The sequence below is a fragment of the Acanthochromis polyacanthus genome, chromosome 12 (assembly GCF_021347895.1).
Source record: "Acanthochromis polyacanthus isolate Apoly-LR-REF ecotype Palm Island chromosome 12, KAUST_Apoly_ChrSc, whole genome shotgun sequence".
In the NCBI taxonomy this organism is placed as follows: domain Eukaryota; kingdom Metazoa; phylum Chordata; class Actinopteri; family Pomacentridae; genus Acanthochromis; species Acanthochromis polyacanthus.
The window spans coordinates 33975937-34103496 of NC_067124.1; the positions used below are offsets into that span (position 1 = coordinate 33975937).

At 40.3% G+C, this 127560-nt stretch overlaps 11 protein-coding genes across 17 annotated transcripts; 8 read left to right on the forward strand and 3 right to left on the reverse strand.

Annotated features, from left to right (window-relative positions):
• The first annotated feature begins 584 nt into the window (after positions 1 to 584).
• jazf1b (JAZF zinc finger 1b) lies at positions 585 to 21266 on the forward strand. Its single transcript, XM_022194501.2, has 5 exons — positions 585 to 826; positions 14122 to 14194; positions 15245 to 15441; positions 16828 to 16997; positions 19557 to 21266. The coding sequence occupies exons 1-5, from the start codon at positions 712 to 714 to the stop codon at positions 19731 to 19733; spliced, it is 732 nt and encodes a 243-aa protein (XP_022050193.1). The 5' UTR covers positions 585 to 711; the 3' UTR covers positions 19734 to 21266.
• Positions 21267 to 21307: 41 nt separating this feature from the next.
• Positions 21308 to 38181, reverse strand: tax1bp1b (Tax1 (human T-cell leukemia virus type I) binding protein 1b). 4 transcript variants are annotated; one of them, XM_022194498.2, is made up of 18 exons: positions 38045 to 38181; positions 36245 to 36438; positions 32261 to 32363; positions 31637 to 31827; positions 30329 to 30487; positions 29326 to 29474; positions 29109 to 29199; positions 27542 to 27727; positions 27096 to 27347; positions 25884 to 26054; positions 25342 to 25414; positions 24967 to 25085; positions 24701 to 24826; positions 24080 to 24166; positions 23110 to 23314; positions 22856 to 23010; positions 22658 to 22743; positions 21308 to 22408 (listed from the first exon to the last, which is right to left on the reverse strand). In XM_022194498.2, the coding sequence occupies exons 2-18, from the start codon at positions 36419 to 36421 to the stop codon at positions 22210 to 22212; spliced, it is 2529 nt and encodes an 842-aa protein (XP_022050190.2). In that variant the 5' UTR covers positions 36422 to 36438; positions 38045 to 38181; the 3' UTR covers positions 21308 to 22209. The 4 variants fall into 4 exon arrangements, with proteins under 4 accessions (XP_022050190.2, XP_051812863.1, XP_022050191.1 ...); XM_051956903.1 differs by lacking the exon at positions 24701 to 24826; XM_022194499.2 differs by lacking the exon at positions 24080 to 24166.
• A 4768-nt stretch (positions 38182 to 42949) lies between these two features.
• On the forward strand, positions 42950 to 52585 carry hibadhb (3-hydroxyisobutyrate dehydrogenase b). Its single transcript, XM_051957185.1, has 8 exons — positions 42950 to 43072; positions 44916 to 45076; positions 45166 to 45275; positions 45725 to 45846; positions 50929 to 51062; positions 51187 to 51263; positions 51359 to 51515; positions 51952 to 52585. The coding sequence occupies exons 1-8, from the start codon at positions 43003 to 43005 to the stop codon at positions 52108 to 52110; spliced, it is 990 nt and encodes a 329-aa protein (XP_051813145.1). The 5' UTR covers positions 42950 to 43002; the 3' UTR covers positions 52111 to 52585.
• Positions 52586 to 56101: 3516 nt separating this feature from the next.
• On the forward strand, positions 56102 to 58705 carry hoxa13b (homeobox A13b). The gene is made up of 2 exons (XM_051957021.1): positions 56102 to 57021; positions 57208 to 58705. The coding sequence occupies exons 1-2, from the start codon at positions 56378 to 56380 to the stop codon at positions 57446 to 57448; spliced, it is 885 nt and encodes a 294-aa protein (XP_051812981.1). The 5' UTR covers positions 56102 to 56377; the 3' UTR covers positions 57449 to 58705.
• Positions 58706 to 63742: 5037 nt separating this feature from the next.
• Positions 63743 to 65611, forward strand: hoxa11b (homeobox A11b). Its single transcript, XM_051957042.1, has one exon. It carries the CDS (start codon positions 63999 to 64001, stop codon positions 64605 to 64607), a length of 609 nt encoding a protein of 202 aa, XP_051813002.1. The 5' UTR covers positions 63743 to 63998; the 3' UTR covers positions 64608 to 65611.
• Positions 65612 to 69960: 4349 nt separating this feature from the next.
• hoxa10b (homeobox A10b) lies at positions 69961 to 72114 on the forward strand. The gene is made up of 2 exons (XM_022194482.2): positions 69961 to 70735; positions 71611 to 72114. The coding sequence occupies exons 1-2, from the start codon at positions 69961 to 69963 to the stop codon at positions 71883 to 71885; spliced, it is 1050 nt and encodes a 349-aa protein (XP_022050174.1). The 3' UTR covers positions 71886 to 72114.
• Positions 72115 to 74313: 2199 nt separating this feature from the next.
• On the forward strand, positions 74314 to 75454 carry hoxa9b (homeobox A9b). The gene is made up of 2 exons (XM_051957318.1): positions 74314 to 74824; positions 75216 to 75454. Exons 1-2 carry the CDS (start codon positions 74314 to 74316, stop codon positions 75452 to 75454), a joined length of 750 nt encoding a protein of 249 aa, XP_051813278.1.
• Positions 75455 to 82334: 6880 nt separating this feature from the next.
• Positions 82335 to 84247, forward strand: hoxa2b (homeobox A2b). The gene is made up of 2 exons (XM_022194496.2): positions 82335 to 82876; positions 83352 to 84247. Exons 1-2 carry the CDS (start codon positions 82360 to 82362, stop codon positions 84026 to 84028), a joined length of 1194 nt encoding a protein of 397 aa, XP_022050188.2. The 5' UTR covers positions 82335 to 82359; the 3' UTR covers positions 84029 to 84247.
• Positions 84248 to 88432: 4185 nt separating this feature from the next.
• skap2 (src kinase associated phosphoprotein 2) lies at positions 88433 to 103029 on the forward strand. Of its 2 annotated transcripts, none has more exons than XM_022194494.2 (12): positions 88433 to 88572; positions 90591 to 90696; positions 90837 to 90862; positions 91094 to 91195; positions 93570 to 93650; positions 93988 to 94071; positions 94226 to 94350; positions 94690 to 94753; positions 94894 to 95010; positions 97724 to 97798; positions 99673 to 99785; positions 102654 to 103029. In XM_022194494.2, exons 1-12 carry the CDS (start codon positions 88533 to 88535, stop codon positions 102744 to 102746), a joined length of 1026 nt encoding a protein of 341 aa, XP_022050186.2. In that variant the 5' UTR covers positions 88433 to 88532; the 3' UTR covers positions 102747 to 103029. The 2 variants fall into 2 exon arrangements, with proteins under 2 accessions (XP_022050186.2, XP_022050187.2); XM_022194495.2 differs by having other exon boundaries at positions 91097 to 91195.
• A 10378-nt stretch (positions 103030 to 113407) lies between these two features.
• snx10b (sorting nexin 10b) lies at positions 113408 to 115327 on the reverse strand. 3 transcript variants are annotated; one of them, XM_022194491.2, is made up of 6 exons: positions 115180 to 115327; positions 114806 to 114892; positions 114606 to 114706; positions 114414 to 114515; positions 114027 to 114236; positions 113408 to 113918 (listed from the first exon to the last, which is right to left on the reverse strand). In XM_022194491.2, exons 1-6 carry the CDS (start codon positions 115210 to 115212, stop codon positions 113789 to 113791), a joined length of 663 nt encoding a protein of 220 aa, XP_022050183.1. In that variant the 5' UTR covers positions 115213 to 115327; the 3' UTR covers positions 113408 to 113788. The 3 variants fall into 3 exon arrangements, with proteins under 3 accessions (XP_022050183.1, XP_022050184.1, XP_022050182.1); XM_022194492.2 differs by having other exon boundaries at positions 114806 to 114889; positions 115180 to 115326; XM_022194490.2 differs by having other exon boundaries at positions 114806 to 114941; positions 115180 to 115325.
• Positions 115328 to 117045: 1718 nt separating this feature from the next.
• Positions 117046 to 123838, reverse strand: cbx3b (chromobox homolog 3b). Its single transcript, XM_022194493.2, has 5 exons — positions 123605 to 123838; positions 123078 to 123218; positions 122868 to 123003; positions 121049 to 121212; positions 117046 to 118239 (listed from the first exon to the last, which is right to left on the reverse strand). Exons 2-5 carry the CDS (start codon positions 123215 to 123217, stop codon positions 118119 to 118121), a joined length of 561 nt encoding a protein of 186 aa, XP_022050185.1. The 5' UTR covers position 123218; positions 123605 to 123838; the 3' UTR covers positions 117046 to 118118.
• Positions 123839 to 127560: the final 3722 nt, after the last annotated feature.

Here is a 127560-nt window from a genome sequence, read left to right on the forward strand (position 1 = left end):
ACTCAATCTGTAGTAATTCCAAAATGCAGTACTACTGTCGCTGAAAAGTGCATAGACAGTATAAACATGCATCTGCTTTTATGTAAATAAAGAATCTGATTTATTGTATTTCTTAAAGTGTTTTTGATTCAGGTTGAGCTGTGGTGTATTAATATTTAAGCTAACCAAAAAAAAGTTCGCATCAATATTTTTGAGTTTAGAAAAAAAAAGCAACAAACTACAATGAGTTAGACGTTTTTAAGTTGGTTACTCGTAGAATTTAACTAAGGTACCTCAACTTAAAATTAGTTCTAGGTCAACTAATGCAGAAATGTGAGTTTAAATTAAAAACAGTTTGAAATTGATGCAATTACCACCTCCTTTTGTCAGCAGAACTTATCAAAATAATGTTTGCAGAATAAATTGTGCGTCTCTTTCTTTTCTTGTCTTGCTGTCATTTACTGTGGGAATAGTTATCTTTAATTATATATTTTTAGAACGCACCACCATGCATAGTTGTATGTACATAGGTCTCAGACGTACAACTTAATTGAAACCATGCCAGTGCTTTTGTAATGAAAGGTCCACCGCCTTTCTGCCGCTCTCGTTGCTGCTCCCAGCTGGTTTGACGCAGAAGTCGCTGCACCGCTGCTCCGCTCCAGCTGTTCCACCGCTGTCCGCCCCTGCTGCTCGCCGCCGCCGCTTGCCCTCATTTCTGATGCAGCAGCGACCATGACAGGCATTGCCGCTGCTTCCTTCTTCTCCAACGCCTGCAGGTTCGGCGGCTGCGGGCTCCACTTCGACTCGCTGTCCGAGCTCATCGTGCACATCGAGGACAGCCACATCGGTAAGAGCCGACAAGTAGCGGCGACGCAGCCCGCCATGGCCGAGCTTTGCGGCTAGCAGGACGTGGCTAAGTTAGCCGAGCTAGCAAGTTACTTCCTGCGTCCTGACAACCCTGTTGCTAGGTGTGGTGGCTGTCGGTGTTTCTGTACTTTCATTTCTGTACCGGGCCGGTGACAGTGTTCGGGCAGCAGCACTGGAAACCCACCGACACACGGTTCGGTTTCTTTTCCGTTCGAGCAACATTATTATCGCAGCTCGAGGCCCCCCACGCGCAGAGCTGGAGGCGTCGCGAGTGAAGTTGCAACGTGCACGAGCCAAGTGGGGCTCCATTGATTATCAGCTGGTTCCAGTCAATCAGTCAATCAATCAATCAATCAGCATGATGGTAGTAATACCCGCAGGCAGGAGGTCAGGACTCACTCTACACCCGAATCACTGTCTCATCTCAAAGCTGCCCCTATTATTATTATTATTATTATTATTATTATTATTATTATTATTATTATTATTATTGTCCAGGGCTGAAACTAGTGATCATTTCCTTGACTAATCCATAAGTTGTTTGGACTATAAGAAGGCGTTATTTATCACATCTACTTAAATTAGTCAGTAATCTCCAACTTGTACTTAATGTTTTCTTATGTTCTGGCTTTTTGTCACCTATTGCTTAGACAGTAGAGGTGATGTCCAACCCAAACTACTGTAAATTTCAGGAAAATAGTTTGCAGATGCAGGTTTAAAAACAGAGTCACACTTAAAGATGCTAATTTCTTGCCCAGTAACGTTCACAGTCAATTACTTTCTCGATTAACTGGTTAGTTATATGGATTATAAAATGTCAGAAATTTGTTAAAAATGTCCATCAGTGTTTCTCAAAGCCAAACAGGACGAAGGCTTTTTGTCCACAACCAGCAACAAGATATTTGATTAATGTCATTATGTAAATACTGGAAAGAAACCAGGAGAAAAATCACATTACAAGGGATGGAAATGGAGAATAATCTGATCTAATGTCCAATCTAAACATTGTCCAAATGCTACTGGTGCTTTTGTGACCTTATTAATTTAGTATAAACACTTTTGAAAACATATGATCTAGCCTAATTTAATAATCTAATCTAATCTTGCATATATTCCAAATATTATTCAAATGCTAGTAGGATTTTTTCTCTTTAAAAATAGTCCAACTACTTCTTTGATTATAAAAATAGTTGCATATTCATTTACAAAGAGACAACTGATCGATTAATTATTGCAGCTCTATTATTATTAGTAGTCATATGAATACATTTAAACACATTAAGAATATTTTAAATGCCTATTGGCCTCACTGATAGTGGGATAGTTCATCGCTCATAGTATTCATCAAAAAGCAATCATCCTGGCAGAACACAATCAACACTAAGTTAAGTGTAACACAGCAACAAAAATAGAGCAATTTATATTGTGTTTTCCTGGTCCACAACACACTTAAACCATTTCATGTCACACTAAACACTGGCATCAGAGCACACTAACTACTGACTGCTCATAGATGCTCCTGATAGATCATCAGGTTATCACCAAAATCAACAAATCAACAGCACCTCCTGTGGTTCATACGGGGCAGGACAACAAGGACTGGGTGTGGGTGGAGTTTGGGAAATCAAGCTATGAAATCATTCATTTGATTGAAGTGATGACCAAGTACAGTTTCCAATTAAGTAATAATAACATCATTTTCTACTATCTATGTTGGCGTAGTGATTAGAAATATGTTTATACAACTTTGGTTACCTGAAATTAGTTTACCATGGGCCTTTAAAGCTGTTAAAGATTCTATGCATTTTAAATACAGGCAAGACTCTATATTTGCCTTATAATCATCCATTAATGATTATTAATAATTAAGAAGGCAGATAAGCAATGTTTGGAACCAATATGTGTAAAATTTGCAGTGACAATTAAAATCTTGGTATGGAAAGTTTAGAAAAATGCAAACTACAACAAAAAACTTAATTTAACAAACACTTGTTTTTTATATATAATATATGTAATTGAAATAATTAATATTTATCCTTCAGTGTTGATTGGTTTTAACTCCTGAGGTGTAATCAATTTCTTTGTTCTGTAGGCTGTGGTGACTACAAATTGAAGATGAGGCTGCATCACTGCCAGAATAATGCCTTTTAAAATAATAATATATGTATTTTATAAGATATCTGCCAAAACATAATGATACTTATAATCAGAAAAACACTGAATATTGAATCCGATAATCACTTTCCTCAGTTGTACAGATGAGAGATGAAAAATATTCCCTCTTTTAGAATACCACAGAAAACAGTTCATAATATTTTATTTACTTCAATAATACATATGAGAACTTTATATGATGTTCCTCCCATATCTATCTATGTATGTGTTTAATAAAACTTCACTCAGATATTAAAAGTTACTACATTTTTATCTTAAACTTTATAGGATGTATTATGAACATTACATTTTTACTAAGTGCTAAAGCATTTATATCTTTTCCCCGAGTCTCGTTCAGAATGTGAATTCCACCCCTCACAGTTTAACACCGAGCTCCTTCCTACATCTGCTCCCCAATCGAATATTTCAGACTCTTATTATTGAAGCTGACAAGGTTCAGCTGTCTCAGTTGTTCTTGTTTGTTGCTTGACTGGCTTTAATATCCTCTGCTCTCTGATTGTGTGCTGTGCATGTGTCCGAGGTGTTAGCCCTTAGAAAAAAAGCTCTTCCAAATGACTTATTGGGGAATAATGAAGCAATTAGTTGGCTCAAAGTGGAAAAACTTTGCTGCCCCCCCCCTCCTTTGTCTGCCGGCCTGTGCTCACTCTGAGAAGTGCGAAATCTTGCGCGTTGTGCCAAGTGCCTGTGAAGCATAATTACACAGAGAGTGCTTGATTTGGCATGTCTTCCTCCTCATCTGGTGGCCTGCTGCTAAAAAGCACATTCTCCTTTATAATTAGGCGCCTGGAAAACAAGCACACATTCTTGTCCCCGAGTTCCCCAGCCGGCGCTGCTGGTCGGACCCGCGGACAAGAGGTGGCGCTGCTCTGCTGCTGGTGGAGACGGAGCATTTTTGGGATGCATAGCAGATATTAGAGGCCAAAACTTGCCTCCTCAACACGTTGTATTATTGTCATCATGCAGTAATCTGATCAAAGAATAATTTGTAATTTTTTGAGTGATATCATCTAAATGATAAGGATGCTTCTTATATGTTACTATACAGTAATCTTACCAAAATTGTACAGGTAATTTACAGTTCTATAGCTCAGAATACTGCTTATGTTTTACCTAAAAAACATACATTGTATCTTATAACATAGATATCAATTAAATTTGAAAGAATTGTAATTTTTAGCCCACATCAGTGTCAGCAAACCTGCACGAAATGCTGATACACCGAAACTCCAAGTAGCATTTGCCTTCATACGTAAGTTTTACATATATCAAATAGGGATTGACAAATTTTCTGACTGTCAGATCTGACATTCACCATTTTTTTCTGATTATCGGTGTCATGACTACTACTTTGATTCTGATTCATCCATCTTTCTCTATCTTTAGTTTCCACTCTATGGTCTCTCGCAATTATCTTATTGGTAACACTTATTTTAATCTACTTATTATGTTTTAATATACTGTAATCTTTCAAATATAGTAGAAAATGTACAGATTTATAGCTTACAAACTAGTTATGCCTCTCCTGAAAACCTTGGAATGGATTTCGTAACACAAATATCAACTAAAATTTAAATATAGAGTCATTTTTAGTCAACATCAATATTAGTAAACCGGTGCTCATTTGCCTTCATTCACAAGTTTTCTGATGGTCAGATCTGAAATTCACCATTTTGCTGAAATTCAGTGTTATTTTTAAATCGATTTTGAACCGAATCTAAAACAAAATTAGCTACTTTGGCACTGATGAACCATCTTTCTCTGTCTGTAGTTTCCACTCTGTGGTGTCTGATAACACATGTTCGAATTTACTTTTTATATTTTGATATACTGTAATCTTTCCAAAATAATACAGATAATGTATAGATTTCTAGCTCAGAAACTAATTACGCTGTTCCTGAAAACCTTAGCATGGATCTCAGAACACAAATATTAAAAAAATGTAAAAATACAGTGATTTCTCTAGCCCATATCGACGTCAAAAAACCTGCACATACTGCTGATACACTGAAACTACAATCAGCATTTGTCGTCATACACAAGTTTCACAAGTTTTCTGATTATTGAATCTGAAATTCGCCATTTTGCTGATTATGTGTGTCATTTTTTAAGCCGATTTTAAAACAAATTCCTAAATGTACTAGCATGGATCTGATGCAGCCATGTTTCTTTGTCTGTAGTTTCTAGTGTCTGTGATTTCTAGCAGTTATCCGATTGGTAACACCAACTTTTATACAGTTTTTCCATTTTAATATACTGTAATCTTATCAAAATATGACGGATGATATAGATTTATGGCTCAGAACACTAGTTATGCTTTCCCTGAAAACCCTAGAGTGGACCTTGTGGCACAAATATCATCTAAAATTGAAATAAAATGTAATCTTTAGCCCACATCAATGTCAGACTCAAAGTGGGTGTTTTATTGTTCGTGACAGCAGTTTTAACCTGATAATGTGAGTGTTGGGTGGTCCACTTAGACCTTTGTGAGCAAATTCAGCCAACTTTAAGAGAATGAATGCTAATGAGGCCCAGAAAACTGCATCAGGACCGGAGGAACGTTTTAACACTGAGCCCAACACATGCTGTTAAGCCTAAAAGAGCTCCTCAATGGTCTGCTATTCTTGTGTGGTATAAAAAACCTGCACGCACTTGGCGGCTGAAATGTTTACTTTGTCACCGGGCGACCGGGCCGCTGAGGCAAATAGTGATCATGTTATTTAGACCTGTGAGTGCGAGCGTCCTGCTGGGGAACTGGCACACCGATGGCCTCAAGTGTCCAGCTATTGGTAACAATGGCTGTGTTTGTTGCCAATCCTCACTGGAGGCTCATTTAGTAGATTTTTTTTTTTTTTTTTTGCTACGCACCCCCAAAAATCTGCACGGAAGTAATAAATTTGGAAAACAGTAACTAGTTCCCTGATCCGTGCACCTGGTGGGCCTAATTACATTTCACCATCCCCCAACACTGCTGCTCCTGTTCCTGTGCGGCGACGACGACACGAGGGGTCCTATAGCCGATAAACCATTTCTTAAAGGAGATAATGTGCTTACACTACACGACATAGGCGTTCAATGTGAAATTTTTGCTGAAATGGGTTGTTTTTCTTGAAATAATTTCTCTAATTCTTCCCTGATGTTGTTCATGTCCAATACTGCAGATAAGAGCACACATACCACAGTTATAAATTAGAGCGTAAGCTGTAAGTAAAGTTTTTTAATTCATGATTGTTTGTCCCACCAACACTACTATAGATTTAAAGAAAATAGTTTGTGCCGCTAGGCTTAGCTTCCAAAAATACAAATTTTATAACAGAGAATGTGCAGTTTAATCATGAACAAAGTCATATTTAAAATAGGTAATTCCTGGCACTAGGGCTGAAACTTTATTCCTGGTTAATCTTTCAATTTTATTGATTAATCAGTTAGTTGTTTAGTCTACTAAAGGTCAGAAAATTGTGAAAACTCTATGTCTAACAGGCAAAAAATGTCAATGATAATGAATTTACTGTCATAGACAAAACAAAATATTCAAATTTAAGAGATGAGATCAGAAAATGTAGACTTTTTTTCTTTAAAAGAAAACACTCAAAATGATTAATGAATTATCAAGAGTTCCAATCAAGTAAATGACCAATAATTGCACCTCTACTTGACACATAATATTAGATTGATTAGTTGTATATTAGCGTAACATAAAACAAATTTGCAGGTAATCGCTTAGTTTTTTCTGTCATTTTTCAAGCTAAAAAGCCAAACACCGATTAATTCCACCTCTTCCTGTGTGACTATTTGCTACTTTTCTAGTTGTAAACTGAGCATGTCTTGTTTTTGAAATGCTGGTGAGACAAAACAAGCCATTTCATCATCTCAAACTCTGAGAAACTCTCAATTTTTGCACGCTTAATCAGCACATAATCAAAAATAAGTTGCAGTGAGCAGCAGTGAATGTATGCTTTTGTACATGCATGTTTATCCACGTGTTTGCGCAAACATGTCTCAGTCAAATGCATATAAGTCGCTGTCTGTTTGAAACCTATTTATAATGGATCATTTTAAACCTCCCCGTGTTTTTTCAGTAACCCGCAAAAAGGCAGCTTACCCATGAAGCTTGACTCTGTTTCATTTCCTCCTTAGAGGTCACATTGTAATGAATTACCTGTGCCACCACTCCTGGTAATGCTCCCTGCTGCTCAGAGCCACCATAAACATGTCACCATAATGCTCACCACTCTGCTCTACCCCACAGTGCATTTGGCCATGAGGGTGGAGAGCCAGACACTGGTGGAAATGAGAGAGGGAGCTGTGCGTCTGGTGTGTCTGTGTGTGTGTGTGTGTGTCGTGGAGGGTGTTATGAGGGGTAGCAGGCGTCACTTCCCCTCTTGCCTTAGGAAGGTTTGTTGTGTGATCGTCCCTTGGTTTCCTGTTGCAGACCATCATAGGGGCCCGTTTTGGAATGTGTAATTGCATCATTCTGTCGCTGCTGATACACCGAAAGTCCAATCAGCGTTCATTTCCATATGCAAATTTCACAAATAGCAAGCGGGGATTGACAGATAGCTGACATTTCTGATTATTGAATTCAATGTTTAGCTTTTTTTTTTTTGATTATCCATGTGTCAGTTTTTATAATCGATTCCCAATTAAAGTAAATTTACTTTAAAAGTCCCTACCTTGGCTATGATTCAGCCACCTCACGGCTCTGGTCTCAAGCAACTGTCTGATTAGTTATGCATGTATTTCATGGCCATTTAAAAGTGAAGGAAAAGTTTCAAATAAACGTCTAAATCTGAAATAGACAAAAGCATTTCAATAATGTTTTGTGCTAGAATTTGTCATTCTTAAGTTGGACATCAAGATTTTCATTTTTACATCAAATATTGCATGCATTGACTCAAAATATTGGTGTTCAGCCTCCTTGATTACTAATAATCCACTTAGGTATTGATCCTGAAAAGTTCTATCTGTTGATTCCTATTCGAAAGCCTTAATGATGTGCACCGTCATCCTGAGGCTAAACAGTTTAATTAAAACACACATTCAGTTGTCTAGGAAAACATTTTTAAAATCTAACAGATTTCTTAGACTTGATCTAATTTTAACGAGACACAAAAGCAGAAGCAATGGAGCCTCTGCTGTAGCTGCTCCTAATCCGTGGAACAGTTTCCTCTTCATAAAAGAACTGCTAAGACATTAGAAACGATTAAATCACTGCTGAAGAAATTGTGTTTTTATTCATATTTGTCTTTTGGTTATTTTTCACTCTTGTTGTATTAAATGTACTTTCTAAATATAATTGGCTCGACAATTAAAGGATTCTTGGGTATCTTCTGATATGCATAAATTCAGCAGCTTTCTTTTAAAGCTCTTTTTGCTGTTAACTGAATTTTATTTAAAAAAATAAATAAATAAAAGAAAGAAAGGAATATGTTCAAAATGGAAACCTTCTTTGGGAATGTTTTTGATTTTCAGAGTGGAAAACAGTTTGATTTTAGATATATACATATATATTTTAAATGTGCATGTATTTCAGTGCAAATCATAAACAAAGAGCGTCAATATGCATTCCTCGTAAATGAGCTCTATTCTGCTGGTCTGCCTGTCCTGCCTGTTCTTTATCCCACACCTGATTCTTCGTTGTATACATAAACATCACTTGGGCTTACTGAAAGTGATTGTTTGCCTCTGTAACTAGTGAATAAATACCCTTTTTGTGTCCCAGAAGGCTTCTGATAGTCGGCCACCAAGGTGGACCACCTGTGTGGTTTGATTAGAGGGGTTCCCATCTCTACTTGAGGCGCCTTCGTCCTGGTCCGTGACTGCTGGTGGCCCCAAAAGAATAGCAGAGGCTGTGGGGAGCTGAGTCCCTGCAGGCCTTCTCCCAGTCCCCACCTGAGGTGTGTGTGATTTACAGTGTGTGGGAACGGACTGATCCACTGCTGTTTGAGCGGTCCGAGAGCAGGCCGCCATTCCACTGCTTGAGACTCATTAGGGATCATAGCAGGAGATTTCTCGTGCAGCCTCTCACACACACATACCATTACACAGAGCTCAGTATAGCCTCTGCACTGCCTCTGGTTTTTGGCAGGGGAATAGTGTCAAAATGAATGTCTCTCCTGCTCTGTGTTTCCATGACTTTGGCTGGAGAGCAGAGAGAGGTGTGCTGTCCTTCTCGCTGGGGATAAATCCGCTGTTAATGAAACACTTTGTTACGACTGAGGCCTTGAGAAAAACCTCCTGAGCTTTAGGCGCTGAGCTCTGAGCCGTTGCATCTGCCAGTATCATAACACTCTGCCGTTATTTTAGCGTCAACCAACAGATCTGGCATTAGCAGTCGCATGGTTGATGCCTCACGTCTTTCGTCGCCCAGGTCTGCTTAAATCAAGACAGCCACTGCTGTGCTGACTTTTGCTGTTAGACCTTTACAGTGTGTGGCTTCTTGTGGATGTGGTTTGGGTTGAGTTTTACTGGTCAATATCACCGTCTTGACAAAATTAAGCTTGTAGTTGACGCTAATTAAAATACAGAGTGTCGTCTGTGCATTTTTCTTATGGATGATTAAAAGCGGCTTTCCACTACAGGAACCCGATTCAGGTTTTGAGGTGGCGTTATAGGACTGGCCCTGTAATTATCCCTTAGAATCTGACAGCTTCGACCGCGACGTTCCCTCCAAGTGCGTCAAAACAACAACGAATAGCACTTACCAGACATAATTCCAGTTCTGTATAGTTTAGCATAGCCAGATCATTCTCCAGCACTGTATAGAATGGTCTGACTGCACCTCATTACCATTCTGCTAAAGGCGGACAAAGGGAACCAATCGCAATGGAGCTAAGACCAGGGTGCACCAATGCATTGGCTTCCTGAAACATTTGCATTTGGGGAGGTGAGTGCTATTACAGTAGCAGATAATTTACCAAAATAAATTAGTACGGCTGCTTTATTGCATGATTTTTAGTGTGTAGATTACTGCTCAGACATCGTTAGTTGTTTTCAATAGCTAAGAGGATTCTGAAAATGGTAACAGATAGTAGAAAGCGATGTGAAATGTCCAGTTAATAGCAATCATTGTGAATCAAACTAAGTTGTATGAGCAAATGCAAAACAGGGCAGTGGATAGTTCACCTGTATGGTGAATTTTTCCATTGTTGATGGCAATATTAGAGAGGAGAAAGCTTGCTACTTGATGCGAACAAGGAGAGGGCAGGGAATTGGCATTTGTTGTCAACTCCAAATTAAACCAATCAGGATTTTTCTTCTCCCAGTTTAACCAACTGGAGAGAAGACCCCCACGGCAGTTTTGCAGTACCACTCAGAAGTACCCCTACAGTAGGTACTGTTTTCTCCCCTGAAAAAGATCCTGACAGAGTTTTTACAGGGGCGGTTCTTCTAATTGGAACACGCACAAATGTTTGCGCTGCCCAAAAAAGGTCTGCAAGTTCCTGAAGTCAAAAACAGCCTTAAAATTCATCGCTTTCTAACACAGTTTTAGATTTTGTCTTCGGTGTAAAACAAGTAAAGCTTTCAAATGTATCACAGGGAACATCTAATCAAAGCTTATGTACGTAGATAAGGATATAACCAAGCATCTGGGGCCAACTTTCTGTACTTAAAGGCACTGATATTGGATATCCAACTCTGTTCTTTGTCCCTGCAGACATGACTAGACAATTTGGAGTCAGATTTCTATACTCATCACAGTGAAACATAAATAACCATCTGAAAAGGAAATCCGACGTCAGAGAGCTCCCCCTAAATCTAATTAGTGCATCTTTGGCCTTCTACATCTCTCTGTCCAGCAGGATTTTAATGACAATCAGTTTTATTTATTATTTATTTCAGGGAAACAAAGAAACACGCAAACAGGAGTAAAAGCCCAATGATGTGGAAGCAATAAATGAGTGTGACTCAAGGTTTTATTGCAGCCTGACAAAGGTGTTGCTTACTCCTTTAACCAAGAACTTTAATTGCACCTTTTCCATGTGTTTTGTATCTTCGCCACAGTCATTTTTGAATTATATAAACTAGAGCTTGCCTGTTATTATTATTATTAGTAGTAGTAGTAATAGTTGTAGTAGAATTATAATTATTGTTTTTCACTGAATATACAGAGCTTGTTAAAGCTAAAATTCTGCATTACAAATGGCCTTAGGTGTAAGTGCTGTTTATAAATGAGCATGTGGATGGAAACACGCCATAGTTTTAACCACATGGGGGTAGCAGTCTTTCACAGCCGTGCCAGAGGTAGACAGGGAGGCTCAGCTGGTAAGTGGTAGAAACTGTTGTTTTATGGGGCATCTCTCTTCTCCCACATGGACAGCAGTGGGAAGAGTGTTTGAAGTCAGGCCCGCTTCACCTCAGGGTGTGGAGATTGGCTATTGTTGCGCATTTAGCACCGCTGAGTAAGATGAATGTCTGGAGCTCAGCATGGCAAAACACAGTATGTGTCAAATGTGGTCATGTGTGAGCAATGTGCTGTCTTCAGAGCGCCTTTTTGTATTTTTTTTTTTTTTTTTAAAAAAGAAAAGTGCAATGGAAATTCAAAGAAAAGGCCCAGGAGACGTCACCATCTTGTTGTAGATTTTAAGTTAAAATGTAGCAGAATATGGCTAAACTGAGCCCTGTGTTTTACTGAAAAAGGCAACCTGTCAATTTATTTAGCAAAAATGTTTTTGGTGAATTCTGCTTATTGAAACATTATACAGACAACCAGAGGAAATGATTTAGAAACCTGCATTTGCTTGAAACTTGTGGATGTGCTTCATGTTCACTGCATTAACTGTATCTTTCCACCAAACATTTTATGTACTTTTGCTCACATAGTTAGCAGAGCATGCATGCTCTTTGACAGCTCAGTCCATGACATTCTTGCACACACATTCATAGCTGAGACACAAAATCCAGTTCAACCACAATCTGCTACTGTTTGTCACTAAGTGCACTGCGTAGGGGCAAACAGATGTACTGTAAGTTTTTTAAGGCAGCAAAGAATAATACTGTGTCAGAGTACTGTATCAGCAGGTAAAACTGTGCCCCGAATCATTCATACCAATGCAAACTTTTAATTTTAATTTGACAAATAGGTTTTTTTTCCAACTGGAAATGACATAAACAAGTGACAGAAGACAGTAAGACACTGTGTTAGAGATGTTGATGATACATTTTAACTATTTGAATGGTTTCTGTCTATATTCCATAAAGTCCTGGTAATTTGTACCATTTTCTAAAACATTCATACACTATAATCAGAGAACAGCTAATGCAGTGAGTTGCTGCTCAGTTGCACGTCATGGGTAGAACCAAAGAGCTCAGTGAGGACCTCCAGTTTCACATTGTGGCTCCTCACAATCCAGGAAAAAACTACAAAGCCCTATCAAGTGTTTTAAAGTAACCATGGAAACAGCGCATAGCATAATGAAAAAGTACAAGGCGGTTCCACACTGTGAAAAACCTCTATGGGTGTGGTAGGAAGCCAAAAGCGATCCCTGAACTGGCAACAATTCTGATGTGAGACGGCAAGAAGAATCCAAGGATCAGTACCAAGATCATCCTGAATAATGTGAGCAGTTCTGGTAGCAACATGTCAATCAGACACTCTAGAAGACCAAGAACAAAGCTGGTCTCCATGGATCAGACCAAGGAAGACTTCACTTCTCCAAGACAGACACGCTAAAGCTCAGCTAGACTAAGAAGAAAGCTTTTTTTGGAACCATCAAATCGATGGTCAGGTGAGATGAAAATGGAGCTGTTTGGACACATAAAGTGAACAGAATCATGACAAAAGAGCAATCATTCAGTTTGTGAAGGAAAGCATCAGACACTCTACAGAAAAACTGCTCCTTGGGCAGCATTGGAGCTTCCAACAAGACAATGATATGAAACATGGAGCCAAAGTGGTGAAGAAATGATGAAGAGAAAACAATGAGAAGATGTTGGAGCCACTCCTGAATCCATTCAGACTCTGTAGAGGAACTGAAGAACTACATCGCAATGAAGACCTGCAGAAAGACTGTTAGACGTTAACTGTTAAGATTAACTGTTTGACTGATGTGTTGGAAAATAAAAACTTTGACATTGATTAGTGAGAATTCAGGACATGGCATTTTTTAAATAAAAATGTAGAAATGAACAACGCAGAAGTAAACTGGAATAGTAACACCTCTAACATAGTGTCTTGCTGGCTTTTGTCACCTGTTCATGTCATTTCCAGCCAAAAGAAACCTGCTGCTCAAATAAAAAATTCCCTACAATTCAAAACTTGGCTTGGGTAGGAGAAATTTTGGGTTGAACTGTGTGGCACAGAGGAGATTAGTGATGACTGTTTGGCACTGGATCATATTTCAGTAATCTTGCACTGACGGTTTGAAAAGGTTTGACTCAAATTTTAATTACAAGCCTTTTAAAAGTAAGAAGGTGCTATATGGCTGCACCTTTCCTCTGTACCTGCCTGTCTTAGTAGTGCAAGAAAAAAAACACTTTACTATAACTAGGTACATTTGCCAGCAGCAGTGCTTTCAGTCTGGCCAGACACTTCTCTGAAAACAGCTGTGAGAGTTTGCAGGTGGGAAGACAGTTTGGAGAGAGGTTGGATCTGGGGGACCTGGAGGTGTTTCATCCTCCCAGTAAAACACATACTACAGTGCAGGAAGGACCCAAACTGGCCAAAAAAAACCACCAGCCTTTCTTAGACCTTTTTTGCACCCAGAACTAAGGCACACCTGTGCACTAATCATGGTGTCTAATCAGCATCTTGATATGGCACACCTGTGAGGTGGGATGGATTATCTCAGCAAAGGAGAAGTGCTCACTATCACAGATTTAGACAGATTTGTGAACAGTATTTGAGAGAAATGGTGATATTGTGTATGTGGAAAAAGTTTTAGATCCTTGAGTTCATCTCATAAAAAATGGGAGCAAAAACAAAAGTGTTACGTTTATATTTTTGTTGAGTGTACATATACAATGTTTGCACATATCTATATAACATAAATATGGAATTGCAGTAGCATTTTGGTCTTTATAGACTGTATGAAGTCCAGGAGGCTAGCTGTTGACCAGATAACAGCTAATAAAAACTATTTTGTGCTTAATGCTTCCCCTCAGATACGGACCCTGGTCTTCTGGAGAAGCAGGAGCAGCAGCAGCCGACATATGTTGCCCTCAGTTATATCAACAGGTAAAGAAATGAGTTCATATATTAAAAAAATACTTTGTTTATCTATTAATGCAGTAAATCAACCTTATGACTTCAACTTCACTGAAATCTGACATGATGATGACATTAATATTATTAGCGTAGGGCCTGTAAAAATGTGTCTGAGTAAAAATCAGCTAAGGAGTAATAATGTGTAACAAATCATCTAGACATTCAAATTCTTTTATTGATTAATCAAAGGACATTTTATTACACTTTGATGATTGCCTTAACAATAGAAACATATGAAAAGATACTAAACTAGGCACGTTTTTGACAAGTTTCCAAAATTACGCTTATGTACGTTACTTTTCTGTTACTTTTGACGGAAAAAAGTTCACTTTTCCGTCAAAAAGTAACATACATGAGCATAATTTTGGAAACTTGATAGGCCATTTGTCAAAAATGTGCCTCTTTTCATATGTTTCTATTGTTAAGGCAATCATCAAAGTGTAATGAAATGTCCTTTGATTAATCAATAAAAGAATTTGAATGTGTAGATGATTTGTTACACATTATTACCCCTTAGCCGATTTTTACTCGTCTACAAAAATCCTCTACGTCAGTAAGGGGTTTGTCATGAAGAAGTGAAGTGTGTGTGCCTATCTCCAATTTCACATGTCATCTGGTGGATTGCTTAAATGAATCGCTGCAGTATTTGGTAGCTGGGGTTTTTTATTGCGCTGGGTTAATTCCAGTTGTCTTTGATATGGTGGTTTTAAAAGCCTTATGCAACAAACCAGTGCACAGGAAGGTCTGCCACTGTCTCCCTGCCTTCACAAACACATCTTGATGTGGCTGTCACTTAATTTGTTAATTCCACTTTTGCTTTAACAATGTCTATGTTAACATTTCATTTTTATGATACACATTTACCAAAGAACTTTACTGTCTATCATAAACTCCAAAAAGTTTTTTTTGATGGGAATGCAGCCAGTGTTGGGTTTTTCCAAGCATGTGTTCTACAGTAGTTGCTCACTGTACACTGAATGGAAAATGTTTGGTGACCAGTTTTCCTCCTCTGAATGCCAGGTTTATGACAGATGCTGCAAGGCGAGAACACGAGGCCTTGAAGAAGAAGGTGCAGCCCAAGTTGTCTCTGTCTCTGACAGGCAGTCTGTCACGCAGCAATCTTTCCACACCTCCCCGCCACACCAGTGGAAACCTCACACCGCCAGTCACACCACCAATCACCCCGTCCTCTTCCTTCCGCAGCAGCACACCTACAGGTAACCATCACCGCCACAGTCACATCGAGTTAAACCTTGAGACACAGCTGCAGTGAAACACGTGCTGCTTTTTTAAAATTGATTTTAACATTAAGATCAATCGAAACAACTTTAGAATTTATCACTGTGGATTTTGCAGTCAGGTCATAGCAATGCTTTCTAAATTAGAATAGTTGTCTATCTGTTTCTTGATATAATGTCCAATGCTAGTGTAAATTGGTTATTCAAAAAAACATTTTTGAGTTATTTCAACTTCTAGTCACGGTTGTGCTGTTTCAATAAAGGTACTTGACTTTATGTTGTAAAAAAAATGAGTCCACAGTGAGTAAAAATGTGACAGGAAACTGCTTGGGTTTCCATACAGTTAGATAAGTAAATGAAAAGCTATCTAAACATTTCCCTTGCTCATTTTTTGTTTTTCCGTTTGATGGGTCTTTTGATTTCATGGACACCCCACCCATGAGCAAAATGTAACTGTAGTCAACCATAATTCATTGAAAATGGAGTTGAAATATGTCTCAGATATTACAAAACATATGGCATTTCATACCAATTAATACTATTGCAGAAACTGTGACAACAAACATCCACTCAGCTGATAAAAACTGTAAATCCACCTTCCAAAATATAATACATCCAGCTGTCTTAACATCCATGTACTTTGCTAGCAGAAAATAAGGTTATATGATAGGTTGTTGCCTATAAAAGCTTGTGCTTGAATTGTGTAATATTTCACCGTTAAATAGTAGTGTACATGTTAGTCTCTGTTTGCTTTCCATGTAAAATTTGAGGCAGAGTTTTTGATACCATGCATGAAAAATATCCTGTACTTAATTTTTTGGCATCAGCTGGAGATTTTAGGAAACATCCACATCACAAAGCTGACTTTCAGGCTGCAGACACATGAGGACATCCCTCATAGTGCAGCTAATTAATTTAATTCACTAGAGTGCACTTTATCTAACAGGAATCTTTTTTGTTTTTTTGTTTCTGCCTTGTAACATTTTCCCATGTCCTTGTTTTGTCAAGTATGAATCCTTGTGGCACGACATCTTTAGTTAATCGATAAAACAATAGCCTTGACCCAAGACCTCAGTGAAATGCACGAATTCTTTCCCACGATTTGCATAATTCAGTCTTTCCGAAAACTTGGGCACCGTAACACATGAAGTAAAGTTTCTGGGAACGCTGCTGCAGAACTCACGCTGAGAAATACCCATGTTTTTCAGCCTGAAGGCACAAAGTCCCAGGGTTTTCTCCCCACAGATGAGTCACCAAATGTGTGTAAATCAGGGCGTCTTGGAGGCCAGCTTGTACGATTGCATATCTGGCACAGATTCCCTCAGTTATTTACTATTTGACTTTCTGTCTTTCGCCCTGCCACAGGTAGCGAATGTGATGAAGAGGAGGTAGAGTTTGAGGAGTCTGACAGCGATGAATCGTGGACCACAGAGAGCGCCATCAGCTCCGAGTCCATCCTCAGCTCCATGTGCATGAATGGAGGAGACGAGAAGCCTTTTGCCTGCCCTGTTCCGGGCTGTAAAAAGAGATATAAGGTAATTCAATCTCTTACAACTTATTGGAATGTACTGTCACAGCTCACCGTGCCTGGAGAGACCAAATGAAAACCTTCGACATTTGCTCTTTACAAAGTGTGAGATACAGTAGATGATTGCATTTGTTCACGGAAATAAATCAAAACAAAGTCTCTGCTTGTTGACAGTGGAAAAAATGGTTCCTACTTGAGCATTACGACATAAATGCATACATCTAGTCCACTTCTGTGATGTGGAGTTTTACAGGATTTTCCGTTCACATCTGGCGTGTGCGGTCGGGATGAATAATGTGCAGCCTGAGAAAATTGCATTGCTGACGTGAGTGACAGGGTTATAGGCGATGACTTAGTCTGAGGTAGCAGGCACCATTCGGGCATCTGTTTAAGGGGCAGATTGGTTTGCAACTAGGAAACATTTTATTTCTCCTCCTACACTTAATTGTTAACTAGCAACCTTGTTTTGTCCAAAAGTGAATTTAAGAGCTGCACTACATGGCTAGTGTGCAACATTGTAGGTGTAATTTAACCAATAGTATTGGTCATTTAAATTTATTGGTAGCATTTTTTTGTTTCACCATATAAAAGTTGGACATGGCTTCCTCATCAGGCAAGTTTAGCCAACATTAAAGTGGCTTAAACCTGCATTTTTTTCTAACAACCAGCAGGGGGCGATTGTACAAAGTAGTCTGTATTTTATATAGCACTTTTTACTATACCTGCAAGGTACCCAAAGCGCTTTACGTGATACGTCACATTCACCAATTCACACACTGATGGCGGAAGCTGCCATGCAAGGCGCTAACCACGACCCATCAGGAGCAATTAGGGGTTCGGTCTCTTGCTCAGGGACACCTCGACATGAGCACGACGGGCCGAGGATTGAACCGGCCACTCTACCCACTGAGCCATGCCGCCTGATTGTGTGCAAATCTATGAGAAACTCCTTCAGTTTGCTACTTCAGTAAACATTTTCCTGTTGAATTTATGGTCTCAATCACCAGGTTTAAAGCTTTTTATGCATTGCATGTTATTCATTTGGTAAATTGTGGCTGTATTCAGAGTAAAATAGATGATAAAGCAGGGCATGTTTTGCCAGGTTGCTACTATATAGGTGTGCTTAGTTACCTCAAGTTCTCCAGTCTGATTAACCTCTGCTTGTTAAGTCTGGTTTCAAAATACCAAAGCAGTGGGGTGTACTGAAAGTTCACATGGTTAGGCACTTCCACCGAATATACAGTTCAAGATGGGGACAGTCAAATGCCAGACTCGAGGCTTCACAATGATAGTCCAAACACCAATGATCGACATCCACTGTTGTGTATACAAGACTACAAAAACAAGGTCTACAACTAAAGGTTTTCTGAGCTTGGTGTGGACGAGTTTAAGACTCCTACCAACAGCCCTTACATTAACCACATCCAACATGTTTGGATGAATCAAAATGTAGGTCTTATCAAATAACACTTGAACCTGACTTCATTAAAGACAATGATCCCAAACACCCATCAAAAGTGGTAAAGAAATGGCTAAATCAGGCCACAATTGAGCTTATAGGCTGGCCTACCCAAACTCCTGACTTAACCTCTATCAAGAAGAAACAAGTACATGTCAGAAAGCCAACAAATGTACTTGAACTGTACCAATTTTGTGAAAAGAAGTGGTCAAAGACACAACCAGGAGGTCATATACGGCTACCGAAAGCACCTAGTTTAGGTGAAAATGCCCAAAGGATGTTTAACCAAATGTTAGCATTGATGTATAAATCAGTAGATTTCTTCCCACTTCCAGAAGACCTGTAATAAGTCCATGAAAGAGCCAAAATGCATGATTATCTTCTGTGACAAACATCAATATGTTTCAGTGATTCCATTATAGAAAATTTAGAGCTGTAGGAATCATTACAAACTCAAGACCGCCATGGTATATGTGGTCTTTACAAGTGTATGTAAGCTTTTGCTCACCACTGTAACTCTGCACAGTTGCTTTATCTAGAATGTGCAGATGGATGTCTTTCTCCACCCACCTCTCCACACTCACTGTACTTCAGCTCTCCTACTACTTTCCTCAAACACTGTAAAGCTACTCTACGCTACACAATGACAAGTTGTAATATTGGAGTAATTCAGCCGACTTACTCTGAAGAAGAAGAATTCTACTAAAAGCCCAACCATGCAAGTCGACAGGATTGGTTCCTGAGATCTGTCACGTGTGAAACCCCTCATAATGTGTATTGTAGCATAAAAAACACCATTAGACATTGTCCCCGGAGAGGCTTTATGTTGCTTTTAAGGCCAAAACCAAAGTACATTCCTGCACCCATTGTCCATAATCTTGCAAAACTCCTTCCCTGAAGAGCTGATAGAGAAACATATTAATGCTCATTGTTTAGGAATGAAATGTTAATCACACACATATGGATGCAATTTCTGAGTGTCCATATGCTTTTCTCCATGCCGTGCAGACGTGATAAACTCAGCCAATTCTCCTTTTGTTGCTTTTAACACACACTGTTTAGCATTCACGTGTCTAAAGTGACGTCTCGTTTTGTTTGCCTTCGCAGAATGTGAACGGGATCAAGTACCACGCCAAGAACGGCCACCGAACCCAGATAAGGGTGAGAAAACCCTTCAAGTGCCGATGCGGGAAGAGCTACAAAACATCTCAGGGTCTCCGTCACCACACCATCAACTTCCACCCGCCCATCTCTACCGACATCATCCGCAAGATGCAGCAGTAGATGCCAAGTCGACCCCACCATCACCAGCAGTGGCTGTTTCTCATTCCACCCCGTCCTCTCTCATCCGTCAGCCCCATTTCTTTCCCTCCTATATATATATATACACTTAGCTATGACACTAATTTTTTTGATTGCATGGTTTAAATGTATTATTATTCACTCTTATTTTTCCATTGAGAATGTTGAAATCGTTATGTACTTCCCAGTTTTGTATTTTGCACATTTAAGCTATCGTTTATCTTCTTTGTTTTCTTTGACATATGGTGCTTGTTATTGATGAGGGCATGTTGTAGACTACAGAATGACCACATCACAAGTAGCCTTGCATGTACAGTAGGGCATTCTGTTTAAAAGGGAAAGTTTGTTTTTTGATGACAAAGGAGACACCATAACCTGCTTTTGCCTAAAGTGTGACAAAGGCAACTGAAAAATGAATGTGTGCTGCAGCCTGAAAATCAAAAAGCATTTGTTTAGTCTCTATCAGGCTTACTGTAGTTACTTTTCCTTTCATATCACGACAATTCAAAACCCTTTTTTATTAAATCTCTTTTACTGCAACCACTAGTGTGTGTGAGCACCAAAGGATTATCTCAGGTGATTTTTGCGAGCATTTCAGCACCACAATCCTGCCCAAATGTTTTCAAAGTATTTATGCCGTTCAGTGGGATCATGGGAACTCTGTGCGTCCTCGTGCTCCCGATCACTTTTCCTCAAGACCTACGCAGTTTTCCTTCCTTGCTGATTTACAGTAAGGAACTGAAGCACTTTTTGTAAAAGTTGCCAAATGAAAGAGCATTTTCGCCAGTATCTTGTTTCTAGTGTATATACATTAAGTGTACTATTGCACGTTCTACAATCGATTGCTCCAGGTGTTTTCAGTATTGTGAGATTTCTGTATGAACAGTAGTTGCCTTGAATTGTAAAACCATTCCAAACAGTGCAGTAAATCTTTGTATGGCTTCATTCTGACAGTTCATACAAACTCAGACTGACTCCCTGGTCTGTTTGATTAATCCGTGCCATGGATAATAGGAAAAGAGGAGGCTAACTTTGGCCATATATTTAGCACACTGATGTTCTCACCGTTTGGCTGTGAGAGAAACACATGCAGTTCTTACTTTGTGCCATAACAATATAACGTCAGTCATCCGTGAAGACTTTAGAATTATAATGAACCACAGATAAAGCAACGTCACAGGAATAGGAATTACCAACACTGAGCCATTAGGTAAAATCTTCACAGCATGGATGTTAGTGTCTCATAAACTACAGCCCAATTAAGAATTGTGGCAATGTTATTCTGCCAGTACGGAGAAAACTCTTTGATATAGTGTACAGTGAATGTATTGTCATGTGTTAAGTGCATTAAATTATATTTTCATATGTTTCTGAGGTAAGAAAAACTACACTATGTATGAAAATGTGTATGAAAAGCTGAAAACCAGAGGTGGTGACGTACTGTATTTCTTCTTCAAAAAAAAAAAGCTGCTTCATGTAAACTTTTGTTACGTTTAGAATAAAAGTTCCTCTGTTCCTGTGACTCCTGTGTCATTAACCCGCATGTGGACACGATCCAGTTTTCAAACGGACTTTATTCGTTCATTTTAGATACATGAAACTCACCGAACTAATGAAACATTTCTATGAATAAAATAACTTAATACGTTAAAAGGGAAGAACAAAAGGGGGGGAAATTTAACAGAAGCTCAGCATGCACTGATTAGCTAATGATATGAAAGTTGTTTTTTTTAAGGATTCAGACACAATTAAATAATTAGAATCAGAACAAAAGGAAACCTAACGAAGAAAAAAAAAACAAATCTATATCATACACAAAGTATCAAGGCTGTCACAATATCATTGGCTTTGATTATTCTAAAATAGATGATCTGATGATATACTGTATAATCATGTATGGATATAATCACTGAAGATTCTCCCTGACTGCATATAGTGCACCAAGGCTGCTTTCTATGTATAAAGAATGACCAAATGACTTGTACAGGGATATATGTGTATGTGTGTGTGTGTGGGGGGGGGGGGGGGGGGGGGGGGAGTATTTGTTTGCATGTGTTAAATGTAAGTTTGGTAAACACTTATCTCTTTCCCTGATTCGTTACATCCTGTAGTCTAACAGATCTGTGAGAGCCAAGTCAATTAAAAGTTAGTATATGTTTGTACAACAGTCTAATCCCCCTAAAGTATTCTTCAAATCCAAATGAAGGGAAAACTTTCACCGATAAAAAAAACATTTTGGTTTGCAAACATTCAGTAGCCCTGCGATACACACTGAATTACGTCATTTTTAGAATGTCACATCACCTCAAAGTGTTTCTCTAAGTTGAAGTAAGAAAGCGAAAGTCAGTATAGTCCTAAAGAGAGGATCTTCACACAATTACATGCAGAAAAGAGTGCAGAGTGACTGATTTCAGTGGTTGAAGTGGGCAGACTGGATGTGCTGATTTTTTCGGATTCTCTAGTCGAAGTTGAGCGGGTGGCCGTCGAAGTGAGTGAGCACGTGATTCTCAAACACCTTCTGGTCGCAGTCGAGCGGGAACTGCTCGCTGCACATGGGGCAGATTTTCCAGTGGCTCTCCACGTGCTCCTCGAACTTGCTCTGGTCGTAGTTGGGCGGGAAGATGACCTCGCAGAGCGGACACCGTTTCATGTCCATGCTGAAGACGAAGAGGAAGGCAGGGAGAGAACACTCACGTTAACAGGCGGTGATGTGGGCAAACCAGGAGCTCTGGCTAATAAAGAGCATCTGTCTAATGCGACGTGGGTGGCCTGCTGTTTAACTAATACCAACGGGGGGGGGGGCTGTGCAGCTTTACGCAAGTTACAATGCACAGGTTTAGTAACTGTAGGGTGCAGCAAACTTGGGACGGCATTTACGAGAGCTCAGGCATGCGAGGGTGTGTTACCTGGGATCAAAGCAGAAGGCAGTTTGTCCATCATTCACAAATGGGCTATGAGTTTCAGTTGCTGCAGGCTGTTCATTGGCGTTACCCTGAGAGAGGAAGATAAAACAGCATTTTAATCAATAAAATGAATCCCCAGCACACAACAGATAATAAACTTTAATCTGTGAGTATTTAACTGCATAGCACAGAGAGGCTTACATTGTTGTTTTGCTTTTCCTCGGACTCCTCGTGGCCTTCTGGCCCACTGCGGTTGCGGGTGGGTTGGATACACACCACATTGCTGTCCCAGGAGGGCGGCCCAACGGGGGGCAGCCTCAGTGGCTGGTCATCTGAGAACTCCTCGTCTGCCTCATCTGCACGGAAAGAATTCAGACACTACTGTAAATAAAAGCAGTTCGTTTCCGCAACCGTTGGTGGAGAGCAGCAGATGCGACTTTCTGAAAAGAGCAAACCTTTTGAGTCCGAGATGGAGTAAGGGTTCCCAAAATGTAGCTTGCTGGGGCTCTGAGAAACCAGCAGAGGGGTGGGGGCATCCTGGGCGTAAGGGACCGGGTACTGCAGGAATAAAGGCACACTGGACTGGAGGTTCTCCAAACTGCTTTTCTCACTGGGCCCCTGATCTCCCTTCCTGCCGCTGCTGCTGCTCTTCTGGCGCTCCTGGGGAACACAACAGCAGAATTCAAACTACTTTTCGAAACAGCAAAGACTGATGGTAAAATTAAATGCCATCAGATGTTATACATCTTGTTTCAACTTGTATATATTCAGTGTAGTTTCATTTGGAGGTAATCTCTGTTTTCCAGGAGTGCCTTGATCACCTTCAAAGCAAAATACAACCACAGTCTGACCTTCTGGGAAATTCTACCCGGCTAAATTCAGGATGGAACAGCAAACTTCCAGACAGCACGGATGCTTCTCTAACCTTTAGGCAACCACTACCCCATATCTGATTTCCTCTCTCTGAGCCTCCCCATCTGATAAGGCATGAAATCCATCACTGGTTGGTCCCAAAGCAAAGCTGTGAGCGCTTTCCGTTTTGTCTTGCTCACTCAACCAGTTTAATTAGCACCTTCATTAAAAAAGAAACTCTTTTCATTTTCAAAGGGAATGGGACTCAGTGTTTTATTGAAGTTAGTTGCAGACGCCAAGTTAATTTACAGTCTAAACCTCAAATTGGGTCATTCTACTCCTCTTAACTATAACAGCATTACCTCGAAGCAATATTTTAGGTCAGTGAAGACCTTACTGTGGCCCGAAGTAATGGAATGGAAAATAAGAACTCATTTACTTTGCGTCTGCAATTAGAGGCGTATTAAACACAGACCAGATTGGGAGAGGGAAAATGGCAGGGGTATGGCACATTTCAGGGAATTTTTAGGGTGGAAGAAGTCTATAAAAAAGAAAATGAAAGCTGTCACTAACCCCCTCCAGTTTTTCCTTCTCCTTCACAACAAGCGCAAATGAGTCCTTCAGTTCCTTCAGTTCCCGTCCTTTCTCAGCTACCTGGCTCTGAAGCAGACAAACGGCACAAAAACAAAGGAATGAAGAGACATTTTCTATCCTCAAACGTCTGATGTGCTGCTGATTGAAAAATGCGTTGCTGAAATACAATCAGACCCCAGTGCGTGACATTAATTGATCACAGCCATAAAAGGCTTCCCTTTGCTGAGGACTGATTTATGCTCAATACTGCTCAAAGCAAAACAACCTGTTTGAATTCCTCTGAGACACTAAGCAAATATCCGCCTGACCTGAGCCAAGCACAGCATTAGCCAGGCAACTAGAGAGGACTTCTCCGAGCCAAGCTTTGCTTGTCTCCAGAGCCTGACATAAACAGCAGTAAAATGTCGTCTCACAGATAGGCCTGCTCATAAACAACACTGTCAAAGCAACTGTGTTCAAGGGGAGAGATAGCATCAAAGGCTCCATCCGTGAGCTAGACCAGCCATACACAGCGGTAAAAGCCCAGAAGAGCCTAAAGACAGACCTGCTTTGAAGACAGCAGAGCATCGCCGGCAGAGTCTGTAGTCTGGCTATACTAACCTTATAACGATCTTCTTCTGCAGCAAGCTGCAGCTTCAGGTTCTCGTTAGTCTTCAGCTGCTCCTTAAATTTCACCTCCATCTTGGCCAGTTCATCAGCAAACATGCAGCTACGCTCCTTCTCCTCCTAAAGAGCAACAAACGTCCAATTCCCTTTTAATCGCTGCGCATCACCAACTAAGAAAGTCCTTCACATGTTTGAGCATCCAGTTTAAGGATGCATGGCCAGCAAAAGATGTAAAATCTAAAATAAAATAAAATTCCTACCATCAGCATCTGCTTGCATTTTCTGTACTTGTCATTCCTGTCGGACGCCTCTCTGCTGATGCCTTTCAGCTTCTCCTGGATGATGGCTTCCAACATGGGATCAGCAGAACCGGGACTTCCTGAGAAGATAAAAAAAGACCAGTCAGACAGTTTGTTCAGGTTATTTTCTTACCACACAGAACACGACCACAAAAGAAAACACTCTACCAACTTCTCAATTCATCTAAGCTGAGAGGTATTTCCAAGTTAAAATAATTGGAGCTACAAAAGACAGTTCCATATTATTAACTTTTAAAAGCATTTTTGGTGGTTTAATTTTCTAAACACAATCATTTATTCCGTAACCTGCAATCTGCTATAACTAGAAAAAAGTACCTGGCACAGACGTATCTGGACTCACTGATGCAGGGACTGTTGCAGCCTCTTGTGCTGAGCTTCTCCTCAGGTCCTAGAGACAACAAAAACTAATTATCTGAATGCGATAAGACAGAAATGTTTGAAAATAAAAGAAAAACTAGCTGTGAATTAACACAGGCATGAGGTGGACACAAATGTAAGGAACTGTAGTTATCAGAATATGAACGTAAACAAAAACAGAAATACAAGTTTGCAACAATAACACCATGATACGGTTTTGTTTTTTGTATATTTACATTGTAGAGCCATTGAAATGGGAATGACTTAATGCTGTACACAAGCAGACTGAATGTGGATGAAGATGAATCTGTCTGATGGTTTATTGTACTTCATCTCAGTCAAATGATCAACAAAGGTGGCAAAATGACCTCTTATAATCTGAGGGCATTTCATAGGATGTGACCGGCAGACATGGTGCGACAGAAATCTAACTCAAGTTCTGTTCTTTCAGTTGTTGGGAGAAGAACTGAGCGTGCTGGCTGGCATCTGGAAGGACCTACCCCTTGCTGTTCAGAGAGTTTAAGCACTTGTTTTTGCAGACGCTGACATTCCTTGTACTTCTCCTTGTAGTGTTCTGCAGCCATGTGCAGCCGCAGCTTTAGGTCCTCCACCTCTCTCTGGAGCTCTGCTACAGCAGCTGGGTCGGCAGCAGCTTCTTCCTCTGCTTTGGCCTGTCGATGTGAAAACAGAACAGATCAGACACCGGCAACAACAACGGGCCAACTACAGCGACTGAGGAAAGCATTATAAAAAGCATCTTTTAACAGTATGTCATCACCTACTGTGACAGACGTTGTTTTATATTAAAGAGGTGCTATCAAATTATACTTCAGTACAAGATCGGCGGTCAATAAAAAGCAACTATGGAAAGAAAGAATTACAGCCTCCTTCAAAGGCAGAAGCAGTAAAACCACTTGTGAGAGAAACTTTTATGTTTTGCCCTTTTTAAACCATTAACTTTCGCAACTTTCTCACTTGCTTCTACCAAGCACAGTATACCTACAATACAAAATGGCCTATTATATGCATTAATATTATGATTTGATTACTATTTAGTTCTGTGAGGGGAAATAATGATAAAAAACAAGATGACATGGTCATCAATATCCCCCGCCACATGTGATGTCTATGAGTCTATATCCAAAATAGTGATAAAGGGCCATAACTCTGTTAAATATTATCGCACAGGTCTCATTTTCGAACTTGATCAAGGTGTCCATGGTGTGAAGCTACACACTAAATTTCATAATCCTAGCTGTAATAGTTTCCGAGAAAAGCTGTCCCCTTCATCTCGGACGGACGGACAGACGGATGGAGGCCAAACCTATATCCCCCTTTTCCACTTCGTGGAGGCGGGGGATAATAATAATATGACATACATTTCGTATATGATACAAACGGAGGAAACATTAACCTCTTCTATGTTCTTATACAATTATATTACTTACACACATTTGTGTCCTACTTCTTGTTATTTTCATGGTGCTAATTATTCAACACATGATTTTGTATGCCGCCAAATATCAGCATTTAAATGAAGACTATACACTCAGTCGTTTCCATCTACTTGCTTATTGTAATTCTGTCACAGAATACTAGAGGTTTTCTACACTTACACACCTCCTACACCTATTTACCGCATTATTAAGCATGTTTAATAATAAACATAGTATTTCTCTTATGGTAAAGTTCACTCAAAACAGCTTCCTTACAGCTTCCTGCTTGGCGTCTGCCTTCATCTGCTCTACGAGGCGCTCCAGGCGGACGAACTGGGCCTGAGCGTCAGCCTTGGCCTGGCGAAGGGCATCGGCCTCCAGCTTCATGTGGTACAGTTCGGACATGGTTCGGTCGCGTGCGCTTGAGGCGTCCCGCAACTCAGCCGCCAACAAGGAGGACTGCTGCTGGTTGGCCTGGAGCTGCTCCTCCTTCTGCCGTAGCTGCTCCTTCAGGGCTTTCATATCTCCCTGCCGGAACCAAACACATTTTAGGTGTTTTCATTTCCGTAAATGCAACTAAAGATGTATCATTACTGTTATTCTTGATCTTTCTGTAATTAATCTTCAAATTATCATATAATAGATTATTCATCACTTTAAATACTGTATATTATAATCTAGATAGGTGATTCTTTGAAGCCTCAAAACAAAATTATTCATACCAAGGGGGAGACTTTGGCCAGGATCTCTCTGTACTGCTTCTCCTTCTCGTTCAGGCATGCTTGCAGGCGTCCCACCTCCTCCTTAAACTGGGCAATTGTGTTTTCCTTGTTTACATCCACAGACTTCAGCATCTGCAGCTCCGCGCTCAACTTAGTGTTCTCCAGCTCCCGGTTCTTCAGGTGAATCTGGCGCACAAACACACACACACACCCACAACGACACAAAAGAAGTCAGAAAACACACAAGCAAAGTTATAAAACATAAAGTTGTTGGCTCATTTATACAACACCAATGACGATCACGTACCAAAAGAGCACATTAAAATAAATGCTGCGTGACCTCAATTACAAAACAGAGATTGAGATACACCCATAAAGTTGTCTTTGTGCAACAGCCCCAGTGTGACGGTGCAAGTTAAATTAGGCACGGGTTTTCGGCCTCATTTCTGTGGCGACACTACAGCATGTGGCTCTCCCACTTCCTGTGCAGTGTCCACACCAACAGAGACAAAGAAACACCAGACGGGCCAGAAGACAGAATAAGGCATGCCCTGTTTAGACTGAAAGGTTGGCCAAAATAATCCCACAAGTACAAAGTGAAAAACAGGAAAACGTTCATTGACTTAAAAAAGTCAATGAACTACACCTCTTAATTTGGTGAACCTAAAATAACAACAATGCTGTAAATTGTACAGACTGTAAAGCTGTCACTAGCTTAGCAGTCGGCCAAGCTACTGCTAAGGCTTCCCTATCGACATAACGTGACAAAGTGCTTAGCTGCTACCTACCTGAACCTGGACATCCTTATTTTGGATAAATCTTAATGTGATAACACAACATTAAGACAGCACAAGTACTATCAGAATGCAACTCTCTTCAGGAAACACACTACAAGGAACTATGGCTGCAATCTTTTGCTTTCTTCCATATGACAAAATACAGGAATGTTTACCAGTTGACTTAAATAACTCGTTTGGGAAGAATTATGTATTGCAAAATGACTGTGGTAATCTGAATCTGCATCAGAAACAAACAAAAAAGCTGAAAAACCTGTCTGATGTGGTGTAAAACCTGCAGACACAGTTTGGTTTTGCTTCAGATCTGGCTTTGCACTCATCATATTAGCTTTGTACTGCTAATATCCACAGTCAAACAGATTTGTTGTGTTGCCTGCTCGTGCTGACAAAGTACCTGTTTTTACGCGACATCATCGACACTGTTGTCGAAATAGTTTCATGCAAGTGATGCTGACTTCCTTTCTGCAAACAAATCTCATCTTTCGGTGTTTCTCTATTCCTTGCTTGTGGAGCCTGTATGTCAGCAAACTCAAAATTTTAAACAAGGTCAGTGTATCCAATAACCTGGAGTAAATTATGTTATATCAGACAGACTTCTCATGTAGATTGGTCATGGAAAATGAGAAATGTATGTTTTCTTTATGTATCAAGCAGCTAAAAAGTTGTAGTATGATGTTTGCCTCGCTTAACCGTGACTACTGCGCATGCTCTCTTTGCTGAAATGAGATATTGTGCAGCCCTACAAGAAGCTTATAAAAAATTTACACTACCTTGTAGAGCTCCTTCTCATCTTTCTCATTCTTGAGATGAGATTCAAGAGCTTCCTTCTCTGCCGTAAGCTTCTTCACTCTGTCCTTGAGACTAGAGGAGGCCATAAAAACAACAGTCATTACCCATCACAGAGTCTGTGTTCACATAATAATTCTCTGCATGCAAGCAAAATGTGCAATTCAGTAAATGTATGCAAGGACTCCTTTGAGAACTCACCTGTCCAGCTCAGTTTCCTTTTGAAGGCCCTTCTGTGTAACTCCAATCAGATCCTCCTCCAACTGGATAATTCTGGCTGTGGCCTCCTCCAGTCTCCTCTTCACTTCCTCTTTCTCCTCTAGCAGGGCCTGGGAAGAATGCTGCACCTCCTGGGAGACAGAAAACCAAAAGAAATGAGGAAGAATGCTTCAGATTGGTAATGTGCATCAGCGAAAGTATAATGATTCTAGCAGGTAAAAGATTTTTTTGATCCATTTTTCCCCGGATCTATGTGAATCCAGTTGGGTTCAAATCTGTCGTGACAAAATAACACTGGCTTCCTAATATACGACTTTCCACTTCTGTCTTTGACTCCAAGCTCGTGGAAAACGTGTGCAAAGCATAAAAACTTTATTGTCTCTCAAACGCGAGGCTAAATCACAGCGAACGTTACGGCCCGACGCGGCGTTTCAACTTAAAAAGATGACATCAAAAACAAAATGATTTTCTTACAATTTGTTTATGGGCAGAATTTTGGAATCTTTATATTCACAGCACATAAAAAAAATCATATAAAAGTATAGTCATAAAATTAACAGCCACAAAATCTGTAATCATGTTTTCATCTGAAAGCCGCTTTAAAACCTGCGGATTTATGGCGGAGGACGGCAAAATAAATTATTACTGACAATGCTTTTAAGACTTAATGTTATGCTATAAAAGGCGGAATTACATCTTTGATAATACAGACATTCATATCTGTCAGAGTGTGATTTATTATCTCAGTGTATCATGAGCTGGGACTGCTCTGCATGTTGGGAATCCTTCGCTAGGGGGTGCTAAGAGACTGAATGTAAAATGGACCTTTGCATAACCATATGAGTATTAATCATATAAATTAAATATTTTGGCATGTGCTGTTAGTCCTACAAGTTTTAGATAAATATGACCTTTCCCCTTCATACTGCTGGAACTCCTATCTGCCTTCAAAAAACAAAAATGGCTCAGTCGATTCTCAGCTTACTTGGTTCTCTCTTCTCAGCTGAGCACAGATCTCCTTCTCCTGCTCACACTCCTTCTGCAGGTTTTCTTTCTCAGCTTCCAGCTGCTCCTTCTCCTGCTGCAGGACGGAGATGTTTTTAAGCAGCTCGTCTTTCTCTCTCTGGGCTTCTTCTACCTTTTGCTGCAAAGAAGAAGAAAAAGAGAGAAATAAGTTCTTTTAGATGTTTAAATGCATTTCATCCACAAATGACACCTCTCTGCTGATACTGTGTTTTGTTTTGTTCTTTTTCATCAATTGCGTGCTGTGTTAGAATGAGACAAAAACTGAAATTTAACCCTCTGAACCCTAAAACCCACTGGCTGATCTGAAAGGCGTGCTGCGTTGTTTGTTTTTTTTTTATGACAAATGACACAATTGAACATATCCAGAATCCATAAAAACAGAAAGAACAGTCGGATTTGTCAACTTTCCAACAGTCTTTGAACTAATTACGTGTGATATGGAGTTCTGTCAACATACTTAAAAAAAAACATGTTTAAAATTGTGACAGTTCATCAAAAGCACTTTTGATATCATTTGTATTATATACTATTTTACATGTCTCAATTAAAAATTAAAAAATAAACCATTTGCTTTAACCAGATTCCATTAAAAAAAAGCAATAAAAATCTGTGATCCTGTACAACCGCAAAGCCATGAGTGATTCAGCTGTGGGACAAATACGTAAACAAAGTAAAACTGTAGGTAGTAAAATATCCGTAGTACGTAGAGTCATCACTTTTTCATTCTTTGGGGGGGTAACATCTCTGTATATTTCTGCAATAAAATAAATGCTACTTGGCTCCAAAACAGTATAAAGCTGCATTCAGCGTGGTAAAATATCTTTCTCAAGTTGACATGCATAGTGTGGGAATTAGTTTGTAGAAGCTGTAAAAATACAATTAGTCAAATATCTAGTATATATAGTAGCGGTAACACCTGTGGTTATGAGGAAAACTGTTGTACGCGCTGATTGCTGTTTAGTTAAATAGTGCAATAATAATTAAAGGAATCCAACTTTCGCTTTTTCCTGCATTCTAACGGTGTCATATTACATAGATGGTATTCTGTGGTGTCTACTTCTAATCATGGTTGTATTGCTGCCATTGAGGTGCAGGATTCTATACTGACGTGATAAATGGGAACACGACGAGCAAAAATGTGCCGTGAGCAACAAACGCAGACGCTGCTTGGGGGTTCAGCAGGTTAATTAGAACGGCCAGATATGACAGCAAAACGAGATTCATAGACGCTCAAAGTGTTGCACGCTGCTGCTGAGGCGCACTGTACCTCAAGGAAGCCAGCCTTGGTGGTGACCACCAGGATGTCAGAGTTGCATTCGTCCTCCACAGTCAGCAGCTCCTCTTCTGAGGGGCTGTTAGCGCGAAACTGGAATGGAGTGCTGGCCCCCCGGATCTCCCCTTTGTGTGTCACATAGCAAAACTGGTAGAACTCACCGTCGTCATTGGGCACATAATATCCTGGGGGGGAAGAATGGCACCCAGTCAATTAAGTCAATACAGGCAGGGGTGAAGATCAGCCCCGTATTTTTATCTCACTTATCCAAAAGTTACAACAAACTAGAAAGTGCAGAAACTGCAATCCCGTGACAGTTGATTTATCTGGAGCACATGCTACATATGTGTTAAATAGTTGGTTTCAATCAAAAAAGGAAATCAAATCTCTTCTCTCTTTGAGCCAGTTTCCATTACTTTATAAAGAGCAGGATAAAAGATAAAAAACACATTAACTCAAATGTCGTTAACACCAAAACAAAGATGTGTGAGTAAAGTTTCTCATTTCATTTCATTCATATCTGTTCAGTATTAAACTTTTAACAATTCTCCTAACAGCACTGTAATATGCGGTCATTAAAAGGTGTCAAAGTTATAGAAAACTACGGTATGATCTTACCCTGAAAGACCACTGTTCTGTTGACTCCGGTGCCCTCCACATAGTTCTCAGGCAGAGGCGACCACAAGAATGTATAATAGTCCCTCGCTGTGCTCCAACCAACCTGTGAGACATTGTGGGGAATCCATTCAACCAGACGCTCTCACCACATCAGTGTAAGATAATAACAATGGAGGATTAACTGGGAGACTTTCCCGAATGCACAGTGTCACTTCCAAAATGCTTCAAACTGGTTTATTACGGTAATCATGGGGTTTTTAATCTATGTTGGAATGATAGCAGGAGGACGTGTCTGCTGTGATATTTTTTTCTAACAAGAAAAATTATCATCTGGAAACCACTCCGGTCACCATGTGCATGTGGCCCGGCCCTGTCATGAACAAGCCCAACTGTGGAAATGTAGCTACAACTCACTTCTAACAGGAAGAGGGAAATAGGTGAAAATTTTATACATAGGCAACTTGAAAATGAAAACCAAAATGTAATTATACGTATTTTATGTGTTGTTAACTGATGGCTGATGAGGGGGAAGTGCAGAAAATACATCCATAACTTCAGACCGGTGCCATAAAACTGTCAAACAAAATCAGTGTCACATTGAGCTGGCTGGTTTTCGGCGTGCACACACGCATCCACAACAAGCCCAGTAAAACCAGCCTATTACCCCGACTTCAGCCACAAAACACGATTTAGGTCATGTGATGTGACTATGAAAACTTTTTTGAATATTCATGTGAGCAGATCACACACAGCCTCTTGCAACAGATATCGCTTTTGGTGTTAGTGGAGTTTTTTTTACTCTCTGTGCAGTTTATTTTCTCACCTGTGTGCAAACAGCCTAAAGCTACAACGCTATGAGTGTTCATCGGAGCCAGAGATAGGAGGCTCTGGTGCTCCAAAACCCCCAATTGTTACCAGTGCAGTTCCAGCCTCCAGCAGTAAAGAACAGGAAGCAATTAAAACATGCACCTAGTTAGTGAGTGTCATTACTGAAGGCTGGCCTTCACCAGTCCACTCATTAGAGCTGCAGAGGTGGTGGTGGGTGAATGCTCTGAGGGGAACTTACAACAGACTGCTCTGCAATGTTTCTACACAGGAAGAGACAGTGGAGGGCTATCATAAAGGCAAAAACGGAAGAATAAAATCTTCAAAAACTTCCAAAATGTGAAAAAATAACCGAGAAATGCAACACGTACTTCAGGTTTAACATCTAGTTTCACCGGCACTCCGACATAGTCAAGAATGCCGACAGACGTTAGTGGCAGTACTACTCCAGGAGGTAATGTATTGTCTACGTGCCAGTAAAGTCTGCTGAGGAGTGAGTTGTTCATGAATCACAGAGAGGTTGTGCTTATAGACGGGATAATTATAAAGCTGAGCTTGCTTTCTCCTGGGCCACACCGATAACCTGTCCCAGCAGCATTCCAACACAAAGCTGTCTCATCAGTATGGTAAACGCTCCAACCTAAAACAGTCAAAGGATCCTTTTGTCTGCAAGGAAAATTAACTGGTTAATTCAAAAATTTGTAAATTATTTCTTGTTGGAACACATATTAAAAAATGACATATAATGCAGTTGCAGATAATCACAATCCAATTAATTGACATTTCAAACAAATGAACCATAAGACATTTTAAAGCTCCTTTCCATAAAGGCTGTTCAAGGCGGGACTGTTGCGCATTTATTCCGCCTCACTGTTCTGGGTGTAAAGTACTGAGACGTAACTGGGGAGAGGCATTGTTGTTGCCCCTTTAAGTCAAAGAGCTGAACTGGCATCTGTGTAAAAGGGAGAAACGGCATGGTGGAACACGCCGAACCAAACACCAGTGTCCTGTATGAAAGAAGACACTGGTTTGTCTGGTTCAGTTTGAACAAGCAAAAGCAATCACTGGCAGCAGAGTGAGGGGATCAGCATTCTCTGTTTGAAAAGGGCTTTAGCTTTATCTGTACTTCACATAATAAACCATATCTAGAGCATACATTTAGATCAAAACCATGCCAAAGGAAGTTGCTAGAGGTACGGACCCGTACCCGTAGCCTGTGGCCTACGGACACGGCACTTTCCATTTGCCAATCAGATACGCGAGATCTGGTCACGTGACTCCCGGTAGACGTTAGCGGTACAGACCCGTAGCATCGGTACTACAGGTACGGACCCTAAACCTAACCCTAACCTTTGCTTACCTTTCAACAGTTTGCAGTGGTTAGCAGCTTCTTGACTCATGAGACTCGCGTACGGGTCCGTATCTGTCTGGCAAATGGAAAGTGCCGTATCCGTAGGCCACAGGCTACGGGTACGGGTCCGTATCCGTAGACACTACCCATGCCAAATAGATAAAACACCACATAAAGTGGCAGAATTTCAAATAATCTAAAGAAGTGGCTGCTCTGATTGACACAGCAACTAAATCTGAGTGTGGAGCCAACACTGCAAATCCAACATATAGCACATCCAAGCAACCCTACACATGCAAACAGAAGAGGCTGGCAGCAAACGCCCCATCTGTCAACACTGCCAAGCACATCGACACAATTTACAATCCTGCACTCAGCCATTTCCAGCACAGCTTTATAGTTTGGAAGCTACAGAAATTAGTGATTTTAAGATCCATACTGCCAGCTGGTGCCTACCTCGAGGCTAATCACAATCTGATGTGGTATCCAGCTACAGTGGGAGTGTCGAATTATTTAAACAGCCCCCAGATAATACCTCATCCACCTCCAGTAACCTAATATGACCTCATTTCTCGGTGAGTGTAGGGGGAAAAACCCATTCATAAAACGTACAATGACGATTGTTGGCATTAAAATTCCAAGAAACACAATAAATATATAGTTTTCATTAGATACCACGAGCGAGTTGCACCTCTTCTGTTTCGCATAACATTTTCATTTGGCTTGCTTAACTGAATTATAGTATGCTATCAGAATAAATGCATGAAACAAATACACTTCTGAGATCCACCCTCTGCACAGAAAGCAGAGAGAAGTTCACTAAGGCATAAAGTTAGAACCTTAGACCGAAAGCATCTTAGACTCATCTTCACCTTTCCAACAAATCAAATCAATAAAAGCTAGAAACCCGTGCTTGAGTTATGGTTCACTACAATGGATCTATAAATTTATCACGCACACTTGTCCAATATGTGGTTGGTGGAGGCGATGTATTGTATTCTGCTGAAATAAATTCTATTAAGCCTATGTAAGTTCTGGAAAAAAAATCTGATAAAAAGTTAAATCTATATGCAGTAAAAACCACCTTTATGTGGCTCAGGGGGTTTGTCTCTACAGCCTGGCTTGGTCTGGCAGAACCTTTATCTACTGGAGGCTAAATCTTTACATAGAGATCGCTGTTCAACAAACGTTACAGAGTCAGTTTGATCCATTTGTGTTGCAGAAGGCAAAGCGAGCAATAACTTTAAGGGTTTTTTTTTCATTTGTGATGATGCAATCTCAGCTTACGTCTCATCTCTGGTAGATAAAAAGCATGTTGGTCTGTGGAATCATCCACGATTCACTACATAGGAGGCTAAAGTAAATTACAGCCACTGAATTGGATTTAATGCGCTCCTATAACAAGAGCCATGTGGGACGTTCAAGCTTGCTGTGGGGGTCAAAATGCTCCCTCTGCCAAGCTCAGTTTTTAAATAAACATTATCTCGACCGCTCCGTTTTTCTCATGCCTGGATTAACACTTTGTTCCCACCTTTATAGTAAAATCTCAGTCATGTCCTATCTGCAAAATTACAATCTGAGGCAAAGCTGTACAGCATTCTCTAGTAGAGATTCAATGCCATGATCAGACCACCAATATGTCTTGGCTTCTTAGTACAAACAGAATTATTGCATAGTACATTCAAGATTTGCCTTCTAATGCTTCACAAACAACGTGCTCTATTCATAAGAATACATTGTCCTACACCTGCAGCTATAAATTCAGGATATTTAAAGACTTTTACAACGCAGCAAAGAGGGTAATTCACCTTGAATATGCCAACCCAGTCCTTTGGATGTGGTTTGATGAACTGCGTCAGGGTATAGTGACACTCCAGTGCAGCATGGGGCAGGTAACTCTTCCCCACGTTCTGGAAGATGACGTGGGCAAAGTTTGAAGTGTCCATGTTGGTTCCTAACAAAGTCCCGTCCAGGAACAGTGCCATAAATCACTCAGCAGTGGCTACACAGGAAGAGACAAGCAGTAAAACGGATGAAACCACCACAGAAAAAACTGGAGCGCCACTGTCTACCTTGACTGGCAAGAGGTAAAGAGTTAATATTACATTATTGTATATTGCTAAGAAATGAAATGTCATTAATTTTATCAGCTGTCTAGAGTAAAATTTTAATCATATGTCCGTAACAATGGTAATAATGCAAACAAAAGTTAGTTTTCATACAGAAAATATAAGCAGGATGGACATTTCTGTGTTTGTGCATGCAACACGCTACCTTTCACTAAAATGTGCACTAAACTATTGAGAAGCCCTTGGCAAGATATAAAGTCAAAATCCAAGTTTGTCAACAAGAATCTGCACACAACTGACAGCAACAAACCAGGACAAAGTCCATGATCTAGAAATTTAAGGATCCACTGATTATTTGCTTGTATGACTGTCTGATCCAATATTCAGACTTATTATTGAAATGTTCTCCTTTAATTAAACATGAGAAAAAAAACTGTTAGTGTCCTTGATGATAATATAAGACAGGTATGCAAAAGAACATATGCTTCTGTGTCCCCATTTACATGACATCTTCTATCAAACACAAAAGTGAAACAACTGTGCCAAATGTACTTCAAGGTTTATCTTTTTTTATTGCTTTCACATAAAAAGGATTTGAAAGTAAAGCTGACTCTGCTCTTCTCCTAATTTTCCTGCCTATATTTGCAGCTGAATGTATTAAGATAATAGTAAACACTGACTCTTGATTCTGGTTTTCCCCAAGAATTTTTTACTTTTACATATATTATAAAGGGTGGTAATACTTGTTGTATGAGTCACTGTGTGGGAAAATTACTTTACTCTTGACACAGAAGGATTAGAAATCTAGTGTATGTTTTAACTTTAGCTCGTAGACAACATTTTTAAATACAGACATGGTGCCATCTCATACAACAAACCCGATAAACTGACTTTGTTTTACACTCAACACTAAAGAAACGCTCACATGACTAACGATAAGGTGACTTATACATCTTGGGGAATTTTCCAGTTTGGCCTAAGCTGATATTAAATTTGCTCTACGTATTCGGCCTGTGACAGTTAAAACACTTCCTCTGCTGATCAAGACTGACCGAGTTGTCATCCACAGCCATCTCACAAGCTATCAACTTTTTGTATACTTCTGAATAAGACTGATTATGGCCCAAAGTGCCAAGTGGCAACTACCAGCTCCGAAACGAGGCCTAATGTGAAAACAGTGATCATGTGGCTAGCTTAGCCATGCAGCTAGCTAGCCAGCGTTAGCTACATACTTTACAAGACACGATTAAAATCAAGGCAAAGAGGCGCGTGTTGCTGAGAAATGCGTAACTACTGCGCTAAATACTCGTTTTAAGAATTCACATATACAATTTTAGTAATCATACAACGCCCTTAACGAAAACGGAGTAGCTGATTTAGGCAGAGAGCAGTGCGATCAGATGGAGGACAAGGTTAAAGCTAACGTAAACACTCCGCAGCAGCGTGTCTCCAGGCGGCTTGTAAACACATGTCAAGTCGATCGGGGATATCGACAACTGCAATCTTGATCACATTTATAAAATAAACTCTTAAACATACCTCTCTGCCATGTTGAACAGTCGCTGAAATGCCAAAGTGTCATAGAAATAGTTGTTGACGCAGTTCAGTGCTTTCCCCAGTCCTCTTCCTGGAACAATAACAACACTGCGTCACGTCCGCAAAACGGCCTGCGTCAGGAAAATTAGAGCGCTGCAAAAATCCCAAATTATTGTATTACCGAGAATAAAACAAAGACAGAACCTTTAGATGTATTACCATGTTGCAGTAAACATTAACAACTATAATATTCTATATTTAAAAATTAAAATAACTGTGTTACAGACACTAACACAAACACAAACTATTGAACACAAACTAAATTTCTAATATTGTAAAAAAAAAAATCAAGCAATTGTGTTACAAAAACAAAGACAAGAACCACAGGAAACACTCTCCCCATATTTATGGGAAATATAATATGGGAAAAGTCTCAAACAAGTGAAACTATGTTACTTGTAACTAAAACAGTTATTTTAATGTATTGAAAAGCTCAACTTTGGAAGATCAGAATTTATGATAAGCAGTAGTTTGAGAATTAGATGCATTTTCATGTTACATTACATCCTTTTGCACATTCCTGCAAAAACTGTCCATCTTAAAGTTCCCATATAGTGAAAATTAATTTGGGCTGCGTTTTGTGGTTGTCATACAGTTAAAATAATTACATAGCTATTGTGATATGAAGATGTCTAATTCTGCCATTTCTCAAGGCCCTTCTATTACTAGTTAGCCTTCCAGGTTTACAAGTGAGTAAGACTTTCAATCCAGGCGCTACCTCACACCAACAGTAACTAACCCATAGTCATCTAAACTTTCCATTGTCCAAGTGTTAAAATTTAGAATGAGCGACTATCTCACTGTCCACCAGGTATATTTACTTTCCAGAATTGCTTCTGATAACTCTAAAATGTCTCAGCCATGAGCTAATCACATCAAATGTTCTGTTGTTGGCTCCAAGAGTGAACACAAGAGTGCCCATGCACTCCCAGCATCTGAGTAACTGAAGATCCACTGGATTAACTATCATTCCTGATGTTGTAAAAACAACATCAGGAAATTTCTTAGAGTGGCTAGCATTGCCATTAGCTTAAGAGTCATCTCCAAGATGATGCTGTCTTGGTTCAATAACCACAGCGTCACCTGACAAACTCACCATGCACGTGAGTGAAAAACAATGACTGAGATCTTGATTTGGCTGTATTTCCTTATAGAATGATCATTTAGAGAGAAAGTTAGAAGTGATTAAAGGTCTGCACTCTCAATTGCAGTTACAGAGAGAGTCTTTTTCCTGAAGTGGGTGGGAACAGTTGCAGCTAATGAGTTTTCAGAGTGAAACAGTCGCACTAAAACCAGGAGTTATACACTCATGGATAAATGAACCGCCTTTCGAATATTTTTATAAAAATATTAAAGGACGCATTGCGGAAACATGCAAGACTTGCGTTATTTGCTAAAAATGGGCACAATATGGAACCTTTAAAAACACTGTGAGTGTTTTCTTGCATTTGCTTCTTTTCAAAAATTAATTGCATAAGTAGTTGTCGACCAACAGACTAAACCCCTTTTTAAATAATTGGACTTTATGCACGCTATACTTCTGTTTAACTATATCTTGGTAGGGAATATTACACATCTTATAAATGCAGCCTGTATTTTTTTTTTTCATTAAATTCTATCTATTCTTTTTATTATCGGGAAATGAGTATTTGTTGTTTGAACACACCGCATCTCTATAACTGAATGGACATCATGAAACAATCAAGTACAGCTACACTGGTAAGGGTAAAAGGCAGATTGAGAGAGGAGTCATAGACCAGAAATCAGAAGTCAATAACAAGTGTGTTCCCCTTTTGCATCGCGACACAGCTGCAGAAAGTTAATGAGGTGGTCACTGCTGCTTGTGGAATGTTGTCCCATTTTTCCTGAAGGGTTTGTCCAAGTTGGCTGACATTTTTGTGAGCAGCATCACATTGTCAGACATTCAGGGCTTTCTGAAACACTTCTTAGACAACAACTAGTGGAGTTGTTAACATTCAACTACTACAGACATGCCATGATATTTCATTTGTCTCTTTTTCCTGTCATCTGTGGCATTGTGTCTTTTTAAGAAAGCTCCATTTTAAGGTGGGCTTTTATGGTCAAAGGAGTGTCTGTGTGCTGGTCACACTGTGTGGTCATTGTCTTTTAAAGCCACATTTGAACAGGCTGTGGATTAACTCAGTTGGTTGAGAATTCATCCACCACATGAACAGCTTCAAAAGGTTTTGTACACAACCGATTACATCATGCTCTTTTCCAACCAAGGCAAGAAGAAATTAAATTTTAACTTTTTCTCTACGTCAGAAAAGAATATACCCTTTGTTTTATGCTTTTGCTCTGTGTACTTGAGCAATAAAATTCATGCTGCTTGACTCAAAAACAGTAACCAGAGGAGCAACCTGTCAGCAAGTTGTTGGAAAATGCATTTAGCGTGATGAATTATGTTTCTAGAGTTAATGTGCAGAGTAGTTTAAGTAACTAGTTGCAGAGGCTGTAAAACTGTAAGTCATAAATTATCTACAGTATGTAGGGCCACCATTTCTTTTTAAGTACTTGGAGCACCTGTGGTGGCTTGAAAAACGTATATGCATGCTGAATAAGATTAAGATCTTTTTAAGGAAGTAATCAAAGAAATTCAACTTTTGCTTTTTTATGATTTAAAGTATTATGATGGCATGATATTTTACAGAAGACTCTTTTTAGGTCCTTTTACTTCTAGCAATGGTTGTGCTGTTTCCATAGAGGTCTAGGGCTTTATATTGCAGTGAAAAATGAGCCCACAGTGAATAAAAACGTGACAAGAGAAAAAAAAGAAACTCAGAAACTGCTTGGAGTTCAGAGTTCTTTTCCTTAACCTATGCTCCTGCTTCACCACATTTCACTGAGAATATCGTACATTATACGTCACTATTTATTCCAGAACTTCAGCTGTATGATCTGAAATAATGTGTCACCCATAGAACTGTCTGACTATTTATATGTCACAAGTACTAGACCACTAATTAAACTGGACATATGGAAAGCATAATCAAAGGCCTTTCAGTCAAGTGGGAGTCCAAGCATTGGGTATTAAACTACTTAATTACGAATAATCAGAATTGTATCAGGCATTAATTCATTTCATATAGCACCACTCCTCAAGGAACTTCACATATTAAGTTGAACAAATTTTCCTCAGAGAAACGCTAGAAATGCAAACAAATCCTCTGAATTCCCTTTACTCAAGCACTTAGCAACAGTGGGAAGAGAAAAAAAATGTCCTTTTGCAGGAATGCATATGAGAATAATAAACACTTTGGAGGTCAGGGAGGCCAGTGACTGGAGATGAGAAACATGCAGCTCCACATCCAGAGATACCTGCAGAGAAGACTAAACACAAACTACTATAGAAAGAAAATGTAGGTTAGTGGCATGCAATCATGGCATATATAATTATATGGAAAGAGAAAGAGGACAGTAAAGGAGACGTGTTCAGTGCATTATGGGAAGTCTCCCAACAGTCTAGGCCTATAGCAGCATGACAGGGATAGTTTAAGGTTACCTGAGTAAGCTCTTACTATACGCTTCATGAAACAGTGCTATACATACACGTTAAAGTATACATAATAGTGACTAAATAAGATGACAAGAGTTTTTATGGTTTACTTAATATGCTATCATTCCTTGTACATTGTTTTTATATAGAATAGAATAGAATAGAATAGAAAGAGTAAAGTGACCACAACCACCACAATCCCAATAAATAAGAAAATAGAACACTATACTAAATGCACAATACAGTGTAAAACATACTATAATTAATGGTTAAAAATTTGAATAAATGTCCTGTTATTTCCCTCCTGCAAGCTCTGTTTTAGGTAGAGATGCAACCCATTATTTGACACCTATTAATTTTTTTGCCAGCTATTTGATAAATGAATCATAGATTGATTCATTTTATAAGACAAAACAAGTCAAAGTTCTTTAACTCCGGTTTCTTAAAATGGAATGTTTTCTGATTTCCCTCCTTTTCTATGACAGTAAACTGAATACCTTTGGGTTGTGGAAAACATGAAACATTAATGGATGTCATTTTAGGCTTTTTTCACCATTTTCCAACATTTGAAAGAGCAAAAAGTGCAGTTTCTTTAGAATTATAGCCCAAATTTACTTGAAAATAAGAATAAAATCCCCTAAAAATTCCTTCCTGCAAGCTCTGTTGTGGGTAGAGCTGCAAATATTAGTCAATAAATTTATTAGTTGGCAACTTCTAGATGAATTGTCAACTATTTATATAATCCATTAATGAGTTTGAGTTGGTTTAAAAGACAAAAAGGGGCAAAGCTTTCCAATTCCAGCTTCCTAAATTTTATTTATTTTCTGGTTTCTTGACTGTGTTTGTGTGGTGGACAAAATGACACATTTATGGATCTCATCTTAGTCTCTTTTTTTTTTTTTTTTACCATTTTCAAAGATTTTAAAGACTAAATAATGCAGTTTCTTGAGGAAAAATGTAATACATACATACATACATACATACATAATATACTTTTGTAATTTTTGTCCTGCTAATTTGATTCCTCATCTGTATCCATCTGTTACAATTTGTACAAGTCCCTGGTGAAAGAACAATAAAGTTTCGCTTATCTTTTTTTCTTTTTTCTTTTTTTTCACTGACAATGAAATATTTTTACACTCTACGTTTACTGAAGCAAATATCTCTTCCACCAATTTCTATAATAATCCCAGTTAGACTTTTAAGGGAAACCTGCTGGAGAAACACATGAACATACGGAAGTAGAGAGCGTTCAGGCCCTCCCCTGCAGCTGATTGGCTGAAACTGGGAGGCCGTGCTGCACATGTCTGTTCACTGATTGGCGGAGTGGCCGTCATTAATGTACGTCCTGCTACGTCATACGTAAGGTCAAGAGGAAAGAAGCATGGCTGCTGCGTTGAGAGGGTCTCGGTATCTAGTGGGAAGGTGTTGCAGGCATGTTGACTTTGCACTTGGTAAGGAAACACGCTGACACGGTGTCTTTGGAGCTGCTGTGTTCACTCCACAAGCTCAAGTTGTTGCTGGAAATCTGTTTGTGACACGACAAAAACACTGTTTTTATTTTAAGTGCTGGCAGAGAAGTTTGAGTTCATTTTCGCCACACTGGCTTCAGCTGCTTCTGCACGGGGTCCACTTAACTATTTACTGCTTTGAGGGAGGTTTTCTGTTGAAGTTTACACGCCGTATGGGCACAGAGTTGTTTGTTTTAACGTCCAGTGGGTCTCGACTGCAGTAGTTCATTTGGTCCTGTGTCCTACTGTTCCCCGTCTCTTTATTTCAGGCTCATTATGTAATGTCTGTCACCTGAACATTGTAGAAACAGGGGGTGGCTGTTTGTAGCATTTTGGTAGCAACGTTTACATGAGTTTCTGTGAGTGAAATGTAGAAATACGAATAAAATGCTCTCCTGCAGGCTCTGTTACAGGTCGAGCTGCAACTGTCAACTGATTTACTCATTAGTTGACAACTTCAGGATGAATTGTAAACTATTTAGGTAATCCATTAGTCGGTTTGAGTTTTATTAGACAAAAAAGACAGCTGTCTGATTCTAGCTTCTTAGATTTTATATATTTTCTGTTTTCTTTACTCCCTTGTTAAAGTAAACTGACTGTATTTAGGTTGTGGGCAAAATGACATTTATGGATGTAATTTTTCAACATTTTAAAGACCAAACAGCACTATATCTTTAGAAAAAAGTCTAAATTAGCTCTCGCTTTAGGAGAGTAAACTGCTTGTCTTTGGGGTATGGATGAAATGAGACATTAAAAGATGTCACCTTGGGCTTTTTTCATTGACATTTTAACAACCAAACTGCACAATTTCTTCAGAAAAAAAAGTCTAAATTCTCTTATTCCAGCTTCTTAAATTGTATATATTTTCTGGATTCTGGACTGTATTTGTGTTGTGGACAAAATGAGACATTTGTAAATGTCATTTTGGGCTTTTTGTCTTAATTTTTTTGCAGCTTTTTAAAGACCAAATAGCACATATTTCCTCAGAAAAAAAAAATCTAAATTCTCTATTTCCAGCTTCCTAAATGTGAATATTTTTTGGTGTCTTTACTCCTGTAGGAGAGTAAACTGTATATATTTGGGTTGTGGACAAATGAGATGTTGAAGGATGTCATCTTGGGGTTTTTTTTTCACCATATCTTGACATTTTAACAACCTAGCAGTGTCTATATTCACTGATTCCAGTTTGTTGAATGTGAATATTTTCCGGTTTATTTGCTCCTCTGCCACAATAAATTGAATATCTTTGGATTGTTGAAACAAGACATTCATTTTTTTTTTTACAATTTTCTGACATATTATAGGCCAAAAATGAAACCACTGAGTGGAAAAAGTACATGGATATACTTTCAGGTTGCATAGAATGGTTTTAGTCTGGACAAACAAACAATACTAATATACTCCCACAGGCTAATATACAGTTTATGTTTTTTGTCACTACCAAGAAAATATATTCCAAGATTGGAAGTAATTTATTTGACTTGTGCCTTTGAACATTGAAATAAGTTTCTGTAGGTCAAGTAAGGACGACCTTTTATCAAGGTATGCTTAAGTAAGCATTAACACAGGTCTGACATCAATATATCAGATGACTTTGATAGTGAAGGGCGAATACACTGGCTCTAAATCCCAATGAACTTTACATGGCACTGCTGAGTGAGGATTTCTGTGTTTAATTCCAATCTAAACACAATCTAAGGATATTTAAATTTATACAATGTCTCCAGGAATGTATAATATGTATGGATAATGTGTCTTGTTCATTCACTTGCCGTATATGTTGTAGTCTCCACTAGGTCTATGGCCTCGAAGACGCAGGTGGGGTTTGTCGGTCTGGGAAACATGGGCAACCCAATGGCAAAGAACCTGCTGAAGCACGGATACCCAGTCATTGCTACAGATGTGTTCCCAGAGTCCTGCAAGGAAGTGCAAGAGCTGGGAGCTCAGGTAATGCATTACACGTGATTTATATTTTAAAGTGTACTTTTTTTGACAGTTTTTCTAACATTGTGATGATTTTTTTCCTGCTTTCTCAGATTGTGGATAATCCTGCTGAGGTAGCAGACAAGGCCGACCGTATCATCACCATGCTTCCCTCTAGTCCTAATGTCGTGGATGTGTACACTGGACCCAACGGCATTCTCAAGTGCGTTTTGGTTTGTCTTTGAATATCCATCATCTATACATCACTTAATCCTCGTTAGGGTCGCGGGGGGCTTGAGTCTATCCCAGCTGACTTAGAGGGAAGGCAGGGGATACCATGGACAGGTCACTAGTCTGTCACAGGGCTACACATGGAGACAAACAAGCACTCACATTGATACCTACGGACAATTTAGAGTTATCAATTAACCTCAGCATGTTTTTGGACTGTGGGAGGAAGCTGGAGAATCTGGTGAAAACCCACACTGCACAGGGGAGAACATGCAAACTCCATGCAGAAAGATCCCAGGCTGGGATAGAAACCGGAGATCTTCTAGCTGCAAGGTGACAGTGCTCACCACCCAACCCACTGTGCAGCCCTCTCTTTGAATATGTGTGTTATAATGTTACATGCTCATCTCGGATTTAACTAAACTCTTCTTTCCTCAACAGAAAGGTAAAGAAAGGCTCGCTGCTCATCGACTCCAGCACCATTGATCCAGCTGTTTCAAAAGAGATGGCAGCTGCTGCTGAGAAGATGGGGGCCGTCTTTATGGATGCCCCTGTATCAGGAGGTAAGTTGTACACTTTTGATCGCATCTTGGGTGTGCACATTCCAATTTGCATGCACCCAGTCAGCAGTAATCAGGTAAGTTTAACATAAGCCATTAAACTAAGGTAACCGAAAAGCCAAGTTCTGCTAGAAATGAACTTGTTGGCTATCCGCATGGAAAGGCAAAAACATTTAAAGAAGTTTTGACTGTGTGGCAAACACTTCTAATGGAATGCTTAGTTTTTCCTTGTGTGTAGCAGTATGTTGGTTCAACATCATGTAATCTGTGTGCTTCCGTTACACAAAGTGGTGTTTCTAATATTTTGTCCACACTCATTTATATAAACAGGTTTGAGTGTTTATAGCCCTATCAACTGAATTTATAATCCCAGGACTCTGTTTGTGAAAATAACTTATCTGTGCAAGTATTTATTTACTTCATGGTTTTGTTTATCAAACAGCCATTCCTCTGTTTGCCAGAAGCGAATTCAGAAAACATCTTCAGCAGTTCAAGCACACACATGTAACCTTATTCTGAAATGCTGAAAGGTTAGCAGCAGATATCTCCAATAATATGCTTATCATGAGGTCAGACTTTTCTCACAAACGGCTTCAAGCAAATTTGCATTTTAGGTTTCCAACACTGCTGATGGATAATCAATGTCAGTAAGTCTGAGTCACTAAAAACCATATCAGCAGCTTGTGTCCCTGCAGTGTGCATCGCATTTTAGCATTCTGTTGGAACAGTGGCTTTGAAACTCTTTTGATTGTTTCTTTTGAGTTCATTTGCATGTTTTGTATATTTATTTGTGTTTTTCTGCCTTCATGCTGGCAACAGTCATCACAAGAAGCATTATGTCCTTAGGATCTCATGAACACAACATCTCTTGATTTCATTTCAGGAATTTCTTTAAATCTGGTTGAAAACTTGGATAACCTGGTTAGATTTTGTGGTCAAAGGTTACTCCAGTCTCACATAGGCAGACAGATATTACTACTGTACTATGTCAGTGCTGGAGAATGGTCTGACTGCACCTCATTATTACCGCCCGGAAAAACTGCGTTTTCCGGAAGGTATTATTTTCAGCTGCATGGCCTTGCTTGCTTGCTTGTTTGTCTGTAACACTTTGGTTTCCACACGATAACTCCATAAAATATTGATGTAGCCTCACCATATTTGGTACACAGGTGTACCATAATAAGACACAGGTCAAGTTCGCATTTGGTGGCCATGACCTCATTTTCAAGGTCACAGGGGTCATCTTTGTCGCCGGGCGGTCCAAATTTGGTAAAACTTCTTGTTACTATTCTGCTCTTTGGGTGAAAACATAATGTGGCTTGTTTATACTACTTTGAAAAAATCAAAAGTGTATTAGATGGTGTTCAGCCCAGGGTGCAGCTATCGTGCTGTTGCAAAATAGCGATGGGGGAATTGTTTTTATCGTAATTTTTGCATGCAAGGAGGCTAACACTGTCATTAAATGGCTAATGCAAAGAATATAAAAAGTAGGACTGCCAAATCTTGAGCGTTTTCAACATACACGTTGCTGCTCAGATGTTGATGTTTTTGTCTCCCATAGTGAAAATTTATTATAAAATGGTATCACACATTTAAGAAGAGTAGAAACCTGCATGAAAAGACTGGCTTATACCCAAAGTTTGCATCCTGTGAGTCAAATTAAGGTCACTGTGACCTGATGAAACATGTTTCAAGTGTTCTTTCACTAAATTTGACAAAACTGCACACAAATGTCTAATGAAACACTCAGTCAAAGTGATGACATTTAATATCTCCAATGTCAAAGGTCAACTTTACCGTGACACTATAATGTTCTTCAAAAGCACTTTTCTGGTCGTTATTTATCGCCATAACTCAGGAACAGGAGGAGAGATTGTGTCCATGTTTCACATGTGCTTGGATACTGAATTGATGACGGTAATCTTCTCTCATAAATCTTTGGTTAATAAATTCCTTCAAAGTCTTCACTGCATATATTACGCGTTTGGACAGATTCGGATGGAAACTGCCACTTTATATTTTTTAATCTGGCAGGTTCGGTGTACCGTTTATAAAGAGAATCAACAGCATTTAGCTATAAAGAAGATGCTTCTGCCATCCTTTCTAGCTGCTCTCTTGTTTTCTTGGGGGTCCACACACAGACACAGTTCTGTTTGAACTTGGCCTCGTCAACGTCAAGACAGCCACTTTCTTTGAGTTGAAGTTGGTCCATTTTATGGTCTGGTTCTAAAGATTAGTAGTGATTTATATGCTTCCGTCCCGTGGTAGTGCACATGGATTAAAGTCGCTCTGCCGTCCGCCTTGAACTTCTGTGTGTGGCGGCGGCAGTTTAACCGACACAAACTGAACTGGATGTCATACTTTGAAACGGCACGTCACTCACCAGGCTGTAGCTCCTAAATGAAACCGTTTGAACATCTCCAGTTGTCGGTGGGGGGGAATCAAAAGAAGTACAGTGGCAGTGTGGTTAAAGCTGAAACATAAAAGCACACATGGAAAAGAGGATGTAATTGAGTCAGCATGTGTCTTAAAGTTGCTTCTTAGGGTGAGACAAGTGTGAGAACCTGTTGAGATAACGGCAGCCTGTCATTATTCCTCAGACTGGAATTATACGCAGGCATTCTCCAAGAGTGCGATTCAATTTGGAATGTCTCTGATGAGAAACGACAAAGCAGATTCTTGGTCGAGTTTTTTTTTAAAATGCTACACATTTAGTCAGTTGTCTTACATTTTACACAATGGGACTTAAGTTTGATTTGTCGCTTCAGATGCATCACTTTGCAGTTACATAGCTGACAGGAAAGGTTTCACTGAATATCCACACCAGTTCTGGCATCTTAGGTATTTTAACACAAGTGTGCGTTTTAAACATTATAGATTAGCCATGATTTTCCCCTCGGAGATACATGTATGTACCATTGTCTGCTTTTGAAGTATAGAATGAATATTTTTGCACAGGTCTTGATTTTTTTTTTGTGCTTCACTGAGTATATTGTATGACATAGTTTGACTGTTTTCAATCCAAATTATCAAATGTCTGCAATTGTGAGGTGTTAGAAAAATGCAAATACTCAGCCCCATATGTAGTTAATTACTGAACTACATATGGATGTACAATCTTAAATTTAAACTTTATTCCCCGCATTATGCCGTTTTCTGTTATTTTGAAGACAGTTTTGGATCTCAGACTGCATGTCTGTGAACTTAATGAGAACTTTAAGTTATCTGTTCCCACACTGCAACTTGTTATATTTGAACTTACAGCCGCAACAGTCAGCAGATTTATCATTTAGTTATCAACCATTAAAATAATCACCAACTGCTTTGATGGTCGACTCGTCAGTTTAATGGTAAATGGTTGTATTTATATAGCGCTTTTATCCAAAGCGCTTTACATGATGCGTCACATTCACCCATTCACACACTGATGGCGGAAGCTGCCATGCAAGGTGCTAACCACGACCCATCAGGAGCAATTAGGGGTTAGGTGTCTTGCTCAGGGACACCTCGACAGGCCGAGGATCGAACCGGCAACCTTCCAGTTACCAGACGCCCACTCTACCCTCTGATCCATGCCGCCGGAGAAAAAGTCTAAATCCTCTGATTGTAGCTTCTTAATTGTGAATATTTTCTAGTTTATTTCCTCTCCCATGACAGTAAGCTGATTGTCTTTAGGTTGTGGACAGTAAAATACATTTTAGGATATCATTTTTCTTTTGGGAAACACTGATCAACATTTTTCACCGTTTCCTGACATTTTATAGACCAAACAATCGATTATTAGGGAAAATACCAGACAAAAGAAATAATGTTTTGTTGCAGCCCTGTTTTGGAATGTTGAGATTTCGATGGTCTGCTTTGATACGTTCACACAGTTGTTAAATTAGCAGTTTACAACTTGGAACATTTTGCCTCTTTAGGGTGAATTTTGAAGCCTTTGTCCTTGCTTTTCTTGTTTCTCAGCTTGACTCTTGTAACTCCCAGCACAAGTCTTTCTAGATTCCAGTTAATTCAAACTGCTTCAGGCAGACTGCTCAGAAGGATTAGGGAGGGGGAAACGTGTTACATCCATCTCTGCCCTCCTCCATTGGCTTCCTGTAACTTTAGGATTAATTATAAGACTGGTTGGTTTGTTAATTTCATGGCACCCATGTGGCTCGCACCTGGTTATTGTAGGTTGCCAAGATTTTAACCCCGTATGAACATGAATGCGTTGTCATTCGTACAAATAGATCCAGAAACAGCTGTTCCTAAATCACAGCAAAGGCCAGACTTCTTCTAACGCTGGGAGAATGTTGGTTAAACTTGCTTTGAATACTGGAATAGCTGCAACTGTTGCTCATTTATTGGGCATCACTTTTAGTTTGCAAACTTTATTCTATATGCTTTACGTTGTGTTTTTTGCTTTACATGTATTTCACCTCACATGTGACCTTCTGTTCCTCATTTGCATGACTTTGTAGCTTTGTGTTTCTGCATTATCTAAAATATATATATACAGAGAGGTCACAGTAGCTCAAAACTACTGACAGAAACACACATTTTTACATTAATTTATGTCAATACGACATGTCCACAAATGTATTTTATACAATGTAGCTGCAGTTTTATAGTGTGAGAAAGTGTGTGTGTGTGCGCCTTCTTTTTTTTTTTTAGCTTTTTGAGAAATAGAGATCAGCATACAACCAAGATATTTAACAGTTTATTTCATAATATCCCTGTTGTATCTCACTAAAATATTGTGGTTGTCCTGCATCTGGATGTTTAAATGAAAGCTTTTGTCATTCAAGAGAACATGGGGAAGTCAGAATGATTGTAAAAACACTTCTTGAAGAGTTTTCATGGAACCTTTTGTCTTGTTTTGTGTGCCCCAAAGATTCTGAATGGGGGGAAAAAAAAAACCTTTCCTCACTATAATGAGCATGTACCATAAAGAATAGTAGCTGCTAATCCAACTACTTTTTCAGGCTGCTATGATTATGGTGTGTTTATTTTCAATTTTCCATCTGCCAACTTCATTTTTACTCATTATACTAACACCATACACGTCAACAATCATATATAAGCATGATTTCCCTTTTTGAGGTGTGGGAGCTGCCAGTTCGGCTAAACTGACTTTCATGGTCGGAGGGGCAGAGGAGGAATTTACTGCAGCCAAAGAACTGCTCAGCTGCATGGGAGCTAATGTGGTGTACTGCGGTCAAGTTGGAACTGGACAGGTGTGAACAGATGGTTTCTTCTTTCTTTATTTTTGCAAAAATTCTTCTTACTCGACAAAATCAGCTTTAAAATTGTTTAAAAAATCTGTTTTTCAAATGCTAATGTGTTACCATTTCATTACAGGCTGCTAAGATCTGCAACAACATGCTTTTAGCCATTGGAATGATCGGCACTTCAGAGACAATGAACTTGGGAATCAGGTAAAAACAAATTCTTGGTTGGAATAACATGGAATTGATAGTAAATCATGACTGTGCAGCTGCAGTATAATTTTCAAATTCACTTTCATTTACAGACTTGGTCTGGATCCCAAACTTTTGGCCAAAATCCTGAACATGAGTTCAGGCCGGTGTTGGTCTAGTGACACCTACAACCCAGTGCCAGGGGTTATGGAGGGCGTGCCCTCTGGAAATAACTACCAGGGAGGATTTGGCACCCAGCTGATGGCGAAGGTCAGTTTCTAAGCCTTATAATATGACATATGAGGTGGAAAAGGCATATGTTATGACTATGTTTTCCTATAAGTAATGTAGAGGAATCATTTATTGCCAGTAGCCACATTATTTCTGCAACCAAAGCAGTACTATTTTAGCATATAGTGTGTTTTCCTCCCTCTGGTTTATCATAATTTAGTCATTCCTGTGTCTTATGTTGCACATGTAACAGGGACTTCAGGGATAATGTTACAAAAGAGTTTCTATCTGGGTCATAACACCTAAAATAATCCAGCTAAGTATTCAGCAGCACATTACATTCCTCTGTAAACGGGATCAGGCCATATATTACAACGTAGAGAAAATTCTCTGCGGTGCGTGTGGAGCAGTGGTTTCAAAATTCAATTTTCAGCTCCGTCGGTTTTTCTAATGCATGTTTGCTTTTCTTTTTCAGGACTTGGGCCTCGCACAGAACACAGCGACCAACACAAAGACTCCGGTGCCTCTCGGCTCCTTAGCCCATCAGATCTACCGTATGATGTGTGCACGCGGTTACGCCGCTAAAGATTTCTCCTCCGTATTCCAGTTCCTGCGTGAGGAGGAGGGACAGTAAAATGTCAGTCCCCACCCCGTCCACAGCCTCGGCCCTGCACAGGACTAACATAGCGTAGTTAGGGTGCATTTCGCCACAAGGACTTTTATGTTTTCTTTTCAAAGTTCTGAAAGACATGAAGCCCCGAGAGCCTCGACTCTGTTGTGACAGATTATGTGAAAACTTCACTCTTGTTTGCAATCATGCCTCCTGTGTGATAGAGCCTTTTTATAATAAAACACTCCTCAGCTTTAGAAGCAAGTGAATTGTCAGGTATGCGGTGGATCCAAAAGATTAGTAGACTCATGGTCTGTCAAGGCGAAACAAATGCAAGTACGGTTTAGTCTCCATATTTATCTTTTTGTTTGTGATCATTTCTTTATGTTGCCAGGTTTGTTTTGTGTTCACAGGGGTTATTTCTCTTGACATCAGAACTGTTACTTTGAGTGTCATATCATATACTGTTAGAAAATAAAGACAAGTTGTGCTGTCTTAAGCTTTGTGGATAATTAGTCCCATCATTTACTCAGTTTTCATTTGAATGTTACCTTACATGTTAGGGTACAATTCGAAAACAGCTGGATGCTTATGTCTTTTAGTATCTGCTGCTATTGAAATGCTTATTTTTGTTACAATAATGGTTATAAAGGTTGGGATGAGCTTAAGCAACCAACCTTTGGATCTCTGTTGTTATAGTGTTTATAGACGTTGATGTGAGCTACACACCTTCCATAACCAAAAATGCACTTCACAAAATTGCATATTTTCTGAAACTTTTGTACATCTACCTTAAATACTTTTTTTCTTAACATACAAGTTTGGCTGAGTTACACGGCCTCACTTACCAAAAATGCAACACATAAAGTTGCATATTTTCTATAACTTGTAGTTGCACCTTTTAAAGCTTATTTTCTTGATGTATAGGTTGAGATGAGCTACAAAGCTGAAAACATTAAACATGCAACATCCACAAAGTTGCACTTAAATACAGCCAAACTTTAGACACACAGAAATACTCATTTTCTCATGAAAATGCCAATTTAAATTCTAAATTCATTCTGCAGAGCCTCTTTGGACGCTCACTGCGCAATTTTCACTCCATGACTCCGCGCTCTAGCAGGTTAAATAGCTCCCAAATGTTCAGTTTGCGTCGTGTGTCTCACCGATTCAGTAGTCACGATAAAATGTTGAGCAGACATCTGCTTTTTGGAGTTTGGCTGCAGGGCGAGATGCAGTGGCGGGACGCTGCAGAGACACGCATGTGGGGGCCAAAACTGCACCTAATCGTTCCAAACTAAAGAAGAATTTCATTTTTGTTCTTATGTCTTTCTCTTCGTATGGAACAACGTTGCTGCATGCTCCTTCATTTGGGGATCTGCGTCTCTTCTCTCTTTCGCCAGACGAGCCAGGGCGGCATGTTTCTGATCTAGTTTGCCAAGAACCAGTAAAGGGCCAAGGTGCCATAGGTCATGCGATCATAAGACAAACCCATAAAAAGTCCATTAAGCACTGCAGACTAAGAGCTATGTTGTCATCTGCTTGATAGGTGCTGCAAACAGAGCAGCACTTTGGTCTCCGGGCCTGCAGCACACCGTGACAGCCTGACATCATCTGCTGCTGCAGCGTCATTCCTCCGGTTCGACTTAGCTTTAATAAGCTGCACATTCAGCAGCATGCTCGTGTTTTTAGCTTCAAACATCATATAACTTCCAATTTGTGCATATCTGGAAGAATAGAATGTTACAGCAGCACAGTTTCGGCATCTGCCTGAAGATTTACGCACGTTTCCAGGTTGTGCCAAGTTTGACTGCGCTGTTGGGGGGGGGGGGGGGGGGGGGGATGCGCATGCTTTCTCTGCTTTTTTTCTTGTACTAAATTTAATTCAAAGCTGTTGCACAAACTTTAACATCTTACCACTAGAGTATAGATTTGTAGCATTAATATCTGTGTTTTAATTGAGGCTTAGTTTTTCGAGATTTGTCCAGTATCGTAAAAACAACTAAAGTAGAATCCAAGCTCTGCTTTTTCTTTTCTTTTTACTGTTGAAGATAAACAATATCAACTGTTCTTTTATTTTATTTTAAAAAAAAGCTTTAGCCTGTTTAGTCGTCCTGCTTCAAGAGGTCAACGTTTAATAATTACAAAATGGCTAATTTTAGATGACATTTTATCACTTTTACGCAAATTGTATCATTTTAGTTGTAAATTGATGTCAACTGCGATTTGACTTCCATTTAAATTCCTCAATCTTTAATTGATAATTAAAGATTTAATTCATCCGTGTCACTGTCAGTAATAATCATTTCATCATCGTTTTTATTTTCAGACAAAATAGCACAAATATAACAATATTCAGTTTGTTTCTACGCAGATATGACCTTAATGTGTGTGTCTGTGTGCATGTTTTTTTAAACAAAAATGAAATTCTTCTGTATCGTTAATTTTAAAACTATAATCAATTATTAATCTTGTTTCGTTTAAACTGGATCAACTGTTCCTGCAACACTTTCTACCAGCTGCTATATTCGGTTTAAAAAGTGACTCGCCCTCTAACGTGTGAACAACGAGGCTCAGATGATTCCTGTCGAGGCAGCACTCACTTATTGTACCTCGGCCGCTTTTGAAATCTAAGAAAGCATGCGTTTTTTTTTTTTCTCTGTTTAAAATGTAGCGTTAAATAAAAAGCAGATATAAGGTCGTTTATCATGACAATGCCATAAAAACCGAAAAATCTGACATGAACCGATTAAAAAAACATTATGCTGTTTTTTTCCCCTTCTTTTCCTGAAATGTAGACTGCTCACTTCTGCCTACAAGCTATGAACTTGGGCCATAAAGATTTACAGCCTCAAAAGGTGGGAAAACTCTATTAAAAATAAAAAGGTGCTCAAATTTAGCTGGTATACATTCCTCCGTGTCTGTGGTCTCGGTTTAAAAAAACGAAGTAAAATGAATTCTGAAAGTTAAAACCGTTTTTTTTATCCCTCACGATCGTATTCGCCTCTTTAGTCTATCACAACACTCTTTCTGCTTCTGAATGCTTAGTGCCAAATAAACGCTTTATTTTGCTGCATGTACATGTAGAATGTTTAGATATTTGCCCCACTGTAAGACTCTTTCTAGCCGAGTTTTGCCTCGAGAAACAGACGCCCAAATATATAGAAACATGCAGACTTGACAGTTTCCTATAATTCACCGTTTTTAAACTATATTGAAATTACAAAATATTTCTACTCCAGCTTTCATTTGAACCATTTCCTGCCACTTGATTCTTTTTTTCGTCTCTCATTCCAACTTCTAGTTTGAAAAACGGAAGAGAACAAATTGAAGTTACTTGTCCGAAAAAAAAAAGAACAATAGAATGTGTGGATGCAATCCCCTCTTCGGCTTTCACCACTGTTTTCTCTTCCTATTTGGCTAGACTGCAACTTTCAACTTGACCTTGGCCTCCAGCCGCGTCTAACTCGAGTACAACCAAATGTGCCATATTTCTAGTATTTTGTGGACACAGAGCTTGTGCTTACATTCACACATCGCTGTGCCAAAGGTGAGTTGGATTTAATTCATGTTTGTTGCCATACTATTCAATTTAAATGTATCCATAATAGATAAATGTATCATTTTTCTGTAAAACTGCCATGCGCAATAATTGTGCGTAAAATCGCTACTCAAATGCAGCCAGTTCAGTACAAATACTTTAATATTAGGATGTTAAATGTGGGCAAAATTTCACTTTTTACTGAAAGCAAATAAAAAGCTTCAATGTTTGCATACAACACATTTCAAAAAGTCGAATCAAGACATCAGAGTTGTTTATGCTTTGTCTTCAAAGTTAAAGCGTAATTATTTTGGCACGCGTAATTGCGCATTAAATACGCCGAATAAAATACTTATCACTTACATGTGTTCGATAATTCATCAAGAAACTCTGTCTTTTAGCACCACGTGAAAGAAAGGGGGGGGGGGGGGAATCGCCTTCAAATGACAGTTTCACTCAGATTGAGATTTCAAAATCACTTGAGATTTGGAGAAAAAAAAAACACCCACAGAGCTTTTTGGTAAAATATAGGGATGTACAGTATCTTCACAAACACACAGCCTGATCTGCATTATCTGATGTCTAGACGTTTATCATCTCCTTTGCATATCACGTGTTTGGCCCTGGCCAATAACCTCGCGATCTTTATGTACTCAGCCGTGTTGGTATCGTTACTCTGCCCGAGTCCCTGTCTCTGCTCAGTCGAGGGGGTTTTGAAAAAGAGTTGGTCGTCTCAATGTAGGGCATGCTATGACCGCCTCATTGCTCCTCCACTCGCACTGGATTGACCCGGTGATGTTCCTCTACGACAGCGGTTTGGATGAAAGAAGCAAGAACATGGAAGGATTTACCGGAGGCAATTTTGCTGCAAATCAGTGCCGGAATTTGTTAGCGCATCCAACTTCACTGGCTCCCAGCACCACCTACACTGCGAGTGAGGTGCCAGTCTCTGGCATGGGGGAGCCTGGCAAACAATGCAGCCCCTGTTCTGCCACTCAGAGCTCGCCCAATGCATCTTTGCCCTATGGATATTTTGGCAGCAGTTATTACCCATGTAGGATGTCACACGGCAGCGTCAAGGCTTGCGCGCAGCCCTCCGGTTACGGCGATAAATACATGGACTCGTCGGTCTCTGGTGAGGAGTTCTCCACCAGGGCAAAAGAATTTGCATTTTATCAGGGCTATTCCTCGGCCCCTTACCAGCCCAGCTACTTGGACGTCCCTGTCGTACCTGCCCTGAGTGCTCCATCTGAGCCCAGGCACGAGTCTCTGCTGCCCATGGAGCCCTACCAGCCATGGGCCATCACCAACGGTTGGAGTGGTCAGGTTTACTGCACCAAGGAGCAGCCGCAGTCAAACCCTCTGTGGAAATCTTCGTTACAAGGTATTTTATTGCTTTTTATTAACATAAAATATGCAGTGTTGAATGGCATGTACAACTGCGTAACATGTGCATGACTAAACGTAAAACGCTGCTTTTCAATGCCTGGAACGCTTGGAAGAATTTTTTTTTTAATGTCAGTTCTAAAAAAATATTTTCTGTGCCTCCGAATAAAATATTTGACTCCATTTCTTTCCACAGACACTATATCTGGTGGGGACAGCTCTATCCGTCGTGGGAGAAAGAAACGTGTGCCATACACCAAGGTGCAGCTTAAAGAACTGGAAAGAGAGTATGCCACCAATAAATTCATCACCAAAGACAAAAGAAGAAGGATATCCGCGCAGACAAACCTCACAGAGAGACAAGTGACAATCTGGTTTCAGAACCGGCGCGTAAAGGAGAAAAAAGTCGTCAATAAATTCAAGAGCTCCAGTTAGCTCCTGCATCAGGAAGTGAAAGAGGCGGACATGGATGCGCTTTCATCCACAAACTGTGCCATAATTTATTACGCTCCGAACGGTTTGGTTGTCGCCAGAAAGGCTCTACACGTTTGACCTACACATTTCCTTCCTCACGTTTTAATTGGAACCAGTCTAAACGACCTGTTGGCAGAAGATTGGAAATGGTTTGGAACATGCTTACCAAGGCGGCTCTGCGTGGGATGTTTTTAATATTTCCAAAAGATAAGACATTCTGCCTCGAGGCACAAGACACTCCGTCCAGTCGTGCGTTTTTCTTCCATTGAACCCAGAAATGAAGGCTGAAGACCCACTTTCAACTTTCAGTTTTCTACGCCTTAGAGCAGTAGTAAACCAAAAGTAAACACCATGAAAACAGGCCAGGCTAAACAAATGCAAATACCCGTTAAATATATGACCCCAATTCGTAAAGAAAACTCTATTCCTCAGTTTGGAAACTTGAAAAAATAGTTTACGCAACATCCTTGCCTTTGGAAATCCAATCAGTTAATTAAAATAAGCCTTTATCTATTAATATCAGCCTAGTAAAACTAGCCAGTGGCTTAGACCTCATTTTGTCCACTTCAATATTTCTTTGTTTATTTTCTTTCTGAATACAGGGTTTTTAAAATCAAATTTACTCAACGTGCTCACCACTTATGCAGTTTCTACCTGTCCTTCAGCATTTTTTTCTTTCTTTGCAGAAATCACATTTAAGCATGTAAATACTACAACTGCAACTATCTATTCTCCCTTTTTTGACTGCAATAGCCAACATTTTTGACAATAAATGTTTGAGAGATGTGATCTTGTCATTTCATTCATCACTTTTTGGGTCCAAATGTGGACATGGATGCTCGATCAACGGAAAGTAGATTTTACAAACTCCGTTCATGTTTAAATCTCACTTACAAATAGCATTTAGAGTACATATTTCCTGTACTGATGCTGGTGAAGGTTATGGAGGCCCACAGGCCTGCAGGCTTGTTGAGCTTAGGACTGTGGGCCATCAGGAGTTTGTCGCCATCTAGTGGCGAAGATCTTTCAGCACAACACGTTTGTACATAGAGTCAATTCTGTGTATCTGTGTTCATATCTGTAGTCTCACAGAAGAGTGTGTCTGTGTGTCAGAAAGACAAATGAGGAAAAACACCTGTTGCTTTACACCCGATTTAGCTGCCTGTTATTACAAATGTGACAAAAATAGCAACGTGTCGCTTTAGAAGACCGTGTAGATATGGCAGCTCTGTAAAACAGTATAACATTAATATTATATGAATTACTGCAATCAAGACAGACAAATCTTTTAGCTTCTGCTATCTCAACTTTTCCAGTATTAAAACAAGCAGCAAAATCAGCTTGATTAATTTATTTTTGAAATGTATTTGTCAAATAATTCACCCCCACTTTACATTTCACCGAATTTCCTTAAAGACGTCTAAAGCGAGATACATAACATTCTTGTATATTATGTTTAATTAGAAATATTATTCCCAAAATACTCTGTAAGCTAACAAACAAAAATATTGTTGTTGGACTAATATTCATCTCCAATCTAATTCATTAAAGCACATAGAAGTGAGAGGATAAACGAGGCGCTCAAATTTGTGGCGCAAGTTTCCGCCCGATCCTCACAAGACCTGTCTTTAAAATACAAAAATGTCTTTTCAGTTTTGTTTTGTGTTACAGAATTAGTACTATACTTGTCTCAGTCTGAACCAAAATATTCCACATAAAGTCACAAACTGGATGTAAACGGTATCAATATGACAATACTAGTTAACTCTGAGTTTGTGGAATAACGGATCGGCCTGTTCGCTTTTACGCACCGTCTGTTCCTTTAGTTCTCCGTGGTGAAAGTCCGCCAGGTGCCTATAATGTAATATTATAAATGGATTTTAGAGCAAATATGTTCCATATTATTTCATCACACTCACAATAACATGAAGCAACGCACCATTATATCAATGTATAGGCTAAAATATTACGTCATAGGGGGCCTATTAGAAATCCAAACTGGTGTATAATATTGGACTTATCTGGAAAATTTTAGTAATAAATGATGGTGTTATGTTGGATTTGGTAGGCTATATGGACTTTCAGACTGACTCTAATACCCTGTTGTGCTAGTTGCTCCTCTATTCTGGATTTGAAGGACATGCGCCATAAAAATTAGCCCTTTTTTCCACAGCAGTTAGACAGCACCCTTTGGTGAGTGTCACCCTCTTAGCTCAGGCACAAGCAGGCCGATCAAACTCACAATAGCAGGCAAGTTTATCGTCTTGTTCAAGGCCAGGCTGCTTTGGATAGATGAGCCTTTTTATTCTAATTTAGAAAAATGGATTGCTCAGCATTCTGACTTGTGATTCCCTTTTTGGCGCAAATAGTGATGCTGTTGGTGTAAATATTCTTCTATCTTTATGAATCCTCTATTGCCCCTTCATCTTCTTGTTGTTCTGTGTCATTGCTCCCCCTAACAGCCACACAGGTAACTGCATATTACTTCAAAATGTCCTGCAGGCTGCAGGCCTGAAGCATGAATTATTCAGCAACATGGTGATATTAATAATAACATAAACGAGTCATAGAAGTTTATCTAGTAGCAGTAAAACTTTACAGCTGGATGCTAATGTTCCATTTGGCAAGAAGGAAACTGTAGCCACTGAAGTTCCCAAAATAGCAAATATATATTTTTAAAGTAAAAAAAATAAAGCTTAATTCATGGAGACACTTTAGTAGAAATAATATGGAAATTCGTTGGTGCGTAACGAGGCGCGCTTTTACGCATTCATGTTTTGCGCATTAGTGTGTTGGGGGGATGGCGTTGAACGTTGTGCAATGAACTTCAGACAAGATTCTTTATTTGTTGCAGATGAAGAAAAATGTGAAGGTGTTTTTTTAAAAAAATCCCATTAGCAACAAACAAACATAAAAATCTAATCGGTGTATTTGATGGGAGCTGGAATTTACTGGAAAGATTTCTTGGAATGTTTTCCATCAGATACATAAACACATTCAACACTGGATCAGATCCTCTTTTAGCTGGCATTTGCCTGTTACATAGATATGATACAACAGGTTTTCCAATGTGCTAAAAATGATAAAGCACAGTGGAAATTCCTACTTTAAAGTGAAGACAGTCGGTTGTCATTGATGCTAAATTTGAACCTCAGCAGATTTTAACACACATTCAAACATAACCACGAGGCTGAATTTGTGAGTCCGGAAAAGTTTTATTAAGATATTTAATGAGTTCTGTTTACAGCTGTAGCCCCCCCCCACCTCCCCAGCAGTGCTTCCGGATAAGCCCCCCGGGGTGTTGTCCATGTTTTCCAGTTTGCTCTGTACACTTTCTTTGCACATTGAACGCACCAAACATTCAAGCAAACCCTTTGTCTGGTTTGGTACTTTTCGAAAAATCATATGGTTGCTGCATGACAATTTAATAGAGGCACATGGATGATAGTTTCAACCAATAAAATAGTCCCTGTATAATAAACCTGTGGGGTGATGTTTGTCTCAGTTGGCCGTTTTTAAATAACTTTGCTCTTCGTGGGGATTTTTCATGGTGAAGTCTCATAAAATCATAAACTCTTGCAAATCAGCCAGTTTATATGCTCCCTCCTCAAATTACCATAAATATCAGAAAAGTGGACAGACTGAAAACTACTTTTTGCTGCTTGGTTTCCTCTTGAACACATTTTCGTGCATAGGATTGCAACCTTAATGATTTTAACTCATTTAATACACTGCTAAATCTAAGTTAATTCAAATAAAAGTTTATTTTTGTAATTTTTTGCAATAATTTTGCCATATTTTAGATGGACACATAATGCTATTTTCCCCCCATCTGTTGCTAACTGTAATTTATTTATTTCTATATTTGATGTGCAATTCTGACCCAACACGTTTAACATTCAACTTTTAGAAAATGTTCGGCTGTGAAATGAGCGCAGGAACCAGGAAAAGCAGGAGGCGCCCGCAGCTTTTCAGGCAGTTAAACTAAACCACATTCCTACCCAAGTGTCGAGCGAAAATTCGGGGAAACCAAGAAGAAAACAGTTTTTTGGGTTTAAAATGCTTCTCTAGTTTGCAATCCAAAAAGCCAGACTCGCTGCAGAAACTGCGAGATCTATTTTTATACATGGATATTTATATTTAACTTCAGCTTTTGCATATTGTGCATATTGTAAATATTATTATGATTATAACTTTACTGTTGCTCTTTCTGTATGCTGTAAATTCCCCCTGACATGGGGAGTAATAAAAATGTATCTTATCTTATCTTAACTTCGGCTTTATATTTAACTTCAACTTCAGCTGCTACAAATAATAGTTATATTCTTCAGAGGTCTTGTGCTGAGGAGTTTTATTTTTATTTCACCCTTTAGCTTTGTTGCATCTGAACCTTTCAAAGACGACTGACAGAACAGCTTCCATGGGATTCATATAAAAAGAAAATATCATTTATTTAACATTTTATTCGCAGTACTAACTCAGATTTTATGCTTAAAGTAATAAAATGCATGAATGTATTTGACTGCACTGAGAATTTAACTCTAATCATTAAAATGTTATCACGCAAAGAATTTTCTTCAGTTTTTTTTTTTAAAATGTATTTTTGTGCACTTATTTTCCTTTTTGTGATAAACGCGCAGCCTTTTGTTTAAACGCAGCCTAACGGAACCTTTTCCACTATTATTAGTGTATTAATTATCATTTACAGGCTCAAACTGAGCAGTGAAACTGTGTAAAGACTGTTAAAAAAACGATTTATACATATCACTCCAGCTTCGGCCTAAATCCTGATGCTGCTATGAAAGCTGTTATTGGCTGAATAATTCACGATCATCATCAAAAGTATGTCTCCAAGCAAATTTAATCACCAAATGAAATGCTCTTTAACAATAATAACACAGGCGAATAAAACTCAAAAGCACTTGGGCAGGATGAAATATTACAGTCTCTTAATGTTTCCCTCCAGATGACAAATTTAGAGGCTTTGATGTCCAGGAAAAAAAAGGAGAATTTGGACCAAATTTCTTAAAATTGGCTGCATAACTGGATTAGTGATACGTGACACATGTGCCCACTTACTCCACAGTGATGACAAATGAAAATGGTTTGGAGAGTGGGAAATAGCCCGTGTCCAAAGGTTTATATTGGGCGTTCCAAAGAGAGAACAGGCAATGCAAAGACTGGAGCCTCCTTCGGATAATACTTCTGTTATTCATAGCTCATGAGCAACATATGCATGTCTGCTTTAATGTCAAACGCTGGCTTTGTTGCGACCCAGTCAGCTTATTAACCCGAAATGAACGTCACGCAGGTTGTTTCAGGCCTTCTTCTAATCTAGTCCCTTGTTTTTGTTTGTTTTGTTTTTTTACCTCAAGATGCAGAATCTTTAAATGTTGAGGCAAACGTGCTAATTCAACCCATGGGCCGTTTAAAATGGAGATTTTGGAAGCTTTACGCACAGAAAATGTCAAAACCAGCATGCAATTGAGCATAATTTCTGCAATAATGTCTAATATTTAATGTATCTAGAACTATTTCACTTCCAAACAAACACATACAGCAAACCCCAGACGAGATAGGAGAAGCCTGCAGTCAGAGTCCTTTGTCTTTTTGTTCCCGGGTGCGAAACTGGACTGATGCCTGACAATGGTGCTGCATGACTCGCATTGCTCCAACACTTGTGGACTAGATTGGTCTATATATAGCCAGAGCAGTTCTATTAAATCCACTCAGGGAGACGTCAAAAACATGCCCGCTTGCGCTTCAGTGATCAAATAATCAGATGTAACTGTTTAAAATAGCCTCCAAATGAGTATTTACGCACGTGTGGCGCAGCCCTTAAATTTGATCTGTCATCTGAAACTCAACAAGTCCTCTGTTGTGGTCCGAATGTTGTCATCTGTGCCACAAACTCTAAGCTCTTACATGCACAACAAAGCCTGTGTCTTGTTGCCTGCGTGCTAGAAAACGCCTTTAAAAGCATTCACACGCGTCCGCGGAGGTTAAGGTTAGGGTTAAGGTGAGGGTTAGGTTTAAAAATGAACTTTAAGCTTAAAAAAAATCGGTAAGGTAAGCAGCTTGGCGTGAATTTGAATATAATTCTCAGTTCTCCACTTTGTAATGTGATAATTTAAGGACACCAGACAGATAGAGGTAACCCAGCAGACGCTCTACAATGTAAACTGATACATAAGATAATTTCAACCTTGTCTAAAAAAAAAGAAAAAAGTTTCAAAATTCTCTTCCAGTATTTTTTCCTTTTCCATGCAGCCACAGGTCCACTTTGTGCACTCTTTGACTCATATAGCCTACACGTTCAGACGTAGGCTATCTGTCATTTTGTGCCAGTGGTCACATGGCTTTGGCCCTCAGGAATGGATAGAGATGGATCCCCACGTCAGCTTGTACGTCTAAGGATTTCTGCTCCACCAGTCTGCCTCAAAGTGACTGGAGCGCAGCGACGCGGAGGAACTATGCGAGGATTATTATAGGACGTTTCCAACAGCAGAATATGGATTTTGATGAACGGATCTCTGGCTCCAATATGTATTTACCGAGCTGCACTTACTACGTCTCCGGAGCAGAGTTCTCGGGTCTCCCTCATTATTTAACCCAGAGCCAGTCCTCTTGCCCCATGACATACTCGTACCAGTCCTCAGCGCTGCCACAGGTCCCGTCCGTCAGAGATGTGGCTTTCAGAGACTATGGCATTGATACTTCAAGTAAATGGCACCACAGCAGGGGGAGCCTGTCACACTGCTACGCTGAGGACATCGTGCACAGGGACAGCTGGTCGAGCCCAGGCTCACGGGGGGGAGAGATCCTGGTGAAAGGCGGCTCCGGCGTCAGCCACTCCAGCTCCTCCAACCCGACGCCGGGCTTCTACGGTAGCGTTGGCAGGAACGGGGTGCTGCCGCAGGCTTTCGACCAGTTCTTCGACACGGCCTACGGGAGCGCGGAGAACAGCACAACGCCGACGGCACAGGCGCCGGACGCGGACAGACACGCCAAGGCGAGCCCCGCTCCTGCGCACTCGGGCTCGGACACGGCGGAGAGCTGCAGCCCCAAGTCGTCCTCCGGCCACAGCGAGGAGAAGCAGAGCAAAAGCAGCAGTGAGTGAACCTGCTTAATGCAAGGAACCAAATCTATCGCGTTGCTCTTAAACCTTTTTATATGCAGTTTTATAAGCACGTAAGGTTTATGGAGGGCCTGCAGATTTAGCCTGTAACAAAACTATGTTATAAACGACAAGATCACGTGCTTGGGATTGAAATTGGCCGTGAAGACTTTGGCGTTAAGATTGTCTTCAAGATTTCAAACAAGATCTCCACTTTTTCCCACACATTTGTGTTTATATTGGCTTCTATAATTACCCTGTAAAACATACATGGCAGATTCGTTTTTGTTAATAAAAACACTATTGAAATAACAACTTAGATATTTCAAATACGCCCCTACCCATGTGATTCTAATGAATTTATTGCTCGTATTTCTGCCTCTTTTTTTGATTTAACGTTGGGTTTATTTTGTGCTGGCTGCACTGGGCTGCTGGGCCATTTCAGTTTGACTTTGGACAAGACTTTTTAGCTCTAACCCTGCTTCTCAGCATAAATATTTACAAATTCTCAGGATTTGTAAGGATTTAATCCAACGACTGCTTTCCATGACGGAATTTACTCCACTAAGGCTAAAAACAACAGCTCCTTTACACACAGTGAAACCAAAAGCGGACAGTAAAAGCGTATCAAGATATATGATACTCTCCTGTTTGGTTTAGGCCCACGCCCTAACTCTTAAAAAGAAGCCAATATGGTTTTTACAGATTTCAGTAAGTTTTCACTACTTCCGACATGCAGTCCTTCAAAGTGTTCCACTGTCAGGCTACAGGCTTTGTTTACAAATCTCGGTCCTGTAGGCCTGAGAGGAGAGGGAGACACTTGAACTCCAAAAGCTCACTCTGGACCACCAGCCACTGCTGCAGCTGCTTCAAAAGCAAGAAGTACACTTGTGATTTCATGTCGTGGCTATAATCTCTGATTTCTTATGTGTGTGTGTTTTCTCCAGGTGGCCAGAGGACGCGCAAAAAGAGGTGTCCATACTCCAAGTATCAGATCAGGGAACTCGAGAGGGAATTCTTTTTCAGCGTTTACATCAACAAAGAGAAGCGTCTGCAGCTCTCGCGGATGCTCAACCTGACAGATCGCCAGGTCAAAATTTGGTTTCAAAACAGGAGGATGAAGGAGAAGAAACTGAACAGAGACCGTTTACAGTACTACACCACAAACCCCCTGCTATAAAAAAAAAAAGAAAAACTGAACAAAAGACTGCGGCCATGCACCCCCCCCTCCCCCCAACATTTATATCATTACCTGAGCAGGAGGACGAGTTTTTCTAATGTACCAGACTCCATAAAGAATTCTACTATTTACATATTATTTTGTCATTAAACTCAATTGGCTTTGTTATTATTATTATTATTATTGTTTGACAACAATTTTTCAAATTTTAAAGCGATGTGATTGCGTGTTTGGGGTGTTTTACGCACAAACCCACATGTTTCTGAATTCCCTTTATATTATTTAACAACACACACCGAGATTACTATTGCATTTTTTTTAAATATGATTTTTTCCCTTTAAAATTAAACTTTATTTCCCAAATTTACGCACGTACACGTTTTGTCTTGCATTTCCAACAATTTATCTCCCTTTACCCCCCAATGAAACTTAATTTCTCCATTTTGCGCACGAAACTTTTGTGGCGAGGATTTTGACATCAAGCTGCTGTTCGCTTTTCCTTCTTTCTCTTAATCTTTAAACACCACTGCGCAAATACAAATCCAACGTTTGAAATCTTTTTGGTTTATCTTGTAGCAGAATACATCTAAAACTCCAAAATAAAATCTAAAAAAGACGCTTGTCAGTGCTGCATAGTGATAGTACGAGTTAAGTTACAATCTGATACAAATTCGCGCTTTTGCTGCATTTGAAGACGCAGTGATATTTAACATTTGCGCTTGACCCTCAATGCAACGCGCTTTGTTGAGCTCTTGGCCGTAAAGTTGGATTATTCTCCAACTTCATCTAAAAGAGCACGCCGCTGATAAAAGCGCAAAATCCCTAAATGAAACATAATCCCATATTTTGTTTTATATGCCAGCACGTGGATGGTATCAGATGCATGATATGTAGGTTCTGGATGTTCTTTTTTTTAATTCTCTCATGGCTGGAAATAAGATCCTCTGCAGTTATTATTTGATATCCATTACAAAGGCTTCATTTGTCTTTGGGAGGAGGAAGAGTGGGGGGTAGAAAGGCTGATTTTGGCCTCAACATGCATGTTACGGGTTAAATGAAACTATCTTGGCACTTGTTTTAAAGCATGTAAGATCCAACAAGCGCCTCTTTTCCCCTCCAAACAACATGAATCCATATGTGTTACTACGCTCCCATGAGACTATCTAAAAGTCAGCGATAAACAAACAAACCCCAAATCGCTATTTCAGTCCCAAACAGCTGTTTTAACATTTTTTTTTAATTTATTATCTGGAGTGGCTTAATCCAAATAGCTTCCATCGGTTTATATACACAAAGCACGAAGATTTATGTTGAACCTGCAAATGAAGGTAAAGACGCGTAAAAAACAAAAGAAAACACAATGGGTTCAGGTGGCTTTCTGTCCAGCACCAGGCCCTTGAAAACAACTTGAATGGCCTGTCATAAGCTAATAAGGGCCCTGGTGCCTTCCTTATACCGTGCATCCTGTGAGGCTCCCAGGAATTCCGCTTTGATTGCTGCACATCCTCCCAGTTGCTCCAGTAACTTGGCCATAAAACGCGGATTCGTCTGGAGCATTTGGAGTGTAGTGCAATAAAGCGTCTGAGACCAAGGTTATTAACTGTGACTAAGGGGCTGAAAAACAACGGCTGGGAGCATTGAAACTTGTGTCCACGGACCTTTCCGCCGTCATTTGCTGCAGCATCTTACCGTGGTCGGAATATTCTCTTGTGTGTGTGTGTGTGTGTTGCCGTTGTTGTGTGTTGCAGTGCAGGCCTGCCGTCTTTGCCCACTGGGTGGCGCTCCTCAGATCAATGTCATTGCCGTGAATTGAGATATAAAAGAAGTTTTGACTCCAGCTCCTCTGTTAGAATATGTCACCACCTCAGGATTTCATTGTTTAAGGTAGGCTCAGAAATATTACCCTGTGCGTAATTTTTCCTTGGAGGAAAAAACATCTGCTTTAACCAAGATTGTCTGTTGTTCCACATTAAAATAGATCATCTCCATATGAAAGTCACTAATCTTGAAAGTGCTGTTTTTCATTTTTATGCTCTGATGCAATGAAATCATTAGCCAGTGAAAAATTGCCAGAAGAATGATTATATGCTTTGTTTTAAATTTTTATTTTGTGCAACAAACATGCTTGTGTCTTTGGAAATTCAGGGCAGGTTCTCTCGGCTTAAAGCTTTGGAGAAATTAAAGGCAGGGAAGTGACTAATGCGCACTAAGAAATAAAACCACAAACCTCTTCTAAGCATTTTGTGGCCCACTAATTTTTATCATCGCTATACAATTTTAAAGGTGAATCGTGCTGCATTTTTTAACAGTAAAATTGATTTACGTTGAGTACAAGAACACAAACATACGAAAAATGGAAACTTTGCATCGACTTGTTCCTCATTTATCCATTTTAATGCATCCGTGTGTGCGCCTTTGTGTGCGTTCTGGCGAAAACACACCAGCAAAGACACGTTTTAGGTCTTTCATTTACTATCTTAACATTTCTTTAAACTTAAATAAAAATAATTAAAAACATTTTCCCAATTAAATTCCTATTTTTATGTGAATTATAATACAAGAGGAGAATAATATAAGGAGAGCAGAGGCGCAGCGCTCACACACCAAAACATGACAGCAAATATTCCACTATTGGGTTAATGGTTATTCTCATCCACTGCAGACTGCAGCAGGTTTGACGCCACAGAAAATGGCTGTACATAAACTGTAGCTCTGATTTCTAGACTTTATGGCTCCAGACTTAAAGTAAGATAGACGTAACCCATGTCGTATTTTAGAGCAAACCCCACCTTCAGAGACGTTTCAGGCTGACCTAAATCTGTAGGCCTGCGTTATGAAGCACAACCCTGTTGACTTGTATGTTAAGGAGGCATATGTTGATATATTTGCACTTCTTTATTTTTATTTTTTTAATCTGGCAGACCGGGACTTTGTCTTTGTGTTGTGTTGTGTTGTGATGACGACACAGCTAATAATCTTCTTTTTATTTACTTGCACGACATATTTATTGTGTTAGAAAATGACTCACGTTAGATTATGGAGCTTATTTATTTTAAATTTAAGGCAGAAAATTACACCATTAGGCCTAAAACACGTATATAGTTTTTATTTTATGTTTTTTTTCTTCTTCTGGCAACTACAATACCTAGGCCTAAAAAAATCAAGACCAGTACGAGAAAAACGGCGTAGATTTTTAATATATTTTTGTAAAAACAACTAAATTAAAACAACTTAAAATGCACACACAGCATTTTATTAGTGGGTAGAATTTATAAAAAGTGTCGATTTGAGATTTAACTTGAATAGATTTTTAAAAGTAAAGGGATACAGTTCTTGGAATCAGTGCGTCTTTTTCCTGTGCGTAAAATGCCAATGCGGTTCCTTAAGCATATGATATACCAAAGTTTTCCAGTTCTACAGTAATCTATTCATTAATGATCTAACTCTCATACGGTCTCTCCAGTATTAGGCGACCATGAAGCAGCTCCACTGCATTGTTCAGTTGTGTGCGTCACCTTTTTAAAAAATCTTATAAACATTCAACAGAGCCTTTTGCAATAAAAGTTGTCTGGACGCGATCATCCACGAGATTCACACCACAATTACACCAGCTCTAAAAACAAGTGACTTTGCATTGGCATGAGCAGCAACTGTCTGCACCGCTACTGCACAGTCCAGGAGGAATTTTAAAAGCGTAGTCCAAAAATGTTCACGAGAGCAGCAACAGAAAAGGTTAAGAGAGCTCGAGCAAAGAGTCACACAGGACATTTTGGATCTTTGATGCACCCTGAGCTTCTCACAGGCACCTCTAGAACCCTTCATTTTTACAGTGTTGTAAAAGTGGTCATAAAGCTATGCATTGTACATAATTGTTAGGGACAGCTTTAAGCAACTGAGTTGTCAAATAGGGGTTGTTGTGGTTGCATTTACATAGGCAGCTCTGGGCTTCTAGGTGGTGATCGAGGAGGATTTTGAGGAGATTTTGCTTAAACCCCTTTGATGCGCCACATTCCCCCACAGTTTTGTCTTTACTTAGCCTAAAACAAAATATATGACACAGTGGAGTTGCCTGGTCGAACTGGGAGGAGTCTGCAGTCGCCTGGTGTTTTAATTGGCTGCAGGCTACAGTGAGAAGCGTGAGTATCAGTAATTATTCAGCAATGTTTTGCACAAGAAATGTCAGCCAGAAAGGGCTATCTTCATCCTCCGTCAAATTCTACCACGACGATGTCATGCCCCAACAACCAAGCTGGAAATTCCTTTTTCGTGGACTCCCTAATCAACGTGAGAACCGACAGTGGTTCATATTACCAGAGTAACAGCGTGTATTTGCCACCAGCGTCGGAATATTCATATGGACTCTCCGGTGGCTCTTGTTTCCCGGGGATCGGTAAGCGCAACGAGCCAACGACCCAGAGCGTGATCCCGTCTTCTGCTCCGTATGTTCAAGGGATGGAAACGTGGCTGGAAACGTCGAGATCCTGCCGGGTAGATCAGCCCAGTGGCCAGCATATGGCTCAGTGTTCATTCTCACCGAGCATAAAGGAGGAGAGCGCATATTGCCTTTATGAGTCAGACAAATGTCCTAAAGGAGCGACTGTAGATGACATATCCTACTCGGCTGCATCATGCCCCGTTACCGGCAGCACCGTGCCGGTCCCCGGCTACTTTCGCCTGTCTCAGACATACGCGTCCTCCAGGCTTTATCACGATGTGCAGCCAAACATGAATCACTTTACTCTGCAGCGACCTGTCCGCCTGGATAGCCAGCCCTCCCAGCCGCCGGCTGCCTCTGCGGAGCCGGAGCACAGGGAGAGCCACGAGGAGGCGCCTGTCCCTGAGCCCTGCGCCCCGGCCAGAGACGAGGACAGCCGCCTGTCCTCGGAGAGCTCATCCTCCCCTGAACCCGCTGAGACGTGCAGTACGGAGTGCCCAGAAAAGCCCGGAAAAGGTGACGAGCTCACAATCATTGTCTAATTCTAATAGAAAAATTAGAGACGTGCACAGTTATTCTTTGTCCATTGTTGTGTAACCAATTATTTCTATCCACAAAGAAATGCTTTAGGTCAACAGTGAGGCGCTCACAGATCTGCATTTATCCAGTATTTACCGGTTTATCAGGCAAAATAAAACCATTAGAGCCGTTATATTTTATTGGCTCATTTTAAAAAATGGAAATAGGCTGCTGCAGCTCCACGTACAGTGCTATTTAATCAGACCTCATGGATTTATTTTAAACTTGCAACTATAGGAAGATTTGATAATTTAAAAAGCACATAATGCATTCCTGTATTTTTAAATACCATAATTATTATTTTTTTCATTTAAAGCCACAACAACGAGGTCACTCCAGTTTAGTCCATTAGTTCTGTGCACGATTCTGATTTCATTTCTCTCCCATTCAATGGTGCAGGCCTTGTTATATTTTCAGCCGGCTGTGTTTTATGTCTTCATAAAGATGCAGCTGGCTACAGATTACTGGTGAACGCTGCTTAACTGGGCAAATGCAGCAATATATGGGACCCTCACTCAGGTATTAGATTGCGTAAAATGGCAGTAAGGATCAAATATCAGACATTTTATGGGCCCACATACTTTACAGTCATGTAGCAGGTGTCAATTTAAACATTTTGCATTGATAATCTACATATAACATATTGTTTAGTCTTGTTTTAAATAGTCTGAAGCTGGTATGTTCAAATCCAGGTTGAGTTTATTTTGGATTTTGAATGCTATTTGCCTATAATTTCTTACAAACATGGAAAGCTTGGTTTGCTGTTGTTTCTCACACCTGTTGCCTAACACCTTGGCTCATTTTCATTGTAGGAGATGGAAAAATGGAAAGTACGGCTAACTGGCTCACAGCTAAGAGTGGTCGAAAGAAGCGCTGCCCCTACACCAAGCACCAGACTCTGGAGCTGGAGAAGGAGTTTCTCTTCAACATGTACTTGACTAGGGAGCGTCGTCTGGAGATCAGCCGCAGTGTGCACCTCACTGACAGGCAAGTCAAAATCTGGTTCCAAAACAGGAGGATGAAACTGAAAAAAATGAGCCGGGAGAATAGGATCCGAGAGCTCTCCAGCAACTTCAGTTTCTCATGAGACTGTCTGCGTCTCTGGCGCCCTCCTCCATCCATGGCAAGGACGCCTGTGCAGAGCCCCCACCCAACTGTGAGAATGTCCATGGAAAACAGGACCCTACTGCTAACTTATTGATTGTTGTTCTTTCGAGAGAAAAAATCTTGTTTTCACGTCTGGTTTATTTTGTCGTGGATTTGTATTTATAAATGGTTACATTTGTAACGTTGATCCATTTCAAACTGTTCAGAATGTGACCGCCATGTTTCAGAGCTTCAGGCTTGTACATATTGTATATTCAACCTGAGTGAACCATTGGAATTTGCATGCTGGACTAACCCTTGGGATACTTGTGTTACAGTTCCATGTAGGCCTTTATGTGACAGCTAAAGAAACCCAAGAGGTCTGATGAATATTTGCACATTTTGCTGGTCAAATTAATAAAACCGTTCCTGCAACTGCAGACTTCTTACTTTTCATTCACAGAGACGGAGCGAGGAGCGACAAGCTGTTTAAATTCTGCAAATTCCTCTGTGTTGGGAGCGCTTTGTGCACAGTAAATATTAGTGCACAGTAAATATTTTTGCAGTAGTAATGGGCGATGCTCTTCATAGTTTAGGCCTGTAATAGATTCCTGGCTGTTTTGCACACGTCGCTGCGTTTTGTCCTTGACATCAGACTTAAATGTGGCACAAAAAGAGCGGAGGAGCAGTGATTTGTTTAAATATTCTAACTGAGCTATTTCAAATTGAGAACATGCTGATGTTTGCTGCAAAAAAGATGCATAAATGCACCTTTTAAAATAGTAAAATGGGTATTTTTAATCTCTAAAAAATAACGCATCTGCATTATTTGGACTAAAACACTTCAAAAAAAACTGCTGGAGAATTGTTGCGCATAATATGAGAGTCCATTTTCCACTTGAATCTTTGTCTTTTGCTTCTTTACAGATTTTTAAGAATTATTACTAGGAGACTTGTTGTAGCGTACAAACTACACGTGCGACTTTTTGCACCCTGAATACACTAAAAAAAACAACAACCATGAGGAGAAGAGCGGGCTGGTGAGTGGTTTAGGTAGTCTCATGTTGTTGGGCTTTATTATTTCTCCCACAACACGAAACTGCCTTGATTACCTCAGTAAAACTCGTCGCATCATGAAAAGTGAATCACTCCTAATCACTGATTGCATTTTTAAATAATCAGACAGAAAATGACAATTAAAGAAGGTGTTTTAATGTGTTTTATTGCTGTGCGTAAAAGGAATACTTTTTTACGCACGAAGGGTTTTTTCCTCTTTTTTGGTGATTTTTTTTTTAAAAACTAGGATGTCAAGCTAAATCCGTTTCAGTATTATCTGGACTTGGTAACGTTTATTTTAAGATAGCTTTGGCCATGTCTGTAATTTAAGACTATCTGAGCGTAGTGTGTGTGTGATCCTAACAGCAGGAACTAAAGCTGCAGGCTGGGAAATGAAAGGATTAAGGCTGCTATGTGTCCAGCGGAGGAGTAAAGGACAGACAAGGCCTCGGTTATGATCATTGCAGTCTGCCAGTTGCCTCGAAATGCCGGATGCGTCTGCTTGCGCCAGAGAAAGGACACAAAGGCTGAGCTTTATTGGCGATATTTAGCTTAGACAGCCAGGTTGTAACCTTAAGAAAAACAGCCCAATTGCCCGTGATAAAAAGGGACCGTTATATAGCACCCAAATAACCTCATCCTACTTTCCGTTTTAGAATGCCTCTTCAAAGTGTTATCCACAACCCTGCAGATTCTTGGAAACTGTCCCTGTGTGTTATTTTAAAATCCAATGATCCAAATCACATCTCTTGCTCCTTTTAGTTGTAAAAGGGGGGAAAAAATGAAATATTTCATGTATCAGACACTAACAAGAACCAGATGGTGGCGGCCGTTAAAATATTACAAGCGTTTTATTTTGGGAGAATAAAATATCCCCATTAGGTTTTTATGAATATACAGTTTTTTAAAGGGAACACGTTGTTTGATGATTTCACAAATGGATGCTTTAAAGTGAAGCTGCCACCCCACCTCCACCTCCACCTCAATTCACAACTATGTTCAATCACAGCAACGCGACATCTCTTGACAAAAAAAAATCATAACGTTTATTGCTTATAAAACGAAATATTCCCCAATAAAGGCGCGGGGAGTTGCTATTAAAATATGGTGGGGAAAATGGTGGCCATTTAGCTGAGCAGTCGGCTGATTTATTATTTATTGTTCTGTCCCACGGTCACGTGTTTGGGGCGCCCTATCCAGTCTTGGGCAAGGTTCAACTAACTGGACGCATTGAGCTTCAAGCTGATGCACGAAAGCAGCACCTTATCACGCAATGAGTGCGTTTTATCTGGCAAGACTGTAAGGCGAGATTTTTTAAAATATTTTTTATTATTTTTTTGTTTTGCATTTTTACCCCCCTCCTCTCTTTTGCAATGTCGACGCTGGGAACGAGTTATTATGTCGACTCGCGCATTCTCCCCGAGCAGGAAGACATGGCACCGAGGTACTCATCAGCTGCAGGGGTGGAGCAGGCGGTGGTCACCGAATATGGCGGACAGGAGTCGTGCCCCTTGCAAGGGAAATCGTCTATTTTTGGTGGATCTTGGAGCAGCATCTCGGCCCACCCTCCGAATACGACCACCCCGACCTATATACATCACCACTACACGAGCGGGGACAGCGATGGCATGTTTACGCGCTCCTGGGCGTTGGATCCGGTCTCCGCGTCCCTGTGTTTGACGGGATTACCATCGACAGCCATGCATTATGAGATAAAACCCGAGCCCCTGATTGGGAGCGCCGAATGCACGACTCTGGAGACGCACACACCTCTTTTGTCTGACATTGAAAACGGAGCATCCCTTGCGGAGATTCCCTGCGAAACCACGTCGGAAGCCACCGAGGATCACCCGTTGGGAGAGGAAAAAAGGGAGACTGACGCAAGTAAGCCATGCACTTTTTTTCTGTGAATTTAGATGCGGTAAAAAAAAAAAAAAAAAAAAAAAAGAGCATGTGATTGCTTGGGAATGTGGAGGGGACTGTTGTGGATGTCACGGGCCTGTTTGGTCTCTAATAAAACTTGTTATTGCGTGTATTATCGATTTGGCTTCGAGTCTTACAGCTCAATAACACGATCTGCAAAAATGAGACTCACTTTACTATAAAACTGCGCACATTTTGCAAAGAATTTTGACGTTCCTCAATCCCCATTTTGCTGCAGTGCAGATGAAAAACAAAAACGCAATGAAATAATCTGTCGCTTGTGCGTAAAAATGCGCAGATGAACTGGTTTCGTTTTTTTGGAAATCTAACTGTCCTGTCTCTTTGTTCCCAGATAACCCTTCATCCAACTGGCTCCACGCAAAGCCCACCAGGAAAAAGCGCTGCCCCTACACAAAGCATCAAATCCTCGAACTGGAAAAGGAGTTTCTGTTTAACATGTACCTCCCCCGGGATCGTAGATACGAGGTAGCCAGACTGCTGAATCTGACCGAGAGACAGGTAAAAATCTGGTTTCAGAACCGCAGGATGAAGATGAAGAAAGAAAACAAAGACCGGCGGAGAGACAGTTAACTTGGGGGGGTTTCTTTTTTCTTTTTTCTTTTTTTTTTTGGACGGATGGTGGATTTTAGAGCCTGGAGGTGGGAGGAAAAAGAGGAGGAGGAGGGGTGAGGGAGAGAAGGAGAGAGAGAGAGAGAAGGGGGGAGTTTGTCCTGAATATTCCTAACCTGTTACACATGTTGTTGTAAAGTTAGTGTTGTTGAAACGATGCTGGATGTGTAATTTTCTCGTGTTTCCTCTCGGATCCAGTGTTTCATGTCTTATTTTTTGTTGTGAGAGGACAAAAAAAGTGTCTCGTCAGAATCTAGCTGTGTTGTATTTGGCGCACACAAAGATAGCTAACATGTAGGCCATTTGTTCTTTGCATGAAATGATCCTTGACTACCTGAATGTCCTTCAGCTACCTATTTGCATTCTTTAAGTTATTGCTGTTTATTTTTGGTAACTTTAGATGTTTTTTTTTTTAACCTTTAGATGTTTTGATGCATTTTGTGAAAGAAAAGAAAAACCACTGCGCACACATAAAATACCTCGTCGTTGTTTGAGTTCAACCAAAATAAAGTGTAGTTTGTTTAGCACAGAAGAAAAATCGTATGCTTTTTTTTTTGCTTAACATTTAGACACATTTCTATTTAACAAAATACACACTTTTACTTCATAAAACCTGAGCCTTTTACTTTATTTTTTAAACTTCCCGTTCTGTTTCCCCCCTTTAAATGTTACCGAATCGTTTCGAACAAGTTTATTTCTGTTATTAAAAATTAATTTAACAGAAACCTGGTTTTATTGCAGGAAAAAAACCCGATAAAAATAGACATTTATTGCATTTTCTGGTTTGTAGCCATTCAGCTTTATGGCGCAAACAACCGACTGAGCCACCAAACCTCCCAAAGCTTGCCAAGGTTTTTTATTTAATTTTTTCTCCTTCAGAAAGGCTTCTGTCAATCTAGCTGGTGTAAAGTTGCATTCCTAATTGTAATCACATGTATATATTATAATAATATGTATTACTGTGGATGTGATAGGAATTTTTATTAACATTTTCTTGTTATTTAAAAAAAAGTCGAGCCTGCTTGTCGAAATAAATATCAGTATTTTAAGTTGGAAAACTACCACAATTACTTGAATTATTTCTCGTGTAGATTTAAAATAGCTTTTGCTTTCTAAAGGTGGAAGCTGCAGAATCAATTATAGCAGCATAAAGTATTAAACACAAAAACAGGAGACAGCGAGAGAAAGTTAGGGCAAATAAAAAAAGGAAAAGCCAAACACATTCTTGGCTTTATAGATTATTTTGCACTTAATTATTGTCTGAATCACAACCTCTATATTTGCAGTCACTTGTAGGACATTTTCGAGGCCACAAACGAGACGCCCTCTGCAATAAACCCAACTCACAGCCGTAGCTGTTTATAAGGTGCGAAAACAGCGAAGCATGCAGAGGCTCTGTGACAGCAGTAAAGCAGCATTTCTGATGAGGCTCCACCAAACAGTCAGATATGTAACATTGCTGTGGGACAGGCCCGAAGCGGCGGGAGAAAACACACGGCCACACACACACACACACATTCATATCCAGACACACACACAGAGGAGGAGGGGTGCTGGGACTAACAGGAGTGCAGATGGGTCTGTCCTAAAACGTCTAATTACTTTACAACCGTCTACCAACAATTAGACTGTCTCGGCTGCGGAAACGTCCTCTCGTTGTTTGGGCGACACAGACAAAAACACCTCAAAATAAGCAGCATGCATCACTTTCTCACAAGGAAGTGGCGTTTAATAAACATAAAAGCAAGATGGAAAATAATATAAATTGAAAAAAAAATACTTGATTGAAGTGAAGCAGCACTGGCCTCATGTTGGAGCAGTTCTGTGCTTTGCTGCTGCGCTCTGTTCACCAGCAGGTGGAGGCAGCGGCTCATCTGAGGAAAAACACGATGATGCGTTCAGGGCACACTGGAAGTAGATCTGGCAAATTTGGGACATTTTGCAAGATCCACTCCAGTCTGCCTGTAAATTTCACTTAAAAAAAAAATGCAGCTCACACCTGCTGATGCTCATGAGCGTCAAACAATGATGCCAAAGCCGGGCTCTTTATGTGAAACGTAGGCTGCTGTCTATTATAGTATTTGGCCACTTTTCATGAGCTTCGATGTAATTTGAACATTGAAGCGGACACAAAAAGCAAAGTTCTGAAATTTTGAGCGTTAAAGCCTTCATCTCCTGAATTCTGGATCACTTTTACGCACAGATTTGCGCATTTTCTGCATCACTTCATGGCAGAAGCGTCTTTGTTTATGTAAAGGAAAACACAAAATCCAGGCTAGCCCTGCAGCTTACAATTATTTGCATTGTCGATTATTGTCTCGATTAGTTGTTTTAGTAGTTTGGATAGATAAAATGTCAGAAAATGGCAACAAAAAAAAAAGAGTAACCACAACCCAAACATGTTTACTGTCATAAAGGAAGTCAGAAACCAGGAAATATTATAGTGCAAGAAGTTGGAGTGAGAGAAGTTACATTTATTTTCTTTAAGAATTACTGAGTTGATTATATTCTTGATTAATCGATTAGGTGTTTGGTCGTGCAACGTGTTGATCACTGTTTCTCAAAGATGACAAACGTCTTGTCTTGCCCAAAGATGTTCAGTTTACAGCAGTAATGAAAGCAGAAAATATTCAAATTTAAGAAAGTTTTTTACAAAAATAAGGCACTTCATTTCTTTTAGTTTTTATTGCAGTGACTAATGCATGTGTTCTAAATATTAAAGGGAATTCATCCCCTGCAGGCCCCCTGAAATCCAAGCAAGACACTCCCCATTCATTGCAGACCATCACCAGTTCTGTGGTTTCCATCACATGATATTAAACCCTGCCTTGTGGTCTGTTTAATTTCTGCTTTATTTTATAGGCATTTTATTTGTACCATAAATTGCTCTTTATAGATCCATATTTAATGAAAGCAGGGCTTTGCTTGACGTAAAGATTCCTTTTATTCTCAATTCAAAGAAAGAAAAAGCAAATATCAATTGTATAACTCCGCTTAATGCTTCAGAATGGTTTAGATTTGGACTTATGAAAGGCTTTATATGTGGCTGCACTTCAATCAACAAATAAAACGATAAATTCATATTCATAAATGTGCAACATGTGGATATTACACGCACATGTCAGATAGTTTGTGCACGAATGCTCCCTTTGGTCAGGACACATTCTCAGAAGTATGTTTTTAGCGATGAGCTAAACTGGTAAACTTGAGCTCCTAAAACTGCAAAATAGCCCAAACCTGTAGTCTCTTCCTCACTCCACCTCACCCCAAAAGGTCATCCACATGTAGCTCGTTAAGCCTTCCTTTTTGGGGAAATGTTTGTTTGAGGACAACAGATAGTCCCAAAAACATAACTAGTGACATGATATAATCAGGAGAAAACTGTGTAGAAACCTTCTCACATGTGTGGAACTCTTTGGTGCCGTGTGAAGAAGCCTGGCTGCAGAAAAACAGAAAGTTGCTATAGGGAGGTTGTTTGTGGTGACCTTTCGTGACCCCTATACATCAAACCTCCTGACACCAGGAGTGACAGAGGAGGCCATAAGTCGGCTGTGGAGGAGAAGTTCAGGGGAGTAAAGTCATGAGCACATGGGAGTCTGTTCCATGCACTTATGCCAGTAGGCTGTTGTTTTGGAGGAATCCCAAAGAGGATGTGGAAAGTGAGGTTGTGTTAATGGATGCTTCTACAGTTTCCAGACATAAAGGGCTGGCCTCAGTGGTGAGCAGATTGATAAAACCTCAGATTCATGCTGCTTTCATTGATATTTAGACCCACCAACACGTTTTCTTGCATTTTTTTCTTTAAATCAAATACAAATCAATTTGCAAGGATGCTGCTGCTTTCAAATCTCCTCTAAAACCTCATTCATGCACATTTTGCTTTTGATTTCACTTACAGAGCAACTGAGAGACTTGAATTCAAAAGAACTGAGAGACAGACAGGCTGATTGTGTATTAAAACTGAGGTTGGGGAGGTGGATGTTCTCTTACTCGTTCAAACATGAGCCTTATCCGTCACCATGAAGACTTCTGTTCATGCATGTCATTTATTCCTCTCTCCAGAATTGATTTTCTGACTGGCAGGAGAAAAAAATGACCGTACCTGTTAGGGGTTTTTTTTTTAACGATATTTCTGCACATGTTTACTTGCAAAACTGTTTGATTTGCGGGCCCATAATGCGCCTGAAGTATCTGTCAAATCTTCCCATGAATCCAGGCGGCTCAATAAATAAAACAGTAATGTGAAAATCCTATCGTGAACACTGCTTTGTCTCGCGGAAAACACACACACACACACACACACACACACACACACACACACACACACACACACACACACACACACACACACACACACACACACACACACACACACACACACACACACGACGCTAAATCTATTTTCCAGACTCACCAAAATGCGTCTTGAATTCAGGCTACCCTTGTATTTTTTCTTCTCCATTTTTTTTCAACCCCTCGGGGAGAATATAATGTGATACATGCTATAATGCAGCAAACATGATGCAATAAACGCCTACATTATTTCATTAAATTATTTCTAAATATAATGTCACTTCACCGTGATTATGTATCTCCTAGACGCTGCATTTTTACGCACGTAAAAATCAGATACACACTCTGTAATTGTTCAGTCATTTATTGTTTAATCTGGTCAATTTTTTTGGATCACATTCACTAAATCAAAAATAACAGCAGTCCCGGTATCGTGACTGAAATATTCTGTCTTGAAACACGCCGTCAGTGCTCGCTGGTTCGGCCTGCTTGCCTCCCAGATGTCCCTTCGTCGTTGCAGAACAGACGGGAAACGTGCCACTCATGCTCACAGCTCATCCAGACGTCGTCTTGTCGTCTCCATTCGTTCAGAACAGGCAGCAAAAAAGGGGGGAAAATAGCTTCTTGTCGTTTAATCTCTGAGCGAAGAACATAAATCAAAATTCGGTTGGAAATGAATGAAAAATGTTCCAGTCTCCAAGCAGCGTGCGGTGTGTTCATATCGAATTACACCTAATATTCTGGGGGGTTATTTCTCTGAAGGAGGTTCTTTGTTCCTTCTTTGTTCTGTTTTCACACCTGAGTCGATTTAAGTACAAGTAGAAGCGCTTTAAAAAGATTTACAGACTAAATTTCGCTCAATTTTGTGTACTGAAAAGAATGAAATAATGTGGTTAGCTTAGATAATTATTTACACGAGCGATGGATACATGGAGTTCAATTAATTTAAAATACAACAAATGGTTAAATCCATTTCATGTCAAGAAAATATTCTTTATGTTCTGTCTTTTTGTGGTCTTAAATTATAAGCAAGAACATTAAATATTTTGACAAGACCTGCACATTTAGGATGCATTTTTACAAACTGAACGACAAAAATAAGCCAAAATGTAGCATAATCTGAAGAAAATTAAGCATTTTAAGCGTAAAGATGTGTTATTTCAAAGCAGGCCAGAGAAAGACTTCTTCTCCTGGGTGTGTGGCAGAGAGAAAGGTATGGCAGTGAATGGGATTTCTGCTGAATGCCAACACCCACTCACCTCAGCAAACAATTGCTCCTATGAAAAAGCTGCTCCGTTCGTTTCTATACCAAAATCCAGTCCTCTCTTCTTGTGTTTCTCTTTATCAGTGCCAGTATGGTCCTTTTTGCAAATCGAAAAACAACAAAAAATAAAATAAAAGCCATGGTGCTTCGTCTTTGCCTGGATTTTTTTTATTACCAAATGATTGTGTCAAAAGCTTTGTGCGTAAAGGTCGTGCGTCCACAAGAGAAAATCCCGACATTTCTCGATTCAAAACCTCGCCCTGCAGCCCTACAGAGAGTCTGTCTTCCTCTTCGTAGCCATATATGATCTAAAGGGAGTGTTAGATGGTTTAAATGTGTTCTTATGGGCAGGGAGCTGTCAGACCTTTTGGCGAGAAAGATTGATCACACACAGGCTACCAGGGCTCTTTGTTTAGAGCGCGAGCAATAAACAGCCATCAGATCCCCACCTTTCCTAAAGCCTCACACTGCAGTGGCAAATCATTCTCTGCTCTCCGCTATGCTACAACCAATAATGCTGAAGTGTATGGATGTTGGCTTGGGTCAACAATATCCCTATAGGTGAAATAAACTAAATGAAATTGGATGCGAGGCAGGGAGCTATAAACTGTAAAAATGGTGACAAATGCCCGTTAAATAAGCCAGCTGCCTTCTTATATGGACACAAAATATTGTTTTCCCACCACGATTCCTATAAAACTAAAAAGCATAATACAGCGGACAGCTTAGATTAAATCGCCCTAAAATGATATCAATACAAAATTTCGCTTGAATCCTTCATAAATTCATCTTTTTCTGTGTATACATGCGGGGGGAGGGGTGGTGTTTGCGTCTGAAAAATCCTGAAAGAAGAGTCTGAAGATTAACGCCTCGGGTGGCCGCGTTATGAGACACAAATGTGGCAGCAGAGATGATTTGTGGAGCGCAGTGCCACGGAAATAAATGCACTTAGAGGAAACGCGCTCCCTCGTGCCACGACGAGCTGCGTGGACGCGCAAAGAGAAGACTTTCGGGTGCATTTTCAAGGGGGGAGTGGAGAGGTAGGGAGGTGGGCAGCGGTGAACAAACTGACCCAGAAAAAAAACCCGTGTAAATAAAGCAACCCCTACCCCCGGAATGAGGCGTTACCCCTCAGACTTTCTCGATCAATCACAGGGGACAGTGGCTTCTTTTGATAAAAACCCCAAATTGTCATTGGGCAGATGCAATCATGTGACAAGCAGCACGGTCTAATTCCGACCATGTCCTCATGAAAGCAATAGTTTATAGCATAGAGGTCTCCATACGACCATAACCGGTTAAGTAGTTTATGAAAATAAACTGCTTATTAATTTTTATTATTTCCTCCCTCCTCCCCCCCTTCCTTCCTTCTGAATCAACTCAGAATCAGCGAGCTTTCGAGACAAGCGCGGAGGAGATGAATTACGAATTTGGGCGAGAAAGTGGTTTCATCAACAGCCAGCCGTCGCTCGCTGAGTGCCTGACATCTTTCACTAACCCTGTCGGTGATGCATTTCAAAGTTCATCAATCAAGGGCTCAGCGCTTTCACAGTCGACACTGATTCCTCCTCCTTTTGAGCACACCATCCCCGGCCTGAACCCGAGCGTCCACCCACGCCACAGCCGCTCCAAGCAGCCTCTGAAAGGCTGCAGCCCGCTGCAGGCTGCATCCCTGCCCCCGGAGTACCCGTGGATGAAGGAGAAGAAAAGCATCAAGAGGAACCAGACTTCTTCTTCCGCTGCTGCTCCTTCTTCTTCCTCTTCTTCTTCTTCTTCTGCTCCCGCGACAACGGCTGACTCCTCTCCACTCTACTTCTCCCCTCAAGGCAAGACATGATGATTAATAACCTCCATGCACAAAAAAGGCTCCTCATTGTCTGAGGATTCCCCCTCTGCAAGGAGCTGCATCCCGGGGCCTTGAGCAGCGTGGGCGTCCCTTTAAGCCAGGATAGGATTTTGATTTAAGCATGCTTAATCTCATCAAGTAACGCACTGACTTGTGATGCAGTGTAAGAGTGTTAATGTTTGACAGTAATGGAGAGTGATAGATTATTCTTACACGGGCCAGCAGCTGGCATGTTCATTAATCTTCACCCTTCGTCCTGTCCTGTCCACGCAGACCCATCATATTCTGCCTGGGGCCCATAAATCTTCCCACTCCCGGTGCTTTTCCTGCTTCCTCGCTCGCCTGCTCGCCACGAGTTTCACCCCACAGAGCTTATTTTTGTCCCCCAACACACAACTGTGTTTTATTTCTCATCGCCATCCTTTAAAAAACTAATATTTGCTTTATGTTTTTAGGTTCACCTGAGACGCCAGAGAGCGGAGGGAGCGGCGGAGGCGCATCCAGGAGGCTGAGGACTGCGTACACCAACACCCAACTTCTGGAGCTGGAGAAGGAGTTTCATTTTAACAAATACCTGTGCAGACCCAGGCGAGTGGAGATAGCGGCGCTGCTGGATTTAACGGAGAAGCAGGTGAAAGTGTGGTTTCAGAACAGGCGGATGAAGCACAAGAGGCAGACGCACAGCAAGGAGAACCGGGACAGCGAGGGGAAGTACGCGTGTGCGGACGACGGGCCGGAGGAGGACGAGGAGCTGGAGCAGCAGGACGGCGGCGCGCTGCTGGAGAGGGAGAGGTATTTCCACCAGAATACCTTGACTTCACAGCCGTGTCAGAACGCGCACAATGGGGAGAATCAAAGTCCGACTGTTGCCCCTTTGAGCAGCAATGAGAAAAATCTGAAACATTTTCCGAACCCGACACCCACAGCTGCGATGTGCGTGCCAACAATAGGCCCGGACAATGATCATTCCTCGGGCCTCTCTTTGCAGGATTTCCAACTTTTCTCCTCCTCGTCCTCTTTCTCACCGAGCTTGTCCGACTCCACACAAAGTCCTCTGCCTTTATCCTGCGAAACTTTCGACCTTTTTGCAGAAACACTCACCACAATCGACCTGCAGAACCTGAGCTATTGAAATGTTTGATTTTGAGCTCACACTCGTGTTTTGGTCTCAAAAATTTTAAAATAGATCTCATAAATAAGGTAAGTTAAAGCCGAGAAGAAATTTTTTTTGCCTATATATGTGGACTGTTGATTCCAGTATAGGCTGCTAGAGGACATTTATTTTTGTATGGATTTGGACTATAATTGAGCACAGTATTTTTCTTGAAATAAAACTTTACATTGATTGCAATCAGCTGCTATTGTCTTATTCCACAATAAGCAAGTTTATAGCTTATTGATGCATCATTTATTTAAAAATATGTTTTAGCCTGTGAGACATAAACACATGAGTTATCAGTGGAGCCAAAGGATATTTCCTATTTAAAATAAATATCAAAAGGATGCACTAAATATAGAACTACAAACACGAAAAAATTACAAATATGTAATTCTCTGACCTACTTTTTATTTCCTTGGCTTAGCTGGGAGTCTTTTCCTTGTGCTACCAGGACAAAAAAAAAGAAAAAGGGAGTGGAGAAAGATTCATTGCCTCTGCATGTTTAAACCCAGAAAAAGTAAATTTGCAGTGAGAATTGCCTGCTAGGAGTCCCAGGCCAAAAGCTATGACTTTTCCTGGCTTTCTAATTAAATTTTATTGCCTATAAAACTCACAGGACTGAGGGTGCTTGTTTATAGCCTGATTCGCAACGTAATGCAATCTCTTGGAATTAAGAATCTCGCTCCATTGTTGTTTCCCCAAACTTTATATGATTTAAAATAATGTTTTATTCTCTTAAAGCTGCGCGTAAAACACCGTCTCCAAATCGATGCGTAAATTTGGATAATTTATTAATTAATTTGCTATTGGATGAGGTAAAAAATCGACCGTGCATATGCAGATATCAGTCAGATAGCAAGATGGATTCGCGTATTTGCTCCTTTTCATTTATAGTAAATCGTTATGAATTTGAGATAAATCTGCATCAAACTGGTTTCATTTGCTGCTGAAGGAATTTTTCAAACCGACCAGTTGATCCTCGACTCCACGCTCACTGAGACGCAGTGCAACAGCAGCTGTTTTTTATGTTACATTATTTAATGTTCAGGGGGAAAATGCCTGATGAAACGCCACTATTCCAGGAGATTAACAGTCACACTGATTAATTATTCTGAACAGAGTCTGCAGGCGGTACAGGCTCAGGATTTCTGCTGCAGCCTGGAGTCAGAGCTGCACTGCTGGGCTTAGAGCCTCAGAGCAAAAATAAAAAATGTGAACTGAAGTGTTAAACTGCTGTTTCTGCAGAAAAAAGTGATTGCAAATTGTGCATAATTCGGAAACAAAGCTGATGGAGTGTAGCAGGAGACACTAAAGCAGTCAGACTGTGGTGTGCTGTTGGAGCCACTGAGGTTCCTGTTTGCTACTAGGATCACACTGCATCAGCATTACGGTGCTTAAAAGACGAATTAACCACAAATCCACCTCCTCTTATGTTTAATATTAAGAAAAAATACCCAACATTTCCCCCTGCTGAAGCCTGGCTGTTAATTTTCTACCACAAACTGATAAAACGCAGTAAAAATCTGCTGCATTTTAATTCCTGCTCTTCTCCCAAGTCAACGTTATTGCCATACAGGCTCCACTTTTGAGGTATATAGTGGAATTAAACTGCATTTCTAACCCAAAACTAATCCAAGACTATGACAGGACAGAACACGAACAACGTTAAGACAAAAGCATCTGACATCACTGCATGGAAAAAAGTGAGCGTGCAACTATGTAAACAAGTAATAAACTGTTGTTTGGTGCCCCAGTTGGGAATAGGAGCTTAAAAAATACTAAAATTTATCATAAAAAACATCTATTAATGCCTGTAAAATAGTGAGTGATCCAACTGACTGCATGCTATAGAAAAAATCTGTAAAAATACAGTTAATAGCTGTTTGTTCAGCTGGTGAATACGAGCCAAAAAAGGGTCTAAACCATATGCTATAATATATATTCATATATGCCGTATGCTAATTCCAGCTGCATTAGGAATTAGATTAACTTGCTGCACAATGTTTTACTGTGTGAGTAACTTTGCAGCATCCTCAACATACAGATTGCAAACCAATATACTGATTAAATGTTCAGGAACCGGTGAAGAGAAGGTGTTTTTAGAGGTGACAGGCAAGTAGATGAAGCTTTATGGGAAACTAGATCCAACACTGTGCCAGTGGATCCCTCCCACAAGCACACACAGAGGCAAACACACACACTTAAACACACACAGAGAACCACACAGGGGTCGGAGGTCAAGCTGGCTCTCCGCTGCTCTCCAAGCTGGGAGGAACTAGTGCCGGGTCAGGAGGGGGTCAGGTTTTGAATGACCGCAGAGCATTTGTGGCTCTCAAAGAATGCACTGGCTGGTCAGATGCGGCTAAACAAGAAGCGATGCTAGAAACTGTTAGAAAGACTAGTAGGATTACATTTTATGTCACATTATTATAACCTCAAGACCCGCAAACATCTGCACTGTGCACAGTTTTCCAAATGTGAGGCTAAAACAGAAGCAAAACTGTTTGCAGGAAGAACGGTGGAACAGTAGAATAGGATCTGAGGCCTAATTTTGCACTAAGGAGTAAGGGATATGATTGTGGATCACATTATAATAACCTCAAGAAACAGTAACATCTCGATGCGACAGTTTTTCACATGATGATATTGATAAAGAAACAACGTTAGAAATTGTTTGCAGGAAGAACTGTGGAACAGGACAATAAGATCTATGGTTTAGTCTTGCATTCAGTGAGGGGTTACATTTTCTGTCACAGTATTATAACCTCAAGACCCAGTAGCATCTGACCACTGCACAGTTTTTCCATATGATTTTGATGAGGCTAAACAAGAAACAACACCAGAAACTGTTTGCAGGAAAAAAAAAAAACATGGAACAGTAGAATAGGATCTGAGCTTCGATTTTGATTAAGACACCAGATTTGGCTTTAAGATCATAATATAATAACCTCAAGAAGCAGAAACATCTGCACGATGCACAGCTTTTCATATGATTCTGATGAGACTAAACAAGAAACGACACTAGAAACTGTCTGCAGGAAGAACCATGGAGCAGAAGAATACAGTCTAAGGTTTATTCTGCATTAAGATGCAAAGTATTAGATTTTCTATCACAGTATGGTAACTTTAAGAAGTAGAAACATCTGCATGGTGCACAGTTTTTCAACTGATGAGGCTAAACCAGAAATAACATTAAAATTGTCTGTAGTTAGAAGACAGTATAATTTAAGGCTTACTTTTGCATTAAAACAGGGATTTGACTTTATATCACAATGTTAACTGCAAGAACATGAAACATCTGCATGGTGCACAGCTTTTCATGAGATTCTAATATGACTAAACAAAAGGGGACATGAGAAACTGTTTGTAGAAAGAACAATGGAACAGTAGAATAAGGTTTAATTCTGCATTGTGACTTGAGAGACTAAAGAACTGTGAAACTGCACAATGTGATCTGAAGTTTAATTTTTAGATCAGATTTGAATTCACATCATTCTAACTTCAAGAACCAGACACATAGTGCACAGTTTTTCTTTATGATTCTGCAAAAGGAGCAGAAAAAGGCCTGCATGGTGTATTATGTATCTTTGGACACACATTTCCCTCTCTGCTAAGAACCTGAAGCATTTCTACAAAGATTAATATCTGGCAGCACGGACAAACGCTCTCCAACACCTGCAGCTACAGTCAAACCTGAAACTCCTCACAAAGGCCCTGCCAGAGCTGCAATGACATTTCTGTCTCATTTCTCCACAACAGGCTCCACAGTTCAAAGGCGCAGTCTTTCAAGCTGGATTGGGTGATGCTGCCTGTCAAAAGATGCCTAATAAATGACTGACAGCTTTATAAACAATATGACAGAAGGCCCCTTTTTGTCTCCTTAAATACACCAGGAGGCTCAAGGCTTCATGTAAAGAGATGTATCAGACAGGATGGAAAAAGTTAAATAAATTTAGGAATAAACTGGTGCGTAAAAGAGCTGGCACAGGAACACCCAGAACACTGTTATATAATTGGCTCCTCGACTATTAATAACTCCCTGTTTAGATTTACAATGTTGACATATTCATAAACTCAAAGTGCTTGCATCACTGTAAAAAAAAAGACACCAATAATGTGTCCACTGAGTCACTCACAGCGCGCAGAGACTTAAGTGCCAGAGAAATATTATCTGGAATCAATCAAAAATATGATCACGGAGCGCGGCTTGGACTTTATTATTGCGTAAAGACGCCATTAAAGCATCAAGTCTTCAGTGGCAGTCAAAAGAGAAAAATAAAGAGTCATAAACGTCAGGGCAGGATGCTGAACTGAACACTGCGCAGGTTTGTCCTGCAGGGGAACTCAACGGGTCACTGGTAAATAATTAGCAGATTAACTTCCGTATCTCTGAGCCCCGGGCTGCTTCCGTATCATGTAAAAGTTTGTTGTTCCCCTGCTGGACGGTCCATCGCTTCAGACGACACATTTCCTGACAATGCGCGCCATTCCCGAGGAGTTAACTGCGCTCATTTCAGGTAAAAACACCGACACATGAATGTTTGTTTGTGCGTTTTGTTTGGTTTCCGTGTTGTTTTGAAGGCTTGTGTCACTAAAGTCCAGAGCGTTTGGTAAAAGAGGAACCACACACTCGACATGGGTGAAGTTTCTGTCAGTGGCTTGTCAGCAGAATACTTACATCGGGCTGGGATTTCATTCATATGGAGCAAACAGTGAGCGTCCAGGCTGCTGTTGTGTTGACATGTTGACATGTAGGAGGGTCGCCACAGATGCTCGGCCATGTTTCAGGCGCGTAGATGTCATTTCAGCAGTCAGGGGGCACAGTCAGCAGGGGTCTGGGCTCCCAGCATCAAATACCTCATTTTAAAGATCATTTGGAGTCATTTTCATCTGGTATAACACCAGAATCTGAAGTAGTTTGTCGCTTTCGGTGACTTTTAACTAATTTTTTTTGCACTTTGGCGCTTTTAAGTGCCGATTTATATGGCCAAGCTAATTCATTGTGTTGCCTCCATATGGTGGGAACAACTGCAAGGAAATGCTGACAAAGTACCTGTTTTTGGTCAACGCAAACTTTTTCTGTCATACAGATCATTTTGATAGATCTGGAGACAAAAGTAATTCTATTGCACTTTCACATTCGAATAAATAGAACACACACTTTCACTTCCATGGCAGATTTATTTGTGTACCAAGCAGCAAAAAAGTTGTAGCTTAATATGTTCAGTTACTTTCATGCATCGCAGAACCCTAAAACAAATATACAATAGCTAAGTTTTGCATTAAATAGCCAAATTGGACATGTTCCTAGTTATAAAAACAGTTTTTTCTCTCCTTATTTTGACTTTTACAACTGACTAAAGCTTTGAATGGCTTCTGCAACATTGATGCAACATCTTTCAACACTGATTAGAGTGAACACTTGGAGCTGTTTCTTCAACAGGTTTCCTTAAGCCTTTTTCCAGCAGTCCCCACCTGTGGCGGCTCAGGTCCTGATGTTAAACAGAGGTCTGGCCCCCTGGGGGATATAAAGCATCAAACACTTCATTTCCTGCATTCTGTTGGATTTGTTTGCACAAATTTGTCCCTTTTCTGCATCAATTTCTGCTTGGAAATGTCTTGATTTATGAAAAAGAAAACATAAAATTCAGGCTCGTCCTGCAGCTAATGATTTTCATTGAAGAGTGAATAACTGATTAGTTGTTTTGGTCTATAAAACATCAGAAAATGGGGAAAAATGTTGATCAATATCTGCCAAAGCCTAAGATTTTTTGTTTTGTCCACAACAAAATGCAAAAATATTAAATTTACTGTCATAGAGGAGGAAATAAGTCAGATAATATTCACGCTGCTATCAGGCAATTTTGACATTTAGTTTTGTACCTGCCAACTAATTGATTAATTGACTAATTGTTGCAGCTTTACTCAATATATAAACAAATTAACAGTAGGGTTTCAACCAATGAGTATTTTTGTTGTTGATTTACGCATTGATCGTGTTCTCGATTAATCAGATAGTTTCTCCTTGTGCAAAATGTCAGAAAATGGTAAAAAAAAATATCTGTCAGTGTTTACGGAAGCTCAAGATGACAAATGAGTTGTTTTGTTCAGAAAAAAAACCCCAATTTACTGTCATAGAGGAAGAAAGAAACCAAAAAAATACTCATTTTGAAGCAGCTGGAATCAGAGATTTTCAAAGTTTTGTTATTAAAAGTTGCTCAAACCGATTAATCAGTTATCAAAATACTTGGTGATTAATGTGATAATTGACAATTAATCGATTTATTGATGCAGCTCCAGCTGAGGCACAGTGAACTGATGTTGAAGCTGCTTTTCAAACTGCTGTACCATTCTACTATAACTTTAATATTTTTACGATGGGAGGACGAATCCACCTATTCTACATATTGATGAGGCTATATTCCCTGCCTCTCCTCTGAAATCTACATCTGTTCATAGACTTCCCTGTCAAGTAAACACATCCCCCTCAGTATCTCACTCCGTATGGATGTTTCCACCTCATATTTTCATTCAGATCTTGAACATTTCCTCAACGATGGCTTGAAAGGCGAAAACTTGAGCAAGAAGGCGAAAGAGAAGAGGGAGACCTTCATCAAACGGATCAGGGAGGTCAAACAAGGGTACGTCTGTGTGCACCAATAAGTCAGACATTTCCTGTTTTGAAGTTTGGTTACAAATGTGTCACTTAATATTTACATTCCTTTCGCTGATGCAATATTTTTAAAGCTGCTAACGTCTATTTGCCGTCTCCCCCCCACAGTTTCCCACAAGATTTCAAGGAAAAAAGTAAGTCTTTTGTTGAACCATTTTAAAAACTGAGGCTGATGAATGTAGTAGATGCACAAAAAATAGGGCTTTTTAGTAGAATGCTTGCTTTTTCCTGCAAAACACTGAATCGTTTAGCATTTTAAACTTCCCCAAACAGTGCAGAAAGGGAAAACCCCCCTCGTAGATACACACAACAGGCTGGAAAACCCTGCATTACTGTTGCTACACATCTCCCTGTGTTTGCTCCAGTAGGCGGAGACGACTCGGATGACGAGGAGGAAATTGACAGCAACAATGACGGAGGGTCGCTGCAGTCGGAGCGCACTGACAAGGATGAGGAGACCTGCGAAGGTAAGCCAGAAACACTCAGCAGACGTCCGGAGCTGACTCGCTAACTGCTTGCAAGCTGCGGATTAACGCTCCGAAGCCTGTCATGAAAATATACAAACCTCGGCGTCTGCTCCTCCAAGAAAGTGACTTTGAGTGGCACAAAGAGGGAGACATTCCAACTGTAACTTGGCAACATACTTGGGAAGCAATTTGGGGGCACAACTGCTACTCCCACCACCTCCCTCACCCCACCCCTTTGACAGCCAGAGCATGCTTTATTGCTCTCAGCCTGCAGCCTGGGGACTGAAAATTACTGCCACGGCTGTAGTCTTGTGAGAAAGAGAAAACATTCTCCAGTATACGGTAGCTTTAGTCCACTGTGCTCCATCGAGGCAATCTAGGCGAGATTTTTGCATTTGCCTTTTTTTAAAAAAAAATAGACTATCAGGGAAATCCTTGTGAAATGGTGATTAGGAGATGGGGGGTTTATGGGCTGTAAGCAGCTGCCAGTTTTATGGCTGCTCTTTCACACAAAGCAACTTTGACACAGCATTTGAACATTTGCATTGAAGTTGCACGCTGCAAGGGGGAACCTCCTCCACTGAGAAGTTAAACATTGTTTAGTGGAGTCAAAGTGGCTTCTGCTCTCAGTTTAAACTAACCAATGTAGGGCTGCACTATATTGACAAAACCGACATTTTGATGATCAGTTTTTCTGCTGGAGATATGATAAAATACAGGAATATTTACCAGATGATTTGTATAACTCTATTTGAGAAGGATTGATCACTCGTAGGGAAGTGCATCTGCATGGAAAATAACAACTGACATAAAAATAAGCTGTTTGGAACTTTGTTTATATGGTGTTAAAGTGGCAAAGGCATTCAAAATAGTTTTTTTTTTTTTTGCCTCAGAGCATCACACAGAGCTTTGTGGTGCTAAAATGTCCAAACAAATTAGTTGTGTTTCCTGCTATTATGCAAGGAAATGTTCCTGGTTTTGATCAACACCATCCTTTCTGTAGCCAGAATATTTTCATACCACCACCTAAGGCTGCACAATTACAACCAAAATAAAAAAAGTCACAATTATCTGCACAAATACTGAGAACACGGTTAGCATGTTTATCATGATTCTTACATTTTCATAGCCCTTTCGCGTTCACATAAAGACAGCACTGCTTTCACTTCAGTGTTTTTTTTATTTTAGTACCAAAGTGCAAACAAAAAGTCGTTTGAGGTATTTGCATGTACAAACATCGCAGTGTTGATGCTAAATAGGAAAATTCGTGCAGCCCTAAAACAAATGTGTGATTGTGAAGTCTGTTAAATGTTTTCAAAACTGTTTTGTTGTTGTTATTTTAACATTGATGAGTTCAGAGAACCCTTTGAAGTTTGTTTTAGCCATAATTGAAATATTTCATTTTTCTGGTGCAATGTTCCACTTTCATGTGCAAAGTGTTATTTATTTTTTAACTCATGTTTCATATTTCAAATACTTGTAGATATTTTATTATCATGTGTGATACTTCACTACTTTAGTATCATTGCTAGCATTTTTTTTTCTATTCCTGTATTATTTTAGCTTATTTTTATTTTCAGTAATGTATCATACTTTCACTACTGTTCAAAAGTTTGGAGTCACTTAGAAATGTCCTTATTTTTGAAAGAAAAGCAGTTTTTTCAATGAAGATGACATTGAATGAATCAGAAGTCCAGTCTAGACATTGTCAATGTGGTAAATGACTATTCTAGCTGGAAACAACTGATTTTTAATGGAATATCTCCATAGGAGTACAGAGGAACATTTCCAGCAACCATCACTCCTGTGTTCTAATGCTACATTGTGTTAGCTAAAGGTGTCAAAATGCTAATTGATGATTAGAAAACCCTTGTGCAATTCTGTTAGTACATAAGTAAAAATGTGAGTTGGAAAACATGAAATTGTCTGGGTGACTTTTGAACGGTAGTGTACAGGGGGTCCTCGACTTACATCGTAGTTCTGTTCCTACTGCGCGACATAAGTTGATTTTTGCCGTAAGTTGGAAATCTGGCGAAAATGTAAACAAAGCCGACTGAGTGTGTTCTTCAGAAAAGTCATGAATACCAATGACTTTCACGCATGTATGATTCACTTTACAAGAAGAGAACAGAATATGTTGCCCTGGTTTTACACTCGCCAACTGGTTCCACGTAATCGGTTCCAACGTAACGACAAAACGCCGTAGGCTGAGGACATCGTAAACCGAAGACCACCCATATATTTTATTGATTTTTACTAGGCACTGCATTTGTCATGTTATCTAAATGTGTTTTTTCTGAGGAAAATGTCAAAAGAATTTCCTTTGGGAATAGTAATATCTTATCTCTTTGTATTTCTTTAACTCTTTGTCCAGGTGCCCAGCAGTTGCCACCTGTAGCAGCTCAGGATCTGCCGTATGTTTTCAAAGCAGGATACCTTGAGAAACGAAGAAAGGGTTGGTGCTCTTTTCATTAAATACTATTTACATGGGGTTTTCTGGAGGCAAGAGGAGAGGTCGCCTAGACACTGAAATAAGTAAGCGCTCAAAAATATGCTAGTACAGTGTTTGGACTTATGTGATCAGAAATAAGAGTCTAGAAATTACAGCTGCACAGATGAGCTCACATGATATGAAAATAACATCCAAAATTGCAAAACCGTTGGCCAGACACTGCAAATAATGTCCTAAAGTAAGCAGTGCAGTCCAGCGCCAGCATTTTTAGCCTCTAATAGCTCTCCAAATATATCACAAGATCTCTTCTACATGTCTGTTTGTTGTTTTTCCTCTACAGATCACAGCTTTTTTGGCACCGAGTGGCAGAAGAGATGGTGTGCTCTGAGCCATCATACTTTCTACTATTATGGCAGCGAGAAAGGTAACTCTGTTTGTTTTGCTCGTTTCATCCCAATTTTCCATCAGTACTGTCTGAGAAAACCTAGCCAGGTGGATTACTTCCCAGCTTTTGACAGCGCCTTTGCACTTGTTATTTCTGAACCATTGATAATGATAATATAATTGTCTCTAAACAGACAAACAGCAGAAGGGCGAGTTCAATATCGACGGCTACACTGTCAAAATGAACAGCACCTTACGGAAAGACTCCAAGAAAGACTGTTGCTTTGAAATTTCGGCTCCGGACAAGCGAATCTACCAGGTACGAGTGTCTTCCAGTGGTTTTCTCGCTAATTTTGCTTCCTAAATTGAAAAACAAACGTGCACTTGAGAGGTGCCATGTTTAAAACCTGGCACGGAACGTGTGTACATGCACTTCACTAAATCTAAACCTTTTCATTCCCTTGACACTGCCGCCTTTGCAATGGCTCAACCTGCCACGCATATTTAAAATGCGTAAATGAGCGTTCCTAACATCCAGGCTCTTCCATGCGGAACATTTTACTATGCATAAATGCAGCATTATTTGCTTATGGTAATTAATATATGTAGATGTTATTGCACTGACTGCAGTTTTCATTTCTCGCCTCTTTCATCACAGTTTTGTGCGTCATCAGTGAAAGAGGCGGAGGAATGGGTGAAACAGATAGACTTTGTTCTGAGAGGTTTGTACAGCTTTTCCAATCATGAGAACACTTTATGATGCTCTATAATGCCACTGCTTTTCGTCTTAATATACCAGCAAATATCACCAAAATTCAGCGTTTACTGAGTGTTCGCATGACCATTGTGTTCCCGTTTGTAGATATGACAGGCATCATCCCAGAAGAAGAGGAGGAGGAACAGGAGATGTACGATGATATTGGACGCGCTGATGATGAGGCCGGACCGATCGATGAGGACATCTACGAAGAGCTCCCAGGTCTGATCACACAGCTGATTAATATGTACAGTTGTGAACAAGAGGTTTGCATACACTTACAGAGACCACTTATATTTTGGCAGTCTTGAGTTTCCAATGACTGCGAGAACTGGAATCACTGAAACACATTTATCTTAGTCACAGAAAACAAGCATGCATTTTGGGTTCTTTCATAGATTTGTTATAGGTCTTCTGGTATTATGACAAGATGTGCTGGGTCAGAAATCTACATACAGCAATGCTATTATTTGGTTAAATGGCCATTTTCACCTCAGTTAGGCGCTTTCTGTAGTTGTCCATAAGATTCTGGCAAGCTTCTAGTTGTATCTTTGACCTTCTTTTGACACAATTGGTACAGTTAAACTTAAGCTTTCTGGCACAGACTTCCTTTTTTTTTTATTACCGTCTACAAGTTCTTGACGGGTTTAAAGTCAGGACTTTGGGAAAACCAGTCTAAATTCTTAATTCTGGCTTGATTTAGCCATCTCTTCACCACTTTTGATGTATGTTTGGGGTCACTGTCTTCATGAAACACCCAACTGCATCCAAAATCCAATATCTTGACTGATTATTTTAGGTGTCCTGATGAGTGTGGAGGTTATAATCCTCCTTCATTGTTCAATTTGCTTTGTGTAATGCCCTGGTTTTACTGGCACCAAAACAGCCCCAGAGCATAATACTGCCACCACCATGCTTGACAATAGGTTTGGTGTTCTTGGGGTTCAAGGAATTGCCTTCTCTCCTCCAAATATATTTCTGGTCATTGTGGCCAAATGACTACATTTTTGTTTCACCTGACCACAGAACTTTCCTCCAGAAGGCATTTTCTTGTTCATGTGATCAGCAGCAAACCTCAATGTGCTGCTTCTAGGGGAAGAATTTCTTCTTTCATGGCAGCCTCTCAGTTAATGGAGATGTACACACGTGGACAAAATTGTTGGTACCCCTCAGTTAAAGAAGGAAAAACCCACAATTCTCACTGAAATCACTTGAAACTCACAAAAGTAACAATAAATAAAAATTTATTGAAAATTAAATAATCAAAAACAGCCATTACTTTTGAATTGTTGATTAACATAATTATTTAAAAAAACAAACTAATGAAACAGGCCTGGACAAAAATGATGGTACCTCTATAAAAGATTGAAAACTATTTGACCAGAGTGACATGATTAACTCAGGTGTGTCATTTAATTGACATCACAGGTGTTTCCAAACTCATAATCAGTCAGTCTGCCTATTTAAAGGGAGACAAGTAGTCACCCTGCTGTTTGGTGAAAAGGTGTGTACCACACTGAACATGGACAACAGAAAGCGAAGGAGAGAATTGTCTCAGGACATCTGAAAAAAAATTATAGACAAACATCTTAAAGGTAAAGGCTATAAGACCATCTCTAAACAGCTTGAAGTTCCTGTGACAACAGTGGCTCATATTATTCAGAAGTTCAAGACCCACGGGACAGTAGCCAACCTCCCTGGACGTGGCCGCAAGAGGAAAATTGATGACAAATTGAAGAGACGGATCGTTCGAATTGTATCCAAAGAGCCCAAAGCAACCTCCAAAGAAATTAAAGGTGAACTCCAAGGCCAAGGTACATCAGTGTCAGATCGCACCATTCGTCGTTGTTTGAGCCAAAGTGGACTTCATGGGAGACGACCAAGGAGGACACCACTGCTGAAAAAAACTCATAAAAAAGCCAGACTGGAATTTCCAAAAATGCATGTTGACAAGCCACAAAGCTTCTGGGAGAATGTCCTTTGGACAGATGAGACCAAACTGGAGCTTTTTGGTAAGGCACATCAACTCTATGTTCATAGACTCAAAAACCAAGCATACGAAGAAAAGAACACTGTCCCTACGGTGAAACATGGAGGAGGCTCAGTAATGTTTTGGGGCTGCTTTGCTGCATCTGGCACAGGGTGTCTTGAAAGTGTGCAAGGTACGATGAAATCTGAAGACTATCAAGGCATTCTGGAGAGAAATGTGCTGCCTCGTGTCAGAAAGCTTGGTCTCAGTCGCAGGTCATGGGTCTTCCAACAGGACAACGATCCAAAACACACAGCCAAAAACACCCAAGAATGGCTGAGAGAAAAGCGTTGGACTATTCTAAAGTGGCCTTCTATGAGCCCAGATCTGAATCCCATTGAACATATGTGGAAGGAGCTGAAACATGCCATTTGGAGAAGACACCCATCAAACCTGAGACAACTGGAGCTGTTTGCTCATGAGGAGTGGGCCAAAATACCTGTTGACAGCTGCAGAACGCTCATTGACAAATACAGAAATCGTTTAATTGCAGTGATTGCCTCAAAAGGTTGTGCAACAAAATATTAAGTTATGGGTACCATCATTTTTGTCCAGCCCTATTTCATTAGTTTGTTTTTTTAAATAATTATGTTAATCAACAATTCAAAAGTGATGGCTGATTTTGATTATTTAATTTTCAATAACTTTTTATTTATTGTTACTTTTGTGAGTTTCAAGTGATTTCAGTGAGAATTGTGGGTTTTTCCTTCTTTAACTGAGGGGTACCAACAATTTTGTCCACGTGTGTAAAACGTGGTTTTTTTTTTTTTTCATGACTTTAAGTCTCAGGCGTCCTTCAGATCATAAACAAATTGCAGATAAGTCTTTGATATGTTTTAATTTTCTGTTATTGGTTAAATCTCTGTATCAACTAACTTGTCAATATTGTCTTTTCTATTTCTCCAGAGGAGGACGTGCCCTCTCCAGTAAAACCTCCTCCAAAAGTTGAGCCAGCAAGCAAACCAGCTCTCCCTGCTCCAGGTACACAGCACTGACATTTGTGTCTGGTTTCAAGACTGACTAGTGTATTTAGTGAATTAGAAGCTAGCTTTTACTGCAGACACCTAAGGAAGAAGAAGATGGATTAACAAATGATAATTCTGTCTCTTCTGAGCTCACACTTTAGAAGAAGTGACATTAGCAGAGGAAGTTCGTGTGTACAACTGAAAGTTAGCACAACACTGGAAATAACTTGGACAAAATTGGCCAACTTCCTTTTTACGATAAGCAGCATGTTGTACTTTTGCAAGAGCACAAATATCTTGTGTATATCTCGTGTACCTATGTGAAGACTCTTGTGGTTAACAAGCACCGAGGGTCACCAGCAGACTCTAAATGGCAGCACTTTAGATGAATAAATTAGTAGAGAGATGAAAACACAAACTGCCAAGACTACATGCTAACGGTATACTATATACTAACATTTATAATATACTTCTACACTGTAAAAAAAAAGATGGTTTTCAACAAATTGTACCTGTATTTACAATGATTTTACACATCTTCCTTATGTTAAATTACAAATAATCACTAGTAAAATCACAAAAATAAGTGTTAATTCCTTAAAAAACTGGCCAAAATTGAAATGATGTCAATCAGTTGTCTGTGTTTTTGTAAATGGTATTTTGCTCTTTACAATATTTGATTGTAAAAATGACATTATTTGTTACTGTATTTAAATCAACAAAAAATATTATTTCCTCTCATTTGGGAAAAAAAAAGGTTTCACAGTAGGGCTTGAAAATGGCAAATAATTTTCCCTGGTTTGGTAAATTAAGGATAAAATCTAGTAAAATCACAGAAAAAAGTATTAATTTACATCTTGACAGGCCAAAATGATACAGAATGTCCTTGTCAAAAACTAGTACTTAAATCAGCTAAAAACATTATTATTTTATTGATATATGTGGTTATTTTCACAGTTTGTAAGAGTCACAGCATTTCATAGATTTTCTTTTACAAAAATTGTTATTTATTTTCCAGATTTTGACACATTTTTTACAGATTTTTTTTTCTCACAGTGTGCTCATATTAGGCGTTTTTCTTTGTTCGTTTTCTGAGGTCTTTCTCGACGTGTTTACTGCTAAACCTCTGTTTAATTTTTTTCCATCCGTGCCAAGCTTATCCAATTTCCTTTCTGCATCAGTAGCAGTTTGAAACAATGCAATTAGCAAATCGCAAGGCCTGCAATTCCGAATATACATTATGCAGCATGTCTGACCTAAGGGTTTGTTTTTTATTATTATTAATTTAACTGGTGTGTAGAATGTTCAATACTTAGATGCTGCTTCTGAACCATGAATGACAAAGCTCTATTGATGCCTTATTGGAGTTACTTTATTTTTTAGTATTATTATTACTTTATTTGTCACATTCACAACTTTGGTGACATTTGTTCTATCTCCTTTGCCATTTAAAAAATAATAATAAATACATGTTAAAAGCAGTTCATATCTTTAAATTCTGAACCCTGAATTTGAATATTTTGATGGTTAGTGTGAAATGTTCCATATGACTCAAATCTATGACAGAATACAAATGGACTTGTTTTTTTTGTTTTTTTTAAATTACATTGCAAATTGCAATATTTGTTAGAAAAATTGCAATGCAATCATTCAGCTCTACTCAAAACCTGCTTGGATTTAGCATTTAGTGTGGAACTGGGACACAGCATGTGTCTTCCTGGGTTCATGATGCCTTCAGATTCAGCTGCAGGCTCTCCACTGCCTCCTGTTGGTTTTGCTCCATACTGACAATCACTGCTGCACCACAACTGTAGATGGAAAATTATTTCTCACAGTATAAAATAAAACACATAATCCATTATCACCTCCTTTCCTGTTTTCTCCATCCAGCTGATAAGAGCACAGACTACCAGAACTTCTACCAGGGCTTATGGGACTGCATAGCGGACCACCCAGACGAGCTGTCCTTCAAACGTGGAGATGCCATCTACATTCTGAGCAAGGTATGGTGAGGGGAACCCTGGAGAAAATGTTGATTTGTCTCTTGTTGAGTGTTTTCTTGATGCACCGTGAAACCAGGATTAGCCCAAACCCAAAGTGTAATGCTAAAGCTTGAGAAGGGGTTTGCAGTCGGAGCGGTTACGCTGGTTTAAGACCACCAAAAGTGAGTTATTTCTAGGCCCTCAGAGGAACTGACTATTCAGACCCCTTTACTGGCAGCGCCTGGCCCACCGCCTGGAGGTGGACGGCTGATGGTAAGAGGCAGACTGGGCTAGGCTCTTTCTCTGGCACTCTGACGGGGATTAGTTGTGTCACAACGGAAACTGTTTTAGTGCTGTTGGCGGAGGCCGGGCTTAGCTGGCACACGGCGCCATTCCATCACTTCCATCTGGACTGTTTCAGCGCGCTGTCGCTGCTGCCATGCCAGGCGGTGAGCGGCCCTCAGCCCACACACCTCTTAGACGTCTCTCTCACCTCGGCAAATAGGAATGTGTGTTCTCAGGAAACCCAGGCTGAGTCCACCACTCTATTCAGAACAGGTGAGGACATGTAGTGGACGCACAATTTCCGAGGCTTGTCAGCTAGGCCTGGGTGGGAGAACTGAGGGGCCGTTCTTTGGCTTTATTATGTAACTAAACAGGAGCCCTTTTGTACTTAACTGGTTCACATGAACGCAGAATTGGATTTTGTTGTCATGCTTTTAACAAGTTTTTTTTTCTTTTTTTTTTTTTTTGGAGCATCAGACAGAAAATGAGTAGTGGAATTTTATACTTTAACATGAGCATGTATAAATAAAAAAAAGTGTGAATTGTGCTCCATCTAGACAGGCTATATTTCCTGTCTGGTTTGGTTTCTATGGAGCATGGAGTCAACTGAGACATAAGGTTGGAATTGGCAAGGTCCCTTTTCAAATTCAAGTCTGCCATCTAGTGGCATGTAAAAGCAAAGAAACATGTTACTGCTGTCCTCATGTGTGCAGTAGATTATTCGCAGGTAGAAAATTCTCTTATATTTTCTGTATAGGGGTAATTACAATATTAAAAACTGAACTTTCAGGATTGTTTTCTTTCATGTGAAAACGATTTAGTAGAAAAAGCAGCACCTTTTCACATTTATCGGACTGAAACCAGCTACTTTTTGGTGTTTTTGTTGTATAAATGACATCACAGAAGAGCAAATTATCCCAATTTTCTGTGGACCAATCACTCCGCTGTTCTTTCAGCACTAATGGAAGGCCACAAATGCACAAAAGCAGACAGACCTATCAATACTCATTGACCAAATGCCCGTTTATTACTCCTCCTTGGTGTGTGGAAAAAAGAGCCCAAGAATCAAGTTGCCCTTTCACTTAGACTGGGAGTGCCATTAGGCTGAAACCTTGGTGTTGGGGGTTGTGGCCCGCTGCGAGGGCAATGACCATAAAACCTGTCTGGACTGCAGCAGCCAGCTGCAGCTAAAGGGACAGCCGACTCCTTCCCCCTTCCTCCTCCTCCATCACTCCCTCCTCCACCACCAATTCTCCTTTCTCCCTCTTCCGTGCATCCCTCCCCCATTCCACAGCACAGAAATAGCCAGAGTGTTACAGCTGTGAGACCCCCCAGTCAGGACCTTGGTGCTGATTGTAAGGCCTCACTGAGGGAGAGTGACCGGATATGCTGCACTAAACCCCCCACAGTCCCCTTCACACAACCCATGTTGCAAGTAAACTAATCCAAAAATGTAAAATTTGACTTAATGACATCTTTTACAGTCTTGTTTTCTGCACCCTTTGATTCGGTAGACGTACAAAAACTTGCAGGACAGTTTCTCTCGCCAGCTTTTGGGCATTTGCATTGGTGTTGTCACAGTGTGTGGTGTCATTAGTCATCCACAGCTCCGTATACGTGTTCTCATGTTGTGTCCGGCGCTCGCTCAAGCATGACTTATTTGTCAGCTGGCCAACTACACAATGAGGTGTTGCTGTTTTCAAAGGGCTGCTTCAGGAAGTCGTAATGCGCACACACACACACACACACACACACACACACACACACCCTCTCACACACCTCTCATGTCAGACCGCTGCATTTCCCTCCAGGGGCTTGTGACGAAATGCCATTTTCATCATATGACGTGTTTATTAAAACTGATGTGACATTTTCTGTTTGTTTCTTGTAGCTATGTACACAGGAGGTTTAATCTGCTGTTAATAACTGTGATGTTTTAATGACTTTTGCGCTGTAGTCGTATCATCTGGACTATGTGACACCGACAGTAAGTCAAACCCCGTCTTTATGCGATGTGATGGATGGCCCATCACCACACAACTGCCAATGTTACCCCTCGCTATTGATATTGCAATCTTCCTTCGTCTATTACTAATATATGATCGCTTACATCCATTACTCTGTCTTGGGAATAACCGGACGCAGATGTGCTTCCCCTCCCTGTCCTTGAATTCTGGCTTGGATTCGAAACATTGCCCAGGTTCGAAACGGGCTGATTCACGTCCCGGGAAGACTTTGATGTGAGGTCAGGCTGTCTTCCTGCAGCCTCAGAGAGGGTTGTTCTCTTCTTGTCTCAGATCTCCCGTCTCTCACGGTGTCTTCCTCACATCTCAGCATGCTGACAGCCATTTGGAGCTATTACTTGTCAGGCTGTGACAGATTTACGCGCGATGTGCTGCGTGCACACTGAGGAGGTTTTGTGTTGGAGTGAAAGGGGAAGTGTGCACAATCTCAAAACTGACATCAGGTAGAGAGGTGGGACGAGAAAGGTTGTCAAGTGGATGGGAAACAGATAGTTGTGGCAAAGAAAGTGGCGTTTGCTCCGCTGATTATTACTGATAATTCTCATTATTCCCCCCATGTCTCTGCTTCTTATGCTTTCAGGAGTACCAGAGCTTCGGCTGGTGGGTCGGAGAGAAGAATGGAACTGTAGGTATTGTTCCCAAAGAGTACCTGATGGAGCTGTATGCTCTGTAAACACACCCAGACCTCATAGCTGCAAAGTTTATCATTTCACTTGCTTGTTAAGTTCAGACTTTACAACTGGAATCCCTCCTGTAGTCGTTTGAAGAGGCTAATGCTATAACTGTAGCACATTTATGAGTATTTTTCCAGAATATCTGCACTTTGCACTGCTTGTTAGTATTTATTTTCTATTCAAGGTACTTTTTTTTTTTTTTTTTACACTCCATCATTTCATACATTGCTTTTGGCAAATTAGATTTTTGCATATAGCAAAATTAATAAAGATTTGAGCATATATGTTGGATGAGAGCCATTTTTTTATTGTTTAACCTGCTGGTTGAACCACAAGGTGGCAATAGAGACTCTTCAAAGGTCAGACATGACCTCTGAGACAAAGATGGTGAAGGAACGCAAATCTTGACATTGTGTTTAAAGACCTATCTGACAACGACAGTTAACATGAAACATGAGGAAGAAATTAATTCAAAAACCTGTGTGATGGTTGGAAGAGATCTTTAACCTGCCTACACAAAAGATATAAGTGCATTTATGTCTGCATTGATATTTCAGCCTGATTATTATTTTACAATATGTGTACACTCCATAAATGTATGTGCATAACCTCCTAGTTGGAAGGTTAAAATTCTGTTTATTTATTTTAAAAATTGAGATCAGTCATCTGGTCAGCACTTTCTGTTCCAAAGCTTCAAAGGGACACTTTCTTATTTATTTATTTTTTTACGGCACCTGGGAGACTTTGCTGGGCAGAGGATCGTGGCGTGGCAGATGGTTGGTTGCGCTGGATGCCTGAGTGAAACGGCTGAGGTGCACTAATAAGACAGCCACAGATAGCAGCGATGCTTATTGCCCTCCGAGGGGCTGTTTGACAGCAGGCGAGGTGGCGTTAGCTGGGCACATCCCGCTGAGGTTACATACATACTGTACATTTCTTTTTACAATCTCTTCACTGAAACACTTTTAACATTCCGGGGTGATTCTCTCGTTTTCGGTTGAATACAGCCAAAAGTGGCCTTGTCAAGGGTTTTTCAAGGTTGGGAGAAAATGGGAAGGAAAAATGCATTTATTAACCAATAACTCACTATATCTTTTTTTCTCCTTTTTCCCTTCCATTTTTTTCTCTTCCTTGCTCCTGTCTCTCTGTTTTGTTCCCGTTGAGTGATGAGCCAGTCCTCTTGTCCTCTGGGTGACATTCAAAGTCAACATAAATCCTGCTCTTTACGGTATAATGCAGCGATAAAGCTTCTCTACTAATTGAAGATGTAATGAATTACCATAATTAGTTATTGAATATACTGCATTGAACATAGAGACTGGTACGCTTTTTTTTAGGGCATGTATGTTGGAAAAATGTCATATTCCGCCTCGGAGAGCGTTTTGAGGTTCAATCATTTCGCTTATGAAACACTTTAGGGAGGTTGCTGCTGAATTGTGGATTTTAACACATCAACACAAATATTTCTACAGTGCTGTCATAGCGCCTTATTCCCCCTAAGAGCCCTCCTTTTAATGTTTGGCAATGGGTTAGGTGGCCAAAGGCAAGTAAGGCTAAATATTGCCTCTCATTTTTATGTGCCAATAAAGGATTTCCTTAATGGATGTCAACTTCACCCCCATCTCCTGTTAGATTTGGACAGCCATATCCTCAGAATATACAGGTTCTTTTATTGCAATTTAACATCAAGATATAATGTTTCAAAGATAAATGCCACCCGTGTCATTAATCTTCCAGGCACTAAATTACACTAATGATACCAGAATATCACTAATTAATACTTTCATCCATAAAGACACACTTTCACCAGCCAAATCTATATAGATTGAGCTGCTGAGCTCTAATAAATAAAGTTGCTGAGAAAGATGATGGAAATATAAAACAAATTTTAGGACAAAACACATCCGTAGTCATTTTTTTTTCACTGATGGAGCTCAAGTAAGTTAAAACTAACACACTGCCAGCTATAATAGATATTTTTATATCTAATAAGCAATTTTTTTGCTGTTTATCGTCGCGGATAAACAACTTTTAGTGCACTAAAATCCCCTTTTGCTCATCTTTGTCATCATATCATCACCCCACCGGCTGGATGAGAAGGCTGAAGGCTTGATCTGTACCACTTTAGAGAGGTAATCTTGATCAAGCTGTCAGCTGTTTCTTCTGCTCTTTAACCAGGTCACTCTGCAATACATCATGCTGCGGCTTCATAGAGAGTTTCTGTCAGGAATAACACAGCTTTATTTATGTGGTATCCCCTGGCATTTTGCAGGAAATGTATTACCTCTCCAACTGGCCCTATGTCAGCATTCCATTAAAGCCTCTTCCCCCCTCGGTCTAAATCTTAAAATCCCAAATAGACACTTTTTAAATGTAAGTCACTCTTAATTGAGGTCAGTTTCTGCTAACATAACTCACGGCAGCACCTGACAAATTAAGGTTTCCTCCGGCTGGCTCATGACATTGTGAGGAAGACGCACAAATGTGTTTAAAGCGGGGAGCTAACATGACAGGCTGCTCTGGACATTCATATTTCTGGGATTTGAGGCTTGGATTTTTTTTAATTTATTTTAGTGATTTTTCAATATTTAATGTGTAATATTACGAGCTGCAGAGCAGGGTTAGTGGCAGGCCAGTAAATATGGGTCCAGACGGGTCATTTATTACATGCACCACGCCCACTTCCCTCACATGTTACCAGTGTCTGCTCTCTCTTCCTGTTAATAGCCTTGTGGGAGCTGCAGACAGTGATGTCAAAGGAAGACCTGTATATCTGCGGGGCTGGGTAGACACAAGTGGCTCCCGGGAGGTCGGGGGAAAAGTCAAGTTTTCTGGCCTCAAAATCGCCACCATCAACTGATAGTGCAGTGATCTTTAAAACAAATGAAGCTGTTTTGGCTGCAGAGAGGCTTGTCATCTCTCTCGCATCGCCGGTACAAACTCCGGGCTCATGTTCCCTGGCGGTTGGCGGTCCAGGCTGTCAGGTCCAGGGTAGAGCTATGTGCTGACATGTCAGTCAAGATAAATCAGCCTTATCAAAGTGACAGGTGTTTGTCCACCTGCTATAAACATCTCCCACACCTCACTCCTGCTCCATCCCTCTCTTGCAGGATTATTTATAAGGCTGCAGCCTCCGTAATCTGGCCCTGTTTACTCTCATGCTGCTGCTCTAATATCAGGTCAGTGCTCTGCTGCTGATTTATTGTACTAGTTAGCGTGGTGAGTAATGACCTTGGATGGTTTGGGAGGATAGTTTGTAATCAAGTGAGGTCAGAGACGCTCTAACTGTAATTACAGCCCTTTACACCTACACACACCGCCTGCCAATCCTGTGCTAAAGCGATCGCCCCCCTTTTTTACTCCTCTCCTCTTATAGTTGTAATGACCTCACATAGGTCCCGTCTCAATGTCAGCTCTTTATTTAGCAGCGTTGTGTGAGACAGAGGAAGTAAACGTACGAGGGTTGAGTTACAAGAGCTTGCTGAGCTAACCGAGTCACTGGATAGCAGATTGTTGCCATCACTCCCACTTAGTGTCAGCTCTGGTATGCATCCAAAGCACCGAGCCTGCCAAGCTAACCTGAGCTAATTTAGAGCCCAGCGTACACATGGAGCTGCTCATCAGTGCCGGATGACGTGGTCTCAGCATCAGGCAAGAGGTTTCCACTGAGGACACCGAGGTTTGTGTTTACACCTGACTTAGATTGATTGATTCCAAGATCTGATTTCCAGTTTAATCATTAAAGTTTACTGCTCCATATTTATATTTATCTATCTAATGTACTACACCGGGAAAGTATTTGGACAACTTTGTAAGGAGATGCAATGTGAGGTATAAATTATTTCATTAATATACAAAATGTGTTGAGGGAGAATTCGAAGGGAAAGTAAATTTTAAGGTGTCTTGCCATGAAAAACTTGGAAAATGGGGATCAACATTTCAAAATGACAGAAAGCTCACTGCAGTAAAACACTTTGAGTGCACCATGTATCCATCTCCTTTGTGCTTTTGGGTTTTCACAGAGTTTCTTGAAGTTTTCCAGACTCCTGCTACTGCTGTATTTATACTGCGATCAATCGAATGCCTCTTGACAAATCGGCTCCACATAAACAAATGATTTAACTTTTAAATTAAACTCAACTAGCTACACCGAAGATGAGTTTCAAGGTTTGAATTATTTTCAACATCTTGAAATGAATCCGTGAATCTACTTGAATTCAATATCGTGAAGCAATGAATATGATAAACAACTTAAATATGAAATTTCTCTACATATAGCCAATCAGTTTCTGTGTTTTCAGCTGGAGAGCTTTCAAGGTTCTAGGTCATTCGATGGCTTCTAAAGTCTCCTAGCCTAGCCACGCTACACCCATGTTTCTGACGGCACAAGGGTCTAGGCACGCTCGACAGGCAGGGAGGCGGGCTTAAAGGTTGTCTATCAAATCACTCTGCAGCAATTGGGTAGGTATACAACCAATCAGCGCAACGAATAGGCTCCTACAGTGCCGGAAATCAGAGGATGCGGTAGTTCGATGAAGCCTTATTTATACAGTCAATGGGTGAAGCTCAAGTATATTACAGACATGTTAACAGAAAGATTATTCAGAGTCGGTGCTAATGGAGCTCAACGACTGTTGTCGTTTTTGTTGTCGACCCTGGCAGAGAATTAAATTCGTTGCCGTGTGTTGTCTAGCGCGGCTAGGCTAGTTGTTTCCGGTTGTTTCTGTCAGAATCGTCGCGCCTCTGTCGTCACTTAGTTACGCCCGCCTTCTGACTCTACACTTGATGGTGATTCGTCCGGCCAGTTTTAGGAGCATCCAACCAAGAGCCTTATGGAGGGTAACTAGACCCACCCTGGCAGAGAATTAAATTTGTTGCTGTGGGTTGTCTAGCGCGGCCAGGCTAAAAGTCTCCCTCTTTCCTTACAAAATTAGTAAATAGAACTTCGAGTACAGATAAAGTTGCTCCCAAAGGTCAGGAGTACAAGTCCATGCTCAAATGACGCTGGATGTTCAATACCCAGAGTTCAAACATGTTGGCTAAACTTTACGTGTATTAATCCACATCTGCAAAACTTCTCGCTTCGGCAGTCCACCTCATTTTACGTGCATATTAATGAATTTGATATCGGACTATTCACGTTCCATGAATAATAATCGTTGGAATTTAGGATACTCATTACATATGTATTACATGAGTAGCAGGTGGGGTAATTTGAGTAATTTGTGGCTATATGCAGACATTGGGATGATGGACGGTGTCTGGAGAAGACAAGCTGAGCCGGTCAGTGGATCTACTGCAGAGTAAGGAGAATTTAGGCTCATCATAAAAGATTTCTCCTTGCCTCTTATTTCACTTGGACATTTTTATGTTTTTTTATTTTCTACCTCATTGCAGCCGTGAGCTGCCTGCTGATTTACACACACTGGCAGTGAAGCTCAGAGGCCCCGAGAGATGGTGCCCTCTACCCCTCCATTTCTTTCCCCCCTTGTTTCTCCACCCTCCGCCGTCTTCCGGCTGCCACCGCTGGCAGTCTCCCCGCTCTCCGGACTGGGCCTGAGCAAAGAACTCCCCCTCTACTCGTTCCTCATCCCTAACAAGACGTAAGTCTGGAGGGGTTGTTATTTACACATGATCCTATGACACACAGAGGGCCACGTTTCCCTGTGCCAACACACAAATTCACATATGTATTGGATATATCTGTATATGTAGATATGTCTATATATATGTGTGTGTGTGTTTGCATAAAGTCATAAAACACTTGATACACAAAAAATATTTAGAGCGCAAAAGGTATCGCAGACACTAAAAGACAGCGCTCGTATTCCATTGCAGAATTCGTAAAATATGTTGGTCTGTTCTTTTCTATGAAGAAATGTGTTGGTGAACTTTTGTGAATACATAATTAAGCCAAAATTACTCCTATTCATGTGAGTTTTGATTTAAATTAAGTTTTGTATTTGAATATTTGGGATTCTTTTGGAGGGAGAAGACATAAACAAGAGACAAAGTGACTGTAAGATGTTAATGATAAATTTGAACTGTTTCATCATTTGTACTATAAATGTAATGTCCAGAATTACATATACCCCTTTAAATTTTCACTTTTTTTGGGGGAAAAAATGTAGCTACTATACTATTCAAAAATAGTTCTGGTAAATTCTCTTAGAACATTCTCGTAGACTATAAACTGAGAACAGCTGATGTAGTTAGTTAGCTAGTTAATTGCAGGTAATGACTAAAACCAAAGAGCTAAGTGGGCTGCTGTTAGGGTTCGTCACTGACAGAGAGCTGCACATTGTGGCTGCTCAGAAGACGGCAAAAGGCTATAAAGTCATATCCAAGTCTTTTCAAGGTCTGGTGGTCACGACAAAACATCATGTTAAAGTACAAAGAGTTCCACACTGAAAACTGTGTAAATGGTGTGGCAGGAAGCCAAAAGTAATCCATGCACTTGCGGAAATGGTAGAAGCCAAAAAACATGCAAGGATCAGCACCAAGAGCATCCTGATGAATGTGACAAGTTCTGGTAGCAACATGTCAATCAGACATGTCAACAGACCAAGACCAAGGCTGGTCTCCATGGATCACACCAAGGTGGACTCCACTTCTCCAAGACAGACACACTAAAGCTCAGCTGGACAAAGAAGAAAGCTACTGCTCATCATTTCTCTGCTGGATCACATGAACATGGAGCTTTGGACACAAAGAAAGGAGAAGCATGCAAGGCCAAGAACAGCATCCCCACGGTCAAACATGGTGGGAATGTGATGCTTTGGGGTTGTTTTTCAGCCAAAGGACCGGGCAGTTTGGTCAAAGCAAACAGCATCGCAAGAAAAGAGGAGCACTTAAAGATTGTGGGGGAAAACATCAGGCAGTCTGCAGAAAAACTGCTCTTTGGGCAGCACTGGAGCTTCAAACAAGACAATGATGTAAAACATGAAGCCATAATGGTGAAGAGAAAACAGTGAGAAGATGTTGGAGCAGCCCAGCCAGAGTCCTGACCTGAATCCACCCAGAATCTGTGGAGGAACTGATGAGCAGAGTGATGGAGAGGAAACCTTGAAGCTTAAAAGTCTGGAGATGTACACTTGGAGGAACTAAATGGAGACATGAAGAAAGACTGATAGACACTTAAACAACTGTTTGACTAATTTGTTGGAAAATGAAGGCTTAGTTTTGATTGCTGGACATGACATTTTTGGTTAAAATGCCAAAAAAAATAAACAACAGAAGTAGTTGAACTGTATAATTAACCTTTCTAGCACAACATCTTACTGTGCTTTCCCTCTTGTTAATATCATTTCCATACAGAAGAATCCTACTAATCCACCATAAATCAAGATTTAGGATAGGTATGAATAGTTTGGGGATCAACTGTACATAAACATGTACACAGCGGTGCAGGATTGTTGTCTTAACACAAGGCCCTTCCTTCTCATCCATCTGTTTTCTGCACACGCCAGAGGAAGCATATCTGATTTTACACACTGTATTATTTCAGGAAACTATGAAGCCGTGATCTCAACTTCCTCCCCCTCCTCCTCGGGCCCATGTGTTCAAGGCAGAGGAGCTAGTTTCACGCTGATCAGCTCTGATTCCACGAGATGGGAAGCTGTTGCTCGCCTTGGTACAGTGATCACGCCCGTTCCCAGTAATTGCTACATCCACACACCAACAGGCGACAGCATGCGGAGGGGAAATAGCAGGTATAGCTTATGCATAACTTGGGGGGGGGGGGGGGGGGGGGGGGTAAGGCTGCTGGGGTTGATGAATGACGGATAACTCGAATGTCGGCTCATTTCCATCTGTGACATTTGAGTGACGGAGAAAATTGTTTCAGCCTTGAGGAAAAGTGTTTTTTTTTCACCAGATTGAAGCAGGTATTAGCTCTTGTGCGCACACATGCACACACAGAGAGCTCACACAGCTACAAGGACAGATGTACCATCTGAAAATCCTGTTTTGGCTGTCAGGTTGTGGAATTTTTGTGGCCCTCAGTAAATCACAGCTGAGCATTGGCATGAAATGTGAGAGACCTTGAAAAATGTTCACTGGAGGAGTTTGTTATTAACACTTCAGTTCGCTCCCAGATCATTTAGCTCATCGGCCCCTATAGTGAATGTGGTTGTTTTGCTATCTAACAAGCTGCACATCACCAGCTTGAGCCATTATCATACCGCTGCCGTTGGTGTCTAATTCTGGCACCGTTTCTTTAGGTCTCATCCCCTATCTGTTGGCAGTAGCAGCTAGGTTTCTCTGATATCGACTCATCCCGATTCCACACAGTTGCAGTCACAGAGATTTAATATCTCAAGTGGTGCTGAGCTCCTATTGCTACTAATGGATTCTGTATAATGTGGCACTTAAAATGCATGAGCAGTCTCTGATTTATCAGTAATTTGCCTCCACTGGAGCATATCTCCCTCAATACTTCCATTTGTTTTTAGCTCTGTGGAGGAGCCCTGATTGGGATTTCATATTGTTTCACATTTGACCATTTTTCCATCGCATAAAATGGATTTTTGCCTTTTGTGATCCTGCGTTAATTACACAACAGAGGGAATAGTAAGTCAAGCCCGAGTTCACAGGCACGAGGTGGGGTTTATTTGAGCTGTCGTGGCAGAAAAGACGTGCCGGCTCGGCCTGAGGCAGATGGGCGTCTCCCAGAGGACCCATTTTACTTTATCTGGTGTTCTACTGTTTTATGTGTCAAACAATAAGCATACTAATTACATTAAACAGAGCTAAAGCATTTGTGGAATTACAGAAAATGTACATTCAACTTACTCTTTTACGGTTTTCTAGCCTAAATGCACCCTGAAAACTGAGCTCTTTTACTCTCTCCTTATGTTTTCACTCCATCTGAACTCTTTAGGGTCAGAGTACATGGAGCAGAGAGCTGCTAGCAATTGATCTGATGGGTTTAAATGTGTCAGTATTGTCAGAGCCGTGCTGACAGGCTAAACTACAGCAGCTCAAGGTTAACAGCCAGTCGAGAAGAGTCACAGACCATTGAAAGAGAAGTCAATACTCCCGGACAGATCAGATTAAAGCCAGCAATGTAAATGTTTCTATCCATGGGATTGTACGCAACGAGCAAGGCTCCACTGTTACGAAGGGCCTGTTTCAAGCTATGTGAGGGGAACTCGGTGTCTGAAAGTCGAACAAGATTCATTCCTTCCATGTACATGTTCAGCATATTTAACAACCTCCTACAGATGCTTCCTTATTTCGTATGTAGCCAAGACTGCCCAACACAACCTTCATCACTCCCATAAATATTTGAACAGAAACTAGAATTAAGTTGTCTTAAGTGTTTTAATTACTTGAAATTTATGTATTTTATTAATTTGTTACACGGGTCGTGCATATTTTCAGCAAGATTTTGGGGGGAATGTTGAATGCTAATGTCTCTATTCATTCGTTTATAATTTTGGTGACTAAAAATTGTCAAATTAAGCATATTGTGTCTTGCAATACTGGAATTGGCTTAAAGATTAAAAATTCCTCCAAAATTGCCACAAGACAGAGACATATAGTGGATATTTCAATGCATTTTCTTAGATGTACATACATAAGAGAGACAGTCAAATATAGGTCAAAAATATACATTTCAGCTGAATAGATCACATTATAGTTGTTTAATTGCTGACTGGCTGCTAAAATGATTATCTGATGAAGTTTATTTGGCAGGGAGATGAGTAAAGAATTGCAGAAGGACCTAAAAATTGGACAAAAATACATTTTCAAGAAGGGAAGTATGCATGCATTTCAGTAAAACTGCCTTGCCTCAACACCCTATGCGTGTTTTGTGAATGCATTAAGAAGCATAAACCTTCTTCTGAATATCCAGCTAAAGCAAACACCTGCAGCACTAGCAGCCTTTGTGCATGCGTTTGAAGATGGAGGATAATAATGACAGCCACTGACAAAGGTGGCACATGCATGTACCGCATTAGCATACATGGATCTCCACCCACACATCTTCAGGAAAGACATCCCACCTGCAAGTCTGACTTTATGGGCTTTTTCTGCTGCCCAAACCGTTGTGCTGCTCAGAGCTTGGAGAGGGTCTGAGGTGACGTCACCTCTCTGTAGCATAAAGCCTATTGTCTGTTCCTGTTCTGAATTCCTAATGAATCACAGGGATGCTGCAGAGAGGAACAGCTAATCTAATTAGCTGTGCAGATATGTCAGTTTGCCTTCGCTCTGCTTAGTGGTCATTACCTCTGCATAAGTGTGATGGTGCTCACTGTGGGAGAACAGACATGCACACACACGTGCAAAGACAAGAGAGCACAAAGCAAAGGAGGCGGCTAGAAAGGGTGGCCTGTCAGTGCAGCTGGCATTTTGCTCAGGAGGGAGCTGTGTAGCCTGTCTACTTGGTGGCCTCTCAGACAGGAGCGAGTCCATCGGGATCCTGCAGGACTCTCCCACCCGCCCCACACCTGACAGGGGGGCTGTCTGAAAACCCTGCAGAGACCCTATTATACATGTCACACCGATAAGCACTGCAGTGGCCACCAGATGACAAGCTCCTCCACTTTATTAGGAGTGGGAGAGGCATTAGGCTGTCACTGCTGAAGATATTACATTGTTACCCGCACACATGCGGCCAGTTTTCACAGTACGAATGAGCAAAAAGTCAAGATGCTTCTGTGAAGTTTGTTTATGAAGCTCATGTAGACAGTTACAGCATGTGAACATACAAACAGATACATGCAACAACACTGCCATCTTTAGGCAAATTGTTGCTACAGCTAATGCAGGCAGAGCACAAGGATAAGACTCAGTGAAATACATAATGTGCAAAATATACAGTTAATACATTTCCATTGCTATTTACTCTCCAAGTTTCAAGCTGAAGTGTCTAACTGTGACCATAATCAGTAGTGATGTGTTTATAAATGGAATAATTTGGAGCAGTATGACAGGGTAACAGGTCAATTTCCCGTTCACAGATCCAAAAAAACTTGTATGAGATATAAGTGTGAGTAGACTCCAACATTCTGCCAGCAGCATGACGATGATGTTTTTATGTAGAACCAGACGAGCTGCTTAACATTTCCTCTTGACTGCTTCCCATGAGCTCGAGTAAACCTGCACTCTTTGATTTGTTCAGCACCAAATCTTTAATCTTGTGTTCTGGGTCTCTGCACTCTGAGCTGGAACAAGACAGACAAGAAGAGTGGAATTAGATGGAAGGATATATGATATAATCTGACCTTGGAAATACATCAGTGACTAAAAAGCATATTTTTGCCATATTGTACCTATCTGAGTCAGAGTCACAGGACAAGCTGAGGTCCTTCTGCAGGTCCTCCACTGAGTGGAACCTCCTCAGACCGCATCGCTGGACGGCCTGAGCCACAGAATAGTTTGTCCGTCCGGCAGCACAGGCCTCCATTTTGGCCACGCTGAGCTGTGACTGCAGGAAAAGGTGCAGGCAACTGTCAGACAGCAGCAGAGGGCTCTGAAGGATCCTAAAAAAATAGAACAATAGAGGCATTTTATTCAGTATAGTGTATTGCGGTTGAAAGTGAAACCAGCAGTCGTGTGTGGTCTGGTATTTGTAGAAACTCTATGTGCAGTTTTCGAATTCTTGTCTTGTAGTATGTCAAAGTTCAGAAATTGATATATTGATGAATCAATCTTCTTACTGTTCCAGAAATGTCTGGAGGCCTTTCATCCGATCACCAATCTGCTGAGCATTGTTTAGACTGAAAAAGGGGTTTTTGGGGGGCAGCTCTGGTAGCTTTATTCTGTAAAAAACACGAGCAAAGAAAAAAAACTGAGCAAGTTCTGTTGTTTTCGCTAAAACTGTCATCGCAGAACACAGAGAATGGACTTACCTCAGCAGTGAATTTGCTTGTAGTTTCTGTCTGAGCCATACAAACTCACTGTACCTCCTTCTTACAGTCGAAATCTTCTTGGTGAAACAGACACTGTCGGTCTAAAACACGATACACCAGTGTGACACATGTTTTACAGTAAGCTTCTCTAAATGAATATAGAGATTGAAGAACTCTTTTTTTAAAATCATTTTACTTACATGTAAGCAAATTTCATAGTCTATGTAGGCGTGCCAGAAATCATTCTTTTGTATCCGCGGGTCCCGCACCCAGACACTGATGATCTGCTGCATGGATGAGGCAGAAGAGACGCTGAAATTCTGAACTGAATGCACTCTGTTAGGAAAAGTGGGAAGGTTTTTGTTGGCAGATAGAGGAAGTACTGTGACCAACATGGCAAGAATCAAAATAGGAAATTCCCAGTAAGTATCCTTTTGTGCTCAGTACAAAAAAAATGTCGCTGTTTTGTTCAGGCTCTTCAGGTTTGAGGATTCTGGATTTAACATGATTTCTTAAAGGTCTTAATAAACATAAACATATATATATGAAATTCTCAGACTTAAAACAGACCTACCTGACCCTCGCTGTGGCCATTTCCTTCCCTCATAATCCAAAATGTTTAAAGTTTGAATGTTAGTAACGTAAAATAGGACAGATAATGAAAGGCTTAGCTCAGCAGCACTGTTTTTTATTTCCACTTTTATTGTCCAGGGAGCAAAGGTTTCAAAATAAAGTCACAAGACTGAGATAAGCTCCTCCCTGTCACCGTCAAATCCTGCTGATGACTAAATAACAAGTCTGCTAAGTCTGCATGTACCAACATGACTACACTGAACAACAGAAGTGAGTGCAACAGTGTGTAAAACAACTTGAGTATCAAATGTCAAAAGCCAAAAGCATTCTTTCTAAGCTAACAAGAAGACTTCAGAAAGATAGTATTGAAAACACAGGCCTCAAAATAGAAAATCTGTATAAGAAAAGTAAATACACCTGTGATCACTGATACCCAAGTTAGAAAACATGTGACCATTGAAACAAAACTGAGGACATCTGTGTTTCCAATCAGTGAAACTGTCTAAACACAGTTATAAATGAGCTGTGAATGGCAGAACTCTCTATGTTTTGAGCCTATCGGTGGCTGTCTATCTGCATGTCTGCATCACAGCTGCACGTGGAAAAGAATTACCAGAGGAACTGAAAAATGTGGCTGTGTAACCACACACACACACATCGAAAAAGACACAGGGAGACCAGTGATCTAAAATTTAAGTTGTAGTAGAGTGTAGAACAACCCATAGCATCACTAATCAGAGCTGCAGGGGTCCTTCTGCTAAAATGACGCCATGCATCGTGCACTGCTTCAGCAGTTCAGCTCTGAAAAACAGAAACAGGTGCTTCAGCCTTGGCACAGTCATTATCAGTGGAAGTCAGAGTTCCAGTGATAGGTTACATGTGTAAAATGCATTCCAAATCACAACTTCTATTGACGATGTCCAAGAAAAAAGAAAAAAAGTCTTGTTTGCTTTTTGGCACAAAACTTGCGAGATAAAAATTTGCTAAATTTCATGAAATGTGAAACTGATGACTATTGGGAGCATGTTCTTTGTTCAGATTGGACCAAGATTGATTTGTTGCACAGATGCAGTCCAGCTTGTTTGGTGTGAACTTGGTCAGAACTACTACAGTGAACGCCTTGGCCTGACAGCAAAGAACAGAGGTAGGAGTGTGATGATATGGAGCTGTATGAATGCATATGTTGTTGTGAGATGACATTTACAGACTGTGACGACCCTCCACCTGGACACCAGATGTGTCTGTTCCACTCATCACCTGACTGAGCCACACCCACAATCTAGAGGCTCAGCTGCACTTCATCTGACCCACTTCCATTCAAACTGGCTCTCTGACAGGAGCTGCTGCCGTGTGGAGCTCCAGCAGCATGATTCTGGGTTTTAGTTTTGAATGCCCATTTGGTTGGTTTGTGTGGCAATAAACTGTTTTTAGTTGCCGCCTCTTGGTTTTGTTGCGACTTTTGGAGCCGAGTTGTAACAAGATGCAGCATCAATGTCTGAATATCCTGGCTAACAAAATGACTCTTCATCTACTAGGAATTTGGCAGAAGAGGAATAATTCTGCATGATAATGTCCAATGGCTTGGCTAAGAATGTCGTCTGTTTCAACAGACCGCCTTTGGGGCTTTTTAAAGAGAAAGGTAAAGCAACATAACCCATCCAGCAAAGTAATGTATTTACTCTAAAATGGCACAATTTGACATTTAGGTGACATTATATAGGGATGTACTCACTTCTGTTGTATACTGTGCCTTAGACACGTTTTAAAATCAGCTGTCATCACATCGGATTTTACCATTTGTTTCAGTTATGTTTCCCTTTTTTTGTGATGTGACAAATGGGATCATAAAAAAGATCAAGAGAATCTGTCACAAAAAGTTTTCCTTTATTCACAGACTTCACAGATCCATGGTCAACAGTTACAGCAGTTCAGTAGCAGGTGAGTTTTAGGAGGTTTAAGGTTCAGCTGAGTGTCCCACAACAGTTATGGGAGATATGTTGAGTCAGGACAGCGCCATCAGGAAGCAGGTATCAAGTACATAGAGCTGTGTAACTACAGCCAGCAACAATGCCCTGCGGAAATGGACAGTCTTATATCTAAAGTGCTACATTTAACAATCGTCTGACCTATTGTAGGTGCACAAAAGTTAGTTTCAACAGGTGAAAATGGCAACAGGTTCACTCTGGAAGTGAGGCCTTTTTGACTGACAGGACTTCACTTTGGGTAAAAGCATCAAGTTATAATTTAGTAAAGAGGAAAAGGGAAACATCTGGGAAATTTCCTGTGGGCCACATTGTTTTATATTTCACCACAAGGGTCATACAGAGACACAGAAAGACACAGTAAAAGCTGTGGCTGTAAAAATCTCACACAATACAAGTCCAAACAACAGGTCTATGATGTGTAGCTCTACGTGAACTCAAGGTACGGACAGGACAGCAGTTAGTTCACTCTGCCGGCTCAGTGCGGCTGTACAGGTTAGAAAGCTCACACTAATCAACCAAACACCACTTCCAGTGAGAGATACTCGTGGCTAAACAGGAGTATAAATTACTAAACATGACAATATATTAAAAACAAAACATCCACAGTGATTAAGTCTGCTACATGACACGTGAAATAAAAGCTGCAATGGGTTAGTTTGACCTCAAGTCAGCTGCTCCACACAAAGGTTAGTTTTAGTCTCCATCGCGGTGTCGAAGGCACAGTGACCTTTACCGAGCACCACGGAGCAGAGAGCACTTTGAAAAACCCGTCCCCGCCGAGGATTCCCCGCACCTGCTAGAAAACTACCTGCAGCGGGACGTGATTTCACACAGCGTGCCTCTAATGTCAGCTGAAGGAGGACACTTGATGGAGGTTAAACTAAGCTTCAGGTGAGAGCGCAGCTGTTTATCTGCTCTCCTCGGCGTTAAGCCTACACGCGTTTTTTTTTAAGTTTTACTGCTCCTCGTCTCCACTGTGCCAGGTCAGCTTCTGCTCGTAGAAGTCGATGACCACCTGGGGACATCTGGCGCTCGCTTCGCGGGCCGGCAGCAGGGCCACGTCATCAGAGTTCTTCCTGCGGGGAAACGAGCAGGAGGAGGAAAACATTCAGATGGGCTCCCCGCTTTTAACGTATGCAAAATATTTCAGCAGCAACACACACTTCAGACAGTTTGGGAAAGCTTATTATGGGGGAGGAAAGGCTAAAGGGACTGCATCACATTTTAATAAAGCAGTCACGCTGGAATTAATGTTGCTGCAAGATATCCAATACATCATTTCACAGACTTTTAGGCTATGGCTGCAAATACCAACAACTCATTGCTGATCCATATGTCTGATTATCTTCTGGAATTATTAGTTGTTTGGTCTATGAAATGGTAAAAATGTTGATTGTTTGCCCAAGATGACCAAAGAAATTCGGTTAGAAAGAAATCAGGAAATATTCACATTTAAGAAGCTGGAATGTGAGAATGTAGATGTTTCCTCCTTCAACAAATGAGTCAAAATGAGGACTTATTTATCAAAATGAATCGGTTATTCGTTGCAGCTCTATTTTATGGATCAAGCTCCAAGCACCAGATTTTGCACTTCCCCACAATGTGACTAACTGAATGCTTTTAGTTGTGGGAATTCTGAACAAAAACAGCCCTGTGCTGAAAAGAAATCATTAAAAATGTCAGTGTTGTTTGCTTAAGGCAGTGGCTCTCAAAGTGTGGGTCTGGACCCCTCGAGGGGGTCACAAAATACAATTTAAAAACAATTAGAAATAGCATCCCCTGGTGTGACTGCGACCTGAAAGGACTGAGCCATTTGGAGAATGGATAGATGGAATAGAAAGTGCTTATTTTAACCATAGATGTTGAGAAAAAAAACAAAAAAAAGAGGAAAAACTGAGTCTGCTGCTCACACAGATTGCACACTTGCTCAGTAGTACATGGAGATTATTTTGACTAAAGAGTTGCTTTTGGTAGGTGTTTGGATAGAGTCTTTGTTAAACAGGAATAAGTACATTTTAAATAGTTTCACTTAAATAATTCAGATTTAAACCACCATAAACGCACAAACAGTAACAAAAACACAAAGTTCAGCAACTTGACGAAACCCAACCGGGTCCAGACACTCAACTGATGTGGCTTCAACCTGGTCACCTCTGGATAAGTAACGATTATCAAGGTAAGATCATTTCTTTATCTTTATTTGTGTTGATTTATCTGTGTTTTCATTGTCTTAGCAACACTGAAGTTATAACCTGTGTACATCGATAAATTAAGTGGTTAAATTCCAAGTAATGTGGTTAAAATCAAATTAATTTTTTTTTCTGCTAGTCTTTGTTACAAATTATATTGATGATCAACGTCAACTGGAATTAAATATTTAACTGAGATACATTTTACAGCTAAATCCTAGTCTGTCCTTCAGCCACCTCCAGGGAAGGTGGAATGTCTGGCAGTGGGTTTCTGGGAGTTGGGGATTACGTTATGACTCGAAGGTCTTATAAACACGACACAGCACTTCTTCTCTGCAGATCAATGCATTGGATTGAAACAAAAGTTTAACCGGATCCCGTGATTTTAACCAACAATCGTAATTTCTTGGTATTTTTTTGCTGGATTCCCCTGCATTGGCACCTTCACAGCAACCCAGTCTCCCAAGAATTACATTCCTATGACATTTCTAAAAAGCTACAGCAACTGCATTCTCATCGGTTTTCAAAGACACTAAATGTTTTCTGTGACAGAGTCAGAAAGGCTTCCACTACAAAAGAGCCACAAAGTCTGCAGAAGGAGATTGTTTACACAGGAGACCAGGGTTTATTATTCTTAGGCTTAAGTTTGGTTTTGACTTGTTGCTTACTTTTGGTTTCCACTGGCTTTTTGGCTAGCTGGAGGAACCAAAACGACGTGGTTAGTTTGGGAAATAACACAGTTTGGGCTAAATCACAATGTATTTGAAGCTTCTCTTTCATTTTCTGAGTTACCAGGACGGCAAGTCTGGCTACATTTATTATACGACACCGAACAAATAAAGTAAATGGCAAAGATGTGTTGATATGAAACATTTCTGATGAGTTGCAAGTATCTTTCCCTAAATATCATAAATGAGAATGCACTTTAAATGTTTTAGAATGTAGTTTTTAGAGAAGGGTGGCTCACAGAGAAACGCATTGTTTTCAGTGCTTTAAATGCCCAAATCTTTCCAAGATATCCTGTTCATCGACATTTTACGGTCTCGAGGTTTGGCAGCTTTCTCAAACCTGTCCAAGTTCCTTCAGAGCCACTGGGGACTTTAAGTGTTTTCGCAAACCGTGTGCTAATCCCCATGACTAATAAAATGACCTTTGTGTAAAAAAAATAAAAAAATCAGTGAAGCTGCAATTGTTGATTTTGCAAAGCTTTTTAGTGAATAAACTGTTAAAATACACAGAGTCCAATCCAGAAAAAAGACCACTGACTTTAGATTTCATCAGAAAGTAAACATCAAAAAGCTTGGCTGCTCCACTGGCCTACTTTCGATCTTACACATACTAAAAACCCCTCTGATTATGAACTTCATTGTTGAGTGCAATGATGACATCAAAGCACATCTGCTGCATTTAGAGCTGCTCTCTGCAATCTGTTACTGATCTCACGTGGTGTCAGAGTCCATATCATCCAACCTTTGTCTTCCTTGTAAATGATACAGTCGCTTGTACGGAAATTGTTTGTTACTGCATACCAACAGGAACCGTCATAAATCTGACACTACAAGCTCTGTTATCTGTGGTTGGAACACTGCAGTTTTGAATATGTGATATATATTTTTTTTTAAACCATCAGACAAACACTGAACCAAAACGCTGGCGTGCGGTCAAGGACGGAGCAAAGAGGAAGCAGCCGAGTTACCATTTGACGAGGAACATGAGCTCTCCCTTTCGGTCCGTGGAGCCGATGATGCACTCGGGCTCGAGGTAAGTGCTGAGGTTAGCGGGGGCGTCTGACTGCTCCTCATCCGGCTGGAGGACGAGGCTGCTGTTGCTCTGCACAGCGTGAGCCTCCTGTACACACGACTGCAGAGAAAATGACAAGAACAGAAGGGCCAGCAGTTAGTAAAAACAACCAAGGAAGCACCCACATCAGCAGACACACTAAGCAAGTGTAACTTCAATAATAAAGTGCTTTTAAAATGAGGGTTTACTAAGTTCTTTGATGAAGCAAAACAACAACCAGTCAATAAAGTCAAAGAAAGCAGAGCAAAGATCAGGAAAATGTGGAACAGAAACGGCATAAAAATGCAAAACGTGAGCAATAATAATAAAGTAATAAAAGCGACAAAACTGAAAAACAAATAAAAGTTGACAAGACAACATAATGTAAGAGTAGGTCTAGAAAAATGATTTTCCTTGGAAAGAAAAATCTATCACTTCCTCCCATCTGACCCTCTCAGAATCAGCTACTTTAGACTGAAGTCATGCTAAATGTTACGTTCACACTATGAATATTTTCCAAGTAATGGTGCTGGAATTATCGCTGATTTAATTCCTGGAGTGTCCAGAATCTCAAACTTTACATCTTGAGATTGTCAAAACATGACTAGAAGATGAGCTTGGTATGAAAAAATGAGACCTTTCATGTGCCACCTATCACACATGCTGGTATGAGCCTTGAAAATTTACCCAAAATGCACTAGTTTTTTTTTTTTTTTAAAGTTTTCTCCGGTGAAATGTCAGAAAACACCTCTAGAGTCTGTCATAGATATTAAACTGGTGCATTTTTGCTGTTGAAAATATGGCTAAACTATGATATTGAAGCTTAAAGTTGATTAGAGACAGAAAAGCGGCACAAAAAAAGAGATTTTGGCATTAGATTGTGACACCTGGAGTGGATGGAAATATGATTTGGCTGCAGCTCAAATGTGTTTTTCAGCCCTAATAGTATAAGTGTCCATCACCTGTATTTATGAGGATCAAAAATGCCACAAAATAAAAAAAAGTGCAACCTTTCATCAGACCCCTCTGCACTTTAACGGCTTGTAACTCAGAAAATATTCTCTTTTTTTGCATGGCTTCATTAAATATATGTTAAAGTTACTGTACATGAAGATCCAGGTGATTCTAAGGGGATCAGGTGGAAACTTTTTTTCAGATTTGGTTGATTGATTTTTTTTTTTTAATGGAATGACAGAGATATCAGTGATTCTGTGAGCATTGTGTCCTCAGGCACATTGCTCCAGAAATTAAAGAGCTCTAATGGCAAATGCACATTTAAGCTTTTATTTTGGAAAAACAAGAAGAGCTCTAAGTGAAGAGAGGCTGAGACCAGAACAAGGAACCAGCAGAGAGGAGCAAGGATTGGATAACAAGTCAACTAGTAGAAGCAGTAAGAAGCTGGGCTGCTGTCTGGGTGTGGTATTTCTGTTTAACTGTACATGCCCGTTGTGAAACAAAGGAAATTCAACTGCTTTCACTTTCAGGATCATTGCAAAACTAACCACCTTCACACGCCATTTAGTTTTAGAATGAGTCTTAAACTGCTCAAAAGGAGGGAAAAAAAAGAAGAAGCAGGAACAAACTCTGCCACATTGGTCAGATGATTTTGCTCAACAGCAGAGCAGCTTCTGAATGACAAAAAAAAAAAAAAGGTGGATTCTAATAATACGCTTTGTTTCCCCGTTACAGATTTAGGCGCAGACATTCTGTGAATAACGTGGAAAGAACACACTCACAATTTCCGTCTCCTGCTCGCTCATTTCTTCCTTGGGGATGAACACTTCGTCGTCCTCGGGGTTGTAGGTTCTCAGGAACTCCTCGATGAGCTCAGGACAGTCCAGGTTGTCTTCGGGCTCCCAGGTGTTTTCTGCACTGTTGGGAGGGGAAACACAGATGTTTCTCATCAGAGATAAACAACACGTGAGACAATAAAACACCACACTCACTCTGTGAAGCCTTTCCACTTCAGATAGTACTCCACTCTTCCATTAAACACTCTCCGGCGGATTATTGTCTCCACCACAAACTCCTGGACAACTGTGGTCTCCTCTGTCTTCCTCTGTTTGGCTGTTTGCTTCTTTCTCATTCTGCAGGAATATATAAGAAAAAACAGAGCGAAAGAAAGTGAAGAATATAGATGATAATATTTGTTTTATTGGCTAAGACGCCACACTGAGGTCGTAAATAGGCGCTTTCATGTCCCTGCTGGAGCTCTTTGTTTTGTTTTTTTTTGTTTTTTTGCAGAACAACATGGCAGTGGTGAGTACTGTGCCCTTCACACGATGCTCCTTAGTACAGCGCTCCACCTGCTGTTTCTTTCGGGAGCTTCTTCAGTCCAAAACGCAACATGTTAGTATGAACCTAAGCGCTGCCCACTTTCACCGTGTTTAGCCCAATTCCGCCTTAAAAACACGAGTGGAAACGCGCCGCAAGTGATGCCACAACACGCTGGGAATGAACAATATGCACGTACGCTCTCGGTGTTTACTTAATCTCGGCGGACAGCCTGCTGCTGCTGCTCGGCTCGGCTCGGCTCTGCTCCCGTCGCTGGAGAACTACACCGCGCCGTCGACGCGCCTTTGTGCGCAAAAATGTGCTCTTTGAGCGCGTTTAAATGCGTCCCAAACAACTTTTCATGAATGAGTTAAAATTAAAGATGGCCGTTGATGCTCGGAGGAAGTGGTTGCCAAGGGAAAAGGTCATGCCAGGAAAACCGGGAGGAGACGACGGGGACGCGCACGCCCCGCCGACCAATCAGAGAGCAGTCCGCTCGTCCGTCCCCGTCCAGCGGTCCGGAACAGCCCTGCCCCCCATGGGTGTCAGCCGGGTATGGCAGGAGGGACCCGTTGCTGGCTGGGATCACAGTCTGGCTACAGATGTGGCATTTTATTACTTATCGTCAGATAAAAACGGATCCGTATTTGGAATCTACACACACAAGATTAAAATAAATAAATTTCAATCGACTGAAAATGGATTCACCTTCATCCAAAATAAATAAATAAATAAAATAAAATATGAGCAGCTTCCTAATATTCTAATTTTATGAAATACTTCACCAGCTGTATTCTATTATATTGCATCTCTTTGAATATAATATAATATTAGATCAGATTAGAGTGTGTTGTGTTGAATCATGTTGTGTAATCACATATATTATGTTGTCATATTCCATTCTGTGCTGTTCTATTATGCTGTGTTCTTTTATATTATATTATCCCATGTTGAGTTATTCTATTCTAATGGTATTCATGTTATATACCTTTTAAGTACACCTTGAAGGTACTTGTACTTTTTATTTTTCCAGTTTGTTACCTTATACAACATTACATTTCATTGTAAAATATAACTCTAATACTTTCATATTACATATACAATACAGGAACATCTTAATACCACATTTTTTTACAGACCAAACTAAAATTAATTCCACCTTAACATCAAAATGTAGTTAATCACAATCCAAAATAGGTGATTAAAATAATGATATACAGATTTCTTTTTGCATCATATTGCTGAGGGCATTAATAATCTTAATATTTTTCTCTGAATGTATTTTGTTGCTAATGCTCAAATAAATTCCAAATACAAGACTTTTATTTTTAATTGGCTATTTTTCCTGCAGGTAAGATCTCAACACTCCTGCAAACAGTTTTCCAGGAGGAGATCTTTCCTCCTCAAACTCCCACACCACACTGCTGAGATCACAGCAAAAGCAGCCCACGGTGGGTTGATTGACGGCTCCATTTCAGCCAATGAGAACCTCCAGAGCAGCTGATTGGCCAAATAAGCACCACTAACAGGCCTTTGCACTTCACTGAATTTACCTTTTTTTCCCCCCAGCACTTCCTCTAAACCGTTCTGTAAGCCACCACTGGGGGACGCTGCATGCCTGCACTGAGCTGAAACAATCACAGGGGCCATAATGTCAATGCCCCTGCACCTCAGTTCACTAATGCGAGTGGATTTATGCAAGAAAGCTCGTAGCAAAAGACAGCAGAACAAAAGATTTCACATTGGAGCTGCCTGTGATAGTTACTGGTACAGTTTCATGCTCAGGGCAGGATTATGTAACACTCCTGTTCATGGAATATACTTACGCAACAACAGCACCATGAGAATGTAACCCATGTACAGGGAGCCAATACTGAGCACTGATACCCCTGTTTTACCTTTAATCAGAAAACACTGTGCAGGGCCCATGGGGTATGATTTAAAGTGGTGTCAACCACAAGCCGGGCAGAGTCCTGTATGGAAGATGAATGTGCCATGTGGAGTCTTCAGACAGGCAACTCATTGACTGAAATCTCAGGGGGACAAGAAATAGGCTGTATGCAAGTTGCAAATTGATGTTTGGTCATTTAGACGTGCCACCTATGTCGCATTTAACTCCCATGTGCAGTGGAAACTTCACACGGGAGGCTGGTATGATGCTCAAGACTCGCAGGTTCTATATTGATAAAGTCAAGGTGGTGAGAAGCTGTTTTCTTCTGTGATTAATTATTAGCCCAAGGCGCTCTAAACAACTTTAAGCCATTTTCTGTTTTTTGCTCCCTTGGACATTTCTTTCCACGCCAGCTTATAAACCTCCAGAGCTCTCGTTTTCCTCTCAAGTCTGTGTTAATGTGTACAACCTAAACTAATCTAACATTTCTCTTCATTTTCAGTTAGTATCTGAGCTATAGCTATGATATTAAGCCATCCTTTATAAAGGATTTAGCATTTATATCTAATTTATTTTCTAAGTAATGGTTTATAGATCAGTTTTAAGTTAAACAGGTAACAATTTTTGGGTTGCCAGGTTGTACAACAAGCTTTTGGCTGGTGCTTGTTTGGATTTTTGTCTTTTATAACACATTATTTACAACTTATGCTCTCTTTCAATGGATTTCTCTTTATTAGCTGGCACTTCATATATCCATTATAAGCAAAACCGGTCACAACTTTTGGGTTGCCAGGTTGTGAAACATCCTTTTGGCTAGTACTTTCAGGTTATTAGCTTTTATAAAACATTTATTCATAAGATATGCGCTCTTAAACAGGATTTCTAATTTGTCTGAACTGATTCTTTATAGCTTGGTTCTAAGCAAGTCTGGGAACAGCTTTTGGGTTGCCAGGTTGTGAAACACCCTTTTTCTGGTGCTCATCAAATTTGCAATTTGTATGACGCATTAATTACAGCTTATAACCCCTTTATAAAGGGTTCTTTTTTCAAAATTGGTGCCGTATTTCTCATAACAGAGCCACATCACCCTTACAATACCTCTTTTCTCCATACGTACCTGGAGAAACTCCAGAAAGCAAGTCAAGACGTGTTGGTTATCAGCCATCCGACCTGCCGTTGCCCTCTGACCCCTTCATGTCCGTTCTTTTGGGGTTTTAGCAGTGGTTGCCACAGTAACCGTGCAGCTAATAAGGCTGAGCTGTCGCTGCAGGCGCGGGAATGGCAGTAATGCATGCAGTGAGGTCCTGTCTGGATTTACTGCTCTGCTAGCCTACAGTATGGATCACTTTGGGGTCTCTGCGCCCTATGCAGCAAAGTAGGTTGTTTCAGCTTCAGATCAGAAAGGCAAGATAGTAAGTTTGACAACTTTTTGTAATGCTTTTTGTTTCTTGCATCTTCATCTTCAAACTTGGAGAAAGACAGAATGACAGAAATTGAACCTGAGATGTTGCAGTTATGGGTCTCAACCACTATGCCGCCACAACTGACAATTCCTATTTACACCAACATTTCAGCAAGAAAAATCTAAAAAAAATCATCTGTTTTCAGCTACTACACAACATTTAAATCAATTCAATACCACCTGGGTTTCAGGAGTTATACTTAGAGGGATCAGGGAGAAGTTTTATGAACATATTTCACATCCTAAATGTATTTGTAACTTAACAAGAAGCAATAATTAAGTTATTTGAGGCCTATTTCTGTGCCTCAAACCAAACCGACTGAACCCTGGGCACCAAAAATGAAATACAGATGCTGATGAAATAACATGCTCCAGTGTACGGGGTGAAAAGATATATAGCGTTATGCCGTCATCCCTTAAATCTACCGAGTTCCTTCCCAGACAAGCACATTCCTCGCACCCACTGTGAATGCAGCCCCTAATACAGATGGGCCTTGAGAGCCACCCTGTCGGAGCAGAAATGAGTCCAGATGGCTGGATCCTGCTGTGAGGGGCTGCGGATGGAGTGAGTAGTGGTCTGTGCGGCTCGGGCTAAGCCTGACTGGACGCTTTTCACATGGAGGGCCCCTGGCGTTCCCTCAGTTCCACTCTGAGGCTCTTAAGTTACAGCCGGAGCGAAGGAATTCACGTTGGTGCTGTTATTCTTATCAATCTGGTTGTATAAGAGGCAGTGTCCAGTGAAACGTTATTGAAGGCCGAGCTGGATGGGAAAGAGATTTACACAAGTTCATTACCGGCCGAT

Bases quoted from the DNA above. Each gene is read 5' to 3' on its own strand.
- jazf1b (XM_022194501.2), top strand. From the start codon at position 712: ATGACAGGCATTGCCGCTGCTTCCTTCTTCTCCAACGCCTGCAGGTTC. The intron at 827-14,121 runs GTAAGAGCCGAC...GCTTCCCCTCAG, and splicing joins CATCGAGGACAGCCACATCG to ATACGGACCCTGGTCTTCTG. The intron at 15,442-16,827 runs GTAACCATCACC...GCCCTGCCACAG, and splicing joins CCGCAGCAGCACACCTACAG to GTAGCGAATGTGATGAAGAG.
- tax1bp1b (XM_022194498.2), bottom strand. From the start codon at position 36,421: ATGGCACTGTTCCTGGACGGGACTTTGTTAGGAACCAACATGGACACT. The intron at 25,415-25,883 runs GTAGGTCCTTCC...TGTTGTCTCTAG, and splicing joins AACTCTCTGAACAGCAAGGG to GACCTGAGGAGAAGCTCAGC. The intron at 23,011-23,109 runs GTTTGCTCTTTT...CTTTCCGTGCAG, and splicing joins CTCCATCTCGGACTCAAAAG to ATGAGGCAGACGAGGAGTTC.
- hibadhb (XM_051957185.1), top strand. From the start codon at position 43,003: ATGGCTGCTGCGTTGAGAGGGTCTCGGTATCTAGTGGGAAGGTGTTGC. The intron at 45,276-45,724 runs GTGCGTTTTGGT...TTTCCTCAACAG, and splicing joins GGACCCAACGGCATTCTCAA to AAAGGTAAAGAAAGGCTCGC. The intron at 45,847-50,928 runs GTAAGTTGTACA...TCCCTTTTTGAG, and splicing joins GGATGCCCCTGTATCAGGAG to GTGTGGGAGCTGCCAGTTCG.
- hoxa13b (XM_051957021.1), top strand. From the start codon at position 56,378: ATGACCGCCTCATTGCTCCTCCACTCGCACTGGATTGACCCGGTGATG. The intron at 57,022-57,207 runs GCTTTTTATTAA...ATTTCTTTCCAC, and splicing joins TCGTTACAAGGTATTTTATT to AGACACTATATCTGGTGGGG.
- hoxa11b (XM_051957042.1), top strand. From the start codon at position 63,999: ATGGATTTTGATGAACGGATCTCTGGCTCCAATATGTATTTACCGAGC.
- hoxa10b (XM_022194482.2), top strand. From the start codon at position 69,961: ATGTCAGCCAGAAAGGGCTATCTTCATCCTCCGTCAAATTCTACCACG. The intron at 70,736-71,610 runs GTGACGAGCTCA...TTTTCATTGTAG, and splicing joins CCCAGAAAAGCCCGGAAAAG to GAGATGGAAAAATGGAAAGT.
- hoxa9b (XM_051957318.1), top strand. From the start codon at position 74,314: ATGTCGACGCTGGGAACGAGTTATTATGTCGACTCGCGCATTCTCCCC. The intron at 74,825-75,215 runs GTAAGCCATGCA...CTTTGTTCCCAG, and splicing joins AAAAAGGGAGACTGACGCAA to ATAACCCTTCATCCAACTGG.
- hoxa2b (XM_022194496.2), top strand. From the start codon at position 82,360: ATGAAAATAAACTGCTTATTAATTTTTATTATTTCCTCCCTCCTCCCC. The intron at 82,877-83,351 runs GCAAGACATGAT...TTATGTTTTTAG, and splicing joins ACTCTACTTCTCCCCTCAAG to GTTCACCTGAGACGCCAGAG.
- skap2 (XM_022194494.2), top strand. From the start codon at position 88,533: ATGCGCGCCATTCCCGAGGAGTTAACTGCGCTCATTTCAG. The intron at 94,754-94,893 runs GTTTGTACAGCT...TCCCGTTTGTAG, and splicing joins GATAGACTTTGTTCTGAGAG to ATATGACAGGCATCATCCCA. The intron at 97,799-99,672 runs GTACACAGCACT...TTCTCCATCCAG, and splicing joins ACCAGCTCTCCCTGCTCCAG to CTGATAAGAGCACAGACTAC.
- snx10b (XM_022194490.2), bottom strand. From the start codon at position 115,199: ATGGCCACAGCGAGGGTCAG. The intron at 114,942-115,179 runs GTAGGTCTGTTT...TTTTCCTAACAG, and splicing joins ATGGCCACAGCGAGGGTCAG to AGTGCATTCAGTTCAGAATT. The intron at 114,516-114,605 runs GTAAGTCCATTC...TGTTTTTTACAG, and splicing joins CAAGCAAATTCACTGCTGAG to AATAAAGCTACCAGAGCTGC.
- cbx3b (XM_022194493.2), bottom strand. From the start codon at position 123,217: ATGAGAAAGAAGCAAACAGCCAAACAGAGGAAGACAGAGGAGACCACA. The intron at 123,004-123,077 runs GTGAGTGTGGTG...CCCTCCCAACAG, and splicing joins AAGTGGAAAGGCTTCACAGA to TGCAGAAAACACCTGGGAGC. The intron at 121,213-122,867 runs GTGAGTGTGTTC...TTTTCTCTGCAG, and splicing joins GCGAGCAGGAGACGGAAATT to TCGTGTGTACAGGAGGCTCA.